The 144,179-nt window shown below is 36.7% G+C and overlaps 2 protein-coding genes across 2 annotated transcripts; one reads left to right on the plus strand and one right to left on the minus strand.

The window, feature by feature from the left end:
* The first annotated feature begins 3,328 nt into the window (after positions 1-3,328).
* On the plus strand, positions 3,329-90,997 carry LOC145984104 (store-operated calcium entry-associated regulatory factor-like). Its single transcript, XM_083117523.1, has 7 exons — positions 3,329-3,893; positions 27,381-27,452; positions 30,844-31,031; positions 46,772-46,882; positions 52,571-52,782; positions 63,391-63,642; positions 89,136-90,997. Exons 2-7 carry the CDS (start codon positions 27,392-27,394, stop codon positions 89,272-89,274), a joined length of 963 nt encoding a protein of 320 aa, XP_082973649.1. The 5' UTR covers positions 3,329-3,893; positions 27,381-27,391; the 3' UTR covers positions 89,275-90,997.
* Positions 90,998-101,308: 10,311 nt separating this feature from the next.
* On the minus strand, positions 101,309-103,201 carry LOC145983240 (glutamate receptor ionotropic, kainate 4-like). Its single transcript, XM_083116420.1, has one exon. It carries the CDS (start codon positions 103,199-103,201, stop codon positions 101,309-101,311), a length of 1,893 nt encoding a protein of 630 aa, XP_082972546.1.
* Between the last annotated feature and the right edge of the window lie 40,978 nt (positions 103,202-144,179).

The following is a 144,179-nucleotide window of genomic DNA, read 5'->3' on the forward strand; positions in this document are numbered from 1 at the left end:
CTATTCACACTCCTCTCCCTTTATATTCCTCCTCACCACCTTTCGCAGAACATCCCTTTATCCACCCTCACTGACCTTCTCGCCTTACTCCCAGGACCCTATCTCATAACCGGTGATTTCAATAGCCATCACCAGCTGTGGGGCAATGTCCTGACCGATAGATTAGGTTACACCATAGAAAATTGGATCCTTGAGAACGACTTCATTATAATGAATGACGGTACCCCCACCCACTATCCACCCAATGGTTCCCGTCCGACTGCTATCGATTTAACATTAGTGTCTCCAAACCTTTTTTCTCATATTAACTGGACCAACGATATTGACTTACGAGGGAGTGATCACACGCCGATATTTATTTGTTTACCCAATAACTTTTCGAAAACAGGCGTGACTGACATTCCTGTCCGTCGATGGACACGTGAGTCTATTAATTGGAAAACCTTTCGCTCTTATTTTCTCAAATTATACTATACGGACGATATACCCTCCCACCGGACAATGACATATACCAAATTCCTCCATATGATTACGTTAGCACTTGACCGGAGCGGTACGCGCCAAAAATTCTTTTCCAACGATCGATTTCCTAAGATTCATTGGTGGAACAATCAGTGTGCCGCCATCAAAAAAAAAAAAAAAAAAAAAAAATAGCACTCACAAAACTCTATGCTAAACACCCCACGCCCGAAACATGGCTGGAGCTCCACAAACTTCAGACGCTCGCAAAAAATACATATACCAAAGCCAAACGACTGGCATGGAAACTTTTCTGTCAGTCCCTTGATGTGACTCTCCCCATAGGAGTCATTTGGCGCAAATTTAACTCTTTACGACACCCCCATGTTCCTCGCCCCCGACCGATTAATAATGCCTGGGAAGCCGAATTTATGGACCTCCTAACACCTCCTACGGTCACCCTACCTCCCCCATCTCTAGCCCAGACAAACATTTCATTCACAGCAGATTTCCCCGCTGTTACAATATCGGAACTTCAACATATCCTAGAGAATACCCCCTCTACCGCCCCAGGATATGATGGCATCACTTACGACACCCTCAAACACCTCCCTGAACAAGAACTTAATATCCTCACGGCAATCTTCAACTCTGTTTATCGTAGGGGTAAAATCCCGCGAGGTTGGACTCAACATGTTGTCATTCCAATATTAAAACCGACTAAACCAGCTACCCATGCCACGTCCTACCGCCCCATTGTTCTTATACCAGTAATGGCTAAATTATTCGAAAAAACTTTACAACACCGAATAACGTGGAATTTAGAGAAACGAAATTTTTTTCCTCCCTCTCAAATGGGATTCCGTACCGGGCTTGGAAGCCAAGACGCTATATGTACCCTCACAGTGGCACTTCAGAATAGCCAACTCTTACGACAATACTGCTTTAGCTTATTCATAGATGTTGCTCACGCCTACGATTCGGTCCAAATTCCCATACTATACCAAATTCTAGCTAATCTTCACATTCATCCGGTGGTAGCTCACTTAATATGGCATTTATATCACGAACGAATATTGGTTTTTTGGTTCCCCCATAACGTTACGGGACCACGACTAATCCGGAGTGGTGTCCCCCAAGGCTCCCCACTCAGCCCAATTCTTTTCAATATATATACACAATACTTGCATCAAACACCAAATTCTACTCATCATATCCTTCAATATGCTGACGATTTTTGTTTTTATAATAGCACATCAGATGCCACTCGCGGCATCTTAGACCTACGCAAATTTATCCTTCAATTACGTGATCAATTAGCGCTCCGCGGCTTATCATTTTCCTCGGAGAAATCTCAGATTATCATTTTCAATCCGTATATGCTCACTCGCTATCCCAATACATTAACTCATTTACATCACATTCCGGTGGTCCAAACGTGTAAATACTTAGGTATTCATTTCGACCGTAAATTAACTTGGCAACCACATCTTCAATATTTGATCACAAGAGGGAAAAAATTGATTAACATTCTGAAAGGGCTTGTCACTACCAAATGGGGGGGCCACCCCTCCATTATGCTATTATTTTATAAGAATTGCTTTCGCTCACTTTTTGACTATTCGGCGCCCGTATTGGGAGGGATGCCTGATCGCTGGCTCCAAAAAATGGATATCTTACAACGTCAGGCACTCCGCCTTTGCCTCGGATTAATGGCATCTAGTCCCAATGTAAGCGTTTATGGAGAGAGTACTGAACCGCCCCTCTCATTCCGATATCAATATTCTACCACGAAATACATCTTGAAAACATGGGAACGACACCCTCATCCCTTCAATACCGAGTTCGCTATTCAACGCCAACTGGAAGCAAATTTAACTCTCGATCGCTCTCGCCCTCGGCTTTTCTTTTTATCTTGTTATAATATTGATCGCGACGCCTACCATCTCAGCTTTACATTTACATCCCCTTTGATATACACTTTACCAATACTCACCGCCCCTCTCCCTAATATTAACTTTACAGATTTCGGTCGCCACGAATATTACAAATAACTCTGGCCCGACCATACTTTTATCTACACAGACGGATCCAAAAATGCCGACCGCGTTGGATGTGCCTTTTATGTCCCTCAATACAATGTTGTACGACAATTTTCCTTATCGCCAGAAGCGTCTATTTACTCGGCAGAGTGCTATGCCATTTACCAGGCCTTGATCCATGCTCGTGAAGCACACTACACGCAAACTTTAATTCTCACAGATGCCCTCAGCGTATTATTCACGATCGCTCGTTGTGGTAAGGATGCTTACCGGTTGCAACTCTTTCCCATTTTAATTTTACAAGAGTACTTTCACCTCCAAAACAAAGCCCAACGCGTACAGTTTACCTATGTCAAAGCACATAGCAATCTTAATCCCCATCAAGACCTTGTGGATCATTATGCCAAAACAGCTGTGGACGTTCCTCTCCCCTCTCCTATCCGACTTGCCTATACGGATCTTTTCCCACGGGTCAAAAAAAAAATTCACTCTCAGTGGGAAAATTGGGTTCATGACGCAGTGGCAAAAACCACTACTTACAAATGGTTCTACGATAAACTCCCTATTCGACCCTGGTTTCATCATTTAAAAATGCCTCGTGAAGTGATCACCTGTATCCTACGCCTTAGAACGGGACACGTGACCACAAACGAGCATCTGGCACGAATTCATCAAACCCCCTCTCCCAATTGCACCTGCGGAGAACATAAACAAACCCCCACCCACTTATTTTTCCAATGCCCGCTATGGAACACACAACGACAGGCACTCCTCCACAGCCTCCTTCGACAAAAGGTTGCTTTCCCCTTCTCCTTGCCCACTCTACTTTCATCTCCTTCCCCCTCTATAATGTGGATTCTCTATGGATTTGCCCGACAGTGCGACCTTCGCTTTTGATTCCCTCCCTCATCATTACTGTAGTATATTGACAGTGAAGTGAAGTGTAAACCAATAGTGTGCTGTTTCTATTAGTGCGCGAAATTATAGCCCTCAATGTTCTCAGACCGTTGCCCAAGACTGCTACCATTCAAGCGGTGAGGGGCATGAAGAAGAAGAAGAAGATTGGCATATATGCAAACAGCCCTGGTCTGGCTCACCGAATTGGGCTCACGTGTAATCTGTGAAATGTAGCATCCAGTTAGAAAACAACACGATATGGCTTGTCTGACGATATGCGAAAAATTATGAGGTGATCTATGCACATGACATTTCAAAGAAAATTGCGTAATAAGCGAAAGTAAGCGCACTCTATAAATCAAGACGATTGGATGAGGAATGGATTGAGAAGTCTCTTGTAGAGTGTTTTTGTTATCTTGCATAATTTGCAATATACAATCGTAATTTCTTTGTGGTACAGTCTACGAGCAGTGTAGTCTGAGAGTCCAAATTGCAGTAAGTTTTACTTTGCATTTATTAGAATTCATAATTCCAAACTTATTGTGACGTAATGCGTTATTTCCATAATACCAAGTACATAGGCATGGAAAACTTCAGTAGTTATACATATACATAAAATAGTTGTGAATAAAATAGTTGTGAATTAAGTTACTAATAGAATGATAACATTCAATCACATTTAATACACCAGAGAAAACATGCATATATTCTCTGTGAATTATATCACATAATAAGATTATAACATTCCAATCGTATAAATATAAAATAACAAAACTATACTAACAGTTCGAGGTACTAGTTTACTATACCTGAGACACCTGTCAATGATTTATTTCACACTTTTTTACATTGCTAACGTACTATTCTGCATTCGGGAACATTTATTTAGGTGAAATAATGAATTTCTAACGAAAATAATGCATATTTCTTACATTTTTGAGTACTTACTGTTCTTCCTTATTTCCACACAATATTGCGATAGCTTACCTGTTTATCGCGCGTTGTGCCAGTGTTTTGTCGATTTGGAGTGTGCATGCAGTGTTGTATCCTTGTTCACCGAAAAATACCTAAATTTAAAAAAAACAAAAAAACACCACGATATTTTTTCTCGAAAAAAGTTCAATTTTCGACATAAAGAGTAATTATTAAACCATTTTCGTTAGCCCCAAAAACCATTGATGTTAGCCCCAAAAACCATTGACGTTAGCCCAAAAATTCACGATAGCCCCACGAACCATCACGGGGACGAGGTATGCCTACTAGGTTAGGTTAGGCCTTTTGGGTTAGGTTCCATTAGCACTCCCTTCATTCAATGTAGCATATACGGACAACGGCACATCATATTATAGTGAAAAGATGGCGTGGGTTGAAACACTGACTACGGTGTTTACGTCATCGGTAACACTTTACTATACCTGAGACAGATTTCTTCAAATTTACAGGAGAAAGTACTTATGCAAATCATTTTCTGTAGCGTTGTTGATGTTCGGGAATGTAGTTTTGATCCATTTTAATGAGTATGCATGTGGTTTTCTACGTAAATCTATTTCCGACGTGCTTTTGCTGCTGCCGCCATTTGCTTTCTGCATGAGAGCACAATGTTCCATGTGTTTGATGACGTGGTACTAATTTACTATTCCATAAACAGATTTCTTCATTTTTACACAAGAAACTACTTACGGTAATAAGTTAATGTAGCATTGTCTAACATCTGGAAGGTGTTTTCTGTCATGTGCGAGTGTATCATAGCAGAAATTCATTATTTTTGTTGAAAATTAATTCTCCGATGCACAATAGCTTTTGGCGCATACACGTCCATAGATTATCGTGCACCGTGCTTGTGTTTTGTCGATTGCAGGGTTCCCAACCACGCCATTGTTTTCAGAAAAGATGATGTGTCGTGGATGCGTGGTGAAATTCATACCGGGTGTGGAAGATCCACTGGATTTTGTAATTGGGTACTTGAAAAATGGGTAGCCCCACAAACCATTCACGCATAGCCCGACGAACCATTTCTGGCAAGGTTAGGTTAGGCAAGCATAGTTAAAATTTTGTTTGTGAAATAATGCGAAGAAGCTTAAAAAAAATTCACTTGAGTATTTTTTGGGTTACGAAGGTTGGCAACTCTGCATCGACAAAACACAAGCATGACGCGCAATGATCTGTGAAGGTGTACGCGCCATACTGTTTCTTATGGAAATATTGACATTACTTTCATAAAAAAAACGTGAATACACCTTCAAGAATGTTCCTTGAAGCAGATAGGTAAGTACGAATGTTAAAAGTGACGAAACTAAGTCACATGTGTTTGTGGAATAGAAAATTTTTACCATATTTCGCATACTCACTAATTGAGGCCTCCTAATCACGAATTTGAAGTTAAAATTTGGTACTCGCGTGTCGAATTTGCAAAAAAAAGGGTGGGGGGTCCGTGATCGCGACCGACAATGCACGATTGCTCATTATTTACCGCAAGATTTTGCGTTTCCAATACTTAAGAAACAAAATATATATTCCTGATATTACTACGACCCCGAATTTTAACTATGTTTGCCTAACCTTACCGTGAATGCCTTGTGGTGCTATGTGTGAATGGTTCGTGGGGCTACCAGTGCATCATTCTAGGGGTTTAAGGCTAATTGCGACCAGGCACCATCAAAAAATGTCAGTTTCGTAGCACTTAACGACTAATTTTAACTACACAATCGTGAGGAAGTGTCCTGAATTATTGAGTATGCAAAATATGAATGAATGCCCCGTATTACTAATATGTACCCAACTGAAAGTGACTAAAAAATAGCTTTTTCCAAAGCAAAACTTATGAAAGAAAGAACTTTTTAGAATCATTCTAGTGTGAATATTCATCTGAAGAAGACCCTGTTAGAGAGTGGAAACATTACCTTTTTAGTGTATATGTTTTTTATACAACAAATTCTGCCTTGGTCAGTATTTTAATGTTTTATTAACATGGAAGCAAGGCTTAACAGTATTAGCCTATTTGATTGTAAAATTTAGTCAAATCTTTACAAATTCACTCCGATACCATTGTGAATGCCTTTCGCATCACTATCATTCTAACAACCAATGTATGCATTTGTTATTATGCTATCATTGTGGAACCATTGCAGCAACAGTGCTACCAACTGTTGAATTTCACACTTTTCGTCCTGCACTTGGGCTATTGTTAGATGTAACTTCAGTTCATATAATAGAGACAAACCAGCAGAGTAAGAGAGACAGTGAGAGCGGGCGAACGTTATACTGAGAAGTCATGTTTTATATGAAGCCTCAAATCTTATCTTTCCCTCTTCACTAAAATTTGGGTGATGTGAACAGAAGTTAGAGGAAATGTTTGTGTGTGCCTCTATGGACACGTTGTTTGTATATTTCTTTTCATTCGATGATTGTATTCATATTACTCTCATATCAATGACCAGCTATAAGCTGATACTTTACGCTAAAAGTTGTTAATGCATTACAAAATATGAGTTTATTTTTGAAAGGTCTTGTGTCCTGACATCAGTCTCCAATATGGCAGTTGCCTTCTCTCTTTTAATAGAACATGAAACCAATCAGTATGGTTATGTAAGTGGCATCTGAATAGATTAAAAAAATCCCAAAATATGAGATCTCTTCTTTTAAAGAATCTGATTTAAAAAAATAAATATTAATATAGCTCCTGTTTAACAGCACTTTTATCAATTTGCAATAATAATTTTGAGTTAAAGTTGTTATTGTCACTAAATTGATTTAATTTTTTGTAATTTTGCATCTCATTTCTTTAACTTTTGGCTAATTGCGACAATGAGGTTGAGTAATATGATGAAATTGATGAATTGACCCTCACAAAGAAAGCCCATGCCAGGCTGGGATTTGAACCTGCGACCGCTGGCATCTTAGAGCACTGTGCTAACCTCTCCATGACAGAGGTAGGCTATTTTCACAGACTGTTGTTGACAGGGTAAAATGCAATGTAAATTTTGGCTTGAGAAATAAGTGAAGTTTTTGCTTGTTATGCTTGTCTTTAGTTACAAGTGGAAATCAGCAAGCACTGAATACAATTATGAGGAACCATTTAAATTGGAACAGTTAACATTATATGTTTCATCAACATAACTAATGTTTTGCACGGTGAACTTTTAATCAAAGTTATTGATATTTTTTCAATAAACGTTATTTGATGAAACATACCTACACCATAAAAATTATATACTGCATAAGTGTACAGATATGTCTTATATGAATATTATTCGTTACTTGTTAGATTGTAATTGTTACTTATCACTTATGGAGCCTTGATTGAAATTATACATACTGTGCTATCGGGAAGCTGATAGCGCAGTGGTAACGTTGCCACCTTGTAATCAAGTGAATTTTCCTGAGTGAAGCTGATAGCGCAGTGGTAACGTTGCCACCTTGTAATCAAGTGAATTTTCCTGAGTTCAATATCCAGTGCAGGCACATAGTGATTTGGATCTCACTTTAACGTTCCCCATTACCCTATCTGTGCATAAAGTAGACTTAAAAGAAACTTCGAGTTCTTAAAATTTTGTGGGTAACTTAGTGTAGCAGTTTTGGACAAACACTTAAATTTTCAGTCAGTTTTTATTTATCACTTTTTCAAAATTTCTTCAACCAACATTTCACATTGTGGTCTTGATGGCCTCTTTTTCTAAATATGGTCTTGTACAAACACAAAAAAAAAACCTTCTATTGTTGTTGGTCTAAAGTACAATCTCTCGTTATGTGCTTCTAACATACACTTGAGTTTTTCCTTTCCTTTCACCAAGAGTGGCACCAGAGATTTTCGAACGGAAGGGCTGAAGCTGTATATTGACAAATTAGGCTGGACAGTACATATTGATTGATTGATTTGCTTTATTTTACCATGTACTATATTTGAAAATCTTCATTGCAAAACTTTAGACTAGCAAATGCTCTAAAGTTACTGATAGTTTCATTTCTTAATCACAATCTCTGAATAGAAGTCTGAGATTTGAAAATATCCGTAAAAGGTGAAAGAATTGTTTTTGTACACCATTTTAGAAGCAGAAATATTTTATATGTTAAATTATGAAAAGTATAGTGCCTACATAATAAAATCTCATTGTCTGCCTTCGTGATTAGCCAAAAATGGCAGAAAAGTGAAGTAAAATAAACTAAATCGCTCATTAAATTATTTCTTTTTAACTTTCATTCATGTAATTCTTCTTTTAGTATGCGACGTTTTTGTTAAAATTATACTATGATTTATAAAATGATGATATCAGAACATGGGCAGTTTTCTTTGCAACACATCGAAGAGAAAATTTCAGAAACATGGGTTTTCTCAATACGATTGCAAATGTACTCCGCCCCCTTTTAAAAGTAGCATGTTTTCAGTTATGTTACTAATCATTAAAGGAATGCCTCAATGCATGTGAAGATTGAGTGCCATGCAGGAATGGAAATTTGCGGTAATTATCGTAAGACTTAAATTTCAGTTTTCATGTATTAGTGCCATTTAATGGAATTAGAAGTAATAAAATAATCCATAATAGAGGCCTCTGGGCTTCCTCTTATATCTTATGAGGCTTTGCCACTGTGGATATTCATATATTCAATAACTATATATTTATTATTTATGTAATATATATACAGCGTGAGGCACCTAAAAGTACCACCTGAAATAGCGAAGAAACCAGAAACAGTAGCGATGTGAGGTTTGCGGGAAACAATAATATCAAATGGGGCTCGTAAATTGGAGGTATGGGGTGGGTCAAAAAATATCGACAAATGGGGCATCTGGAGCAAAGTCATATTTTTTTAAATGGAACGATATACAATAACATGCATAATATAAAAGAGCACATGCAGAGAAACACAACGCCGTTGGTCTCATGCATCTACTGCACATAGGAACGAAGATATGGTCATGTGAAAATATGTAAACAAACTAACAAGTGGCCCACTTGACCGTCAGTACCACGGCATGTACAAGTATGAGATGTCCGAAGCCATTAGACAAGATGAAGACAGAAAGGAAGAAAAAATACAGTAGACATCGTCAGCCCCATGTATTTGACAGTGTTACAGCATATTGAAAATGACCATGAGAGTATGTCGAAGAACCACTGCGTAAGAAGCGAAAACCTGTCAAAGTGTGTGTTCAAAGTGGTGGCCGTCAGCTGTGATACAGGCAACAAGGCGCCCACGCAAACATCGTTGCACAGAATGTAGCATCTCGTAGGGAATGTCCCTACAGGCCACAGTAATGCGCTGTTGCATATCCTCTGGAGTTGTTGGCACATCCCGGTAGACAATGTGATTCAGCTTTCCCCACAGGAAAAAATCTAACGGTGTCAAATCTGGGGAACGAGCCGGCCATTTGACAGGCCCTCCACATCCAATCCAACGATTTGGAAATGTATTTTCCACACATGCTGTAGCACATCTTGCACTGTGAGCTGGGCACCCATCATGTTGGTACCACATTTCCCTCCTTGTCTGAAGTGGTATGTCCTCCAATAGTACAGGCAGTTCATGTTGTAAAAACTGTATGTATCGGTCAGCATTCAGTGTCCCTTGTATAAAAAAAGGGCCAATGAGATGTTCACCCACTATACCACACCACACGTTCACACTCCATGGGCGCTGGCGTTCCACTTGGCGAAGCCAATGTGGATTTGTCACCGACCAATAGTGCATGTTCCTTAGGTTGACATTTCCATGATTGGTAAAAGTTGTCTCGTCAGTGAAGAGGATACGTGACAAATCGGTGTGTCGTGTCGTAACATCCATGTGCAAAACCGATCACGGTCCACAAAATCATTCCCGTGAAGTTCCTGATGGAGGGAGATATGATATGGGTGAAACTTGTGTGTGTGCAGAATGCGCAATACACTTTGCTGACTCATCCCAACATCCCTGGCAATTTCACGGGAGCTAACGTGCGGATTCACAGCAACAGCGGCGAGAACATTTGTTGCACCTGCCTCACCTGTAGTTGGCTTGTTCCGCACACGTGCTTGTGGTGTTACACTTCCGGTGTCTCTTAATTTAATAAATAACTTACCAAACAGACGTCGAGATGGCTGTCGTCTGTCCGGATATCTCTCTGCGTACACACAGTAGGCTTCTGAGGCATTCTTTCGGCATTCCCCATAAATCAGGATCATGTCCGTTTTTTCTATGTTTGTGAACACCATAATCTTCGCTCTTACCACTACGACTGCTTGCTATGAACTAACACGATCTCGTGGACCTGCTATCAAAACTTGCTCTGCGTAAAGGCAGTTCTGTCAGGCACCTGAGAAGTCTTACATGCCGTGGTACTGACGGTCAAGTGGGCCACTTGTTAGTTTGTTTACATATTTTCACATGACCATATCTTCGTTCCTATGTGCAGTAGATGCATGAGACCAACGGCGTTGTGTTTCTCTGTGTGTGCTCTTTTATATTATGCATGTTATTGTATATCATTCCATTTAAAAAAAATATGACTTTGCTCCAGATGCCCCATTTGTCGAAATTTTTCGACCCACCCCATACCTCCGATTTACGAGCCCCATTTGATATTATTGTTTCCCGCAAACCTTTCATCGCTACTGTTTCTGGTTTCTTCGCTATTTCAGGTGGTACTTTTAGGTGCCTCACGCGGTATACTTATACACACACATAGATAGATAGATAGATAGATAAATGCAAGGAGGGCCAAGAGGGCTAAATAAAAATCAAAGAAGGTGAAAGGAAACACTCACTGGACAGTGGAAAAAATCAAAATTTTCGCTAGCTTTGGTTCCGTCTCTTTCGTCTCACACCGATGATGCTACTAAGCTAGCAAAAATTTTGAATTTTTCCACTGCCCGTTGAGTGTTTCCTTTCTCCTTCTTTGATTTATATATATATATATATACACACACATGCACACACACTCAAAATTAATATTGCAAGTTGCTAAACAGGGCAACAGAAAATATAGGCGACGAAGGCGCAACAGAAAACATCAATATTTACAAAAAATACAGAGGTTCATTGGGTAAATACGAGTAGTAACATATTTCTTTACAAACATGAAAATAATTGTGTACATGCTTGATATGTAAGTTTGGTGCTTATAGTTACAATAATATATATATATCGTGCGAATTGGAAATAAAATTAGATTGTTTGCATAATTGAATTCTAATCCTTCCTCAAAAGTAGCACATTTAAAATGGATGTAAATTAGTTCCAATTCTGGCTCAGTCTGCGGCTGCTGGTAAAAAGGAGCTCCGTTAAAATTTGTTATTTTGAATCAGATCTTTTTAAATGAATGAATACCATATTTTGGATTTTTTCTTGTTTTTCACCAATCAGATACTACTTGCATAACCCTACCGATTGGTTTCTTGTTTTCTTAAAAATAAATGGTGGCAGCCATGTTGGAGACTGATGTCGTGAAATACGAAAGACATTTACCGTGAAGTATCACTTTATAGCTGGTGAATGATATAAAGGCAATATGAATACAATCATTGAATAGAAAAGAGACAATAAAACATACAAACATAGTTTCCATTGAGGCACACGCAAGCATTCCTCTAACTTCTGTTACATCACTTAAAGTTTACTGAGGCGAGAAATATAAGATTGGAAGCTTCATGTCAAACAAGATAAGAAATTAAGTTCAAAGAAGTTATAAAATTAACGTTCCCTCCCCCCACTCCCTTTGTCTCTCCTACATCTCTCTCACTGTCCTGCTGGTTTGTCTTCTTTTATGAACTGAAATTACGTCTAACAATAGCAAAAGTGCGGGACGAAGAGTAAGATATTCGACAGTTGATAGCACTGTTGCTGCAATGGTTCCACAATGATAGCATAACAACAAATACAGGGTGGCGACAGACCTGGAAAATCGGGAAAAGTCAGGGAATTTGAGGTGTCAAAAGAATTCAGGGAATTTTGTCTTCATTGACTTTCTTTTTTCTTAAGATATCGTTATGGAACCGTGCACGGGAACAGGAAATCTTGTTGCTAAGTTTCGGCCTCAACTTTTAGGCCCCTTTTATGCACAACACAACCATGGCACCAGAAAGCAGTGATGGCAGGAAGAGAGAGAGAAAGGAAGAAAGAAAAATTTGTGGAGGGGCAGAAAAATATGTTAAGCCTCTAAATATTATGTGGAAAATGCATTGAATTATTATTTATTCTTGTTCGTATTGGGACAGAACTGTCAACAGATGGAGGGGATGGGAGTGGGTGGTGCCATACGATAGTTGTCGGACGTCGTAGTAAGGCATTTTTTTGGACAAACTGAAGGAGCATGGAAACAAATAGGCTCCATTGATACATACAATACTTGTCGAGTATCGCCACCCGATAAAGTATCTCACTACAACATGCGACAGAAATTGCATGCATGGCACTCTTATGGAATTGATTTTTGTTGGATGTCTTCTGACTGCAACATCCAACAAAAATCGCATGCATAAATAAGAACTTTAGACTGCAAATATGCTGATGAAATTTTATTACTCTTCTGGCTCACTTCGCCCTATTTAACACTGTAACAACAGATGGGTCTTTTAGACCCGGTTTCAATTTTTATACCTGTTTAATTTTTTTAATGCTGCAAATGAATGTGTTCTCCTTCCGTGACTTTTCGCCAATTTCAAAAGTATTTGAAATCATTTATTGTAATCTTTGGTTATTTTTTAAGTTTGGTCAGAAAATGTATTACTCGCGTTGCAGACGGACGGGTCCTTTAGGCCCGATTTTAATTTTTAAATATATAGGCCTATTTTTTTCTACTGCAGAAATATCCCTCTTCGCCTCTGTGACTTTTCAAGGATAGTCACAACCTTGAAAAGCGTATTCCTGGACCCCGTGGCTGAGTGGCTAGCACATCGCACTGCGATGTCAATAGGCCTATATATTTAAAAATTAAAATTTCGAAATTGGCGAAAAGTCACGGAAGGAGAACACATTCATTTGCAGCATTAAAAAATTAAACAGGTATAAAAATTGAAACCGGGTCTAAAAGACCCATCTGTTGTTACAGTGTTAAATAGGGCGAAGTGAGCCAGAAGAGTAATAAAATTTCATCAGCATATTTGCAGTCTAAAGTTCTTATTTATGCATGCGATTTTTGTTGGATGTTGCAGTCAGAAGACATCCAACAAAAATCAATTCCATAAGAGTGCCATGCATGCAATTTCAAGATGATCTATTGATAGCATCATATTGCCCCAAGAAGAACAAGGTGGTGATTGTACTTTCTATGTTCCATGAACAGCCAAAAATCGACGCTTCCACAGCACAGCTAATAACACAAAATGGTACGAAACTACAGTGTAAAACGAAAAGCTCGGAGATGGCCATGGTTATATTTCATGACATGACCGACTTCAGTGCACTAAATGCATTTGTTTTGTACCAAACAGTACATCCGTAAGAATTGGGAGCCAAATCGGGTAGACGTAGAAGGTTCTTTCAGTACCTGGGAAAGGAGCTCAGTAGCAAACTAGTAATGGACGAGCAAACCAACGAATGTTCAAATCAAAAGCAAGGTGTACAGAAGCAATCCAGAAGGAGGTGTCATATTTGTCCATCAAAAAATGATCGGAAAACAAGAACAGTGTGCTTGAAATGTATGCAAACGTTTGTACTCAGCATTCACGTGTTCTATGTAACACATGTTAATCGATGTTGTAAGTTATTTTGACAATAGTAAATTCTTACAAATCAGTAATGATAACTGGACGTATGATAAAAATTGATCCAAATGTGAGAAAACAATTATACTCAAAACTCAAAAGTTTATTTATAACATATGTTATTCAATGTTTAAAGTTTTTTTGTAAAACATGTTACATATTAGAAACATGTAAATGGTTAAATGTCATTAATAAATTACCTGAAACATTATTTTCAGTCATTGATATAAATTAGAAAATTTGAACGCCTGAAAAAAAAAGTATAATATTTCCTGGGGTCCAATAGACCCGATCCGACAATAACGTATAGTCATTGTATCCATTGTAATAGTGTTAATGTAGCAGTGCTACGAAGGTTTTCTTTCATCATCTTGACGTATTACTGGTTTCGCACAAGTTAACATACAATTACAATGACATTGCACTATCCTTAGATATCAAGAAGAATCCAAGAAAACGGGATATATATTGAATACTATCAAAATAAAAAAAATGAAACATAAATCTGCATTGGTGATCGTTATAAAAATTTGGCAAGTGGATGCTCCCAAACTCAAATTTACAGCAACACTAGTATTGCAATGAAATTAATGCCACACTCTGTCCTGAGTGAAGTTAACATCCAATATTATGAAATAAAATACTGATAATGAATATGTAAATATTTTAATATCATATGTACTCGAATCATACAATCATAAAAGCATAATCACTTTCTTCAAGAATTGACTTTTCTCTGCCAGCCCTGCTAAATTTTCACTTTTCATCTACTGATTTATACGAGGGGTGCCCAGAAAGTAATTTCCAATTAGTAGGGACCTTGATTCTTCGCAAACGCGAAAACCGTGAAAAATGTTAATTGCTGCAAAGTTGTGTTTATGAATGTGCAGTGATGTCTGGACACATTTTTCGCCCGTTTGAAATATTGAAATAATGCGAATTTGGCATAAAATGCGAATTGATGGCGTTTTTAACTATTTTTTTAAAAAAATGTCCTAGAAGAATGAAAAATTCTGTGAAATCCAACAATCTTGTCTTTTCTAGGCTTAAAGAAACAATATGTGCCATATTTGTGTACATCGAACGTGCAAGTTTTCCAACATGTTTTCAAGAGTAAACTATAATGCTTGTTATACATTGAATAATTCCGACAGCCACATCAAATCATGTATTTCCCACGATTTTTTCAACTTGTATCAAAACAATTTGCATCACAGAGCAAAGTGGCAGGGTTCTAACAGGAGATTGAGTGCATATCTACCGTCACACGAGAGCCGCATCTTCAGTATTTGTTGCGTGATGCGTTTTGAATTACAAAGCTAAGTGCGGACAATTGGCATTTGTTGAGCGAGAAATAATTGAGCTCAGTCGTTGGGGTGTCTGACTACCATACGAGAGACCTGGAGTTGATCCCCTGTGGGAGACAACCAGGATCTTTTCCACTTGTTCAAACTGCTCCGGCACCCTCCCAGCGTCGTATTGAGCGGGTACCTGGTGGATACTTTGGGGGGGGGGGGTTTAAAGGTATCCAGCAGCATGGTGCTCAACACACCACCCACACCTTCGGCCGTGATCAAGAAAGTGTAGGACCCTAACTCCACACCCCTATACACCTTCATGGCAAAGTGCAGGGGAGCACTTTACTTTTACTTCCTCAAAAATCTGTTCCAACATATCAAACTGTCACGAAAATATGTAGACCATGTGACCTACAATTTAAAATAATAGTTTAAAAGCACAATGGAAATATTAAGTTTTGGTATACTTGGCAGAAAAATATTCTAAAACAAAAACGCGAATTTTGGGAATTGTAACACTAACAAGTCAAAAAAAAGATAATGCCAATTTTTGGTTTCCATAACATATCGGTATCCATAACATGAGATTGATTGATTAAAATTTTTGGGTGCCTCGCCACTTATGGTCATTATGCACCCTTCAGTATATAAGAGGAAAATTCCATTATCTAAAACCCTTACCTTAAAATATGGAAAACAACTTCCCAAAATAACTTCCAGGATATCAAACTCTCACGAAGAGCCGTAGGCCATGTGACTTACAATTTGAAACAGTAGTTTAAAAACACGATGAAGGTATAATTTCAGGAATTTGCCAGAAAATGCACTACAATGAAAACTTGAATTTTGGGAAAATTGACACCGAATAGTAAAAAATAAAAAATACACCAATTTGAAAAAGATATAAAAAAATCAATGTCCCTACTGATTAGGCATAAATAAAACAAGAATATCAGTAGTAATTTATTGCATTAGTAACAGTGAGTCCTAACCTAATTTTCTGCATAATAACCACAGTTATACTGGCATTTGTCGTAGCATGGCACTAAATTTTGTATGCCCATCGCATATGTGTCTGACAGCAAAGACTGGAACTATCTCTACTGAAGTGTAGCTGTCAAATCCTTGTCCTGCCAGAAACCTCTTCAGTTGAACAAAGAGATGAAAGTCTGTACATGCAAGGCCATGGCTGTACAGGGAGTGGTCCAAGATCTCCCCTCTGAAGTGATGCAAAGGGCCCATGTGTACTCAGCTGTATGGGGTTGTGCCCATTCAATTCACCTTCTGTGAATTGTCTGTACCGTCGTCTGACCATACTATCACTCACAATGTCCAGTCTGCACACCTCACACGATTGCTGGTGGCTCTGTGCAAAAATCTGATTACTACACGTAGGCTACATCACATTCAGTGGGAGACTGTATGAGAGCTGCAGTCTTTAACCTAGAACAGTCCTAAAACGGCTGCATTGTGACTGTACCAGATTACAGCTACATGCCACTTCTTTGGATCCTTTTTCAGGATGCCCCTCGTATATGAACTTTCAGAAGCTGTTATTAACAGAGTGTTCCTGTTTTAATGTTTGGTTAGCTAAATCAGGTACCTATACAATGCACATAAATTGCTTGCGTTAAATTTCTAATACATACCCTTTTCGTGAGCTATAATGGTATAACTGCATGTTGTCAGTTTCACAGTACTTCACGTGAATATACTGTACTGAAGGAGAAATCCCATTGGTAAAGTATGGAAATATGACACTTTATTTTGTACAATTCAATGGTTTCACTTATGTGCAAGGGTTAAGTTGTTTGCTTTACAGAGGAAAAAGTAGGTTAATGCATCAAAAAATGAGTCCACTCATGGTTCTTGCAAACAGAAGGTTCCAAACCTCAGTGGAAATATCAACATTATACCAAGAATGGCTAAGGAGATTGATAAATTACAAATTTTCATTCTTCATGAATTGCTCTTCACTCGAATCTCATTTAGTCGTAACTTTAAAAATAATCAAGCATTTTATTTTAAACTCACTGCGTATGATAAAATTCCATAATCCTTCCCTAGCTTGTAGGATTGTAATAATTTTCCAAATTCACTATTTTGCAGTTTGAATTCAAATCATAGAAAATAGAGAAATTAAGTCAATTTCATAGAAGATAATATTGGTACTTAACAAATCCATACCTATATCTGTATGAGTTTATTATTTCATTTGCAAAAACATCGATTTAGTTTAGTTTGTAATTGTCACTGAGAAATGTAAATTTTTTCCTGGCAAATCTGGAAAAGTCAGGGAATTTCATTTTTGCTTGTTACACTGAAATATATACATTGGGTGTTAGAATGATAGTGGTGTGAATGGCCTTCACAATGATATCAGAGTGAATTTACTAGAGATTTCTCAAAATTTTACAAATAAAGTTAAACAGGCTTCTCAGTATATGATATGACATATAAATATACACGTTAAGAAAACTAATATATATATGTGGGGGGGGGGGAAGATGTTGTAAAAACGGGTTGATGGATTTGAAAAAAAACACATAGTGCTAATATTCTTTGTAGGCAGTTTTATGTAAAGTTGATTTTTCAGACACTGAGAAGCATTTTTCTTGAAAATCTGTTATCACACCAGTCTTATGGATGCTAATCACTTAAATTAACATTTTCTTTTTAAAAATTATTTTCGAAGGTTTTTTTAATATATTGGGATGGCATCAAAGGCAGACCTTCCACTGTGATTCCCTCCCAATCTCAAGTGATTAGCATCTAGGGCCAATGCAAGAATGAAATTTTCCCAGAAAATTAAAAATTAATAATTTTTAATATTTTTGTGCCACATAAGTATTGAACTACAACACGACTTCTCATGATTGTAGGAACATAACACTGCTACATACGAGATATTTTCATTCACTTTGGTTTATTGTGGTGAACATTGCAGCCTTCGGAATAATTTTCTTTTTCAAATTTTCATTTATTATTATTCTTTTGTCAACTTTCATTATTGGTAGATAAAACAGGGTGTCTACAGTCTACATGTGATATTTCAGTGTTGTATTTTTTCATTAGTATACATATGAAGGTATGATATACTCAAATTACAAATTTCAATCACTTTTACATATAATAATGAGAACAAACGAACACTTTAAAAATGTGCACCAATTAGGGGTTGAGGGGCAGAGCCTCAATTTTCAAAATTTCCTAAAAATTAAAATTCCTGAAAATTTTGCATATTTTTTTTATCAGATTAGTGGACAGGCATTACATATTCTGAAAGAGTGGTCTTTTGTCATCCTTTCCTCCAAATTTGGTTCCATAAGGCAGATGCTAGAAGTGAAGTTCTGAAGTTGTTTCCATAAGCTGGCAACACTGCCACTATTATACACTATTATTTTTCCCTTAAGAACTTATATTCAACAAAACTTTGTATGGTTATAGGAATGTACCACTTCTAGGTACTACATTATTTAAATTCACTTTGGTCTATTGTGGTGGGCAAAGGGCCATTCTGAATACCAATTTTTTTTTTTTATTAAATCAAATTTCTTATTCCTTCATTCACGTTCATTATTGGAAGGTACATTGTATAAATTTCATATCCGCTAAAAGCCCTGCCATTCTGAAACAAAGCAAAACTAATTTCACCTCTCAACGACAATTAGTTCTTGGCCTATGATTTTTATGGTACATAGCAGCAAGTTTGAAAATCATTTTCTTCATAAGTTCCCATCGAAGAGGCATTCCCTAAAGTTTAATGATGAACTATCAAACGATTTTCAACTTAACTTTACACAGTTATAGGTTCAAAGCAGTATTTCATTTTAGTATTTTTCTATTTAATTTTGAAATTTCATTTACTGGCATCCCCCATCAAAATAATAGAAATTTCATATCTCTGAAAAGTAGTTCTCATTCTATATACAGGGTGGCACATATTGCATCTACCAATATCAGTTGGCAACCCTGTCCTAACACAGGTGCACATGCGCAGAAGTCTTCCATGCTTAGGCAGCTGCTAGTCTCACAATCAGTCTGCCATGGAATGTTCACCTGTTCAGACATGAATCATGGCAGTGGATGTGTTCATCCGAATGGGCTCCATTCAGGAGGTGCAGCAGGCTCTGCAATGATGATCCAATGACTTTGGCATCAACTCGTGCTCGAGCGTCACAACATATATGATGGGTCTGACAATAGAAAGCCCATGGTAATGTGCAGAAACAGAAGTCTCCATGTCGGAAGAGGCATATTCTCTGGCATCCTGATGCTTCTCTGTGCAATGCCTGCTGCATCTCGTGAATGGAATCTGTTTGAATGAATGCCTTCATTGCCATAATTTGTGTCTGAACTGGCCAGTGATCCATGGCAGACTGATTGCCAGACTTGCATCTGCCTAATCATGGGAAACTTCTGTGATTGCCAAATGATATTGGCAGATACAATATGTGCCACCCTTATATATATACACCACGTGAGGCACCTAAAAGTACCACCTGAAATAGCGAAGAAATCAGAAACAGTAGCGATGTGAGGTTTGCGGGAAACAATAATATCAAATGGGGCTCGAAAATCGGAGGTATGGGGTGGGTCGAAAAATATCGACAAATGGGGCATCTGGAGCAAAGTCATATTTTTTTAAATGGAACAATATACAATAACATGCATAATATAAAAGAGCACATGCAGAGAAACACAACGCCGTTGGTCTCATGCATCTACTGCACATAGGAACGGAGATATGGCCATGTGAAAATATGTAAACAAACTAACAACTGGCCCACTTGACCGTCAGTACCACGGCATGTAAGACTTCTCAGGTGCCTGACAGAACTGCCTTTATGTCAAGCAAGTTTTGATAGCAGGTCCACGAGATCGTGTTAGTTCATAGCAAGCAGTCGTAGTAGTAAGAGCGAAGATTATGGTGTTCACAAACATAGAAAAAGCGGACATGATCCTGATTTATGGGGAATGATGAAAGAATGCCTCAGAAGCCTACCGTGTGTACGCAGAGAGATATCCGGACAGACGACAGCCATCTCGACGTCTGTTTGGTAAGTTATTTATTAAATTAAGATACACCGGAAGTGTAACACCACGAGCATGTGTGCGGAACAAGCCAACTACAGGTGAGGCAGGTACAACAAATGTTCTCGCTGCTGTTGCTGTGAATCCGCACGTTGGCTCCCGTGAAATTGCCAGGGATGCTGGGATGAGTCAGCAAAGTGTATTGCGCATTCTGCACACACACAAGTTTCACCCATATCATATCTCCCTCTATCAGGAACTTCACGGGAATGATTTTGTGGACCGTGTTTGGTTTTGCACATGGATGTTACGACAGGACACACCCGATTTGTCACGTATCCTCTTCACTGACGAGGCAACTTTTACCAATCATGGAAATGTCAACCTAAGGAACATGCACTATTGGTCGGTGACAAATCCACATTGGCTTCGCCAAGTGGAACGCCAGCGCCCATGGAGTGTGAACGTGTGGTGTGGTATAGTGGGTGAACATCTCATTGGCCCTTTTTTTATACAAGGGACACTGAATGCTGACCGATACATACAGTTTTTACAACATGAACTGCCTGTACTATTGGAGGACATACCACTTCAGACAAGGAGGGAAATGTGGTACCAACATGACGGGTTCCCAGCTCACAGTGCAAGATGCGCTACAGCATGTGTGGAAAATACATTTCCAAATCGTTGGATTGGACGTGGAGGGCCTGTCAAATATCCGGCTCGTTCCCCAGATTTGACACCGTTAGACTTTTTCCTGTGGGGAAAGCTGAAGGACATTGTCTACCGGGATGTGCCAACAACTCCGGAGGATATGCAACACCGTATTACTGCGGCCTGTAGGGACATTCCCTACGAGATGCTACATTCTGTGCAACGATGTTTGCATGGGTGCCTCGTTGCCTGTATCGCAGCTGACGGCCACCACTTTGAACACACACTTTGACAGGTTTTCGCTTCTTACGCAGTGGTTCTTCGACATACTGTCATGGTCATTTTCATTATGCTGTAACACTGTCAAATACATGGTGCTGACGATGTCTACTGTATTTTTTCTTCCTTTAACACGTTCTGTCTTCATCTTGTCCTATGGCTTCCGACATCTCATACTTGTACATGCCGTGGTACTGACGGTCAAGTGGGCCACTTGTTAGTTTGTTTACATATTTTCACATGACCATATCTTCGTTCCTATGTGCAGTAGATGCATGAGACCAACGGCGTTGTGTTTCTCTGCATGTGCTCTTTTATATTATGCATGTTATTGTATATCGTTCATTTTAAAAAAATATGACTTTGCTCCAGATGCCCCATTTGTCGATATTTTTTGACCCACCCCATACCTCCGATTTTCGAGCCCCATTTGATATTATTGTTTCCCGCAAACCTCACATCGCTACTGTTTCTGGTTTCTTCGCTATTTCAGGTGGTACTTTTAGGTGCCTCACGTGGTATATGGTAATTCGACCTATTCCTGGAAAGTGGTAATACTAGAACACATTTGCAACAAATTTCACCCCATGCACCGGGGTCGGAAATCAATGAGTTTCTAGTTATTGCAGTTTGTAGATTTTCTTGACATATTCCGACTTGCGACCAAAAAACTACTAATTGTAAAAAAACTACTACACCTTGGGCACTTAATTGACACGTTGCTAGCAGGTGACAAATGAGTGACTACTGGAAAAAAAATTCATGCCCAAAATTCCCATACCCACAGAAAGAAACAGTCATTGGAGCACACCTCATGAAGAAATTTGGAAATTATCATTTAAATCAAAGAGGATTACTCAAATAAATGGTAACACAGCGTAAAAATTACGGAAAAAATTTGTTTCATAAGCTTTCCAAGAAGATACAAATGTTGTCAATTGGCACATGGGTTGGGGGAAAAATCTGAATAAAAAGCGGAGAAGGCACATTGTAGACCTCTTTGTAAAGTGAAAAGAAGTTATCGGTTTTGAGAAATAAATGAACGAAAATGAGTGAAGTAATAATGTTATTATTATCATTCTCATGATTCGTGGTTGTCAGAATTAACTGTTACAAAAACTACAAATCCTGTTCAAATTGCCTCCCCCGGTTACGTATGCAAGCACGCAGCTTGCGGTGTACTTCAGACACAGACACTCGCATTGACACTCTGTCTCTTTATGTGTCTCTGTCTCCACAAAAAAAAAAAAAAAAAAAAAAAAAAAAAAAAAAAAAAAAAATAACCAGCTGGAAAATTACATAAGAAGTTGTATTTGAAAAATAAAATAAAAAAAAATCAGTATTGTCGTATGTCTACACTCTTCTGGATCCAATTGCAGCACAGCTCTCAGTCGATCGGTTTGTAGATATCTGAAGCTCAGTATACTTTATACCATGCAGGGGTGCCCATCCCCTCAAAGGCCAATGGCGCAATCCCCCAAAATCGTCATGCGTCCCCCCAAAAATCATATCATTCGTGCCCTCAAACCATATCGTAATTCCCACGAAGTATTAAATTACGACATCATGTCTACCAAAAGTAACTTTTTTCTTAGCTTTACTGAACACTATATTTTATCTGCCCTTCCTCCCTAAACAGAAGTGCCCATCACTTAAAACTGGCCCTAAAATCATTCATCATAATCCCCCAAAAATAGTTTGGATGAATAAGTAATAATTGAGGTCTATTTGAATGAAATACCATGTTAAACTGTCCTAACTTTTTAATTGTTCGATTTTCGAAAAATAAAACTTAATGCTTTGATTGGTTAAATATAATAAATTAAATTATGTAAATGTGCATATAAATAGTGTTTGTGGGTGGGTTTATAAAACTCGCAATTTGAGCATTTAACACAAATTTTTACACAACTTAAGATAGAGATAGAAAATTTAACTTTGGCAAACCAAATAACATGCTCCTGCCGAATGACCGATTAAATTATTGTTTCACGGAACATTACAGAACCCTAGCTAGAAATTCTTAAGCTCAGGGCGATTATATAATATGGTTGCTCTTTCAAAGAACTCCCACCCCCCATTTTCTTGGGGTAAATATAATTATTTTATTATCCCATAACAATAATTTCGTGGATTTTACTTTCAGTGCAAATTTAACTTGTTAAAGTAAAATTTTTCTGTGACAAGAAGTTAGAAATGCAGATTCGTTATACTTTTGTTCCAAATGATGCACCTGCTTTAAATTAAGCAGTATACCAACACTAAGCATTATATTTTAAGAAGTGATGTTATTAATTAATATCAAGAATATCGCTTATGTCTTGTAATGCAACTGTAGTATAAAACTTTACATATTACCTACTAAAAAAAAAAAAATCTCAGTCTCCACACCAGAATTTCCGCAACAGCCTAAGACAATAGTAATATACAAGAATTGGATCATCCCCCTCAATTTAATTCTCAATGCTCCTCTAACTAAATTACTCGCCATAATCTAAAACCTAGAGTTGGATACTGTCCACCCCAACGTTTAATTCAGATTCCCCCCTCCCCCCAAGAACCCAAGTGTCAATTAATGCCTAAAATATAATAGTTGGATATTTGCCCCCCCCCACCCCTCGATAATACCCTCTAACACTTTCTTTTCTTCATCTAATGGATTAAATACGGTGCATTTAAGGTGTAAAATTTGCACATATAGTTTGGAGAAATATATAATGTTGAATTTTATATTATTTAAAAGGGAACCCCTCCCCTCCCCCCAAAATCTCGATGTTGCAACCTGTGCCATAATCCCCCTCTGTGGGCACCTCTGATACCATGGATTGATTTGGCTGTGGTGTGGAAATAAGGCACACTTATTCAAACTTGTGAGCATCTGCGAGGGGTATCTGGAATCCTCGCTAGAGAATGAGCTGATACAGTTTGCACGCCTAGTAAGCAGTAGCAATGTCAAATATCAGGAAGACATCCCAATGGAATGGTCTATGTTCCGCAGTACATTTCGCAATGTCGAAATTCTCTTTAGAATGTATTTGGTCTTAATGGTAACAAACTGCAGCGGAGAAGGATCTTTCTCAAAAATGAAATTAGTGAAAAACAGGCTTCGTGCTGCCATGGGACAGGATCGCTTATCCAATCTTTGTTTATTAAGCGTTGAACATGAACTTCTTCGTGATTTGGACTTCGATAATATAGTAGATGAATTTTCGGCGAAAAAGGCAAGAAAAGGGTGTCTTTAAGTGTGAAGCCTTTGGGAATTTTCTTCAAGAAAGTGTAGTTACTACAATTTCCACAATGAAGCTGTTGGTAATTGTCCAGTAGATGGACCGTGCATATGTAGTGACATATTTAATCTTAATTGTAAATAATATAATTTATAATAAATTATGTATGTAAGTACAGTCTACTGCTAACTGCTCTGTTTCCATCTGAACCAAGGACGTATTTAGGGGGGAGGCTCCAGGGGGCCTGGACCCCCCCCCCCCCGAAAGATTTATCAAGTACTCAAATTAAATAATGAAAAATTTATTCATTTAGCCGTTGTTATATAAATTCCTCTGAACTTATTGTAAGACAAGGATTATATTGGGATCTTATGGCTTTGAAGGGCACGAAGGATGTATTTCGGGGGTCTGGATCCCCCCCCTCACCCAATAGACTTATTAAGTACGAAATTGATATTATGAAAATATACTCGTTTAGCATTTGTTGTATAATTTCTTCTGAACTTTTTGGAAGACAAGGATTATTATGGGATCATACGGCTTTGAAGGACAGGAAGGACGTATTTAGGGGGTCCAGGTATCCAGACTCCCCGAAAGACTAACAAAGTACTAAAATTAACTAATGAAAATATTAGCCTTTGTTGCATAATCGATGGTTATTAATTTCCTCTGAACTTTTTAGAATGCAAGGATTATATTGCGATCATACGGCTTTGCATCACATTACAAAGAAGATTTATATACACTACTAATCAAAATTATATGCGTAAAATTTTAATCAGAAACTTACATTTGTCCAAATACATGTAACGGTATTTTTGTTATTCGATAAATATTCAATTATTCATCTATTTGACATTAATTTCATTGCCAGGGCACTTGTTTTTATGTAAGTTATTCTGATCATAACTACAGGTAAGCTCCGTAATGAATATGCACTGTTATATCTCTATTCTTGTACAGCCTTTTTACCTAATCGTGTGATTATATAGTTTTAATTTATGTATTGTAATTAGTATTAATTTGATTTAATATAATTATTTTAATTTAAACATTATTATTTTATTACTGGTATTATTAATTATTATTTTATTATTACTATTTTATTATTTTTATTATTCCTGAGACACTTGGTTCAGACCCTCCCCCGAAATATATTTCTAGATACGTGCCTGGTCTGAACCCCCTTAGTATTTACTATATATTGTAGTTACGGTGTTCACTCTTCATAATATACTGTAGACATTTAGACGCAGAATTTTACTGCTGCTATAGCGCTGTAATTTTCATCCTGTAACATTATTTTACTGCGCTATTCTCCCTGCAAACCTATCTGCGATATGTTCGATTGTGAATGACTACTGATTCTAAAATCAGGTCTACCATTTCAACTGCTGCAAATTGGTGGTTAACTTATTGAGCTAATAAAGCTCCTAGTAAAAAATAATAAAAAATGGGGGCCCCCCCACCAAACATTTTGCCCAGGGGCCTCCACCAACCTTGATACAGTCCTGCTTGGCACTGAAACAGTAATTATTTAACTGCAGTCATATTTGGCATAATACACAAGGTTGTACCTATTCAACTTACACAAGTTTGTGTTTCCACGTGAATTATTTCTATATGGATATGGAAACTTTTTGAACCCCCCTTGTCTGTAGTAGAGACTTCACGTCCTTGATCTTCTCAGTGGTTAATTTTGTACCATTGAGATACATCACACAGCTAGTACTAGACTTCCTAGATTTGTTGGTCATCCTTTCAGTCGCTTATTCAGATTCAAAGACATAAAAGGAAACATGCTGCTATGACTATGAGTGTATCAACACTCCATGACACCGGGAATATCCCTGCTAAATCTCATTGCTTTTATACGAACCCAACCCACCTTCTCCCCAGTGTCAGATGATCTTCATAATAATACAACAACAGTTTTATAGCTTTATTTTGTTTATATATTTGTTATGCTTTCCTAATCTTGTTGTTGTACTATCATCACTATTAATGTTTAATGCCTGACTTTGTTAATAATGTAATATACTTATATGAATTTCTTACAAAACTACTGAAGGAATAATATCATAATCATCATATGCCATAGTGAACTAAGCCCAAATAACATTACTTTTGCTGGCTTTTTGAGCTTGCTGATAATAAAAAGGGAACAACTTCTTCCTTATGGAGTACTTAATATTATGCACCTGGCCACTCTTTTGTACCCATAATACATTAGACACAAAAGAATTCGCAGATACTATTATGGAAATAGTTCACTTTGGCAAACAATCAATCTTTCACTAATGCGTAACATAAACAAAGCACAAAATAAACTATTTTTATGCAATAAAATGTTCCTTCTACCTGTGTCGAACGTTTCCGACAGACCATCAGGCTCGTAAATATCAGATGATCCACTGATAATATCGGAACTGTCACTTTCGGTATAATTCATGCAAATATTTCTGTGACTGCGTTTAAAACCAACTACACAAGATGCCATCTTGCTGCCTCATTTAGTGCACTCTGCCAGAAGGAAGTCAGTTCTACCAGCCACATGCCATAACGATTTTTGTCTGTCATGTTCATTCTTTTCCAGCTAGAAGCTAGTTCATTCTTGCATATGAAACTACTTACCTCTGGAAATCAATTCTACGGTTTAAGTAAAAAATGTGAAAAATGGAGTTAGTTCACTCGGGCATAAGACCATCCATTTGTGTAGTACGATTTACTTAACATTAACTACATGCAGGAGCTTTCATCTTGTTTAAAATGCTAGTATTACATTCTTCCTTTAATGTATATATTATTTTTCAGAGTTTGCAACCATGATACTCAGGATGATACTTCCAGTATTTGTAATGTTTTTGGAAGTTTGCCTTTGTTGGGGTAAGTCAAGAAGACAAAGAAAATTGTTTTCTTTTTGTATTACAAATTAGCATTTCAGTTTATAATGGAGTTCTCTACTAGTTTGATTCTTCTCAAAAGTACTTAAGTTCAAGAGAATACTTTTGTGGCTTTCTTTACTTGATATTATTGAAGAACTTCGTTAGATACCAGAACATGTTATATAAAATAATATGTACCCTAGAAAGTATATGTATTTTTTGTGATTGCAATGTATTTTAGTGATTTGGTTAAAAGACATTTATTAGATATGTAACAAAATTTTACTTTGCTGTACTGTATTTTTACATATCAAACATTCTTACCATGCTCATGCAGGCTGATATAAGAGGTTATAGGAAATTATATGTACCAGAGGAGATATATACAGATTTTCAGATCTGTACGAGAAACATGCTTGCAACTCGGTCATATTGCAATCTAGAACAAGCATGCCCTTCAGCCACACAGGGGGATGGGACTGTGGAGATTGGTTTCATCTTTAAAATTCATAGAATTTCCCATAAAATTTTGAATGCAAAATTAATGGCCTGAAGGGAGTTAAAATGTGGTAAGAAGTTCAGGTTTATTGTTACATAAACAATACAAATGTATTGTATGAAATTCCTGGCTAACTACCCAAGACAAAATTTTATTTGATTGTTTAAAAAAGAAAAATAGAAGAAGCCATGACAACCCATATACCCAGTGGCATTGCAACATATCACGAGGCCCTGGGCGAGATTAGAATGCGATGCCCCCATCTGTTTTTAAATTTGAAATCTCAGTGTGAATCGATTCAAAACCTTCAGGCATACTTCAGCAAATTATCATATTTAAAAAATAATAAATTACTGAAGAAAATGATATTTAATAATTTCACTCGCCCTAAAAATGTATTTCTTTGTTTTCCGAGAGCTGAAATATGAAGCTATAGGAAGGAAGTAAGAACTGCTTATATTATCTATTGACTTATGAGTTGCAAACATCCCAAGCATTTAAATGCCTCGCAATTGCTTCATGGCAGTTTGAGGTGCTTTATTGTCAAATATATTAAAATTGGGAGTGCAAGGTTGAGAGAAAGAAGAAAATACAAGACAAATTTCTTTTTATTCGAGAATGGAATAAATGGGTAAAAATACACACACAAGTTATCGTGAATTTTTGCGTAAATTTTTCACATGAGAAATATGACAATAATTTTTACTTTTTCCAGGCTCCCTTAGACTTAGAGCCTGCCCACCTGTGTGTTACGCCCCTGACTTGACGTATTGTAACATTTAACTAGAATTTAAAACCAGATAAAAACAGAATGTTTTAATTTTGTCTCCTACACAAATTAGCCTTTTCCTTCTTTTACCCCCCCCTCACTTCTATTTAAGACATTTTTGTATCAACCCCATGAGATGCAAGTCCCTGGCTGATGGCCCACTTTGCCCACTCCTTGCTACACCACTGCATATACCTCCTTTACAATTTCCTGGGCACCTCACCTCAAAACAATGAAGAATGACGTTATACTGCTGAGAAACCCTTCGCGTTCACTGTCTGAATTGTGGGCTCAGACAGAGCCACACACAGGAGCCTTTAGGTAATGTCCTATTGCAGAGTGATCAAGGAACTAACTTCCTGTGTGTGAATTCTATCCCAGGCAAAATAGTCTTTTCTGTGTATGATTCCTACTTCCCTTTAATACCTAAACTTACATTTTTGGTCAAATAACATATAAAGTCATATAATAATTTTTTGACAGAAGCCTAATTGGATAAATAAAATCCTTTGTGAATGTGACATTGTGATCAAGTTGGTATGATAACTTCCCAGCATGCCAATGGTCCTGGGTTTGCCTCTCATCAACGGCAGATTTTTTTTTTACAGGGCATGGACAACTAGTGTATACCTAGGATGGAATTAATTACACATACCAGCACGACTGTTATTTTAAATACAAATGTAATGGTTTTGACAGTAACCTTTTTGTGTGATTTCTTAAATAAATGAGTTATTATATAACCCATGGCACGTCAGCTCGCAAGGACCTTGGCCTATCTCCCGACTGCCAGTCTCTCTCCCACAATCCTACCTAGAGGTGTGGAGATCTTCAACCCATAGTGGGGTCAGCACTTCGAACCCCAGCCGTTATAGGAGATATGCGTGACTGGGTTACGCCACTCTCTCATAGCTCCCCAATATCCTCATGATTGAGGGTTGCCACTGGTCCTGTACACAGGCTGAGAACCCAGAGACTGAACCCAGGTGGACTCGAACCCAAGCCATCTCGCAGTCAGAGCACAGAGACCTTAGACCGCACAGCCATGGAGGAGGACATAATTATTATATAATAATAGCAAAAATAATGTTCTGAAGACTACCATTAGTCAATCATTTTTTGGCCAATCAGTATCATCTCGATTTACATTTGTATCCATTTGCTGTGTAAAAGTATAAACTCATCTGCATTGTAGGATTCCAGAAAAAATAGATACAGTACATGTATTTGTAGGTGACAATGCAAATTTGTGTGAACAAACTCTAAATCATCATTAGTTTAAAATATAGATCTATGTAATTTATAGTCACAGTGAAAGTAGGTATGATTTGACAGATCTATGTTTGGTCGTCAAATGTAAAAATAATTTGTTAAGATGGAAAAATCTAAGGTGTTTTTCAAAATTAGCAGGTGAAATCATGGATTAAATATGCATGTGGTATGCACTTCCTGCATCCCATGTATACGAGAATCTGTGGTTACAGATTTAAAAGAAAATCACTGTCTAAATGCGGATTGGAACACACACTACACATGTCAGTGTCACATTGACAACTAAAAAATTCTGTAACCGCGCTTGAACACGCATCCTTGAGAACGTGAACCATAACACTAATCACTCACCTACAGCTTCTATTCACAGGTGTTTATTTAGTTATCATGTAAATTTTTGAATTGTTTCACCACTGGCGACTCGTATTTCTTATCTCTTATATTCTTTCAGTTGTAGTTGTTTTTCCAGACCTCTACATTTTTTACCTTCTGCCACCCATGGAAATCCTTATGGAATACATTATTGGGACGCAATTCCCAGAAAAGAGAATATCTTATTTTCACAAACTTGAAGTGGGAACGGTGTGTTCAGTCACACACTTGACCTTATAATTTTTCATATTTGCATTTTTGCTTGCAACACCACCATCAACCGAGCATTTTATTTCTTGGCATATAGTACGTGGTTACATGATCAATTTCTGCATCAAACGATGCATCTTGGCAAGGGCTATATGAAACTGTACAAGTATTGTTTTCACCAGAAGTGGTCAATAGGGGGTTTCTGAAATAAATGATTCAATTGTGCTTTTGGCAATTTGTGATATTTACCATATTTTGAATTTTCTTTAGGTGGATATGACAAAGTGAAATTAAAAGATGTAGAAGTTCTTACATTATATCATAATAAGATGACAACTGGTCGTCGTTCCAGTCCAGTTCCTCAACTAGTTTGTCTTGGTGGCACAGCTGGTTGTCATGTATTTGTTCCAAAATCAGTTCAATGCACCAATCGAGGATCAGATGGAAATAATGTTCATGTAAGTTAAAAGTTAAATTGATTACTAAATTTGACTATTACTGGTTGTTAGGTTTTCAAATATTTTGTGCTATACTTCACACACACTAATATTTATGCAGGTTATTGGTCAGGAAGGGCATCTTTAACTTGAACAATGTTTTAGTTAGTAATATTAACCTTAACTGGATGGCTGGTAAGACTTGTCTTACCAGCATGTCTAAGCTGCTTTGAACAACTGGTAAGACATCCTTTAACAGCACCTTGTGCCTGTAATTAACATGCCATCTCTACAGAACTACACATGATATTTCAGTTTTGTGTCTTTTGTTCATTTCTACACATATGAAGGTGATATTCTCAAATCTCAAAACAATATATCCAGTGGCAACGAATAGGTTCCAAAACTGGGGGGACAAGGACATTTTACTTTCACTTGGTATATAAGGTTTAGCATAGTGCAGGGGCAAAAGTGGCAAAAAGTCGCCTCCACTGAATATATCCATTGTTACTATTATAAACAATCAGAGTTTGAAAATGCTGATTCTCCCTCCTTCCCCTCCTCAACGTATTATGGGATAGATTTTATAACTAGGCTAATTACTCTTCAACTACCACTTTTTGTTGATATGCTTCACTTTTACATGTAATAAAGAATTGCGGCATTAGCATTACATATTCTCATAGAGTGGTCTTTTGTCGTGCTTCCCTCCAAATTTGGTCCATCCAACGTCCCTAGGGCCTACGCTAGAAGCAAAATTCTGGACATTGTCCCAGAGCTGGCAACACTGCCACTTTATATAATGTTGTTATTTTTCTACTCAAGAAGTATCAGTCTGATTTGCATGTTTGTAGGAATGTACTGCCGCTACATACTACATTTTTTTCATTCACTTTGGTCTATTGAAGGGGGCACAGGGGCATGCCATGTACCAAATTTTTGAAAAAAAATCAATTTTCTTCTTTAACACTAATTATTGGTAGGCACAATGTATAAATTTTACATCTACCAAACGCCCTCTCTTTAAGAAAGAAAACAAAACCAATATCATCTGTCTTTGACAATTAGTTCTCAAGCTACGTTTTTTTGTACTTCGCAGCAAGTTTGAAAAGCTTGAAAAGGCACTGGCTTCAACAGGAATACAGGCACACAAGGCCCCAAATGATCAAGGTTAATAAATGGTTCTACAGTTTTCAAAATTCCATAAATCAGAATTTTTATGTGCGAGGTCACACAACATTAACTTTATGACCAAAATTTCCCCCTAATTTTTAAATTCTTTTCTTGAACAACATATGTAAAAGTAAATAACAAAATATAATATCTATGCATTTCATTACCCACTAACTGAATTGAAGTGTAAATAAAAATAAAAAAAGCTGTTGTACTTCTATGTTCGCTCAACTGGTGAACCAAATAGAATAGCCTCCCTAAGGAAAGATGTAATAATAATAATAGGAATAAAACTGGTTTATTTTTATTTGCTAATAATAGTGATTGTTGTACATTAACAGTCATAACCATTATTATTATTATTTCTACTATCAGATGCCTGACCCACCTCCCCCCGTGTACAAATTCCTAATCAATGGCAATGCACAACATTGTAAGCAAATAACACGGTGTTTGTTTAGTAACTTGTACTTTCACATAGCTTTCACAGACCAAGTTCATAGTTCTTGTAGCTTATCATTCATGTGCCTTGTAGCTTATCATTCATGTGCCCTCATCATACAAATCTCACCCAAGCATGTAGTCTTTTTTCATTCGTGGGCATGTTGAGGAATATCATATTATGGCATCTGATACTCATATTTGTGCATAATGGTAAAATGCACCAATTGTAATTCTTTTTCAAAAACACTGACCAACCAACTACAAAATTCACGCTGTTCTTGCAACTCACGAGATGGAAACATCTTTCGGCACAAGGCAACAGTAAATCTTATTTGTAATGTTAACTCTGCAAAGAGAACTGTAGTAAAGCTCTGATAGAATATTTTCTTATAGGTAACAACCACTTCCTATTCTAGTAATTATGTATCTTTTCCATTTATAAGACAATCTCTTATCTCATAGTAAACACAAACATGTCCTAATACCAAATGCAGCCAGCACAAAATGCAGACAACAGACGAACTGAACCACAATATCACAACATGGCACAGGCATGTTTTGTGTGCAATGCTTGGCTTTAAAATTGGGAAGCCAATTTTTTACCTAAAAATGAACACACAAATGTGGGAAATTACTGTGGTTATTTGTCAATGGTATATGTTTTAAAAATGGTGTTTAAAAAAAAAAAACTGGAAATGTCCATTGTACAAGAGAGGGTTATAGCATTTCTATTTTGAGGTGCTCTAACTTTTCATATTGAGCCTGATTTTTGTTAAGTTTACCATATTGTATTAATCTCAATGACTATTTATATTTGATTTTTGAATATTTAATATTTGGCAGTGGTGTATTCTTCCATGTTACCTGGTTTACTGCTGGTAAACCCACTTCTTACACATATATAGAAATTGTCAGAAAATTTGAAGTTGTCAGACTTCTGTTTTTGTTTTACTTGCATGCCTGCATTGTTGTTTCATTTCTATTATACAAGGCCTGTTCAAATAGAAACCAAACTCTTTTTTTAAAGTTTGTACATACATTCGGCGAAGAAAACTGACAGTGGTGGTGCCTAGCGGTGTCCTTAGTTATTAAGTTGGCTAAGTTTCAAACCTGTTGGTAACTGCAGTAATGCAGTAGATCACATTGAGTGCAGGTGTATTGAGTGCCTGCTGCGATTTTCAGTTATCCTACCATGAAGGAACTGGAAGAGCAGCGAGTTTTTGTGAAATTCTGCGTAAAATTGCAGAAAACATGGCCCATGTGTGTATGGCTACGATGTGGAACATAAGGTCCAATCATCACAGTGGGTCAAAACATCCTCACCGTGGCTCAAAAAAGCACAAATAAGTGGATCCCATGCTAAAGTGATGTTGTTCATGTTATTTGTCCCACAGGGGATCCTCCATTTGGAGTTTGTGCCGCATGGTTCCACAGTGAATGCAACATTCTACGTTAACGTAATTAAACAATGATTACGAGAAAACGTGCAGTGCAATATGCTGGCCACAAATGTGCCAGAACCTGGATGGTTCATCATGATAATTCACATGCTCATTCCTCTCTCATTGTCTTTGAGTTTTTGGCAAAGCGCCAGACACCTGTTGTTGCACAACTTGCCCTCTCTCTTGATTTGGAACCAGCAGACTTCTTCCTCTTCCCCAAGTTGAAATCAACCCTCAAATGTCACACATTCCAGACAATAGAAGAGATGAAGGATATTTCGCTATGGGACCTACAGGCCATTCCACAACTGGAGTTCCAGTAGACATTCCAGGACTGGAAGAAATGCTGGGAGCAGTGTGTGCACAGTAGAGGCAAGCACTTTGAAAGAACAGGTCCAAAAACTGGGGAACATTACAATTTTCCCAATTTTGTAAAAGTTTCTTTTTGAACAGCCCTTGTATACAGTAAACCCCCATTAACACAAACTCGCTTAAGACAAACACTTGGTTAACATGAACAAAATGTTGGTCCCGGCAGGGATGTATCATATCTTATAGAAAGTTTTATCGGTTAACACGAATTTCGGTTACCACAAATTACGAACTGTTTTTTAGTCCGTTGCGTCAATAGATCTCATTTAACACGGACTTTCAAGGTTTTCACAATTTTTTTCTGTTGTTTCTCTGTCATTCCTCTGCTAGGTATGTAAGAAATTGTTCAACAATCTCTATCATCTTGTCAACAATCAACTTATACAGTATTGTAACCAACAGATTCAGATTAACAATGTGTTCATATGTGTTTTTCTATTCTTTAAAACATAGCCAGTATGAGTAATATCAAAATTAAAACTTGGGTGGAATTGCTCGACAATCTCGATCATAGCATCAACAATGAGCTTTTATGTATTTAACCAACAAATTCAGTTGTGTTTTTCTATGATTTAAAACGTAGAAGACGGAAATCCCAAGTTGGAGTGTGCTTGATGCACGCCGCATCCGGGGAATCTGTGTCATCACAACACACACAGAACTGTTTTGCACCAGAAAATGATCTGTGAGTACTTTTTTTAAAAGTTAATTACTGTAGTAGTGTTTTCTATGATGACATACATAATACGTATTGTAGAAAGAACTGTATTGCAACAACCCGGTTAGCACAAATTTTTTTAACACGAACTCTTGATTTTTCGGTCCCTTGGGATTCGTGTTAACGAGGGTTTACTGTATAATAAAATATATACAATAGATAAGAATTGTTGTGGTAAACCAGGTCCAATTTTCAGAATTCACCACTGGTATTTGAAGAGTTGCAAGCTGACAGATTAAAAACAAAATAACACAGGCCTGCGAAATAAAATTTTTGTTTTGTGTCATAAGGGTAAATAGGCATTCTTACCTAATTTTGATGCACTGAATTCAAATCTGCATACAGTTTTCCCATATCACATAAGGATTTTTTACAATGGTGACATGAAATATTTATTGAGTTACTGATTTTTCATTAATACTCAGCATTAACCACACTATCAAATGTGTGAAACACTGGTAAAAAATGACAAAATTTTAATAAAACAAGTATGTAACATGAAAATAAATTGAGTCTTGAAATAATTTGAAGTGTACCTCAGGCAAATTAAGTTATTTTCTCCTTCGCTGTATTGCAAATGTTCACTGTGTTGATTTGCATTTGCAGTCTTGCCAATTCTCCTTATAAAATAAACACCAACAGTAGTCAGCCATCATGTAGACATCTCACTGACCCTGATACTGCACTTCCATCTCCTTAGTGTCCTGATGGAATATCTCTCCCTGCGCTTCACTTAGTGCCCTTAGTTTTTGGGGAGGTAATCAAGGTGTGAGTGAAGAAAATGTAACTTCAAATGCATGTCACAGCTGAGAATCTGCAGCTTTTGAAGCAGGCTTTTTGCAGTCTTTTCATGTCCGCCATATTTGACGTTGCCCCAAAACTTGTTGATTACATTGATAAACGAGTCCTATGACCGACTCTCCAAGTCATTCATGGTATTTGTGAATGCAGAATTTTTAATGAGCTGGCGAATCTGCAGACCATCAAAAATTCCCTGGGACAACAACAGAAATTTTTGAACAAGGTATTGGAAAGAAGGACTATTTATGCCCAAGGCTTTGATGAACTGCTTCATGATCCCTAACTTAAATGTGTAAAAGAGGTAACAAAATATTCTGTTGTTCAATTTAAACAATTCAATTTAACTGCCGCGGTGGCTCAGTCGGTAACACGTCTGACTACCATGCTAAAGGTCCCGGGTTCGATCCCCGGCCTGTTCAAATCCGGGAACTTTTCTAACGTTGGAAGCGGCCCCGGCGCCCACCCAGCGTCGAATAACATGGGTACCTGGGGGAAACCCTGGGGGGTAAAGGCAGTCAGGGGCATGGTGCTGATCACATCAACCCCACTCACGACCGGATCAAGAAAGTGTGGGCGTTACCCCCGCACCCCCTATACGCCTTCATGGCGTGGTGCTAAGCACAGGGGAACACTTTACCTTTTTTTTTATCAATTTAATTGGAACTTGGCTACATTTTTTGTACCTGGCACTAAGTCTTTCCTTTTGGGCCAATTAGAAACTGTCCAGTGTTCGTATTTGGCTCTACTGTCTCATTCGCACAAGAAGCATGAGAATTTAGTTTGCTGTCCCAATAAAATCCCACATATCTTCAGATGACAACACACATACCACTTATGTTCATTGCATTTTTTTTTTCTAAAACGATGGATAGAGTTGCATAGGTTTCTTGAAGTGATGTTGAGTGAGCAATTGGCACTGATGCCAGTTGATGCCATTGCGAAGAAGAACACCTTTTAGGCTTATTTTACTAGTCAATAAATAGACACCAATCTTGATTGATTTGCTTTATTTTACTTCGCTTTTTGTGCCACTTTTGGCTAATTTGCGAAGATGGGGATGAGTGATGATATGATGAAATTGATGAATGGACACTCACAAGCATCCATGCCCAGACCAGGATTCGAACCCGGGACCCCTGGCATCACAGCACAATGCGCTAACCACTCTGCTGGTGGTCACCAGTTTTTTGGTTCACAAACTGTTCCTAGGTAGCCAATCAAGCCAGGGATATCACAACAGTATGTGACACTTGGTTACATTTCACAATTTACCCAGAGTAATTATTGGAGGAAGAAGCGCAAATGGGCAAAACAGATACATTTAGAAACAAATAACTTAATCACAATCTTATGTTATTCTATCGCCTCTCTCTTTGTATGTTGCAAGGTAATTGCTAAACACAAAAAAAAGGAAAAAAAAAAAGGAACGATAGAAGCCCCCCTTTTTTATAGGAGGGTCCAAGAATGGAATGTATTTCTATCCATTGTTATTTCAACAAATCCTCTGGTAAAATTCCAACAATAATACTAGTTCCCTCATTGCATCGGCTGATGATTGCATCAAATTTTTAAACGTTAAGAGGGGATGTTTTTAAGGGGGTGCTTTGTTTATATTATGTTGCTTTAAAGTTGGTTTTACAAAAGGTTAACTTTAAATATATAATGTATCAAAAACAGCAAAAACAAAAGAGAACCACGCTTTACGCGGCCACACGCAGACCCTATTCCACGTGTGGTGTTCCGTATAGTAACAGATATCCCCTGAGATATCTGTTAAGCAACAGACGAACTTTAGCCTAACTTTAATAATCGGTATCTAGGGGAGGGCTTAATAGGCTTATGATTCACTAAAATGATAGAAGGTCAGACACCTCTAAACGACATATTTATTCATTGAAAAGAACACCGCTTGTGGCATAGCTGCCACCAAACATGAGCATTTCACTGTACATGACACAAAAAAGATATACAAAAGATTTTGTACTTACATATCAGCCGTTTTCACACTATATCAATCATACCTGGGGCCGTACACACACACTATTTCACTCTTTATCGCCACATCCCGACACATGGACAAATTTGGGGTACACCACACTAAAAATTTAATATTATGTGCTTCCTTGGTGTGACAAAGGCTTTGGGGGAGTGATAAATGAGTTTTCCTGGCTTTTCTTGGATGGATGGTTAAGAACAACTTGGATATTCTCTGATATCCTATGGATGCTTCTATGGCGTCAGTTCTGCCGACCATGTGGTCTGGATTTCCACATGGGATGAGGGACACAGAACTCGCTATTTTGCTGAATTTTCACTGGGATCCTTAAATGCACTTGTGGACACAATATCCCACTTGGTCACACACACTTAGGCCTGTGTTTACTGTAACAGGACCTTAGATCCCTTTTCCCTTTATGTATCCTTTGTTGCTGGCACAGGTGGCCATTCACACACTGGATTTTACCAGCAACTTCCAGGAGACCTGCTCTCAGGTGGGTCTGTAATACAAGTGAGCTTGAATAGCAAGCTCAGAACACAATAGGCCATCTGAAAGTCTCCTCTGTGACGTCACAGCCTTGACGGCTTCTCATTGGCCAGCTGGAGTCCTTTGAGATCTTTCCTTGTCTTTGGGAGAAGTGCCACTTTCTCCCACCAGATGGCAGAGTTATCAATTGCTTAAAAAGTATAAACAAAAGTGTTTTCTCAGCTTTTCTGGCTTAGTTATGCCAGATAATTGCAAATGAGTTTACTTTTAATAAATTAGGCATTATTTTACCTATGGGTGAGTGTTATCTCTGATTTTCAGTAAAGAATAAAATATTTAGTAAACATGTGATTTGGAGCACATGGTTTTTGTTCTCCAAAATGGCTACTGTAAGCCTAACAATGGTTGGTTCTTTATAAATAAAGCATTTCTACCCCTCCCATGAGTGACAACTGGTTGGTAAACATGAGCCATGATTCTAATTGGGGGTGGGGGGTATAAGTTTCTGGGAAAATAGCTCTCACAAGCTTTCCCTGATGCCAACCTAATGGCCCTTGTACTTAGGTTGGCCTGTGGTTATTTGTGTGTGGGCATGTATGCCCAATGCTGATTGGTCATAACGTGCCTAATTCTACTGTTACCTTAATCTGTGAGACACATGTAACTAATAATTTTACTACCTGCACAGATCGTACACATGGTTAGTTTTCATCTCCAAATTCTAAGTATGCCATTCCAAGGCTAGTACCATTCGTAATCATGCATTCACACTTTAACTTAATCGCGTAACAAGGAATTATTATAATGATTAAAATTCCACTAGTAACAATTAACATGCATTTATTCACCAACAACAATACTCTTCAAATTAATCGTAAAAGCTTCAACAAGGTTAATTAGACTTATGTCTCCATGAATTTACACAACAATCTTCAACATGAATGTAGATCATGCTACATCTAACTCATGATTAAGTAATATACAGTGTGTCCATAAAGTCTCACCCCACCCTGGGTATTGTGAGAAAGGCTGTAAATAGGAAGAAGTGGCGAAACATGTATTCCATGATGTTCATGCCCCCCCCAAGAGGTAGGCTGGGGTCGACTCAATTTTTCAAATAGCAAGGGGAGGGGGGGTTGAAGAATATGTCATTTGAAAGGTCTTATCATAACAACAATAATACAGCAGTGGGAGCTGGAATAAATGTTCCTACACTGTTGTATGATTCGGAGATATCCTAGCAGTGTCTACAAATACCTACACCCCCACCCCCAAGAGATGGCAAAGGTCCGTACACAAAACCGCATATCATCACGCTCCCTGAGATTGCTACCAGGAGGACAAGGACCGACATGCACAATCGCAACTCAAGTCAAATGGTGAAGGAGGCACGTAGTTACATGTACAATGTCAACTGAAGGCAAATGGGGTGGGGGGGGGTGTACAAGATGTTACAACACATACACCACTCAGTCAAATTGAGCTTACCTACTATTTACAGATGATGTTCAAAATAAGCCCCATTCACTTGTTTGAAGGAGAATGCAGATAGAGTATCGAACCAGACCAAGTTATCAGTGTTACTTCTGCGATGAAGATTCAACAGGACCATTCTGCTTGTTAACATACCGGACCACAAAAGTTTGAAGTGGCTTTGAAATACTGGATGTAGAAGAGTTGTAGTGTCGTACACACTGTGTTCTACTAATGTGTTTCCTGTATCTTCCATTACTGTGGTTGTTTGTGTGTGTGTATTGGTGGTTAAAGTGTTTACAATGATGAGAAAAATGAATGGTGCCAGAAGGGTGCATTCTGGTGCAGACAAAGTGGAAATTATCTTTCTTTTCGGTGAATGTGGCAGAAACAACCGTGCCACAGGCAGACGATTTAACGAATTGTATCCCAAACGCCCTAGTATTGACCATAAGTATGTTTCAGACCTTGTGAAAAAGTTCCGTGAAACGCAAAGTGTCAATGACAGACGACGTTCAGGACGACCTCACATCGATGAGGCAACAGTGTTGGAAGTTATAGGATGCGTGACAATAAACCCTGAAACGTCTCTCAGACAAATAGATGAAGCAAGTAACATTCCACAGAGTTCTATCAGTAATGTGTTAAAATTACACAAATATCATCCTTACAAAATGCAGATAAAGCAAGAACTAGGAGATGATGATTTCGATAGACGAATTGAGTTTTGTGAAATTATGTGCGACAGGATTGCTAACAATGAGAATGTCTTACACAACATCTGTTTCAGTGACTAAGGTTCTTTTTTCCTAAATGGCTGTGTTAATAAACACAATGTTTGAGTATGGGCAGATGTTAATCCCCATGTTGTGAGGGAAGGCCATACGCAAAGACCTGAGAAGGTTAATGTGTGGGCAGGTATTTTAGTAAACCACATAATTGGACCCCTATTTCTTAATGGCAATTTAAACGGTAATCTGTACCTGCAAATTCTACGTGACATAGTGGATCCCTTGGTAACGGACCTTGTAGAAAACTCAGTCGATGTCAACGGTGTGCCTGAATTTGATGCGGACAATATCGTTTTTCAGCAAGTTGAACGAACATTATCCCAATTGGTGGATAGGCCATCGTGCTACAATCGAATGGCCTGCGAGATGGCCTGATTTGTATCTGAATGATTTTTTCCTTTGGGGACACACTGACACGACACAACACAACTTTTGAGGGAAGATTATACTGGCGTCAGTCTGCAACGTCAATAGAAAGGGAAAGAGAGTGAAGGCAGGGAAACCGAAAAAAACAACAGACTGTAGCATGTGACTGTCGCGGACCCGTTCACCGGGAAAGACAAGCGCTGATGCTGGCCCGCTTGCCGCTGAGTTTCGTAGTGAATGTCAGGGAATGCTCTGTGTGTGTGTGTGTGTGTATGCACGCACGCGCATACGCATATATATATATATATATATATATATATATATATATATATATATATATATATATATATATATACAGGAATAGGGTTAGAAATGGTGCCAGAAGGGCGGATAAATACAAATAATGAAGGAGACAGTAAACACTTACCACACGAATAGAAATAATTCAATATTTCGCGATCTGAGTCGCATTTTCAAGAAGGTAGATAAAAGATCGACGACACTTTGAGTAGTGTTGCCAGAAACAGTTGAAAGGAAACACGAAATACTTTGGCCAGTGTTTACTGTAAGGTGGGTGGGTAGTTTGGGGGAGGAGAGGAAAGAGTTACTGGTTGGCTAGGTTGAGTCCGGGGGGTATAGTGGCGTGCATGCCTGCTATATAGGCCCTTTCCCATCGCCTGCGGAAAGATGTGTCAGAGCGGGGGGGGGGGGGGGGGGGTAAAAGGTGGATGATGGCAACATGGAAGCAGTTATTGAAGGTGGTGTTATGGCTGTTGGTGTGGATGGCAACTGTGAAATCGGAGTTTTGGGTGGAGGACCGGTGATTATTTATCCTTAGATTCAAGGGGGTGGAGGTTTCGCCTAGGTAGAAGTTGCCGCAGATTTGACAGATGAGAGTGTAAATTAGGTTGGATGAGTGGCAGGTGCCCTTAGGGTGAAGGGTGAACTCACCTGCCGCTGTAGGGATCAGGAGGGTGATGAGTATGGGGCAGGTCTTGCATCTGGGTTTGTTGCACCTGTGGGCTGGGGGAAGGGGTGCGGGTGTTTCAGACCAAGATGTTTTGGAGGTTGGGGGGGGGCGACGGAAGACGACCCTAGGTTTTTCCCGAAAGATGTCTCTGGTCTCGGGATCACTGTGCAGGATGGGGAGGAGGGAGTGGAGGGTATGTCTGATTTTCGTAATGTGAGGGTGGTATTGGGTGATCAGAGTTGGAGGGTTGGTTTTGGGTTGTTTGGTGCGGTTGTGGGAGTTAGCTCTAGTGATTTGTTTGTTGATGAGGGTGGAGGGGTAGCCACGGTTGGTTAGGGCTTGGTGCAGGCGTAGGTTGTAGTTTTGGCGGGATGAGGGGGATGAGTTGAGGCGCTGGCCTCTGAGGGCAAGGGAAAATGGGATGGCTTTTTTGGTGTGGTAGGGGTGTGAGCTGGAGTAGTGGAGATACTGGAGGTGGTTGGTTGGTTTTGATATGTATGGATGTTTCCAAGTGGTCTCCCGCAATGTGGATGTCCACATCGAGGAAGGTCACTTGGTCTTTGGAGTGGAACCAGGTGAATTTGAGGGTGGTGAACTCATGTAGTCGGTTTAGGAATGTTGTGAGGGAGGGTTCGCCATGTGTCCAGAGGAGAAAAATGTCATCAATGAATCTTAGCCAGAGGAGTGGTTTCAGTTGCTGGGAGTCAAGGAATTCCTGTTCCAGCCTGCCCATGAACAGGTTGGCATAAGAGGGGGCCATGCGGGTACCCATAGCTGTGCCACGTATCTGCAGGTAATGTTGGTCACCGAAGCAGAAGTTGTTGCAGGTAAGTACAAGGTTGGCTAGTTGTATCAGGAAGTGAGTGCTGGGATTGTGGGGTTTGGGTCGGCTGTTAAGGAATGATTCCGTGGCACGGAGGCCATGGGCGTGGGGAATATTTGTGTAAAGGGATGTGACATCAACTGTTGTGAGGATGGTGTTGGGTGGTAGGGATGGTAAGTTTTGGATGATGTTGAGGAAGTGGTTGGTGTCACGGAGGTAGGAGGGCAGGGCTTGGACGAGGGGTTGGAGGTGAGAGTCTAGAAAGGCTGAAATGCGTTCAGTGGGTGAATTGTAGCTGGACACAATGGGTCTCCCGGGGTTGTTAGGTTTGTGAATTTTCGGGAGGAGGTAGAAAGTGGGGGTACGGGGGTTGTCAGGTATGAGTGAGGAGATGGTGGAATTGGATAGGCCTTCAGGGGGTCCTCGGGAGAGGACAAAATCCCGAATTTTGTCTAGGTGTGTGGTAGATGAATGGGCTTGTAGGTCGATGAATCAGAGAGTTGACGGGAGGCTTCCGCCACGTAGTCAGAGGAGTTCATGACTACTGTGGTTGACCCTTTATCAGCGGGGAGGATTTTGATGTCTGGGTTGTTGCGGAGGGACCGGAGGGCTTGGTGCTGGGCTGGGGTTAGATTGTGGTGGGAAGAGGGGTTTTGGAGGTATGTACTGTCGGAAACATTGTTGACAACAGAGGTGATGTATCTTTCGAGGGGGTGGTTGTTGGGAAGGGAGGGGGGATCATGGGGGGAAGGGGGGCAGAATTGGAGGAGACTGGGATGTATGTCAGAAGGATTAGCTTTGGAGGGGGGGGATTCTTGGCCCAAAAGTATGTCCACCTAAGTCTGCGGGCGAAAGTTTGTATGTCAAACAATAGCCGGAAATTGTTAGGGGTGGAGGCTGGGGAGAAGGTAAGACCTTTGGAAAGTACGTCAATTTCGGTGGTTGTGAGGTTGTGGTTGGAAAGGTTCAAGATGGAGGTGCAGTCAGTGGGTGGTTGGGGGTGAGGAATGTCAGTATGCTGGGGGGATCTTTTGTCCGAGGACTGGTGCTCTTCTGTGGTGTGGTGGGAGGGAGGGGCAGGGTTAGAGATGGTAGGTTGGGGTGGAGTGGGTAGCGGCAAGGGTGGGTCTGGAAGTAAGGGACATGTGGTTTTGTGTTGGTGTTGTGGTGGGAGGGGGAGGGGGAGGGTGCATCCTGCATTCAGGGCTTGTCTGCAGAGAATGGAAAGTTTTTGCAGGTGTTTTTGGTTCAAGTTGTGGGCAATGGACTGGGAAAGGTTCCAGTGTGTGTTTATTTGGTTGTTGTTGTTACCTGGGGTCAGTAGGAGGATTTTGGTGAGGGACTGGATGGAAATCGAGAGTTCTCGAGTCCGGTGGAGCTGTGATTTGTACATGGTTAGGGTTAGTTCGGCAGCAAAATTTCTCACTAGGGGGCGAATATTGGGTTGAATATCGGGGGGCATAGCTGAGAAAGGGAGTTTGGGTGTCAGGCTTTTGGGAGTAAGGCCTAATAAGAGGCATGAATGTAAGAAACGTGTGTGACAAACAGATTTGGTGAAGGAAATAATGAGTGACCGGAGTCGGGAGAGTTGGCGTGAGTTGTACACAAAAGGGTTCATATCCAAATAGGAAAAAAACACAGGAATAGGGTTAGAAATGGTGCCAGAAGGGCGGATAAATACAAATAATGAAGGAGACAGTAAACACTTACCACACGAATAGAAATAATTCAATATTTCGCGATCTGAGTCGCATTTTCAAGAAGGTAGATAAAAGATCGACGTCACTTTGAGTAGAGGCACAGAATACTGACCGTAGCGTCTCTACGGTCAGTGTTGCCAGAAACAGTTGAAAGGAAACACGAAATACTTTAGCCAGTGTTTACTGTAAGGTGGGTGGGTAGTTTGGGGGAGGAGAGGAAAGAGTTACTGGTTGGCTAGGTTGAGTCCGGGGGGTATAGTGGCGTGCATGCCTGCTATATAGGCCCTTTCCCATCGCCTGCGGAAAGATGTGTCAGAGCGGGGGGGGGGGGGGGGTATATATATACAGATACAGCAATGTACTTATTTGATCACACTAATTGCAGTTACTTTTTAGCACTTTCATTTAGTTCAAAACCGACATTAAATAATTGTAGGTTCACAACAAATTTAAATTTTCAGAATTGCCAAAGTAATTTAATAAATTATAAGTCATCCTGCACTTATGTTGGAGTTAGACTATATTGCGTCAACTAATTCAATACATTTTTGCACAAAAAAGGTTCATTTTCTTGGTATGCAATTCCTTTCAAATTTTATTGATAATTTAGTTATACTGGCGTTCAAATTATTTACACAAATTGCTAGTAGACTATAGTGTTTGCCATTTTTAATAAGATTCACTTTTCTTGCCCAAAATGTCCCAGAACAGATCACTACATACCTGAATGTAGCTTACGAGTCAAATAAACGTAGCAAACATGAAGTGTTTTATAATCCAATCCATAAAGAACAATATAATTTTATACATGCTTCAGTCCAATCTGTCATGGTGGCCTTCATTTAAAAATGGTTAAACATGGATCGTTCCCTTTTTGTAGGTAATCTCAACTGTATGTTGGCAGTAGCTGGTCAAAGGAATACTATGTGTACCCTATGCAATCATGATACGTATTGAGTACATATTTTGGTTGGTGATCCAGCTAACAGATCTATTTCTGTTTGCTCTGCCAGGTGGCAGCAGATGTTTAAGCAATCAGACTGGGCCTGCCATCTGATGGCGAAAATGAGAACTGCTTTGAGTTATGGATGAACGAGAAGGTTCATATAACGACTGTGAATTATAAAAAGATCGCAGACGTTACAAGTACACAAGCTCCTTTTCCTTAACAAAAAAATGGTTCAATTCTTCTTCACAATTTCTGTACTAATAGAAGGTTGTTCCAGCAGCTAAAATATTTTTTTTTCTTCCAGTCTTGACCACATATGTTCACTCTTTTCTTAATTAGGCCTAAGTCGCGTACCAAATCATTCTGACTGAGAGAAATGTTGTGGATTACCATCCTCTGAATCTGGTTAAAAACTTAAATCTTCTTCCTCTTCAGTACTTAAGCGGATGACATTTCACTCTCTGGTAATGTTGTTGGTGGTCTTGGAATTGGAACATGTGGTCCATGTGGGACAGGTTGTATTGTCGTATTTGGTATTCAATGTTTTTCTTGTTTTTCGTATTGAACCCAGATATGTTACACACACAAAAATGGCATGGTCATGGGGCAAACCAAACCTTATTGTAGCAATAACAGAACCATTATTTCGTTCATAATGAAAGCAGAGAAAACTATGCCTAGAGCTCCTTTTTGTCGAGTGGTCTACACACTGGCGTTTAGCATGAAGCTCACCAGTTCGATCCTCGGTAAGAGGCTTCAGGAGCACATATCTCTAATGTTGGTGTCATTTAATCAGTACACAAACAAATACGTACATTACAAGACACTACATTTTGTAATGTTCACATATATGAAATATCATTCTACTAATGTTACAAACAGCGCTTCTTATAATATTACCGCTACATTGTCACTATTAAAATGTGTAATTGTATAAAATCTGTATGTGATATGCCAAAACTAATAACATATCTGACATCAGGGCACTTAATTTGACCTATATCACATTAAATATTTCATGCTACAAAATCTTTGCAAGCCTGTGTTATTAATGAATATTGAAATCTAAATGTGAAATAGTAACATAAGATAGTAATAGAATTTGTCATACATGTGTAAAACATTGGAAATGTTGGTGTATATCTTCCATCCAATTCCTTCCGTGTGATTCTTTTACTTTCTAGACCAGTTCTTGTGTAATGTGTAAATTCAACACAAAGTAATTGGGTAATACTTATTTTGTCTTTGTTACAGTGGGAGTGCAAGACTGATATGGATGTCTCGTATAGATTTGGAGAAATCGCAGTTAATTGTGAAGGATATGATTATCCAGATGACCCATATATTTTGAAAGGATCCTGTGGTGTAAGTAATTACTTGGCTTTTAAACACAACTAATGGTGCTTTTCATTTTAAATTATGTAATACATTAAAGATTGTCGAGTTTTTACAATATGCAAAGTAAGAATACAAGTAATCTGTAATAATGTATGGGTTACATATCTTAAAACAGTTTCTGGTTGGAAATATAAAAATAGTAATAACCTGTGGCACAATAGCCCTTGAGGGCCAGGGCCTACGTACAGATGGTGGCCTCACTCTCACATGCCTCAGCAGAGGTGGGAGATCATCCATTCTGTTGGAAATATGCAATCGAAACTGAAGGAAACTCCTAACATTCAAAAGTGTTTGCAAATGAAGAATGTAGAAGGTGAAGAGAGATGTTTAACAATATGCGGCTTATGCCATTGTTCAAGTTGTAGAGTGAGTGATTTGTGACCTGACAAGAAGGTTAGAAAAGTGTCAGGTAGGATGTATGTGGTAAGATGGTGAGAGTGTTCTGGAGTTTAAATAATAAGTCTGTGTTTATCCTCACATGCATAATTGACATGCACCCATTTCCAGTTCTGCCAGCAGGGTAGTTGCTTGTGTGGTTGTGGGAGCATACTCTTTCAAGGAAATGTAGAAAAAGTTGATTTGTTCTCTTGTTTTTCCCACTTGTTCTTGCCCATGTGTTGTAGAAAAGAAAATAATTTTTTGTAGATATATTTTGAAATTTAAACTGTATTTTCTGTTTCTTTGAAGTTCATGATTGTTGAACAGTATAGAGCATATTTATAAAGTCCCATCAACTTTTTTGGCACATGAAACAGTAGATTGAAAACTTTGCCATCCTGTTGAATATATTCATTACATTGCTTAGTTCATTATAGTGTGTAGTTCACTTCAATGTGACCAGTGTTTCATTGTTGCATGAAACATATTCTACAGAATCGCTGGATTAATTATTCCAACAGCATCCCTAAATGTGATTCTTGGTGTAGTGAATTTTAGTTGCATACAACTTGGATGTACAGTATAAACCCCCAAGAAAAAAATCCAAGAGTGTTAAGCTTGGTGAACATGGTGCCAATAGTTGTTGTAATGCTGTGCCTATCCACCTGTCTGGAAATACTATGTGACATTTTGCTTTCTCGGTGAATAAAATTTGTTCTTCATTGTTGGCAGCCTCCAGCAGATCAAAATGCATTGCCTTATGAAATGCATTTTCTTCATCTTTCAGCTTATGAAGGACTTGCAAATTGTAGGCTTGTTTTTTCAAAGTGAAATTTAAAAATTTCCACAGTGGTATGAGGTAGCCTATGTTCAACTCTGTACTGACACATCAAGTAGTAAGACTACATTATATTGCTTTGTGAATTTGTTGCACACTCCCCCTTGATATGGATGACCTGTCTGTACGTTCTTCATCTTGGACACATCATGTTCACTTAAATTAATCACAAGTAGTTGAATATTTGTCCTACTGGGACCCAGTTTTGAGAATTGATGAGTAAAGTCATCTGTAGCCTGCTTGAAGTCAGACCACATAATCGTGCACTTACAGTGACTACTCTTATCTCTGTGGTGAACATATTGACAATGCCTTACACCTCCTGTATGTAATAAGAGAAAAATGCCTTACATCTCCTATAATAAGATAAAAAATATAAATTGTGTCATACAAATGCATCTGGACTTCAAAAACACTCTGTATAACGAAGGATTGCTAAAGCCAAATGTCTTTGTGGCTGGTTTGTAAAGTGTTCTCATTTTCTCCTTCTTCGATGTATGCTGGTGTGATCACTAGTGCTGTATTAACCAGTAGGCTGAGTAGGATGCAGCTTAGGATACAAGATTTCTGGGAGTGCAAAATCATGCAAGGCATCGGAAAACTTGTCAACAAGCAAAGAAAAATAAATACTTCTTCCTTCACATAGTACTTTTTGTTGTTTCATGCACTTTATCAATCATTTCTGGCTAAACTATAAGAGGTGGTTAGTATAATAACAATTTTCTTTGAACGATTGTCTACAACTTTCTTGCACCTGAAAAGTTCCGACTCAGGAAGAAAATAAATTGTGTTTTCATAATGATTTTTGTGATGTAAACAATTGTGTGTGGAAGTTATTACTGTTACAGTTATTTTGTACAGTTTGTGCAATGAAATACTAGACCTTTCCAGCAAATAGTAATGCAATTTTTGTGTCGTATAAAGAAGAAAAAGCTGCTTGTGGGAAAAGTGACAGCCTGTCACAAACGTCATGATTTCATATTAAGATATGTTATTTTTACCCTCTAAAAATAATTTCTTACCATGATATTGAGTGCAGCTCTTAATTATTAAACCATAGTGAAGTAAAATAATCACTTCAACACAGAGTTGGTGTTTTGCCCATTTTTTTAAAAAAAAAGCCCAACCCATGTGTTTTTTTTCAGGTTGTTTAAAAATATATGTATTTTAATAATGAAATACATTTTTCCAGGTAGAAATATATCAGATCATTCAATTTGTATAGTTTTAGTTGACTAAATCAAAAACTATTTAACTGTTAACATTGTTAATGATTAAAATAAATTAATTAAAACATTCTGTTCTAAAATATTTGACCAACAATTTGATTCTGCTTTTCCTGGATGGTGTAATAGTTAACGCTGTTGCTTTGTGATCACAGGGTTGCATTCCCTGAGGAGAGACATATTTTGGTGTATCCAAATTTAAACTGTATGCCCAGTTCCAATAATCCTCCATGACCACCCACAGGGTGGATTTTATTTTTACAACAGGCAGGGGGAGGATGATAGAATAGCTACTACAATTTGAGTGAGTGAGTGAGCAAGTGTGTGTGTGTGTGTGTGTGTGCATGCATGAGGGAGGGAGGGAGTGAGCGTGCGCTCACTCTCTTTTATTTACTTTCTCTTGTTAAAATAAAATGTAATTAGTTTTATTCTTTACCCCTATTATAAGGTGCCAGTATGGAGTACGGTTGTGTATTGCCAGAAAAAATAGCACTGAAACATTTTGTGGCCCCTCTGTAGTCTGGCTGTTTAGCTTAGGATGAAATGAATGCTAAACTGGGTTCAAATACTGGGTAGATGTATGTGTCCTATCATGTACTTCAGAGATGTAGAAAAAGTGTCATAAATAAGAAAATAACTACAGGTACATAATCTTGGTTTATGGGTTAAAAAATTGTAGCCATTGTATCATCCTCCCTCTGCCTGTAGTAAGAATAAAATACACCCTGTGGTCAGAGAGTATTATTGGAACTGGATATACAGTTTAAATATGGATACACCAAAATTTGTGCCGCCTCAGGGAATGCAACCCTGGAAACTGATCACAAAGCAACAGCATTGACTATTACACCATCCAGGAAAAGCAGAATCAAATTCTTGGTCAAATATTTTAGAACAGAATATTTTAGTGAATTTAGTTTAATTTGGATACACTCCTCATATTTTGACTCATTCTGTTCTTGATTTACCCCGTCAAAATATAGACAACACAAGGCTAGAAAAATTACAGATTGCTCGTCAAATGGCGAAGGAAAAATTAAACATTTTGTGTAAGCCAAACATTATGTCAATAAGGGACACCAACAAATTGACCATCCAGTTGATAGTGAAGTAATGATTTTTTTACCCTGTTGTACAAAAAGGAAACATTAAGGCCTTTTCAAAAACATATTTTGGCCTAGAAGTTGTTCTTGAAAAGCTCCATCCAAACATATACATAATTCAGTGGAAGAATAAGAAAGGAAAAATACATGCAGAAGACACCAGTAGGACCCAGTTGAAGTTGAACTGCCATGACAAGTTCAGCATATATCTTTACTCAAACTTCAGATCCTATATTTGGAAAAAATCAACTTGTGGAAGAAAAAATATACAGCAGGATGCAGACATGTGTGCATCAAATGATCAATTTCCTGAAACTGAAGAACTAGCTGAAGAATTTTGCAGGCATGCAGTTCTCGACATGACAGTGAACTCAAATTTGATGATTTCACTCAACTGGAAGACGTAAAAATTACAGAAGCTTACAATGTGAGGGCAAACTACATTTTTCATCCTTCCAGTCCAGCTGTTGAAGATCCGGAGGTGTTTTGTAAATGCTACAAAAATGTTTAGACCACATGGGGTGTAAGGGGGTGACCTTCTGGTAAGGTACCCAAAAGTCACTTCCATGTAGTACATGCCGGTAACTGCTTCTTGCAGGCCAACGAGTCTCTGGCATCTGGACTTATTGCCAGTAAAATCCTCTGCAGGGCTGTGTGTGTGTGTGTTGTCCTGTGTTTGTCCTTGTATGTGCTGAGTGACCCTTTGCAGCCTCAGCTTTTAACCTAGGTAAGGCTATTTTAGTCCTCACAGACAGTAATGTTTTAGTTCTTGTTTCATAGTGAATGAATGAATGAATTAGTTTCAAAAATTGAGTAAGGAAGTTTTTAACGGACATTTTCTTTTTTTTAGGGACCTGTCCTTAATTTTGTTTTAGTTAAGATATTTAACTCCAAAATAACCTTAATGTGCTAAAGTGCCCTAATATAAAAATCAATCAAGTCTAGACCTCATGCTCACTCTTTGAGAACAAAGCAAAACATTTTCATTCTTAACATCCATCACTTTCAACTCTGATCCCACCAAAGCAGCCCAGATAGCAGTGAACTGCATTTGATCTCGGAGCATGATGATGAAGTGGATCCTATCAAGTTTTACCTTCACAACCAAGAACACTGGGAAACATTAGTAATGATTCTGGAAAACTCACACTTGTGCAAGTAATAGAAAAAGAAGAAGAATAAGAAAGAGAGACAAAAATGAAAATACGTAAATTATATACAGGGTGTGCACAAAAATCTTAGTCTATTGATAACTTATGATAAGTTTGTTTTATATGTTAAAATGACTATTTACATCTTCAAAACGTATTCACATGTATCCATACATCATACATAAAAATGAATATATTTTGTCACAAGGACTCAAACATTTATCATTCGCTACATTTCTCAATAAGAACATGCAATATAGAAACTTCACAAGTGAGAACATGTAATGCAAATAATAACATTGCATCATCATCTCATCATAACAAATAAGTATATAAATAGGTATAGATAATTATTTTGTATCTATGGTATTGCCGACATCTTTAGTTTCAGTGCACAAAACATGCTAAGATCATTCTTTGACACTAACATGTTCAGCACAGCAAAACATTGTTACAATCACTTGATTCTCAGTGAATATTCATGCATAATAAGGAATAATACGAAACATAATTTTCAAGCTTTGTAGAGTTAAAATAGATAAGCTTATTTTGTAATCATGTTGAATGATTTTCAAACAATGAAAATTTTAAATATGTTTGTAGTCTTTTGAGAAAAGAAAAGAAAAGCAGTCATTTAAAAAAAAAAATATGTACATACAAATACAGTTACTATTTTGAACACCTAGGACACTTTATACTTCTGAATTGGTAGAACATATGTTGACAGGCCTTAGTGGGTGTCAAGGCAAGAGAAAACCTTCAGTAACCACCCGTAAAATATGATGAGGAAAATGCATCATTTTAGGTCCCTTCAGCATATGGTCTAACAATGTATTTACCATCGTACAGTAGTATAGTAATTACTGCAGCATTTCTTCATGTAAATGTATGTACGTATCAAATAGTTTCCTTTTTTTCCTATTTTGCTGACATAATCAATATGTATATGCTTTTTTCAGTTGGAGTATACAGTTGATCATGCAAGTGGATACAAATCTCAGCAAAGTGGTAGTAATTATGGGTGGAAAAATGAATACTTGAAGAAAGGCCCTTCATATCAGAATTCTTTCCAGGGCAGTCATCTGTTTGTGTTTCTTGCTGTTTGCATTATTTTGTATGCAGTTTACAAAACATGTCTTGCAAATGTAGTTGATCCCTATTCTCAAGAAAGGTAAGAACAATATCCTAACTTAATCTTTTTGAAATTTCATCTTGTAGTGTGGGAATGTAACCAATTATTCTGATAATTGTGATTATCGGCTGGTGGTATATTAGTTTATCAATACAGTTGACAATAATTTTGCAAATCCAATTTCTTTTTTCAAGTAGCTTCTACAGAAGTTAGGAATTCTATTATTCATTGATGGCACTTGTAATGCAGAAAGGAAACATTTATGTAAAAGTGGCAAAATTATTTTCACACATTTTGTATGTGTAAACTAGGATAATGTATCAATTTTAAAACTAGACAAAGATCGTATATAAAGTTTAAAATGAGTCTCAGATCACCCTTAATTTAGTCCTGAATTCAAGGTTTAATGTTAGCTTGAAACTTTCATGCAATTTTCCCATCCTCACTTCAGGATGGTAAGTCTCATCAGCCGTAATTCAATAGTAATCAAAGTCAGGGAATTTGAGACGTCAAAAAAAGTCAGGGAAATGTCAAGAATTTTGCCTTTATTGATTTTTTTTTTTTTTTGCATTGTTATGTAACTTGTTGCTAAATCTCAGCCTCAACTTTTAGGCCCCTTTTATGCATAACAGAACAGAACAGAAACCAGTCATAAGGGAGGGAGAGAAATTTACGGAGGGGCAGAAAAATTTGATAAGCCTCTAAATATCACGTGCAAAATGCATTGAATTATAATTTTTCTTGTCTGTATGGAAGTAGTAAGGGGACAGAACAATGAACAGATGGAGGGGAAGGGGGAAGGAGCATTACCACTGTGACACTGTCTGATAGTTGTTGGACGTCGTATAGTGGAACCACAAGCGAGAAAGCCTGCGCAGACCCTCGACTCCTGTGCACCACACTCCCACGTGGAGGGGAAAGTGAAGCATGCTTCGTTATGGCCTGAGATGAATGGAAGAAGGGAAAGGCATGCGGAGACTTTTCGCGGGAGGTTCTTTTGTTTGTGGTCGCTCTATTTTGTTGGACATTTTGAAGGAACATGGAAACAAAACAGATGCTATGCAACCTTGTAATTTGTTGAATGTCGTGGTACAACATTTGTCGGAAGAACATTTAGACTCCATTGATTCATACGATTTTTGTCGGATATCGCAGTGAATGTTGAACTTCGTCAAAATGTTCACTACAACATGTGACAAAAATCGTATGCATGGCATTCTTATCGAACTGATTTTTGTTGGATGTCTTCGGACTGCAACATCTGACAAAAATTCCATGCATTAACAGAGCCTTGTACATCCGAGTTTGTCTGATGTGGTACAACATTTCATTGAACAAACTTTTTGGCTCCTTATATGCATGCAATTTTTGTCAAACTTGTCATTCTGCGAAGTCTGACAAAAATCACATGCATTGCGCTCTCATGAATCCGATGTTTCTTGGATGTTCCAGTATGATATTTTTTGTCATTTTTGAAGTTTGCCAGATGCAATATCCAACAAAAATGGAGCCTTAGTCTGCTGCACCACTGCAAATATGCTGCTGTAATTCCATGTCAAGAAGAATCCAACAAATCGGGATATATATGTTAAATAATGTCACGAAAAAGTAAAAAGGAAATCTGCATTGGTAAACGTCATATAAATTTGACAAGTGGATGCTCCAAACCTCAAGTTTTCCAGACCTGCTAAATTTTCACTTTTCATCTATGATTTATACGATGGGCATCCAGAAAGTAAGTTCCAATTAGTAGGGACCTTGATTTTTCACAAACGCGATAATAGTGGAAAATGTCAATTGCTGCAATGTAGTGTTTATGGATGTGCAGTGATGTGTGGACACATTTTTCACCCGCTCGAAATAGCAAAATAATGAGAATTTGGCATAAAATGTGAATTGGCATTATTCACGAATTTAAAAAATGTGCCTAAACAACAAAAAATTCTGTGAAATCCAACATTCTTGTCTTTTTTAGGCTTAAAGAAACAAAATGTGCTAAGTTTTCCAACATTTTATCGAAGAGAAAACTATAATGCATGTTGTATGTGGAATAATTCCGACAGCCACATTCAATCAAATATTTCCCAGGATTTTCTCAACTTCTGTCAGAACAATTTGCACCACAGAGCACAGTGGCGGGCTTCACACAGAAGCCGCATCATCAGTATTTGTCGCGGGAGAAGTGTTTTGAATCACCAAACTAAGTTGTGCGATTTTGGTGGAGGTCGAGTGCTCACCTACCGCCACAGGAAAGTCGTAACATCGGCATTTGTCGAGCGAGAAATAATGGAAAATAACTTCCTCAAATGTTCTGTTCCAACATATCAAACTGTCACGAAAATTCGTACACCATGTGACTTACAATTTAAAACAGTGGTTAAAAAACACTATGAAGGTATAATTTTAGGTATATTTGCCACAAAATGAGCTAAAATGAAAATGTGAATTTTGTGAAAAATAGCACTGAATAGTAAAAGTAAATAAATAAAGAATAACATCAATTTGGAGAAAAATAACAAAAGATCAAGGTCCCTACCGATTTGGCATAAATAAAACAAGAATATCAGTAGTAATTAAAAGCATTAGTTACAGTGACTCCTAATCTAATTTTCTGCTTAATCACCACTGTTGTTCTGGCATTGGTCGTAGCATGACACTAAATTTTGTGTGCCCTTGGGATATGTGTCTGACAGCAAAGACTGGAACTATCTGTACTGCAGTGTAGCTGTGAAAACCTTGTCCTGCCAGAAATCTCTTCAGCTGAACAAATATATGAAAGTGGGTACATGCAAGGCCAGGGCTGTACAGGGAGTGGTCCAAGATATCTCACTTAAAATGATGTTAAAGAGCCTGCATGTACTCGGCTGTATGGGGTCGGTCACATTGGATTGTTCTTCATCGTCTGATCATACTATCGCTCATGATGTCTGTTCCGTACACCGGACATGATTGCTGGTAGCTGTATGCCTGATTCTGAGCATGCAAGAATCTGATTACCACACGCACCTTGCTGGTGGGAGACTGTTTGAGAGCTACCATCTTTAACCTAGAACTGTCCTAAAATGGCTGCATTTTACTGCACCAGATTACAGCCACATGACACTTCTTCCTGCTTGCATATGCATGTTGCACTCTGACCACTAGTGCCGCGTACAGGTGCCATTGGAACTTTTTTCTGGACGCCCCTCGTACATAAACTTTCAGAAGCTGTTATCAACAGCATACTCCTATTTTAATATTTGACTATCTAAATCAGGCACCTTTACAATGCAGTAGATTCCCCTTCCATAAAATGCTTTAATTTTTAATACATATACACCCTTTTCGCCAGTAATAATGCTATAACTGCATGTTGGCAGTTTCACAGTACTTCACTTGGATATACTGTGAATGTTTGTACTGAAGGAGAAGTCTCATTGATAATGTAAGGAAATATGACACTTTGTTTTGTAGGATTCAATTGTTTCACTTGTGTGCAAGGGTTAAGTTGTTTGCTTTTACATAGAAAAGAGAAGTAGGTTTGTGCATTGAACAATGAGTCTGCACTCATGGTTCTTGCAAGCAGAGGGTTCCAAACCTCAGTGGAAATATCAACATATAATATCGAGAAAGGCCAGAGATTGAAAAATTACAAAATTTCTTTTTGCATAAATCCCTTCACTCTAATCTCATTTAGTCGTAACTTTAGAAATAATCAAATATTTTATTGAAAAACTGGCTGCATATGAAATTTTCCCATAATTCCTCCCTTGCTTGTGAATAGTAATAATTTTCCAAATTCACTATTTTGCAGTTTGAATGCATATCATAGAGAAATGAAGTCAATTTCGTAGAAGCTAATATAGGTACTTAATATACCTGGATCTGTATGACATTCTTATTTCCAATTGCAAGAACATGAATTTAGGTTATAATTGTCAGGGAAAAATCTAAATTTTGTCCTGGAAAACCTGGAAATGTCAGGGAATTTCATTTCTGCTTGTCTGTAGCCACTCTGACATACTCCCCTTCTCCAATATACAATGTTCCAGTCCAGATTTGGTACATAACGCTCTAGGTTGCCTTTTGCTCTGTTACAAAAACATGTACTTTTAAGTACTTTACTCTATGAGCACACTATTTAAGACAGTGCCAACTGCTCCCACAGTTTATCATGCAGGAGTCCCTACACAGTTCTCTCTCTCTCATTAAGTTCTGTATGTTTAATTTGAGCTACAAACACACTATCTCCTGCCGTTTATCACAGAGGAGTCACTACACAAGATGATCATTAGTAGAGCCCGGAAGTTCAGGCATTTATTTTCGTTAAAATAGGCAGGCAAAAAGGCATTTATAATGTGGAAAATAGGCACTAAAATGAAAAAAAGGCAAAATAAACCGAAAAAAAGGCACATTTGGAAGTCTCTTACTTTTATCTATAATTTCTGGCAAAATATTAAAATTACATTGGGAAGAGCATTTCAGTTTTCTCCATCTTGATTGCACATGACTACAAGGTGTTTTTTTAAGTTCTCAACATTCATTGATAGTCGTCTGTCAGAGAGAATGTTTTTCATAATAGAAAATGATCTTTCTACTTCGACAGAAGTTATTGGAGCATACATAAAACATGCTAATGTAGCTGGACTCATTTCGGTAACAGCATTTTCACCTTTTACAATATCACAAATTGTTTTCAATTGTTTCAGGTCCTCATTTGCAGTCACTACCTGTTTGCACTTTTTCGCAACAGCTGACCCCTTTTCTCCTGGCACTTCCATCATCTGCTGCATAGATTCCTCGAAGATTTTCATGGATGCTACAAGAGTCTCACCTCTTTTTTCTAGCTTTGTAATTGTCTCTGGCAATGCAGCATAATGTGCAAAAATAAACGACAGTTCAGTTCATTCTTCAGTTTGAATAGCACAGGAGTTTTTTCACTTCACGAATTGAAGCCACTTCATTTTCTGGAAGAGCATCGATCACCTCACTGATTTTTTCAAGGTGGTTAGCTGCTGATATCCAGGTTCCCCATCTCATCAAGACTGGTTGCGGAGGTAAACTTCCTGAAATTTTTGGGTTCGAGAGGGAGATTTCAGAAATATCTTCTTTGTATTCGAAATCAACCTGTCCACTTCTGGGTACAATTCTCTAACTTCTTTGGCAATTCTGTGCATTGAGTGGGCTACACATGTGATATGAAGCATGTTCGGAAAGAGAATTTTGAATGCTATGGCAGCCTTCTTCATATAGGGAGCTGCATCACTGATAAAAAGTAACACTTCATCATGATGTACACTATCTGGCCAGAGCAGAAGTAGGGAATTTGAGAATAACTGAGCTATTGACGAACCATTGGCTCTCTCTAGTTGTTCTGACGTGAGAAGAAATGACGAGGATTCTCCGCATGTTGGTTCCATAGTTCCTATGATTACGTTGGCTATGTAGCATCCCATAGCGTCAGTAGTTTCATCTATTGAAATCCAGATCATCTTTCCACCAACTACAGCACGAATTTTTTGCAGAGCTTCTTCATAGCAGACGCTTAAATATGTTTTCCACAGCGTAGATTCCGACGACACCGTTTCTTTAGTGTATTTCTCCAGGAATTTCCTCGGTGACTTGTTTTCCACTTTTCAGAAAGGTATTCCTGCTTCCATGAAAGCTTTGCACAGTTCAAGAGAAAACTGAGATTGCCTGTTGGATGAAGTGGCCACTGTTGAAATTAGGGATATCTTCTTCTGTCCAATCATTTTAGCAGCTGCAGATTTATGTTTTGCTGTTGACACATGCTGAGATATAAAGTATTTTTTCTCATGGTTGATTGTTTTTTCACATATCTTGCAGAGAAGAATAGTACCGTCTGTCGAAAATGTGCTTTCACCAAATTCACGTGCGTAACCATGTAACTTACCACTTAATGGCACACTAAATTTCGGCATGATGACAACTGCACGATCCTTTTCCTCCAAAGTCAGAACTAAACTAAAGATAGAGAACTTGATTTTGGAATCCATGCAAAGGCCCTTGGACATTAGTGCTGTTTCCTGACACGTACGCTGGACGTGATGATGTAATTGTGCAGGTGTTCTGCAACAGGTTTTCATCAGTCAATCATGCACAAGGAAAAATGTTAACTGAAAGGTAATATCCTAAATCAGCATGAAATACTTTTTTGTCACACTTTTCTCCTTCAGCAATGTTGAAACATACCTGAGTTCAATATTACTTAAATAAGGCGAAAATTATTCACATAATAAACGGAAGATAAATGCCAACAACTTTTTTTGGGAGAAAAATAATTAATATACACATTTTTTTTAAAAAAAAAGTCAAATTTCATTGAAAAAGGCAAAAAAAGGCAATATAATTAAAAATGGGCAAAATGTGCAAACATTCTAAAACATTCGAACAACATAAAAAATGTATATCCGGAATTTTTTTATGAATATATGCAGTAGATAAAAAGAGGCATTTTGCCAAACTTCCGGGCTTTAATCATGAGCAATCTAGAGACTCGGTCCTCTCCAAGAGTAGGCTGCTCTCAACCTCATCTCAAGCTAAAAACAATAATAATAATAATCCTCTGTCTGAGAGTGTGTCCAGAACGAGTTGGAACTGGATATTTATACCTCTAAGAAAACTGGCCTGTGCCCACCCACTAGGGTGAAGATCCTTTTGTTAGTTTTAAACAAGAAAGTTGTTGGGGGAAATGTAACAGTTGATTTCTTAGGCTACCGAGCAAAAAGCAACCTTGGCAAGAGCATTTACAAACATTTCAATTTTATACATAGAGTTTTCCATTTCACTGCTGTGTGGGTTAAAACCCACACAACACTTGGAATCAAGCGGTCCCAGGTTCAATACCTGATGGCGGCTCACATTGCTTCAGATATCACTTTAAGCTCTAGATCCAGTCCTGATTTGCCTTTCTGTGAATAAAGTAGACTTACAAACAAATTCAGCATTACCCTTGTTTACTTGTCATGTGACAATTTGTCAAGAATTGTTGGATGTGTTTAAAATTATAATTTAACTCTTGGGAAGTTTTACATTTATTCTTGGAGTAAGATCACGATCCCTTTTCTTTTCACAAAGTTTGGCAGGCTCTTTAATGGAAGATGATTGGAGTTTGAAATTGCTTCTGTTGTTAAATAATTATCGTATGTATTTATTTTAATTATTTCACCTTATTTTCCATGGTGAATTTAAAGCTGTGGGGGGGCCTTCTCTACCACTTTACAGTTTCATTGAAATAAGTGTATGCACAGAATAAGAACTTAACGAAAAGGGAATTCCACACAAGATAGTACAAAGTAATTTCATAAATGGGAAAATAAAAGTAAACGCAGACTAACAGACCTATCCACCCAAGTTGCTTTAACCTTTTTAAGTCCTGATCAGTCATGTGCTGACTGATGGCATTTTTGGCCACAGTCCCGGTCAGTCATACCTTGACTGATGGAACAGCACCTTTTTTCGTCGCCTTGCAACCCTGTTCATTTTCTATGCTCATGACTCGAAGTACATGGGACTTGAAACCAAGAGTCGATATGCATCGACTGCGACACTGGTGCTCTTCAACTCCCTAATGACGACAACAGCAGCTGCTAAATTTACATCGAATGACAAAGCTAAGAGGTGAGTTGGCGCTGTTGTAAATGCTAGTTTACAATGGTTGTTTACAATCTCATGCCTTGCAGGAAAACGACCTATGAGGAAATCGTTTGTGTATTGTTTTCCTTCTCACATGCAGAATCAGGTCATGGTCGGAGGGGGAGGGACATTGTTGTCAAAAGTGTTTGCGGCAATATCTTTTCAGCGGATGAAATGGACTTTGCACAATACTTGCTTCAGAAGACAACCAACCACTTCTTCTTCTGAAGGAAAATGAAAAGGGGGAGTAAGAGGTAGGATTGAGGCTAAAAATAACTCTTATAACTTTTTATTTTTACTTCCAATTTCATGTATGTATATTTGAAATTTCTGTCTTTTTTTTAAAAAAAAATATTGTGCATGTTGCCAACCCTTGTCGAAAATAACTCGTGCACTTGATTGTGCATGTTGCCAACCCTTGTTGAAAATAACTCATGCACTTCGTTCCTTTTTCATTTTTTTCTTCGGATGGCAAAAGGCAGTAGGAACAAAATAAATATTGAATTATAATGTAGACATGTGGTTGCAAATAGGAAATGGAATTTGTTCCTGTCCCATGTCTCAACAGTAAGGGGGTAGTGGCAAAATTTTGTCTTTTCTCTTTTTCAATTTTCACGTTTGAAGCCACAAATAATAACAAACACATAAAGATAACAACACTTTGTCTTGTCTGTGTCAAAGTACATTTTATTCTTAGTAAAATGTTTCTTGTTTCACTAAATTATCTGCCATAGGAAGAAAGCTATAAAGATTTTTGCTAAACCTTACAAAACTAGTTTAAATGGCTTGGGACAGAGGTAAAATCTGCATAAGCGCCATGGGACTTTAATGGTTAATGTTGATTGATTGATTGATATGCTTTATTTTACTTCACTTTTTGTGCCACTTTTGGCTAATTTGCAAAGATGGGGATGAGTGATAATATGATGAAATTGATGAATGGACACTCACAAACATCCATGCCCAGGTCAGGATTCGAACCCGGGACCCCTGGCATCATAGTGCGATGTGCTAACCACTCTGCCATGGGGGCGGGCTAGTGGTTAAGGTCATTGCTTTATAGAGCACAGCAAGATTGTGTATATTTTGTCAATCAGTCAGTTGAAGTAAGATCAGTTGTTCACTGAAATGGGATAAGTGATGTCTGTATTTCAGCTCAAGTATAAATCAGACAAGCATTTTGAACTTGTTGCAGACAATGAGCTAGATCATCTGATAAGTCAGAGTAGACAGAGTCACAGTAGTCAAGCTGTAGGAAAACAAGTGTTATGTTTGTAAATTCAAAAGACTCTGCTTGTTACATTGTTACTTAGCTGAATTTATTATTGTGGAAGTGGTTTATCACTCTTGATATTCTTGAATGTAGTTTCTATCTCTCTTTTTTTTTTGCCATTTTAGGCAAAATAATTATAATAAACATCTGTTTAGCATGAATTGATTGTAAGATTGATCTTGAATTCAGGACTAATTAAGTGTCATAGAAGAAATTGCAATGCCAGCTTTATTTTGTGGTAAATACATTTACTGTAAATTAAATCCCCTTAGGTCATTTAATAATTTACTTCTAAAGCTGCACATGGCTTCCTGATTATAGTTTTAAAGACAATTATGATAGCTTTGCTGTGAATTTATGACCTTCACTGCTTTGTTACTTGTGCCACATTGAAAAGCTCACACAACATTCTTATAGGTGTTCTGTTCACAATATTCATCTGTTGCTGTGGGAGCAGAAATATAGACTATTTATACATAACAATCATCTTTTTTTGATGCTTCAAGCAATGTACAGGGTGTTGCAAAATACCTGTTACAATGCTTGGGAGGTGATTTGACAAGTAAAAACAAGGAAAAAATGCCATGTGAAAAAATGTAAAAATTGGCACCGTTTTCGAGTTACAGGCATGCGAAAATCACCTCACACAATGTTTAAAGCACAGTAACTCAAGAAGGAAAAAATATATCAATGTCAGATTAAAAGAATACACATGCATTATACATGTGTAAATACAGTACATTCCCACTTTTTCTCAAGTGTCTGTCTGATGTTAAAAATTTGATCTGTAGTTGATCTGTTAAGTTTAAATATACATTCATAATCACCTATAATTTCATTAGCATATGGGGTTAGTCTTGTTTAAAAAAATGTTAGATATTTTATATGATGTTGAGAGGAGAGAAATTCCATGGTAATTATTGCAGTTCGTTACCTAAGAATAAAAAAAAAGTTTCATAACAAACACTTGAATAATACAAAATTAAGAAAAGAGAAATGTAATGCAAAATACAATGAAAAAGCCAGTGTGAGCTATGAAACAGCATAAAATCTATACACATGTGGTACTTGCATTTCACAGCTAAACCACGTTGACAGTTGGAACACAAGTGCTCGTACTATAGGTGTAAAACCTTTCTGTTTTATTCAGTGCTACACTGCAAGATTTCTCTGAATAAGAATTAAAGTTTAGAATATAAACACACATTTTCACTCTTGTCCATAACAAGCATAAGGGCTATTATATACACAAGTATTTGGCAATTTTGAAAAAAAAAAAGAAACTTCTCACAGCAAAATTTTCATGAACTTAATATTTAATTTTTTTTTCAAGCATTTTGCACACTTTTAATCTACTCCTGGCTCCTGCCCAAGCACATAAAAAAATCACATTAGTTCACCATAATGCAGACCAGATACTGCAGCTCAGGGAAACTTCTCTAAACAGGAGTCAAAATCTAAACTCTTCTTCTTCCTGCCATCATCTAAGTTTGTATGCATTTTGTTATCTGCCACTTTGAAGAGTTTAGGGTAAAAGATCAGGGGGGCAAAATGATCAGAGCTAAATTAGGAATTTTGACATATGCGTAACTAAGTGTAAAAATATGAATTGCTGCATGCATGCTAACAAGCTATTCCAATTCTTTTGCTGTCAATTAATTTTGTATTGTTGTTCTGTGAAGAGCATCATTAGTTAATCATCACTCTTAAGTTTCATTACAAAGGTAATTTATTTTCAGCACAACAAACAGCGATTATCCAGATGAGGGTAGACGACCTGATTATGGATGGTTTGGGTCTGGAGGATCAATGCCAGGAGCCCCTCCTAATCCTGGATTCAGGCAGAACTACTATGATGATGCAAGCTGTTCAGGACCAAGATACAGACGTGGTGGTAGTGGTGATGCTCGTGGTGGAGGAGGACTCGGAGGATTTTGGTCTGGAATGGCTACTGGTGGTATGCTGGGATATATGTTTGGCAACAACAGGAAGTGAGTACTGTTGAAAAAATAACTTGTGTAAATTGTAGCTCAACAACTACCATTTTCAGAAAGTTACTTTAAATCCCCTGAGTGCCAGAAGCTATTTCCAGTTAGGGATGTGATGAAGTCAATTACCGATGTATGGATATCAGCAGAAATTGACATATTGACATCGGTATCAGCATCAGTAAAAATCCGATATTTAAATCGGTACCTAAATCAGTAAACTAATAAGTTTTATATTTTAATTTTCTAAGATTTATTGAAAATTAGGTTATGGAACTTCTTCACTGTGGAGTTTTTGTGATAAGATTATTGCAAACTCTCATTCAGAGGATCAACCTACCTCAAAATCACAATTAAAACAGTACATTGCTGAACCGACTATGCCACGTGACCAGGATCTGCTGTTGTATTGGAAATTAAAAAGATGAGTATCAAAACCTGAAGCAAGTGCTGAGAAAATACTTGGGCATACCTCCTGGATCAGTATTCAGTGAACGAGCTTCATCATATCACTTATTTTGAATATTGTTTTTAATTTAGAATACTGTTTCTGTATAAGTAACCATTATTAATATGTGATGTTGTTTGAGATAATGATAATCGTGTGTATTTCTAGATATTTTCACATTGTCTTAACTGTTAACATTCATGTGATCAGATGGCCACAGGTTCGAATCCCAGGGTTTTCTTTGTGAATGTCCCTTCATCAATTGCATCATCCCATCACTCATCCTCATCTTCATGATTAGTGAAAAGTGGCGGAAAGTAAAATAAACCACATCAATCAGTCAAATCATGTGATCAGAAACAATTGTGAAATGTCATAGGTAGGGATCGGAAGTTGAGGAAAAATCCTTTTTTTTTTCCCTAGTGTCCGAAGACAAGGCCCAACATAATATATGTTCATTTTGGGTCATTGTAGACCAGAAATAGGTGGGTTTTATTTGTCCTTTTTTGCCTTTTCGGCATTTTTTGGCTTATTGGTCCTTTTTTAGCCTTTTTTAGGTCTTAATGGCTTTTCTTTGCAACTTCACCTTCTTTTGACTACGTTTTTATGGCCCATTCTCAATTCGAATCATCATCAGTTCATCACCTCTTAAACATCCTTTCTGTAGTAAAGAAATAAATAAAAAATAATTAAATAAATATATTTGAACCATCCCTGAAATGAGAGAAAGACATTTTTGGACTGAAAGAATGTGCATTTCATTCATATAGTTTTTTCGCACTGTCTGTTCCATGGCACCAGAATTTTTTATTTTTTTATTCATTAAATATGTAATTAAAACTGAAGTTATTAATTAATTTGGATCACATTTATATGTCCTTTTTACCTTTTTTAGGTCCTTTTTTTGATAATTTTAGGTCTTTTTATAGGTCTTTTTTTTTTTGGCAATTTATAGGTCTTCAACTTCCGAGCCCTAGTCATAAGAAGATTATAGTTCATGATGGATGCGGTAAACGTGGTTTTAAATTACTTACGTGAAATTCCACAGATGTTGTACCCTTAGTGAATGAGACATTCAAAATTAATAGCATTTAACCATTAAATTGTGCAATGCACAAATATGAAATTTCAAAATTTCACGTAAGTGAGATTATAGTTGATAAAATAATGTAAAAGAAAGTAATGGGGAGACATATAGACAAATAGTTTGCTCTCTTGCATTTGATGCAAGTGGGTCCAAATTTGATTCGTGTAGGGAACCCTCAAAATTGTTGTGTTAACCTCGCATAATGAGGACAATTATTAACCTTTAGCTGCCTGATGGTCGAAATTTCGACTTCGACCGCCATATGTGAACCTCTTAATGCTGGATGTGGCGGCAATTAACATGCAATTTCTCAAAAATTACACCCGACATTTCAGTTCTGTCTTTTTTTATCTTTAGTATACATAACGAAGGTATGACATACTCGAATTTCAAAACAATACATCCATTGTTACTACTATTAACAAGCGAAGTTTGAAAAAGTCCTTTGTTTCCCTTCGTTTCCCTTTGTTACTGCCATATTATTATGGAATAGATTTCTGAAAATGGCTATAACTTGTAAACTACTGAATCTTTTTGAAGCAAGCAAGAATGAGTAAAAACGCAACATTTTAAGCAATGCCCGACAATGAAGGATTCAGGGGGGGGGTGCAGGGCAAAGGCCTGATTGCCGAAATTTTCCCCAACCACTTGTTAGCACACGGCAGCAATTCACGTGTCATTTCTTGAAAACTATACACTGTATTACAGGTCTGTCTTTTTTGTTCATTATTTTATGTATAAAGCGCCGTTTGAAAAAGCCCTTTGGGATAAATTGAAGATAAAAGGCTATAACTGCTGAACTACTGCATCTTTTTGAACAATTTAAATTCTAAATGTAAGAATGAGTAAAATGCATCATTTTAAGTAACATCCGAAAATTAAAGGTTCAGGGGGAAGCAGGGTGCTTCTTGTTGAGCGGGCAGGCACACGAAAGTGAATTTCCTGAAGAAGGCAGTCACTTCTGATGTTGCCATTCACTATTTTGTGTAGAAATATATGGTCAGCCAGTCTATGTCTCTCTTGAGGAGTTTGGATATTTAACATTTGCAGGAGGATGGACTTTTGCAAGTGTTTTGTGGATGGAATTCGGTGTTGAACAATGGCCAGGAAGAAATTTAGGATGGAATTTAGTCTATCTGAATTTGAGGGGCATGCCATAGACCAGATCGGAGAACAGTATTCAATTTTAGATGACACAAAAGATTTGTAAAAGGTGCTGAGGGCAGTCAAGTTGTTTATTTCCGTGAAACGAGAGAGAAGACCCAGCATACGCATTGAACCCCTTGTGACTAGAGATGTGCTCAGAAAAGGAAAGTTTCTCGTCAAATATGATGCCCAGGTCCTTTTGTGCGGCAACTCTTTGAACACAATTATTTTTTATGAAATATTTAGTATTAAATGTGTTTTTCTTCAAGGAGAAGGTCATGATGGTTCATTTTTGAGGGTTGAGTTTTAAGTTCCATAATTCACACCACTTTATTAGAGAATCTAAATTCTTTTGCAGAAGTGTCATGTCACTGAAATTGGAGATTTTACTAAATATTTTGCAATCGTCAGCGAACAAGAGAAGGTTTTTGCATGAATCGGAAATATATTCTGGAAGATCATCAAGGTACAGGATGAAGAGAAGAGGTCCAAGAACACTGCCTTGAGGTACACCAGAAGATACAGCTTGATAAGAAGAAGACATTCTGGAAACAACAACTTTTTGTTGTCTGTTTTGGAGGTAGTGCTTGAGCAGAGAGAGAAAGTTTCCATGAATATTGAAATGGTGGGATAATTTATGAAGCAGAAAATTGTGGTTTATAGAGTTGGAAGCTTTCGAAAAATCCAGATATATTACATCCAGTTGAGAGTTTTCAGATATAGAGTTGATAGCGTCAGATAATAAAATGCTTAAGTTGGTTAAGCAGGAGCTGCCTGGTAAGAAGTCATGCTGTGCTGTATTTATATATGGAGAGGTAAATTTGTAGAGTCGGTCCTTTATTATTTTTTCACAGGCGATAGAAAGTGGTGAAAAAGGGAAATATGCCTATAAGAAGAAACGGCACACTTGTCTCCAGATTTATATAATGGCACCACGTTAGCATTTTTCCATGAATCTGGAAATGTACCTTCATTGAAGCATCTGTTTAATAAAATAGAGAAGGGAATAGCGAGAGATGAAGCAGCATTTTTTAGGAAAATAGAAGGGATTTCATCAGGACCATTGGCGCGATTTTGAGGCATTGAAGATAGGATGTGTTGCACTTCTTCTGGAGACGTGGAGAGAGACGTTAGAGAGTGACAGCAAACTGGACGGAGATTAGGAAGGGATGAAGTCTGTGAATTTGAGGTTGTATTTATGGAGAAAAAAAGAGTTAAAAAGATTAGCTTTGTCAGGGCCCTCTGCGCATACTGAGTCATGTTTTACTTTCAAAGGTATTCGGGAATTTTGCCTCCTTGAGTTGATTAGTGACCAAAAACGTTTGGGATTTGATTTGATATTGTTCGTGATAGCACCGATGTGTTCCCTGTATTTGGTCTTCTGCAATTGTTTAGAGTGACGTCGTAAGTCAGTGAAAGTTTTCCGTGTGTATTCATTAGGAAAATGTTTCCAGAGATCCCAGGCCTTTTTTTGGTTTCCAAGGGCAAGTAAGAGCTCAGAGTCGAACCAGGAAGGGTATTTGCTTGATTTCGTTTTTTTGAGTGGCACATAATCCTTCATCACTGCATGAATCACATCAGTCAGCATGTCACACGCTTTGTTGACACTTCCACTCTCCAGGATTGTCCAGGGAATGGAATCCAGCGCCGAAGGGATGTCACCCCAGGGTGCTTTGCTCCAAACAAGGTATTGGCGTCGAGGGGTGGGAGGTCGTTGACTCTTCAGGTGGTCCGGGAGCCAGAATACAGCGTCCAGCGATTCGTGGTCCGAAGGGATGAGGTTTCTCGAAGGGGTGATGTGCGCTGAAGGGAGTGATGAGAGAATGTAGTCCAGGTTATTGTCTTTTCGTGTATTGAACATATTGTGCTGTTGAAGTCTGAGGCCATGTATGAAATGATCCATGAAGTACGTGTCGTTCTTGTCTTTTGTAAAGCCATGAAATTGATAGATTGAAATCTCCGAAAAGAATTACGTCGGCAAATACACTGGTTATAATCATTACTACAACATCTAGTTTGAAGTAAATATAGAAATAACAAATAAATATAAGTAATTTTAAACAGTCTTTCTTTTATCTACCCAAACAAGCATTTGTACAATTTTGGATTCAGACTTTCCAGTTGGCTTTAACAACTTCTTTTTTTTTTTTTTTTTTTGCTAAAGCAATTCCAGATGTGATGGTTACCACTGATGTTGCTAGTTTTCAGTATTACTATGTATACTTAGTCGCTTTTTCTCAATTTCCAGATATGGTCCTTCATAGACTTCACAGTATTTTTAGTGCAATTCTCTAGGAGATTGCTAAGATAATGGGTTTTTACAAATACCAGATCTTTTATTGGAATCTCAGGTCTGTTTTCTTGTTGCAAGTTGTACGTGTCATTTCTTGTCTTCCTTGCTTGGAAACCCTTTACAGAAACCATGTATAGCTTATCTTTGCACCGAGAAACTTCATTAGGAGGTAAATTAAAATGATTCAAAATATACGAGTTAAGATCTCGATTTAGTTGTAACTCGGAGGAAGTGAATCCTAGCAGGGTGTGTATACTATCATTTAATAAGCTTACAACTACATCAATATACTTCGGCCAATCTTTGTGGTGGTCTTTACAAAACACATGCATGAGCCTGTTGAGTTCAGAATGACTCCTCTCAACTAAATTAGAACTAGGGTGATATATTGGGGGTGTACGCCAATTTGATGCCTAATCTGGTCAAAGTGTCTACATATTTGTTAGAATGAAACACTGTGGTGTTATCACTGACCAACTTGTGTGGAATGTCAAAATGCCTGACATATCCTTCTAGCAAGGTTTTTACAATGCCGTTGGCCTTACTTGACCTGATTGGATAAGCAAACAGATATTTAGTGTTAGCATCTTGCAAAGTTAAAAGAAACCTTTCTCCTTGTGAGCCTTTAATTAATGGTCCTTGTATATCCAAAAACTAAATAGTTTCACCCTTGTTACAATGTTGTTGGAATATGCCTTTGAACGGATGTGTACTCGGCTTCATCCTCATACATAGTTCACAATCTTTGATATAACTCAGAACATCTTTTCTCATACCAGGCCAAAAGTACAGTGTCCTAACCCTGCAGAGTACTTTTCACAACCAAGATGGCCCATGTTGTCATGATAATTCCTCAGTATTATAGAAACTAAAGATTGAGGTATACATATTTTCCAGAGGTTCTCAAAGTGAAAATCTTTTATAATCAAAATTCCATAATCAAAATTCCATTGCAGACCTTATAAAACTTTTTCCAATTTCTACACCTTTGAGGTAAACTTACATTTACACTTTCACAATTGTTCAAATAATCAATACAGTAATAGGTTGAAATAGCTTATCATTGTACTGCTCTTGCACTATCAACTCTACAGGTATATCTAATACTTCATTTTTAAACCTTATTATTGTTTATGTGCACCAATATCCTTTCTGATTCTGAAAATTGTCTGGACAGTAAGTCCGCTAGACCATTGTCGGATCCTTTGCAGTATTCTACAATGAACTGGTATTTTTGAAGCTGAAGGGACCAATGTAATAAGCGAGGGTTCCAGTTCTTCGAATGGTTCAGCCAAGTAAGACACTTATGATCACATACTAAGGTAAATTCTTTACCCAAAAGATATTGACTACATTTCTCAATACAAAATAGAAGACTTAAACACTCAAGTTCAGTTATGGTGTATTGTTTCTCATAACCTTTCAGTGTACGACTCATATAACTTACTATTCTTTTCTCGCCATCAATTATTTGATACAAGTATCCTCCAATGCCATTCACCCTAAATTAAGACTAAGCATTAACATTTTCTATTTCTTCCATAGTACTAAATCTAGGCTCACTTCTTTGAGGATTGCTTTGAACCTCATCGTGTGGAACAGTGTTTGTACTAGTATTTCTATCCCTACTATCTGTGACAAAAATATTGAGCCCTCGGTTTACGCACTTGTAAAATTGCACTCAGTGCTTCAAGTATCTACTTTTTAATAAGCATTATCTGAAAATTAATGTCAACTTTGTTTTCTTACTATAATGAAAAATTCACTGAAAAGTGTTTTTCTTACAATTTTCATGAACGGGGAACTTAACACCATACAGTTCATAATCGACTGTACATATAATCTTGAGATTTTGTATACTTGAAGTTTGATTATTTTTCATCTCTTGTAGAAAAAATCAAATGCATTTTTTTACTAGATACTTCAAAAATTGACATTTTAGGGAAATGTGCAAACTTGAAATGCATAATTACAAATTCAATGAAATTGCAAAAAAACTGTTGATATAACGCATTTGATCAAATTCCCTCAAATATGGTTCCAGATATTAATTATTCTTTCACCCTCCTAATATGGTAAACGGGTGCATGATGTATGGCGGGGTGCGGCCAATCTCAGACTCCGTGGGCTGCAGGCGACTTTTACAGCATTGCCACATCGCTGCACTTTGCTGCGAGAATCGCGCAAGTGCGTTACGTCGAGCCGATCCAAAATATTGTGGCAGCATAAAATTATGAATTAAATATTTCTCATATTGCAAATGGAGTACTGCTGTACTGCAGGGTTTTTTTTTTTCATTTTTTCTAGCTTTTATCTACATATGAACGTCGTCTCCTTCAATACCCGGTGAAGGTACATAGTGGTTCGGATCCCACTTTAAACTGTAAATAGAGTCTCGATTAGCCTACCTGTACATAAAGTGGACTTAAAGAGAGGAAAAACTCAACTTGGCTTTATATGAACATAATTTTCCCAGTATTATTTTATGTTGCACAATTAAACAGATATATTGAGTGCAACGATGTTCAATGAGGACGATTTGAATGAAGTCGATGAGAGATCCAGTCTTCTCTGTATACAATGTATACAATAATAATGCAGCTGCTGTGTACAGCGATTTCATAAGCAAGGGAAACAGAGTGAGGTTAGTACTAGCAATAGCAACGCATAAAAATTATATTTAAAAAATTGCACATGTGAAGCCTTCACGCCAACTAACATTTTAAAATATATTTCTAGCAACGATGCATGTAAATTGTGTTTATCTCGCAAGATTCACTTAATCATCGTGTCCGAGTAGTGGTGGTGGTTTCAGCATTTAACGTGTTGCTTGCTATACATTCCACCTGAAATATTGCTTCTATATTTTGGTCTGTTTCACAGCTGCAACTCTTGTAATAAACAAGTAGTTGTGGGTTCATTGAGAGACAGAAGGACTAAACACATTAATAAATTTTCAATGAATATAATGAGTGAAAGGTAAAAGTATAAAATACTGTTCATAATGGATTCTGTTGAACTGGATAATTATAATAAAAGTCGTGTATCTTTCTTCTCACCACACCTTGCAAAAACTCGCTCAATAGAATATTGGGTCGATGCAAATTTTTGTTGTTCCCTTTTTCTTTACATACCTTTTCACTGTGCTGACGTAACCCCCAAACACTCCGCTGTGCTCTTGACACCTTGGTTTACGTCGTGAGATGTGCCCATTCGTTTCTCCTGGTCGAAATATCTCTTGGCACTGACTATAATTTTGTTTGCAATACTATGATATTACTGTCTAGTCATTTTCATGCTACAAAAAAATCACTCCACATAACCGCCATTACTCAATACTGTGCGTACAAACAAACTCTCGAACTTGTGAGAGACCGACTGCCTTGATAGAATGCACATAAGAATTATTATGGCTATGTGGGAGTTCAGGCAATATTTCATGGCAGGAACATAAACACAGAAGTGACAAGAAAATTTTGGCATCTCTACAATGCTTTCCTTTGCACAACACATTGTTTCTGCTCATTTGCCATGACAGAGCTGCTTGGATGCTGAGTTTAAAGAGCAAGCAGCAACGCTTGGCAACAAAGCTCACTTGATCTACGTGCGTTCTTAGCAACGATGTGAATTGCACGGGAACCGGTTGCCAAGAAAAACAATTCTCTCTGTTGTTTTCAATTCGTGCAGTGTGCAAGAATGAGATATGGAAATTTGATTTTTATTCCACGGCCATCATTTTGATATGCATTTAATGACCATTGGGCTGACCATTACCGAGATTGCAACATCATAATTAATCATTAATTGTGGCTGTTCCACAGATGATAGTACCATTATATTTGGCTGAGATATTTCCACATAAACAATCTTCAATCACAAAAAAAAACATATTTTGACGACAGTTTTACACGAAGCTACACACAATTGAATTCTACTTTTATAAAAAAAAAACCTCGAAAAAACTACACTTTTATGAACATTTTTGTCTGAATAGAAAACAGACAAAGTTAAAATCACTTTGTCTTGATTTTGCCTAAAAGCGGACACTTGTAGCTTTCCAATGAGCTATATTTGACTTTTTTCCTCCCACCGAGTACAATTTTACAAGCATGCAAACCGAGGGCTCAATATTTTTGTCACAGATAGTAGGCCTACCATTATGTGCATTTATACGGTTATGGTTATTATAATTGTATCTACCTCTAAAGTTACTATTCCTATAGTTATTACCAGAATATGGAAAATGGTTTACTCGCCAAGACCTTTGGCCAGATCTACTGTCATTACTACTATTATTATCAGTGCCATATCTCCTGGAATTACCAGAATTCTTTACATTAGTCTTATGGCTTATATTATTAGGATTTTAGACATTGCTTAATCTAGATTGATTATTTTTTTTTAGTTTCATTAACAATTTGTACTTGATTAATGCCAACCCATACTTTGTACTTGATTAATGCCAACCCATACACCACACATATATTCAGGAGACTTCTAATGGATGTCTTCTGGATATTTGTGCCAGAATTCTGGACATCCATAGGATATCCAGGAATGTCCAGTAGACATCCATGGGACATCCCCTGGATATCTGTATATCCATCCAGGGGACATCCATAGGATATCCAGGAAGGATGTGTTTTGGACATTCTGTGGATTTGTTTTGTATATTCTGGATATGCATTGGGCATTCTGTGGATCATTTTTGGACATGGGTTCACGTGATCGGGACAGTATCTGGATGTTTTTATTTTATTCTGAATAAGAATGTATTCTGGACTAAAATTTACCTAATCTGGACATCATTCTGATACTTTTTGCACATACTTTGGATACGAAAAGAACATTCCTAGACTAGATTTACACATATCGAAAACCTCGGATGCACATATGCTTATAACAAATACTCCACTCTCTCCACCTCTCACTCTCACCCATTCACTCACTCTCACACACACACATGCACTGACGCACACACATTCACACACACATATTTACACATCCGAAAAATGCTTTGTATTCACATGTATATCAGTGATAAGCAGAGCTCATTCTTCACTACCACGGCTAAGCAAGTTAACTTCCTCAATGCAAACTGGTGTCTGGCGTTGTTTTTGAGGCACAAAGAATGCCTCGTGGCAAAGAAAGTTCACCTGGCCTGGCGGGCATGTGTGACTCGCTGAAAAGACAATAGGCCTATGGACGATGCAATTCCTTTGGGAGATATTTTTAAGTTATGATTTAGTACTGCACCACAGAATTTGAGTCCTGACATAATGATATTGAGATGAGATACTGTGAATGACTATTTACATGAATATCAAAACATTTATGTCAAATTTTTAATAACACGTGGACTTAATACCACATATCCCATAAATATCCAAGACAGGAGATCCCCTGGACATCCAAAATGGGAGATTCTCTGGATATCCAGGATGGGATATCTGGATGTCCAGAGCTGGATATCCGTGGGACATCCACAATATCTGATCTGGACATCGTGGATATCCTATGGACGTCCCTTGGAGATTTGTGCTGTGTGGGAACTGGCCTACCATCTGTCCTACTTTCACCTTCAACACTTACATACAAAGCTTCATGGTGAGCAACCAATTCCACAGCAGTACCATGACTAATATTAGGTTGATTTAAGATTGCTTCTCTAACACTATTTTGTAACTGTTGGGCTACTAAATTAGTTTCTGCTGTTCTGGCATGTCTGGCTGAATGGAATTTAGTAAATTAATCTGTGACCAGAAATAATTTAACAGAGTTTGTCTACTTTCTTTGCTGTATCTCTTGCACAAAACATTTGCAAGACATGTTGACTTCCACGATGCAACTTTCAAAGGCATTAAGAAAAAGAACCTTAAAAGAACTATAATCTACAATATGTAGTTCTCGTGAGAGAACCAATTTTTAGCAACACCTTTCAAAAGCATTGCTACATACTTCATGTAATTTTTTCTGGGAACATTTAACGTATCCAAGCGATCCTCAACCTCTTGAAGAAATTGTGACGCCAAATACCATCCTAGTTACAGTAAATTTAGGTAACCTATCTAGATCAGAGTATTTAAGTGTACTAGGTACAAACCTGCTTCTGTAACTACTACTTTTGTGATCAGTTCCACTTTCTGAACTACTATCATGAAATTTATCTCTTGACATACTTTTTGCAACTCTATCTCTCTTATAGCTACTTACAGACTTACATCTTTTAAGCCCCTTTGACTGAACTTTAACTCCAGAGCTAGAAGATTTTACATCTGAATCAGATTCTCCTTTATATAGTGGTCTTTGCTTTTTAAACGTAATATATTAATTTTTTTCAATGGGTAAAGAAGCTTTCTTTCCTTCCCTTTGCAGTTCAAAGAATTTAGAAATATTAGGACTAACTAAGCCTTGTACTCTAGTTTCTAATCCTAAGGACTATTGTACTGGTTCAGCACTTATTCTTAACATGGAGAAATCATTTGCTAAATCTCTTACTTGATACCTAATATTCTCTAACTTATTATATAGAAGAACCTCATATTTGTTAGTAATCTCTGTAAGTTGTTGTAAGCAACCTTTAACAGTAATGTCATTACTAGAGGCATGCATATTTTGTTTTGATGAAAACACGAAATGTGAAATAACACATTGTAATGTTAATTTTTCATGTTTCTGAAAGGTGTGAGGTTCATTTTTCTACCATGTCTTGTCATGAAATGTTGCAAAATAGACTCTTAAACATGAAAATTGCCATTTATATGCAGACACGACACTTTCTGGTCTAAAGTATCTTGTGAGTTAGGCAATTCACGGAAAATTGATTAATTCTGCTGCAAACATTTGAGAAGCAAAAATGTACCCCCTTATACGGGAATAAACTTAATATTCTGGTACTGATTTAATGTGCTATTAGAAGGGATATGTTTATTTTGTGTAATAGTGCAGTTTTTCAATCAAATTTTGGATTATATTCACATTTTTAAAACCAAAATGTCATTTTATATGCTGCTTTTCCACCGCTATAACAGCAAAATTTCATTTTATATGCTGCTTTTTCACTGCTATAACAGCAAAATTTCATTTTATTTATCGCTTTTGAACCCGAAATTGACTCTGTTCTTGTCCCGAAATTTTGCTTTTTTATTTACCAAAAATATGTGCCTCTAGTCATTACTATATATTTTCTGTTGAACAGTTTGGATGCTGAAGTTTTGATCGTGAATAGTTTGACCAGACTTAACAATCATTTTGTTAAATTTACTATTCAGCTCATCAATAGCAACTTCCACTAATGTTATTAGACAACTTCTTCATACTACTTTCATTTCCATGTTCAAGGTTGACTAAACTTTCAAACTTTTTTTGATTGATTTGGAGTGTTTTCTTAATTTCTACACATTCATTTTCTACCTGTTTTACATAAGAATCAAGAACCTCTCTTAATTTTTTATGTTGATTTACAGAAAACTCGTTTATCTTCTCTTCTAATTTCATGCTCAAGTTGACCACTTGTTCCTTCAGTTCATTGGTGTATTCCTTCGTTTCACCCAAATTATCAGACACTTTCTTTTGACTTGTGCTTCCAATAATTCGAAGTCTTGCCTTAACAGACCTATACTGCTGCCTACATTACTTACACTGGCTTCAACACTATTAATATCGACTTTGACATTATTTTCAACACTCTTAATATCAGCCTTGACATTAGCTTCAACACTACTGACTTGCTCTACCAGTCAAGCTTCAAATTGTTTAAAGAGAAACTCCAATTCCTTCTTTGTAGCCATTTTCAACTTCTGTTACTGCTAGTTACGAATTTTAGTCACCGGGTTCAGTACAACTATTTTATAATTTTGTCGCTACAGTCACAGCATGATAAAGTTACTCGTCACTCTTCATTTTCCACTTCGAACGTAAGTACTAAACTTTTTCTAACATCACAGTTGAAAAGGTTGAAGTTCTCCATCTAACAGCTACTACCGGCTTCTGACGTAGACGTTCGAGTCCTCCTGTTCGTGCACCATTCTTATGACGACGGGAAGTAATAAGATTCAGTTTTCTTGACATACTATTTATTAAGCGCAAATAAATAATTGTGAGTATTATAAAGCTTCCACTCATACATACTTCCGTACTCGAAAAAAACCTCGAGCCACTGCCACAGTCTGGCATGTACCGATCAGCTGTTCCAACTGCCAGCACTTCCTTTTTCTTATCTCGCTCGGGCCACAGAGCGTTGAGGAGCTCTGAAGTCAGTCACCTGTCTGCTACATCACAGGGACGCTCCTATCTCAAGGCTTTTTTATTTGTGCACATCTCAGTACACTTGATTACAAAAATATTCCAATGATACAACTGTCATAACTTTTTGATTATTACTATTTGTATTTATTACATCTGTTCAAGATTTTTAACCTTTAGCAGACCATCTCGTAGGTAGATGAAGTCGGTTATGTTTATTTTCAGAATGACAGAGCTTTGAGCAGAGGTTAAATTTATACATTGTACCTCCGAATAATGAAAGTCAAAGGAAGAAGAAGAAAGTTGAATTTTAAAAATATGGTATTCAGCACGCCCCTGTGTCCACAATAGACCAAAGTGTAAAGGAAAAAGAATGTTGTGTGTAGAAATGACACAATCCTACAAACATGAAAAGTTCCGTTGAAAACAGGCTGGTACATATTCAATGTGGCTATTCACCGGGAATTCCTTGAATTTTGGGATTTCTTCGTAAATTATTGGCTCTGGGAATTATACATGAATTCTGCATGAAATTTTCTCCGTAGATGTGAAAAATTGCAACTTTTATTAATCAAAATCCCATTAAATGTATATATATATTTATAAATACCCTGAGGCAAGTTTTTCACATTTTTATGGCGGAAAGAAAAGAACTCTGTTTGGAAAATAAACCTGAATTATCACAATCCATTTACTTTGTTAGTGTCCTATGCAGAACAATCTATCTGACAGACAGAAAATCATTGCAAGATCATGAAGTTGATTAGTTAAATTTGAGTTTGAAATTCTTATACAATTATAATTTTTTTGTAGATTAGAATATCCCATATCATTTGTGACTTGTGTTTTTAGATATACTGCATTTCATATCTGAGAATGTGAAGTGGCAAACATAAACTCCGCACTTTGAATTAAACATTTTAAATATATATATACCATTTTATTGAATTGAATTAGAATTTTTGAATACCGGGTGGCCAGAATTAAAGTTACCCAACTCAGAGCCCTGTGTAGCCTGGTTGAAGAATCGTAGAACTCTGAAATTTGGTGAATCCACTATGCAGACCATGGGGAAGAGGATGGCGATAAAAAAAAGTTCAATTTTCTGCCACCAGGTTGAAATGTGGCACCGTACTTCCATGATGAGTTGTACAAATAATCACGTTAAGTGATTTAGCTGAGTTATTAGAGAGATATTTGTTAATGGCTGGAAGTTGCGAGAAAATAATCTCTCGTTTATTGCAAGATTGCAAGGTAAAGGCAAATCCACAACCAATTGGAGCAGTTTACGTCATTATTACAACCCATCATGGAAGTACAGTGCCACATTTCAACCTGGTGGCAGAAAATTGAACTATTTTTTTTAAAAAAATTTTATCGCCATCCTCTTTTTCATGGTCTGCATAGTGGATTCACCAAATTTCAGAGTTCTACGATGCCTCAAACAGGCTACAGAGAGCTCAGAGTTGGTAACTTTAATTCTGGCCACCTGGTACATTAGAATCACACAGATCCTTTATATTGTTAATATATTTGTGCATGTTTGGGTGTGTGTGGTGAGAGGCAGTAATACATAAGGTTGGAATAGAGAAAACATCAGCTTGTATGTACCCTTGAATTTTTGGAAAGTTCTCCTTGAAACCAGGAATTATACTTGAATTTTATCATGGTCCTAGAGTAGCATACTGATATTGATGAAAAAAGTAATAACAATATCCAAAAGTGTGTGACACGATATTTTATAGCATGTAGCTGGGCCCATAAACTAACGACGACCAAACTGGAATACGCCGTGAGACAAAATTATGCTTGCAACATGGGTTGTTTAAGTTTTCCCGAACACATGGAAAAATCCCACAAGGCAACATCATTTAAACCATACCACAGTTCCCCAATAATGTAAACTAGGTTTCCAAAACGTAAGTTACATGTGATACTTAAATACTTATGCATTTGCTTGTAAATCATAAAAAATTGTTGTTGATCCACATAATTTATTTTTGTATCTTGAATCACAGCATAACATTTATGCATAAGGAAAAGGTAATACAACGATAGACCTAATATGGTTGGACCTTTAAAAATACAATACATTCGTGTTCAGGGTTTTGCGTGACATGCAACAATTAATATAGTTATTTTGAGGTTATAATTCATACTCTTGTTTCTTACTCATTATGCTTACACGATATATCAAGTTATTCACGTCATTTTTTAAATAATGAACATAAATGTTAAAAATGAGACGTGGACAGCTAAAATTACTCTTAACGGTTCTGCCAAGTAATATTGTATTGCATCATAAAACTTTTAGATGCTCGTTCGTGAAATTGTTAAGAATGCAATGAAGGTTATTAAAAGGGACATGGGAGGAATATCAGTCGGCTTCTTTATCTTTTGTATTCTGATTGGCCAAGTTCACTGGCACGAAAATACATACCGCTATGCAAAAATGATCACTGTGACTTTTTCTTCATCGATTTGCAATTACGCAAATGTTTGGGAGTGTACGTAATTTCTAGATAAGTTCACAATGATATTAAAAGGGGATTTAGCATACACGTGTCACCACATAAGTTCATTATTTATACATTTATTATATTAATTTAATAATGCAAACATTTCGTGAACTATGTTAATTCACACAATTAGGTGATTTTCACTTCAAAGTACCTTACTTCGATTTTAAGTCCTCACGGCTATGCTTCTCTTTTCTGCATGTTACACATCATGAAAATTGGGTACATATCATCAAAATTGGGCTGGTCAAATCACGATGTTACTTCTTTCTGGCAACTGCACATGCAGCCTTCAGCGACTGGTCAACCATTCAGGAACTGATTACCAAATCAGCTGCATGCACGTCACCTAGATAAACTGGTTCCAAGGCCAAGCTTCCACTTCACAAATTCTATCACCGTATGATGGTAGAAAAATCACTTGCCTATTTCCGATGTACTGTTATTGCCAACTTAGCACTTAACACTGTAGTAAACCCAACATGTTTACCTTCGCGAAGAAATACCAAGTTACTTGTCAAGAAGGTTGTAAAAAAAAAAACAGATGTTTGCTGGTCGACGAATAGAGTCATGAGGGGAAATGGGAGTTTACCATAAATGTGTGGAGAGCGATAAGGCTGACATCTAGCAGTAGAACTATAAAATAAGTCAGTGTTTCTTACGATGGAAAATTTATGCGTTGGGGGAAATTCCGAAAGGGAATTTAACTCAGTGTAACGTTGATGGTAATTTATTAAGAGAAAAGTATTTGCTTTATCGTCAACTTTGCAAGTGGCAGTGTTGCCAGCTTATGAAAAAATTCTGGGAAGTCGCTTCTAGTGTCAGCCCTATGGATGCTGGATGTACCAAACTTGCAGGGATGCATGGTAAAAGACCACTCTGTGAGGTCATGTAATGCCCATCCTTCACTTGGGAGAAGAATGGCAATTATACAACATTTTCAAAATTCATAATTTTTAGAAAACTTTGAAAATTGTGCATTTCCCCCTGGACCCTTAATTGTTGCAGGTTGTTAAAGTGTTATGTTCTCATTATTATATGTAAAAGTGAAATATATGAGCAAAGAGTTATAACCCATTTTATATGATGATGTATCGGAAAATACTCAGAGGGAAAACAAAGACATTTTCAATTTGTTTGTTAATAATAGTAACAATGTATAATATATATTGTTTTGTAATTCAGGTATGTCAAACTCTCATATAAATGAACGAAAAGACAGAACTGAATTATCATCTGTAGTTTTCAAGATATGACGTGTTAATTGCTGCCACATGGAGGTAGTTTCAATCGAAACCAACCATCCGTAATGCCATCATTTTGGTGGTTTTGTTCAAAACCAGCCATACATTAAAGGTTAAATTCTGAAATGATCTACATAACTTTGCAGGCATACATCCCTCTTTTAGTTAGCTTGTTACAACTTTTGCCATCATGTATTTGTATTTGTGAGAGATGACACATATTTTTCTATGAACTTGAATTAGAAACTTACAAATAATGATGATGATGAGAAATCCGTATACTGGCCAATACTCTTCCAGAGGATGGGCATCTCGTGTAAAATTCTGTGCAACACTTTCACAGTCTATATGTTGAAAATTTGGAAAGTGCATACTTTTCATTAATTTTGCACCACTATTATGTACAAAAATGATTTTGGGATTGTATTATATATATATATATATATATATATATATATATATATATATATATATATATTATTTTAATGTGAATATGGATGCATTATGGAAAATGGATTTTGGGATCAAATGACATCTATTTTAATTCTGATACATAAATAATAAATGAGAAGGAAAAAGGAAACTCTCACCTGATACAGGAAACATTTGCATTTTTTGCAGCCTCGAGCTGCATTAACAGTTGTAGAGAAAATAAATGATGAACAAAACAGAAGTGCGAGTTAGGGTGGCTACTTGCCTGAAATGCTGCTTGAATTATTGGCTCAGGGAATTCTGCATGCATTTTTATCCGTAGACGTGAAATATTGCAGATTTTATGAATCCAAATTCAATTTTAATTTATAATATTTATAAATGCCCTGAAGCAAGTTTTCCACAGTTTAGCTTTTATTTTTATTGAGGAAGGAGAAGAAAGCTGCATGGAAAACAAAACAGAATTCTCCCAATCTGTTTTTTACTTTGTTAGAGTCCTTTGCAGAACAATCTATCTGACAGACTGAAGATTATTGCCAGATAAGATGTCTTGAAGGTAAATTTGATTGAGTAAATTTGAGTTTGAAATTCTTATACAATTAACAATCTTTTGTAGATTATATTTCCCATGTTATTTGTGACTTGTATTTGTAGATGTATTTCGACTCTATGTGAAATAGCAAATGTAAACTGCACACCTTTAATTGGATTGAATTAGAATTTTTGGATACATTGGAACCACACAGACCCTTTTATACTATTAATATATTTGTGTGTGTTTGTGGGTGGTGAGAGGTGGTAATATGTGAGGTTAAAATAGAGAAAACATTTCTTGTACTCTTGAATTTTTGGAAAGTTTGCCTTAAAAACTGGGAATTATGCTTTAATTTTATCATGGTCCTAGAGTGACCACCCTGCAATACCACCTCCACCTGAACAATCCCTGATACACCCTACATTCCCTCCTCTACATTCTCAACAGTGATCCTGACACTGGAAACATCTTTCCAGACAAGCCCAGATTTATTTTGAAGTGTGGCTTCCTCCCAAGTTCAACAGTATATTGGTCCACAATACCTTTCTCCCCACAAATGAACAGTGAAATGTGCAAAACCTTTTTAATTTTCATCAGCTCTCCTACTTTCCACATTTCCACTGCCACAGGCTCAAAAGGAACTGGCCACACTTCAAACCTCATCTATATCCTCGCATGCAACAACTGATATCTTTTACCTGGGGAAAACATCCACAGCCCTCAACCTCAGGATCAACAACCACCACTCCTCCACCCAAAGCCTGGACTTCACTGTCACCATTCATAGAAACAGTCGCAATACCCCTTTCAATGACTGCTTCCAGGTAAAGATCATCCTCCCTTTATCCCAGTCCACCAACACCTCCATATGAAAATGATGTGAGAGGGCCTACATATCAGTAATGAATGCAACCTCACCCCCTGGCCTGAATAAGGGCACACAGTAACTTTCCAAATCCCATCCCATCTCCACCCTTGCCTTCCTCTCACATTGCCCCCCTCCCCCACCACCCTACTACTCACACATTTCAGCAAGCCTGATTAAAAAACCAAGTTTTTCTGTACTAACTTCATCTTTGTTGTGTACCTGGCAATTTATTGTATATAATTTATATGTGTATTATAGAGGGTGTCATTTTAATAACACCCACGGACCACACAAACCTAGAGAGAAAAAAGAAACAACTTTCCTCTAAAATTTTTCTCGTTGGTGTGTTGTTTCGGCACTATAGTCGATCAGAAAACCCCGTTTTGCTGCCTGAATTCTGGCAACCCAACAACACAACATTTGATTGCATGTGAGATGTCATGAAGCGATGCTTACCAGGGTCGCCAGAACACAAATATTATGTAAAAATGACATAGCTACAACCAGCCACATTATGTACCGTAAAAAAAAGCAAGAAAATGCATTCTGTAACCCAGCAGAAAGTGAACTATATGAAAAATGGTAGAAAAACAGCTTATTCAAAAGGAAGTGGTAATGTCGAATTTTGTCTCAGCCTGCATGTCAAATGTTTGCAAATCTCATTGCCAAGTTAGCATCTACAGTTTAGTCTTAATTACAGTTTAGTTTAGTTTACTAAACAGTTTAGTTTAGTCTACACTTCGTCCTGATACTGTTTGTCTGAGACACACTGAGCAGTTGACAAAATAGAAATTAAAGAACTCAAATTTCCAAAGGTAAGTAACACACAGCATTATGTGGCAAGGGACAAAAATGGTTGAACATAAAGGGATATAAATAGTAGTAAAACAAGCTCTTCGACGAATGTGTTTATTTATGCTCTGGATACACATGTAATAGTTTACAACTGTGAATATGACAGTATATTCGCTGCTGATTCATGATTAGGTGTTACTGTGGTTGTACGTGTTTTAGCCATAATGTAACAATGTGAACCTCGGATACTTCCATTATCAGCACCACAATACCACAACGCATATATCAGGATAAATCAATATGCAAACCTGTAGATATCAACCTTGCAACAAGATTTGCAAATATTTGACATGTAGCGGGGTGAAAGCAGCCAGATGGAAATTGTAAGTCCAATAAAATTTCTTGTTGATGATGATGATTATATTTGACATGTTGGCTAAGGGACAAAATCCAATATTACCAGTTTATGTTGAATATGTTGTTTTTCTACCATTTTTTTGTATCGTTGATTCACTTCCCTGTTCCCTGTGATGACTGCTGGTCTTCTGGCTGGTAGGCCATGTTACGCTAGATGTTCGGTATACTGGACGCATTCCTATCTTCGATTTACTGCTCATAATGTGGTTGGTAGTCTGTAATTTTTTACAAAATTTGTGTGTTCCTTGCAACACTGCCGTGAACTGTTTCGCCACAGGAAATGATGTCACAGATGCAGTCAAATGTTGTGTTGCCAGCATTCAGGTGGCAAAATGAGCTTTTTTGAACTACTGTGGTACCGAAACAAAGCACCAACGAGAAAAATGTTACTGAGAAAATTGGTTTATTTTGATGTCCCCTATAGGTTTCTGTGTTCCGTGGACACCATTAAAATGACACCCTGTATATTACATTATTACTATATTTTATAATTCTTTTTCAAACATCTTTTACTTATACAAGGCTTCATAAGTCATGACAACTATTTTTTTCATGAGAATGCAGGACCTACACAAAAATTTGAAATATAGAAATGGAAGAGGCTGTGTATGGAACTAAACAATGTATGAACAATGCAGGTCATGCGTACCAGTGGTTGGTAGGGAAGTGCCAAAAAAGAATCATTAAGGAAAGTATTGTTTTCCGTGCAAGCATTAGTCACAAGGCTACATGGGCAGTATAAGAACAAAAAGAGGCACACACAAAATGCCCTATGAACCCTTAAAGTAGTCCTTCAGAGCTTCCACAACACTCTGTCAATGAAATCACAGGCGTCAAATATCATCCGCCTCATCACTTGTGGTGAGTTGAGACGACTCACGTTTCATGACGATGGCAATGTCCTCTCAAGCCTGAAACTGTCTCCCATGCAGTTGCTACTTTACTTTGGGTGTGAGGTCAAGATCACACAGAAAGACATCTGGTGAGAAGGGTGAGTGCCCTAGTACCTCCCACCCCCATCCATCACATAGCTCCCACATACTCGTGAGGAATGATGGCATATTCCAGAAGATCAGAATGTTTGTCCCTAATGGCTTCCACCAACTCCCTGTGGCATTCTCTGGCAGTTTGCCCATGGAGAATGACTATTTTCATATAAGAATGCTGTTCATGCCAAGTAACTTCCATCGTGCACAAAGGTTGACTCACCACTGATGTTCATGCGCCCTCCGTGTGATAACTGTACGTTCCACTGCCATCTAGTGACAAAATGTACTACTACAGGTGGCTTGCTCTTCGGGGTGCAAGTGCAAGATCACACTCACATTGTAGTTGCTATGAGTTTCTTTTGTTCTTGTTTTTGTACTGTCAATGTGGCCTTGTGACTAATAGGTCATTCGAGGTGAGTTGCCACACCTAAGAAACATTTGGCTGAAAAACCTACATATTTTAGTCTCTGGTGTGGTTATATTTTGAACCAACCTTAATTTAGTCTTGTTTCCATGGATCATGTTTCAATTTCTGTAAATGGAATGCAACCTGAAATTTGAGCCATTTCTTAACACAATGCATTTGATCATCTCTCGTGATAATTAAAGGTGAGAGGGCCTCTCGATGGCACAGTGGTAGCGTCGTCGCCTTGTAATCAAGGGGTCCCAGGTTCGATACCCAGTGGAAGCACATAGTGGTTCGGATTCCACTTTAAACTGTAGGTCCAGTCCCGATTAGCCTTACTATGCACAAAGGGGACTTAAAACACCAACTCAAACCAATTACAGGTGAGATGCCCCACACGATAAACTGAAAAAGTTTAATATAGAGTTTCATTGTGAGAAACAAGCATGTTATATTTTGTTGAATGAAAAGCAAAATATTTCAAAATCATTACATGACATGTAAAGAAGAGGGGAAAATGAAAGTTTGTCAACAAATTAGATTTTGAAAATAGAAAATGTTGCCTAAGTAGAATTATTCATATTCCACCCAGGTTTATTCATAGTTCTTTATTTTTTTCTTCTCTTTCTCTCACAAACATTACACCTATCACCATCTCTATCGTGCATGGACTTCTAACAGTCTATTTTTGGATGTTGCCATTTCCCAGTCTTCTAAACATCCTAAACACTTTAATTCCTTTCCTAATTGTGAGTCCATGTTTTCTTCATCAGATTAGGATTCCAGAGCATGGGTTCCAAGGTTATCATCATCATTTATTGGCTCAATTTGAATTCTTCATTGGGCACTTTTTCCCTTAATCTGGTGATTTCTCACTCTTCATGTGTAATTTATTAGATTTTAATCTAGGGCAATTCTCTGAAGAGTGAAACCAGGATATCAAATTATTAAGTTGCAAAATTATTTTTCATTCACGGTATTTAGGTAGTGTATAATCTAATCTAAACTATCACAGGAAACATAAAACTGATAAATATTTAGAAAATATTTTAAAAAAAAACTAAAGTTGAATGTCATTTTACAAGTGAAAAACTGAAATTTTACCTCAGGTACAGACACATTTTTATAGATATACAAGATGTACAACTTTGCTTCCACCGTTTTTCCCCAAAAATATGACGCTGGAATGATAAACATTGCTTACCCAGGCATTATTCAAAGTATTGTCCATCGCTGGCCACTACTTTCTCCCATCTTTCGGGCAGCGTACGAATGCCGCGTCTAAAAAATTGTTCATCTTTGGAGGCGATCCATGAATCGATCCACTTTTTGACTTCTTCATAAGATCGGAAGTGTTGGTCAGCCAGTTCATGAGCCATTGATCTAAACAGGTGATAATCAGAGGGAGCGATGTCTGGAGAATAAGGCGGGTGGGGTAGGACGTCCCATCTTAATGTTTCCAAGTACGTTTTCACCACTTTGGCAACGTGGGGTCGTGCGTTGTCATGCTGAATCATACCCATGGCTTTCAGACGTTTTGAAATGGCTTGCTGTGTCACTCCCAATGATCGTGCCAATTCTTCTTGAGTTTGACGCAAGTCTTCACTCAGCAATGTCTCCAATTCTGCATCTTCGAAAACTTTCTGTCTTCCACCACTATGCCGGTCTTTGACGTTAAAGTCACCGTTCTTGAAGCGTTGAAACCACTCACGACAGGTTCTCTCACTTATAGCGTCCTCACCATACGTAGTGGAGAGCATTCGATGAGCCTCAGCCACAGTTTTCTTCATATTGAAACAAAAAAGTAGAACCTCTCGCAAATGGCAAGAATTTGGCTCGTACACTGACATTTTCAATCGTGAACAACTTCACGATGCACACACCGCTCGACTAATGTTTGAATTGGGTTATCTTGACAGAGGTCCAAGCTAACTGCGTGACGTCTGCGATCTGCTTCTTTCGACCGCTACTTCCTGTTGTTGCCACCTGTCGGAAAACGGCGGAAGCAAAGTTGTACACCTTGTATGTAATTAGCATATTTGAATTATTTTTATTCATCAAATATAGGGTTACTTAGCTGCATATTGAATATGGAAATAAAGGAATTAGTGCTTTTATAAACTGCAAAACTGGCATTTTGAAAGTACCCTGCGCATTATGCCAAATATTAACATTTTCTTGTGGAGCAAGATTTTTTTTACAGAAAAACATTTCCAAACTAAAATATACTTTCAATAAACAGCATAAAGAACTGGAGATGTAATTATTACAACTTCATTCATGCCACTAAAACACCAGTGCAAATAGTTTACATGTCCTGTGCATCACACTTCAAAATGTAACATCTTGAAACTTAAACTTTTCCCTAGAATTAACTGGGAGAGGAGGCCTATTTTTTTTTACAATTTGCTTGGTTGCGTGCAATAATTTATCAGTCTTCAGAGGCAAGTTTCAGTGGTTGGCATCACCAGCCTTCACCATTATGGATATCTCATATTCATCACCAACCTTTTTCGTAACTTCTCCGGGATAGTGTTTGTCGCCATATCTTACTACGACCCAGTCACCCATGCTATAGCTTGCACTCGCATTAACATGAATTTCTAATTCAGGAGTTACAGCATTCTCAAGGGTATATAAACCTCTACCTATAATAGCTTTTATGGTGTGTACCAATTTGATGTCTGCAAATTGTAGTGCAAAGTCTACACCAAACTGTGTGTAAATATGGTACCCTGGAACTTCTTCATATCACAGAAATAATCAATTAAAAAGATCTATGTGCTTCTCACATGTATTTCTGAACCCCTGCATCTCACAGGTTTTTTTATTAAATTTGATAATTTATTTCCTGGTATGTGATAAGCAACCACCAAGTATTAAAACGCTGAATATGATAGATCAGTGCAATATCAATTAACCAACACACCAGACTCACTTAACCATATATGAATATTCCATGCATCATGCAAAGAATTACCCTCAAAATTTTATGAAATACTATGGGACGTGTTCAGGTTCGAGTCTCCTAGGGGAAAGTGTAACAAGTTTTCTCCTGAGATTTCAGCCAGTGTATGGGACTGGTGACCACCCATCATCATGAGGAAATTGAGAGCTACAAATGAGTGGGAGTGAGGTGGTCAGTCGATAGGTAGGCCCTGACCCCGACGAGCTGTTGCACTATGGGTTATTTTTATGTTTATTTTACAAAATATCTTCATTTATTCATTTTTAAAAAATATTCCAATTATTATTTTAAAGTAAAATAAGATTAAAAGAAGGTGGGACATCTCTTCTCCCATGAAATTAATGGAGCATCTCTCCTTTCTCTAAGATAGGGCATTTGTCCTTTTGTGTAAGGAGAAATTCCCCCTCTATCATGCTCATTGAAAAGAGTACGTGAAATCTTTGTACATTTCTTGCATGATTTAGCTCAAACAGGACCAAATTAATGATTATTGTAGAAGTTCAACAGTAGTTTTAAAGTTGATATTTTACTCTTGAGGTAGAAAAGTGGTGGAATTTACCCTTTGCCTCAATTATTTTAAAAAATAAAAGACCCATCAACTCAGATTTCATGCATGATAACATTCAGGCTGCACCTGAGAACAAAAATAATAACTAGTGCATTCATACAGAATCTCTCTGAATTATTTATAGCACATGGGCTTCTCTCCTTGTAGGGTATCTCACCTGAAATTACTCTACATGCATGTAGAATAACACTTTTTTTAAATGAATTTTTTCGAACTTCCCTATCATCCTGCATTCTCACAAAAAAAATAGTTGCCATGAATGACTTATGCCCTCATATATCCCTGCATACAGGTTTGACATAATTCTTGTTGGAATGTTAATGAATAGACACACTGTATGTTTGATTTTCAAGGTGTGTTTTACTTTAATGTAACATGTGTTGAAATTCATGAATTCACATATTTTTATCATATTCACATAATTTCAAGAAAACTAATGTAATAAATATGTTTCTTGGCGTTATTGTGTCTGTGAAAATCAAGTCTAGTTATTAGTTGCAAGTGAGAATTAAAGGACTTATTCTTGAATCCTTCCAGCACTGGTCATCAGTATGGAACACCAACTTACGGTTCGTCTGGTTTCACCAATCCATATCCAGAACCAAGCTCATCCTTTGGTGGATCATCATCAGGTACTAGGACTACTTCAGCATTTGGGGAAACACGTAGGAGGTAGATGTTTGCTGTAATTTTTTCATAGAGGGAATGTTTCATTTATAACTTTAATTAGAATTTATTGTTACCATTTCAATAGTGTGTGCAATTTTTCCTTATATCTACATGTAATTTATATTTAAGAGCTAGATAATAACACATAATTTCTACAAGGTTTCAGAATATAATCTAAGTCCATGGAAAATTTCATTCAGATGGGATAATTGTTGACATGGTTGGTAAAGGGGAAAAAATCATTAAAACCAAAGATAGCATGTGATCTCAGTATTTAATTTGTCAACATTTACAAAAGCAAATTTTAATGCTATTTATTAATTTTTAATAGTTTCTGATCTTATTTACTTTGATCTTCATTACATTCTTCAAATTTATTTGTGGTTTACAATGTGATCGTATATGCATATATAACAAATAGGAAACACTCAACAGACACTGTAAAAAATTAGTTTCACAGCCACAGGCTGCATCTTCAGTCATAGGATAAAGAAAGATGGGTGGAAGCAGAAGTGTGAGTTTAACCTGCAAAGTTGCCAGGTCCAGATTGAAGATGTAGTCGATACAGGAAAATGTGGTTCTCTCGCAAGACTTGCAGAAAACTGTGAGTGGTAGGGTGTGTTGGAGGAGGGAAAAGGCACTGTGAGGAGAAGGGAGGGTTGGAAATGGGGATGAGTGGATAAAGATGGGGTTGGTTTGGCTGATATGTAAGTCCTCTCTCATCTATTCCATACTGAAGTGTTGGTGAATTGGGGTAAGGGGTGGATTATCACTACCTCAAAGTAGTTATTGAAAGGGGATATTGTGATTGTTGGTATCGATGGCAACACCCTTACCCAGGTGTTGAAAACTGCTTGTTGTAGTAGTTTGTCAGCAAGAAAGTGTGTGTGTGTGTGTATCCTTACATGCAACATCTGTAGTAGCTTTTACCTGTGGGAAACATCCACAGCCCTCAACCTGGCATAAATTTAAATTTCCCAGTCGGGTGAGTGTTTCCCATTTCCTTCTTATTTGTTACTTAGTACTTGGACCGCCTTCCTTTCATCTAACCTCTGTCCTCTGATAGAAGTTACAAAGGAAGATTTTGTTATATTCACAAATTTTTTAAATGTTTAATTGCTGCTAGCTATTCCTTTAAATTTTCGTGTGGTTATTTCTCAAACAATAGACATACCATAAACTTAATTTGATACATTTCATACTTTTTATACTTTCAGTTACTATCAATTTAATCTCATAAATGTAATGTCTGTGGTTTCTACAAATCATCTGTTCATCAAATGTTGAAAGAATGTTATTGCAAACTAGATGTGTGATGTTTATCATATATTCACAGAGCAGTTTGAAAACTGCTTGTTATAGTAGTTTGTCAGCAAGAAAGTTGTCAGCGATTAAAGTTCACAGCAAATTTATGCTCTGTTTTCTTTTCTTGTATAAAAATGTACAGAAAAATTCATGTTATTTTTACTCTGACATACATGAAAGTGAATTTATTTTTGTAATCTGTATAGGCAATATATATGTAAAAATATAATAATACAAATTGTGTACCATCTGTGCAGTAATGGTGTTTTTCACAAATTTTGTTAGTTTCCATGTTGTTGTCATCACTTTTATGATGAATATTAAATAGAAGCCTAATGATATTTTTAGTATTTACAAAAACTTTAATGTGACTGTCAAGCTAAATGTGTGTAGTGGCAGAGTTCTTAAATATAACCATTTCTTCACTTCCTGTTTTATTCAAATGATGTTTACTACTTCCCCTGAGATTTTTTATGCTGCATACATTTTTGTCACATGGGGAGATTTCTTGCAATATTACATTGAATATTGCTGTCAGCCATCACGTGAATGGTTTTGAAGAAAAGCAGTGATCGCAATTGTGTTGACATTGTATTCATTTTCTTCCTGCACTGCTCGGAGTATTCAAGATGTTTATTCTTGTGTTAGTCGCAAGATAAAGTTACAGTTTTGTTCATCAGAAGGCAGCACAAGGGAAGTAATTAGCTTGTCTCTTAACTCCTTGCTTGGTGCTTGTATTTTGAAATCATCAAAGCAAAACGGCCCTCTAAGGCTGCAGATTCCAAACAATGGATGGCACCAGCTGGGGAAAGGGGGAGTTTGAAGAACAAGTGGTGGAGCAGAATGCAGTCCTTGAACAAGTATTATCAGAAGTGTGCTACTCCCTGGTCCAAGTTGCAGGAAAGAAGAATTACTGCTTTACGCTTTTGCATGCTGTCAATGCTACATACGAACAAGATTCCCAATGCAGATACGAGCATTATAAAAAAACTGAAAAAAAAACCAGAGGTTTAATCTAGCAATTATTGATGCACACACCAGTGCCGGATTAACCCTTAGATGCCAAGACCCTCATGCAGGCTACACCAGGACATGAATCTCCAAAAGGTACCCACATAATGCCTGGTATGTTTGCCATTGATGTAAAAAAAAATACGCACTTATTGCTAATACTTTTGGAAAAAACAATTTTTCAATGCACTAAACAGCGAACGTGTTTTCAGTGGGAAATTTGAAATTCTGCATGCTTCTAAATGAAATATTATATATTTCTGGAACTAAGAATGTTAGAGGTACAAATGATACCTCGTTTTGTTCAGTATACTTTGGGCTATAATCCTGATGAAAAAAAATAATAATAATCCGTAATCAGTTAGTAGAAGGAGGAAAGGGAAAGTAACTATTTTCTTACACGAAATTTGAAATTCATTGGACCCCCACGCAGGCAGGCTATGCCAGGATGTGAATCTCCAAAACGTACTATATGTCAAGAAAGAAAGTGCTCGGTTGATGGTAGCGTTGCATGCAAAACTGCAAATATGAAAGATTTTAAGGTCAAATCTGTGACTGAACACACCAGTCCCACTTGAAGTTTTTTGAAACTAATATATTCTTTTTTCTGGGAGTTGCGTCCCAATACTGTATTCCATAAGGATCTTCATGGGTGGCAGAAGGTAAAAAAATGTAGGGGTCTGGAAAAAAAAAAACTACATCTGAAAGAAAATAAGCAAGAAGTAAAAGTGGTAAAACAATTCAAAGCTTACATGATAAGTAAATAAATACCTACTATTACAAGCTGTAGGTGAGTGGTTAATGTTCTGGCTTCATGTTCTAAAGGATGCATGTGGAGCGCTGTCACAGTTTTTTTTAATTTCTTTTTTTTTTAGTTGCCAATGAGGCACCAACACGTGTGTGATCAAATCCACATTTAGACAGTGATTTTTTAAATAATCTGTAACCACAGATTCTCGAATACATGGGATGCAGGAAGTGCATACCACATGCATTTTTAATCCATGATTTCACCTGCTGATTTCGAAAAGCATCTTAGATTTTTCCTTCTTGACAAAGACTTTCTACACTTGGAGACCAAACATAGAACTGTCAGATCATACCTACTTTCACTGATTATAAATTAATAATAATCCATGGCTCGACAGCCCTGGAAGGGCTTTGGCCTATCTCCCGACTGCCAGTCTCCCTCCCATAAAACTACCTAGAGGTCTGGAGTTCTTCAACCGGTAATGGGGTGACATGAGGTCAGCACGTCGATCCCTCAGCCGTTATAGGAGATATCAGAGAGACTACTCACTCGTAGCTCCCCAATTTCCTCATGATGGTGGATTGCCACTGGTCCTATACACATGCTGAGAACACAGGCAGACTCGAAACCATGCCATCCCGCAGTTCGATTCTTATATATAGCTACAGATTTTACAACAAAATTATAATCTTAAAATCTGGACTAATTCGGTCGACACATGTAACCTAATTTGTTCTTAAGTACTATATTTTTTGTTTTAAAAATTGAAATCTATACACTGTTAATTCTATTCATAACTCAACCAATATTTTTTTCAATAACAGCTCGAATTTTTGACAAATTTGCTAAGAATTTCCACATTAACGTTCCACTATTTCTTGATCTTGCGTGATACGCAAAGCAAGATCTGTATGTCTCGTTCACATGCCTTTCCACATTTTGTAAGAAGTTTCATATCAAGTAGTTACTCTTAAAAACATTACATTTTTATTAAAGTAACAGTTGTGCTGATATGTGTAATTGATTCCATCCTAGGTATACACTAGTTGGCACTGCATTGTAAAAAAAAAAAATCTGTTATCATACCAACTTGACCACAATGTCACATTCACAAAGGATTTTATTTGCCCACTTAGGCTTCTGTCAAAAAAAAAATATATATATATACGACTTTATATGTTATTTGACAATAAATGTAAGTTTAGGTATTCAAAGGAAGTGCAGGGAAGTAGGGATAATGCATAGAAAAGCCTGTTTTGCCCAGGATGCAATTCACACACAGGAAGTTAGTTCCTTGATCGCTCTGCAATAGGACATTACCCAAAGGCTCCTGGAAGTGTGGTCTCTGCCTCAACATGTAGCCTCCGCGATATGACGTCACACCTTGGTTCAATTACTTGGATCCACAAATTAAACCTCCATGCAGTGGAGAGACGAGTAATTTGGTAAGCAAGGGATGTGGTCAAGGGGAAAGGGGGGGTTAAACATTTGTATGTCGATAGGGAATGATGAGTGCAGTGATACAAAGTCTCTCACTGCATGTTATTTTACCTCCAAATTCACATTAACGCCTTGTACTAATGTATAACTTTTAAGATTTAGTTGCATGTTGTCACATGTGTACCATATTAATCATGTATTTTTTTGTAATTATTGAACTTATTGAAATTTGTAATTTGAACATCCATTTGAATCACTATACTCATAGACTACAATATAGTTAATTTTTTTTACAAATAATGAATGTTCATAGCATAGAATATAGCACCATATGTAACTTATATTTAATATTTGAAAATAGTGTATGGAAGGACAGCATATTATGATAACATATACATAAAGACAACCACCCATGAAAATATAACATAGGATTGTTGAAAACCAAAAATAAACTGCCAATATTTGGATATATTAAAACTAGAATAAAATTTTAATGCATGTTCATAGTAAAGATTGACATATAACATGAAGGTTTTAAATCTAGTAAGGTACAGAATTTCTTGTTCTACAACCCTACTTTCCATAATGGGGTAACATGTCTATATCATTGAGAAATCAGTATATTGTTACAACAATTTACAATGAAGCAGTATAATTTCCATTTCAGAGCTAATAGCGATGTATTATTTGAGGAACTGTAGATAATTGTACCCTTAAATCATAATGAAGCAATACTTTATACAGAAAAAAACAAAATATTTTCGGTACAATATTATTTCTGTTGGAAATACTGCTTTGAAGTGTGAGAATCGGACAAAATATATGGGTTCTACTAAGATTGCAGTCTTTGCCATGTATTTACTTGTCAAAATATGTTGTTTTAATTACAGTTAAGCAACAATAAAATTATTTTATGGTCAGAAAAATGAAATTCTCTGCTGAATGAAAAAAACTATTTTAAATAACGATTGCTCAAGAATTCAACTGAAGGGATTAAATATATTTTGTGCAATGTCATAAATCAGAAATTCCTAACCATCGTTACTTGCAACCTCTCAGTTCCAATATAATGTTCAAGAGGTTCACTTCCAGCCAAATGTTTATTATGAAATGCCTTGCCTTAACATTATATCTTAACTTTAGCATCGTACACCCAGTGATTATGCCTACCATAGATGAACTGAATATACTAGAAATTGTACATAGGTAAAAAAAATTTGCAAGTATAAGACATACGTGGTCATATTTTTATTTTCGTATTATAAAATTTCATTACTAAAGCAATTTCTGTAAGTTAGAAACAGAAAAATGGCCACAATGCCACATACATACACAACCTACATTTGTTATTCATCCTCATGCAGCTACATATTAATTCTTCAAATAAAAATATATTTACAAAATTACAAGAATGTAAGTTTATAATAAGCTAATAATATTAATAATACAGACTTAATCTTCACACAAAAATTTATCCTACCTATTTTATGCTTCTACATAGTACACTTCGCAACATCTTATTTGACCGCCCCGAAAGAATTCTAAGTCCCGAAATCGTAAACTTAGCAACATTGCACTTCGGCTCCAGGTGAGAGTAGCCAACTTTGAGTAGGTCCTTCCACTAGACAAAAAACGCTGTGGTGAGAGGTTTTCAATTTAACACTTTCCATGTACTTAGAAACTACAAACTGCTATTATAATACACAATCAAACAGAAATAATAAATTGGAAAAAGAACCTTGAAGGATATTTACGATTCTGCTTGCTCGACTTGAAATTTTGGGGGTTTGAAACACTGAATAGAGTATTTCTCCACCTGGAGGAAATTGCCATCAAGTTTGTGCAGAAGGAAGCAAATTTGTGAGGATTTTATGCGACATTTTATTTACAATACCTTGCACAATATCGAACAGTTCTCAAAAACATATATTTTACACGACTTGTCGAGAAAATGTCCTTGAAACACAGGAAGTTGGGAGTCTTCATAAACGTCAACATGTTTTTAAGGTTATAACGTCATTAAGTTAACGTAGAGCAGTTGGTTAGGCGCTGCTATCCTTATTTTTCGTCAAGTGTGAAAGGTCGCTGGTTCAAATCCCACCATCTCCTCTTTCTTTTTTTTCTTTTTTTTTTTGTTTGCTGAACAGATAGCGTTGATATTAGAATATTTAAAAAATGAATCCGATGCACATTTGAGGCATATGCATATTTCCCCTTAGAAGTTGGAGATTTCCAGGATTTAAAGTTAAAACTTTTCTTTTTAGTTATTGTTCATATGTTGTGTTAACACACACATCATGATTAATTCACAAATCACATATATGTATTCAGGATGCAAAATGTAATGTTATTTACGTTATGTATTTTTGTTCTTCACTGACACCTAAAATATTGTTTATTTGATTTCGATATACTAAAAAAAGATATACAGTTATGTTAAGTAGTGATGTAGTGCAGTACTGTAACGAAGGAGAGCGTTTAATGAGTTCAAATTGCTAAGATTGGTAATTTTATGTCTGTTCCTTAGTAATGACTGTTGTCAATCCCCTCACCACCATCTTACCATGCATCTAAAACTAATAGTAAATCGCTAATTAACATAAGTAAATTGTTATTGCGACGGAGGCCGATTCGATAAGAAACTACTAATAAGTATTTATATATAATAATAATAATCCTTTGCGCAACAGCCCTGAAAGGCCTTGGCTTACCTACCGACTGCCGGTCTCCCTCCCACGCTTTACTTCGTCACCTCTAAGCGTGGAGATCTTCAACCAGTATTGGAATAGTCGGGGGTCAGCCAGACCTATCCCCAGCCGTTATAGTAGGTTTCCGGGACCGGATTACGCTTACTCATTCGAAGCTCCCCAATTTCCTCACGATGGTGGGTTGCCACCCGCCCTATACGTAGGCCGAATAAATTGCGACCAGAGCCGGATTCGAACCTACGCCGTCCAGCAGCGAATGATCTCAAGACGAGTGAATGCAATAAGTATTTATATAGTGAGTGACAAACAAAAAATTCAAAACCTCATAATGATCGTTAATTCCTCACTGCTTTGTATCTAAAATGTTTGTCGTCTTTGAACAGAAAGTACGAGTATCAGATATAACAAACTTTCCGCACTAACTTTGTAATATTCGAAACCACTATCACAGACTTAGCTCTACGTAACTGGAATCTGCGCATTCCACGTGGCACGTGACTTCCTCCTATCATCGAAATAACTTCCTCTTACTATTTCCTTTCACCTCGTGAAATACAGAAGCGACCAATGTTAACTTCTTAGCACGGTGGATAAACTTTACATCCAACGATAATCTCCTGAAAAAATCCTGCCTAGGTGGAGAAACGAACCTACGACCTCCCTCGTGAATATCAAGCACACTACCGCTTCTCCAGATAGCTCATATTAAAATTTGCTACCAGTTTGAAGAAACCAATTCACACATAATGTCATCTATAATTTCCTCATGGCAATTTTCATGAGGAAACAAATTCAGATAAAATCGAGAATCGCTGAAAGGGAAAAATGATGAACATGTCTATTGGCGTTTTGTCATATTTTGTAAATTGTGTAAAAATTCCCGTGTTTTGAACAAGCAATCGTTTAGTTACGAAGTATGTTGTTGTTTGTTTAAAGTAGGAACAGGAGAGCAAAAAGAAGTCATTTGAACCTGACCCCGTTTGACAAGAAACTTTAGCATTTTTCCAAAGACTGAATGAAAAGAGAGAGGAAATGGATATTCAACGTATGAAATATAAAATATGTGTGAAATTAAAACAATGGAAACCTTGAAAGATAATACTAACGAACTTCAAACTATGAAAAACATATTTTCGTGGTGGAAAACTCAACTTGATGTTTTTTTCTTTATTATGAAGTGGAGATATGGGACGATACGATCCCTCAGAAAGAGAATTTTAAGTAAGCTACCTCCAACTTTTTCAATGGTCATAATTACTAATTAGGGTCCGGAAGTTGATGAAAAATCAACTTTTTTTCTGACCCTTAAAAACAATGCTAAACCTGATATCATGTCAGTTTCCCTTCAGTTAGAGCCAGAAAACACTTTCTATTTTACATTTTGCTTTTGCATTTTTTGGCCTTTTTTGGATTTTAGTTTATTTGTCAGTATTTTTAACAGTTTTTGTTGCATTTTTACTTATTTTTGAGGTTTATTTTTCTCCTCCCCTGTTGTTTCGTGCATTTTAAATTAGCAAATTCACCATGAATCGAAAATACGGTCAATTGAAAAGCATAATATTATTCTTAACTGAAATGTTTGGCAATGGATTAAAATACTTTGTGTGAAGATCTACTTTGAGGTTCTTTTTCTGGACACTATTATCGCTTTAATCTGTAGTTTTAAAGTAAAATTAGTCACAATATTAAATGCAATTACACTCTGGTATACGCGAAGCAGAACTGTATTTTCGGATGCTGGCCGACTACAGTATCATAGAAGGCCCACTCTGAAAGGAGATGAATTGGTTGATTTGGTGTTTTAAGTCAACTTTATGCATAGTAAGGCTAATCGGGACTGGACCTACAATTTAAAGTGGGATCCGAACCGAGTGCATAAAATAACGCGAACCGTGTGGTGTAGGGAGATCGTTTGCTTATCTTCTTTGGAAAATATTTTTCGGGAAGTAAACGGATTTGGACGAGAATGCTTATCTACGTTTTTTGGATATTTCCGTTGATATTTATGCGATTTATGTCCAGCATTTCCGGATGCAGAAAGTTGACATGTAAGTTCTTAATATGTGTTAACTTATAACAGCTGAATGAAAGGAAAAGTATTTCCTAAAATCCTGCCAATCACTGAAAGATTAAAAACATTAGTAGAAGCATTACTTGCGGCATGCACAGTGGCGACGATTATGGAGTGTGGAGGGGCAGATGACCCAGCACTATGCTTAACATTATCTACCAAGGGAAAGGAACTGTCCTTGCCCCCCCTCCCCCACCTTGCCCCATCAGTTTTGAAACCCAATCGCCGCCACTGAGCATTCATGGCATAAATATTTACAGTAATATCATATAATATTATATTATGTTATTAGAACACTTCGTACTCGGTAAATAAAAAGGAAAAAATAATAAGGAAAGGGTGGGATTTGAACCTACGATGTATCGATCTTGACGAAAACAGTAAAAAACGAAAGTGCTGTCATCTAACCAACTACTCCAGGAGATTGATAACAGAAAGCTCAGTAAAGCACGTTAATCTCAGTTGAAGCAACAATGTGCCGGAGTTTCGAACCATTTTTCGCCAAGAACCAAGGAAAAAGACACACTTTGCAGAATCGTTTGGTGTTGTGCAAGGTATCTTTACTAAACATTTCGCATAAAATCATCATAAATTTGCCTTCTTGCATTCAAATGTGACCGCAATTCTTTCCAGGTGGATGAGAACCTGTTCAGTGTTTCACAATGCACATAAATTTCCCTATTTTCAAATTCAGAACGAAGAATCTTGAAATATTTTCAACATTCGTATTTCCACTTAACAATTTTTGTCTACTCATATATTTTATTACTGCTTTAGGGTATCTTTACTTTATGGAATGTGAACGAATGAAAAAAATCACAAGAGTGTTTTCATTTAGGATGAAGAAATGTTGCAAAGTTGGCTACTCTTAGTTGGCTCTGAAGCGCTATGCTGCCAAATTTACGAATTCCGGACTTAGAAATTTTTCAGGGCAGTCAAATAAGATGTTGCGAAGTGTACAATGTCGAAATTATTTTTTTGCATGTGTGTTTTGACCAGTGACTTGCAGTGGCTTTAAATATCTCGTCTGATAAGACTAACAGAACGAGGGAGGGAGAGAAATTCCTGTTTTCTATTTACATATTATACCTTCTGTACTTGGAATAATGAAGTAAAGAAAAAAAAACATGCATTGCCAAGGATATTATCTAAACACACAATTATTTCCAATTCCATAGATGATAACTTCAACCCACTTGACTGTATAGTTTTATTATGCATAATTGTGTGAAATTTGGAGTGTAAGTGCTTTACTTACTGCAGAAATCTCCCCCTCAGATTTCTCCTACTAAATGAAGATGCATTGTGGGTTACACTGGATTACCTGAAACCCTGGTCAGCAGGTTGGAGGTGAGGAAGAAGGGGAGTACAAAGGAAATGTGCTTCCCTTTTGGTATAGGTTTCTACATACCCAAACCAGTCGAGAATTGAGAAGTTTCTTCCAGAATGCTTGGTCAGACTGAGGAATGTGAAACGAGAGGGGTAAGACTATTGCATATAAACTGCAACTTTGACAAGACATTAACGAGACTCGTTACTCCTCAGTGCATGTCACTGGTTACAACCATAGCTAAACTGAAAAAAAAAACAATATATATACTGCATATTACTTACATATAGTGTAGTACAGTACCTGACTACAGTAACTGACATTTACATTTTTCACATGCATATCTTTATCTGGAAATCCACATAGTACTTACTGATTATTATATTTTTTTACTATATTTCTTAGATTTCCTAGAGTGTGTGTTGCTTTCTTCTCTGCTATGCTATATAAGCATTCCTAGACTTCTAAACTTAATTTGGAAGTAAATAGGAAAACTGGTTCTGTTCTCAATATTATGTCACTTTTTAAAATCACCTTTGTAAGGTTACTCTCAAATGGTCCACATCAAATCTGTTGTACACATGAAAAACACTATACTTAATACATTTCTGCATTTCATCTCATTACTTAAATAAAACATTAGATATAGAAATCATGTTACAATTTACATTGAGTGCACCATTATGGCTGTTTAATATGATTAAATTACAGTAGAGCATCGATTATCCGAAGTAATTGGGGGACATGGGTGTTCGGAAAACTGGTTTGTTCGGATAATCGAACTGTACATGTTTATTTGCCAAAAAGAAGTACTGTACAGTAAATTTATTCATAAAAACAGGCATCTCTTTAAGTATGTATTACAAAGTAATGTACAAAGGCAACTTTAGTAGGAATATATAGTATGTGGTACAGTTTATTAAACAAAAATATGTACATATTACATACGCATTTTGCATGAACAATACACACAGTACACAAAATTAACGTTTAAAAAAATCCTTTATTTTGGTCTGTCTAAGCAAGCCTACACGCTTACGAGCAGCTAAGTCACGTACTTTTTTTATTACAGATATCTGAAAGTGAGCGAGTACACAGTTCGGTTAAGCGGTCGTTCGGTTGACCGACGTTCGGATAATCGACGCTCTACTGTACTTGTATTCTTTCTCAAACTAGATTGAGAAATTCAGTACAAACTAATATATGTACAAGTAGGTTAATGGAGTTGCCAATTTAGTCAATTTAGTTTTTGTGTGAATTACCTGTTTAATTACTATGTTGATAAATAAATAGAGCGCACCTTACTTTGGATGTTAACTATTCACTCAAAACCAGTATTAAACAAATGGAAATGGGATAGATGATTCCATTTTCCTTAATCTGTAAATAATGAACAATAATAATAACTTCTTTTCTGATGCACTGCTATTGATGATGCTGTTGTCGAATGTAGAAAACGATAGGTTCAAGTGCACACTCTCCCAAAAACAAGAAGAAAGCAACAGTTGTTCCGAGAGTGAGCAAAGTAAGTGGACCTTGAAGATCTTTGAATGCAATTGCCCTTATTTGTTCATCTTCTTCTACTGGCTTGTAGTGCAGTGGTAATGTAACTAGGCTCATATTAAGTTTCAACATCATACTCTTTTCCCAATAGATGACAATTCCTGATTCAACTAATCTCCTAATAATTACATTGAAACTTTCACGATATGGGAAACCAACTTGATAAAATAATGGAATATGACTTGTAAACAAATTTTCTTCCATCATGTACAACAGTCTAAGGCTTTCCTTATCTAAGAAATCAACCCCGGTGTAAAAGCCAGTATGAATCCGTTCTGCAGCAACACCGAGGTTGCGTTTCTGTATCCTAATTTTATATACACTTTCATTTACAATGACGCGAAATTTCACATAAAGTCCACTTACCACCGGATCAATCGAATCTTGCACGGGTGAACCAAATGTCAAGTCGACATTTGCCCATTCTAATCCACTTTCAGAAAATTCCTTTACGGTCTGTATTGGCTTGTTGTATTTTGGATGTGTGATATGTGAAACAAGTGTACTGCAATAACCTGTCATGATAACTAAGTAAGATATTGTTGTAGCATTGATAAGGAAACTTAATGATGTATTAAACGGAAATGGAACAGCAGTCAGAACTAAAAATCTTACACTATTTAAAATACAGAATCCAAAACTTTTGTAATTAGAAAGAAATGGTGAATTTAAATGGCATACCTGCATTCTTGCTACAATACAAATCACTATTTGTATAGCTACTGTTGCAACTAAAATTGCTATCCACATAATTATGCTATAGGGACTAATTATAGATATCCATCGTGGTAAAGGAAGAGGTTTAGGTGCTAGAATTGTAACACCTGAACGAAGGTAAGTAGTGGAATATTCAACATATGGGTAATCCTTGAACAGAATGTAGCAAGCCCCCAATCCAAAATCAGACACTCCTTTAGCAAGTGAGCCAACAATTCCATTTCCGGAACCATTAGGGTAAGCATTACCCCAGTACCATTCCTCCTCATTAACAGTCCATGTGAAATTATATGATTTTCCTAACTCACTCAATAAAAATATCTCAGTTCCATCATATGTTGTTCCAAATTTGTTTCTTTGTATGTTCACATAGGGATAATAATGGAATGTGCTAATCCTCAATGTTTTCTGGTGTAAGTTCTTTAATTTATGTGGAAATAACTCTGAGTTAAGGAGAAATTTTTCTCCATCCCAGAAATCAATTACTCTAAATCCATTAGACACAATATTATTTGTTAATAATTCATAATTATTTTCAGAACTGTAGTAGTTAGATTTTATTTCTCTGGCTAGCAATATGTCAGGTACCGATTTCATATATGGATCAGAAAATATTCTAGTCATATCGTTTTCACAACCTTCAATAAAAAAATAATGTCTCCTCTTTCGTTGAATTGTCTTCCTTGAAGATTTGTGAAATATTTTAGTTATGTTTCTGTATTGAGTTGTAAATACTACGTAAAATGCACAACCAGCTTCCATTGATGCCACCAATGCTTCCTCAAATGATACATCTTGTACTATCGGAAAGTGAATAATAATTATTGGCTTAACAGTTGCATCTAGGAATTCACCAAAATCTGTTGATGTAATAACAGTAACACATGTTGTATCGCGAAAGAGATTTGATATTACTGAAGTTACCATTTTGTTCACGCTAAGATTTGTTCTTCTCAAGTCCGTTGATAGCTGGATGGAAAACACAGAAGACAAAGCCAATGTGATGTAACACATTACTTTCAATATAGATGAATCCATACCTACAAAGAAAAATGTGTAAAAATGCTTCTCAATATGGTTAAATATTATGCTATGATTTTGCAAAGAGCGTACAATATCATTAAATGTTTAACATATATATAAAGAAAAGAAGACAAGAATATCAGGAATTTGAGTTTACAGGAACAGAACTTCTCCTCCGTTGGCATTCAGATGTACAATTCCAGTATATGCCAATTCATATCCTGAACCCTGCAGATTGGCCAATTTCTCCTACCTATACCTGCCTGGTTTAATCACCGAGCCAAGGTTCCCCCCTTTTCTTGCCCAGCAAGTTTTCGGGTAAGAGTCGTGGGCGTGGACTTTGACTCTCCAAGCCTAAAAAAAAACCACTGCTATAAGCAGGACTTGAAAACTTTCCAAGACCTTAATATGCGTAGACTCTAATGCCACGATTCAGGCTGGTTCTAAATGCACACATTGCTCGAAGAAACCTATGCATCAAGAAATCATATCTTATTCTTAAGAAATGTTCACATTTAATCATTTATTTGAACAACTTTTTCATTACTGATACCAAACTTCGTCAACAGGTCATGGGTTGGATCCTCAATGGAGACACATTGCAAGTGCTATGTATCGCACTTTAAACTGTAGGTCTAGTCAGTGGTGTAGTCTCAAAATTTACAGAGGGTATACGTTAAGTTTCATGAAACGTTAAGGTGAGACCATGTTTCCTGTTACTTTGGATTATGTTTTCATTAAATATAGATAAAATCATTTAACTCTAATGTTTCCATTAAATATAGATGAAATCATTTAAGTTCTGCAAAGAGAGTCGCTGGTGATGGAAAACTGATGTTGATTGCCATAATTGTCATAAATAAGGCATATTACACTAGAGAAGACATTTGATAAAATGAAACTCACATTTTAATTATTCCATTTGAATGTAACGAATAAGTACAATTTGTCATAGTATTTGGTCTAGGAATTAATTCGTGCACCTGGACAAGAGATGGCATAACGAGCGTATCGTCCCACAGTTCCGTGTATCCACACATGCATTGAAAACTCCTGTCAGCGCGCATCGTTCGTAGTATAGGGCAGTTGATTGACGCGTCAACAACAGCATTTTGTAGTCAACTGAACATGGTGCAGTTCGTGCCAGATAAAGTGTTTTTGCGGGGTGTTCTGCTTCATTACTTTAACATGCAGAAAAGTGCTACCGAAAGTCATCGTATTTTGGTGGAAGTGTATGGTGACCATGCGCTAGCTGAGCGAACGTGTCAGAAGTGGTTTGCACGGTTGAGAAGTGGTGATTTCGGCCTGGAAGACCAAGAGCGACCTGGACAGCCAAAAAAATTTGAAGACGAAGAATTGAGAGCATTGCTCGATCAGGATTCGTGTCAAACGCAGGAAGAACTTGCAGAAACATTAGGCGTTGATCAAACAACATTTTCCAAATGCCTCAAAGCCATGGAATGATTCAAAAGATGTCACATTGGGTTCCACATGAATTCAAAGACAGAGACGTTGAAAGACGAAAAACCATTTGCGAATTGCTGCTTCAAAGACAGAAAAGAAAGGGGTTTTTGCATCGCATTGTTACTGGCGATGAGAAGTGGATCCATTACGAGAACCCGAAATGAAAAAAGGCCTGGGAGAAGCCAGGTGAACCAGGTCCATCACAACTGAAACGATATTCACTGTGCAAAGGTTATGCTGTGCATATGGTGGGATATGAAAGGTGTGGTGTACTATGAGCTGCTGCAACGGGGTGAAACTATTAATGGAGAACGTTATCAACGACAATTAATGCGTTTGAAGCAAGCTCTGGCCAGGAAACGACCAGAATGGGAGAACAGACATGATAAACTTATTTTTCAACATGATAACGCTTGCCCACATGTTGCAAAACCGGTCAAAACCTATTTAGAAAAAGATATCGAAAAATGGGTCTCTGACTGGATCGCTTCAAAGGATGAGGACTTCTTTCGCCACGAAATCCGTAACTAGCCTGACAGATGGGCGAAAGTGGTGGCTCGCGATGGACAATATTTTTCTTAACGTATTTATGTATTTTGTGTTTGAACTACAGCTTCAATGTGTGCGTAACAACCGCACGAATTAATTCCTAGACCAAAATATATTATTCTCTTGTTGATATTACTTCAGTGAATTATCAGTTTGCATACTGCTAATAACTTTAATAATGCTGCTAATTACACCAAAAAATGAAAAACTTGTTAAAGACTTACGTTAAGCAACAAAGTCTTCTTCTGGAGCTGTTTCTACTTTCAGAGTGCCTCTTTTGATACGGCACCACACTTGTCACAAAGAAGTTTTGCACAAACTCTAGAATAAGTGTAATTCGCAACATGCTGTTATTTTCATATAACCCTATTTCTGAGACTGAAACTAATCAACTGATGGTCATTCGGGACATTATGTTCCCGATCAAGTGAAACCAGAAGTACTTGACTAATAACCTGTCAAATTACATAAATAAACATGTTATGTATTTATATTACATATAAATTATGTAAATAAATATAATTGAAACAAAAGTAGAAGGTATACGCATTGTAGCAGAAGGCAGTGGCGGCTGGTGGTCTGGCACTATGGATGTGCACTTCAGCCTTGTGTCCAGAAGAAGTGTTATAAGAAGTCACCTCTCTCAAATACTCGCACCCGTTTTGCGTATATAATGATGCTAAATGTATTGGTAACCCAAGTTATGAGCAAACCGGGGCATCCTCCTTGATTAGAACTAAATCCAAAGTGTGGCTATTTATTTGTTTGAGGCACGATTCTGTTGTTGTGGGATCAATTTCCATGATTCTTTCCGAACGCCTGATTTTCCGAACCCTACCGGCGAGAATTGCTTAAACTTTCAATGATCATAACTTCTGTACTGTGTACGATGAAAATCTGGGATTGTTATTATTCTTAAATACTAGATACTGTGATTATGATTACTCCTTGACTAAAAAAAAATATTAAAAAATGTTGCTTTGACTTTGATCTCTCATAAGTAGGGACGTGAAGTTTTCGTTTTATTGTTCCCTAAATTTCAGGGTTATTTTTTACTGCAATTTGGTATTATTTTTCTCGATTTAAAGCAAAATTCAGTGTTATTAATTGAAAATCGGGTTTACTTTTACATGCGACTTTACAGTTTCTTCTATGCATAAGATTTTTCACATTGCTTTAGTTATGGAAAATTAAGACAAATTTGAGTTTTAATGACAAAAATACATAAATCGAAGCCTTACATTGTGAGAAATGGCAAAATTTCTTGCATTTGGAAAACTATTTCATCTCATCGGTCACTAAATATGAAATGTTTATTAAAGGATATCACCCAAATCTTTGAGCACAATCATATTTCAAACTCTTCACTCTCACAGAATAAAATTTTCAAAAATTGTTTTCTTAAATTCACTTTTCAGTTTACATTAACATTGATGATTTTCCACGCACGCACAGATGGTGCGTAGTAAATGTTCACAGTATTCACTCACCACAGAGGTGGTCATTTTCGTTCAACCTCCCTCCCCCTCACGGTTCGGCTTCGCCCTCACCCTCACGACTCGCCAGTAGCCCTCACCCTCACGGATTGACTTCCCCCTCAACCGCACGACTCGCCTTTCGCCCTCACCCTCACGACTATCATTCCACCCTGACTCTCACACGCCCTCACCCTCACCCTCACAAGTCTTCGGAGGGTGAGGGTGAGGTCTGCCCTCCGGAGGGTGACCACCTCTGCTCACCACACTCCCTATAAAAAGCACTTCTAAATAGAAAGATAGCATTTTTTCCCATTCACTCCAATGGAATGATTGTTCAACAAAGGCTTCCACAGTTCGAAGTGTGATGTACACCTTGTCTTATTTCCTTCTTTTAAGCTTCTCGAAGCCTTTGACGACAGAAAGTCGCCGGTTTGTTTCACTCGCTTTACTTTTCTTCTCGGGCCTACCCGACGGCGTAGTGGTATGTAGGCGCCTTGTAATCAAGCGGTCCCGGGATGGATACCCGCTGGAGGCACCACAGTGGCTCGGATTCAACAAACTGTAGGTCCAGTCCCGATTAGCCTTTATGTGCATAAAGTGGTCGTGAAACAGCCTCTCACTTGCATTGCGCTTAATCAAGAAATCCTTCCGCTTCCATGTAAATTTGCAATTCAGTGATTACAAAAAAATGTAGTTCTATCTGAAGCAAAAAGTCTTTCAGGAGCTAACTAATGCATTCTCTGCTGGCTTTGGGATGCTGCGGAGAACACCACAGAAGGAAAAGGAAATGAAAGACACTGCACAAATCGTGCAGCTTCAGTGATTCTGACTGACTTGAATTTTTCTATCAATGCCAAAAAATCCCCCTCAGACCTCAAAATATCGTTTGGTGTACAAACATGCACCCACACCCTTATGCTCCTCACCACACAACAGAGGTTTCTCCCAGAAAATTTTCCCATTGCTACGAAACTTTCCTTCTGAGAAGTTCCTCGCAACGAATTCTATTTCAGGACGAGGTCAAAGCATTGTCAGTCATTTCTGCGCCAAACTCAAATACATGAAGCATGAAAAACTCTTTTCAGTCGAACATTCAATAGCTAGACTATAAATGGACAAATCTCATAGCGCTTCTGGTAGTTAGTTCTTTTTGAACAGAAGAAGTGTTATGCCCAGTTTATAGTGTATATTTCGCGGCGTTTTTCGCGTTAAACTGCAAATTCGGTGTTATTCTGAAAAATGGCGTAAATCGCGTTATTTCGCGATTCCGAAACACCAAAAGCTTGCCTCCTTAACATACCCAAAAACATTTTAAACACTTTATTTTGTGATCCTCAACTTTTCGGTGTTATCGTTACAACGAAAACTTCACGTCCCTACTCATAAGCTCTAAATTCCTCGTAGCACAATCCTAGGATTTTCGCTTTTGTTAAATACTCCCTCTGTCCCATAATTACTGTCCGGTATGCCAAAATGGTAACTTTTTATTTAGGTTCTTTTGGATACTTGATCGGCCAATTTCTACTGATCCTTGAGTGATAACGTTGTATGACACATTCCCGTGTTTCATTTACTTGTTCTGTATACACCAATGTCACAGTTTGAATATCGTACAATTATTATGGGACAACAAACAAAAGTGTACCGGACAATAATTATGGGACAGAGGGAGTACTATTATTGAGAGCCACGTCGGTTCATCAAGTCTGTTGTCGACCTCCATGGCGGAATGGTTAGCTACAATGTCAGATGTACCGGGTTCGAATCCCGATTCGGACATGGATGTTTATGTTTGTCCCAATGCAAATAATGCAGAGAATATAGAGAAAATTGATATATGTGAATATTGAAAAAAAGTGAAGAACGTGGGATACTTCCCGTAGGGGTATTCCTTTTAATATTAAAAAATGTCGGTAGGCCGTCTGACTGCCAAGCGGGAGACCCAGGTTTGATTCCCGGGGTGGGTGATCTAAGGTAAAAAAAATTCCGGTCCTGTCTGTGCATAAAAAAGCGGCTCTGGGGCTCACCCAGCCTTAAATCAATGTGTACCTGGGGGCAACTCGGGGGGGATAAAGGCGGCCGGAGCGCGGTGCTGATCACATCACCTCTATCGAGAATGTGTGGGGGCCCTACCCCCACACCCTCTAAATGTGCCTTCGTGGCAAGGTGCTAAATGAACGGGGAACTTTAACTTTACCTTTTTATCTAGATATACCGATTAATTCTAGATTTAAAAAAAATCTAAAATATTTTTCTCCTAAGCTGGAAGAAATATCGTCAAAAAAATAACATTTATGAACGCTTCGCCTTCCTCCTTAATTTATGCACCCCCTTCAACACCATTCATCGCTTACGTGGGGGTACGTATCCCCTCACAATCTTATTTCACAATCCCGGGATTATGGATTGATTGATAAACTCCCATGGCTGCACCCTCGATGCATCTGAGACTAACGCTCCGTTTGTTGGAAGGGTGAAAAGGAACGCGGTCACATTATCGACCGGCGTCGTTCCATCCGAGGAATCAGCACCGAAGCGATGCTTGTGCAAGAGCATGCGCGTGCAGGGCGGGCCGGCTGATTTTGGAACGAGCTGCCACCTGGTGGGGAAACGATAATCGGAAGATGCTTGGGATATGTGTGGCGATCGGGTAATTTTTTTTTATTTATTACCCTTCTCACGCACAGAACATACATACTTTGTGCGTGCGTGGAGTTTTCGTTACCAGTCGCAAACTTGCTCGACTTAATGAAGGATCGCCACAGGCATGTCAGCCCTCGATCGACAGCTTTCAGAATTACGCAGGCTACGAGCATTCTCGTCCCGACAACCCAGTTAACAGTATATTGTCGTTTGCAGCAACAGACGCTTTCTTTCGTGGAGTTTACCCCCCTTTTTCCGACGACCTTGGTAACACAAAGGCTCCCTATGCACGGGCAGCCCTTGACTTTGTTGTGTACTATCTTCCGAGTCCGATACCAGCAAGGATGGTAACTTGTCATTTCGGAGACTTCATATGGGACAGCCAAATTCATTTCCTTTACTAAAGTCTTCTATGTATACTATAGGCTACTGCTCACATTTCCAGCTGGCGGCTGGGAAACAACGAATCAGCGATCAGTTAATTCTCTTCGACTGACATCGGGCAGTTTCGTGTCACAAGGCACCGAAAGTTACTAGCGGGACGAAACAAACGAGCGTCAGACACAGCACGTTGCCAAACGTACTGTAAAACGAAGGGGAGGGGGAGTTCATCAGCGCCTTTACTGGATAAAAGTTGTGCAATAGTACACAAAGCACGGAAAATTAGTACACAAAACACCCAAGCACTGTACAGCGTCTCTGAAAAGTCTTAGGACAGCGACATTTTATACTAGGCAACACAGCTTGCACATGTTGTTGTTCAGGGTTGCCACATGCACGATAGATATTCATGAAATACGCGAAAGCAATAAAACCAAGTATTGTGTGCATAAAAATATTAAAAATGTCAGTATTATATCGTAAATGACTAAATAGTTTCTGAAAGAAAGAAAACCGATTTTCTAATATTTCATCGCTGTTGAGCCTACATAAAGGAAAAGAAGAGGAGAGAGGAAGAGAAGGAGGAGAAAGGAGAGGAGAACAGAGGAAGCAAAATGAGAAGAGGAAAAGTAGATGAGGGAAGAGAAGAGAGGAGAGAAGAGGAGAGGAGAAGTAGTGAGAAAACAGGAGAAAGGTGCTAGGAGAGATGAGGAAAATGGAGGGAAGGAAAACGAGATCAAATGAGAGGAGAAGAAGAGATTGGAGAGGAGAGGAGGAGACGAGAAAAAGGGAGTGCAGAGTATAGTAAAAGAGAGTAAAAGAGAAGAACGAGGAGGAGAGGAGAAGAGTGCAGTGGAGTCGGAAATCGAAGACAGGAGAGGAGGTAAGAGGAGTGGAGAAGAGTGGGATGGAGACAACAGACGAGAACAGGCGGCGATATGAGATAGAGGCAGAGGAGAGGGGGGAGATGAATGAGAAGGAGAGGAGAAGAGAAGAGAGTGAAAACAAGATGAGAGATGAGTTAGTTGCAGGAAATCTCGTCTCAGCGTCAAGAATCGATGCATTGATTAAATTAACAACATGAATCATTCAATGACATTTTAAAATTCCGATCTAATACATTTCATCCCAGAAGCGAAAGCTTGTAGGGTAGTCGTTACCGTTAAGAATTGTCAACCTGATGGTCGTAGGTTCAAACCCCTTTGGTGGCAGAAAATTTTCATAATATTAGACATATCCCAGTAGTTGATATCTACGCCAAGGCCTGCCCTCGGGCGATTAATATTCGCAATTTAATTTGCACGTACTTATAACTAATTTGCACGGGTTTTAATTAATTTGCGCGTACTTAGAATTCATTTGCATGTACTTAGAATACTTTACATTTATGTATTTGCATGTTTATAACTTACTTTTTATGAATATATAATTATTTATTTTATGAAAAATATGTATATAGCAGGTAATTAGAGGTACTAAACGCTATGCATATGGTTTTATATTCATTACTGCAAAGTATGTAATGTATAAATCGATAATAATTAATGTTTATAGTATTGAAAATAAGTTTTCTATGGTTTATGATCCGCTATGAACGGTGGTAATGGTACGAAAGAAGACGGTCCCGGTACTCGAACCCGCGATATGTAATATTATTAATTAGTACTATGTAATAATGTATGTTATTATGGTATGAAACACGGTGGTTTCACACGCTAGACAGAATACGGTCTCCGAATCTCGACTCGGCGGTGAAGGTAGACAGAGAGAATGAATTAATATTCCGCGCAGGTAGAGGAGAAAGGAATTTGGGGGAGTGTGCGTTCAAGGTCAAATGACGTCAGAACAAAGAAGGAACCTGATTCACCAATCAGAGAACGCGTCGGTAGATTTTCAGAACCGGTTTTTCCAAGGTTAACCAGTACGCAAGAACAGGGGAAAGCTATGCAATACTGTAGGGCAGGGGAGGGATTCAACCAGACAACAAAGGATGTCTGGAATGCGCAGCAAGGGTCAAATCTCTGAAGCTATGCGTCGCTTGTAGAACTGGTTTCCGCCGCCAATTAATATTCCGCTCAGGGTTGCCCCAAGGCACAGGACGCTTTAGCGCAGGTTTTTTTTATCTGTACTATGAAGAAGGGAGAGCTATCAGGGACTGGGCCTACAGTTTTCACTATTTGCTTTTATCACGGGGTATCGAACCTAGGACCCTTTGATTATTGATTTACGTAGTAAATGTATGTTACTGTGTGCTATTTAACTTAATTTTGAGTTTATTTTTTTACCAAACTTTGACTTTATGTCAAACATTTTCACAGCTTATCCTTATTTTCACAAAAATAACACTATTTGTACTATTCAGGCAACATTTTTTATTAAATTTTGGACTCGCAAAGACATTTTTTCAACTTTTAATTAATTATTTTACAATTTTATGTTAATTTTTTACCAAAATAACACTATTTATACTATTCAGGCAACATTTTTTATTAAATTTTCGACTCACAAAGATATTTTTACAACTTTTTCACTTATTATTTTACAATTTTATACCTATTTTTAACCTAAATGACACTATTTGTACTATTCAGGCAACATTTTTTATTAAATTTTGGACTCACAAAGACATTTTTTCAACTTTTAACTTATTATTTTACAACTTGATATTAATTTTTTACAAAAATAACACTATTTGTACTATTCAGGAAAGACTTTTAGTTACATTTTCGACACACTAAGTGTGTGTTCTCAACTTCTATCTGTTTATTAGGCTTATTATTACTCAAATAACACAATTTCAGCTGTTCAGGCAACATTTTTTATTAAATTTTGGACTCACAAAAAGACATTTTCTAAACTTTTAACTTATTATTTTACAACTTTATGTTAATTTTTTACCAAAATAACACTATTTATACTATTCAGGCAACATTTTTTATTAAATTTTGGACTCACAAAGATATTTTTACAACTTTTTAACTTATTATTTTACAATTTTATACCTATTTTTAACCTAAATAACACTATTTATACTATTCAGGAAAGATTTTTAGTTATATTTTCGACACACAAAGTGTGTGTTCTCAACTTTTATCTGTTTATTTCACAAGTTTATTCTAATATTTACTCAAATAATACGATTTGAACGTGTTTTTTATTACATTTTGGACACACACACACACACACACTTACATACACACACACACTTACACAGACACACACACGCACACTTACACAGACACACACACACACACACACACACACACACATACACAGAGAGAGAGAGAGAGAGAGAGAGAGAGATTTTTTTCCAAGTTTACAGGATTATTCTCCACGTTTACTCAAATAACACAATTCAAATGTGTTTTGAATTAAATTTTGTACACACGAAGTGTGTTTCGTCAAGTTTTACCCTTTATTTTTCAATTTTATGCTTATTTTACCAAAGTAAGACCTCTTAGTCTATTCAAGAAAGAGTTTTCAATTATATTTTGGATGCAAAAGTATGTTTTGGCAAGTTCTACCCTTTTATTTTACAAGTTTAGACTTATTATTACTCAAATAACAACGAAAGTTTGTTTGTTTTGGAGTTTGCTGAGTATTTTGTTACTTTTATACTAGGTAAAAGTTTTCTAAATATATCAGATAGGGCTCTGTATATTTTTGTTTTTGCTATTTTGAAGATGATGTGATCAGCACCACTCTCCATCTGCTTTTTATTTTATGTAACCAATATTATTTTGAGGCTTAGTGAATTCTAGAGCCTATTTATGCAGGAGAGAGGGCTTGAAAATTTTGATCTCAGATAACCCACAACTATTTGTCAGAGTATTTTAAAGGATATTTTATACTTATTATGTGCCACTAGAATATCTAAGCTTGCTTAATTTTAATGCCTGTAACGCTGTTATTGTATTTCTAGCTAAGGCTTACTGGATAAAGTACACGAAATGTTTAACATTTCGACTATTTGCCAAATTTTTAGTGTAACGAAAATTATTGTGTGTCTATAAAGACTGAAATCCCTTTACCGATGGGTCCATAACTGGACGTTTACCAACATTGTTCCTTTTTTTTTTTTAAAAAAATATAACCATTTATCAATATATTGACAATTCACAGGACATGACGAAGTTCACAGACGACTGACTATATGAACCATAGGTCCATTTGCTAAACTTTTTTTCTATGCTAGAAGAATAATTTAGCCTTATAACCTTTTTCAAGGTATTTTTGAAGTATTACTGGTTTTTTGGGTGCATCAACACTTGGGTTATTTCCATTTGGTTTATTATACGAGGCTACAATCACTATCTGAACACTGAAATTCTCTGATTGAAACTAAAACCTTAGGCTGTAACTAGGGACTTAGTATGTATATCGACAATTTATAGGACAACACGAATCTTACAAAGATTTGTAGGTGATGTAGGCCCACACGCCAGAGCTTTGTTAATCTGCAAGAAGCATTTACAGCTAATATTACGAGGAAATGAGGTTGATTTTTTACTGTTTCACAAGAATGCTATGTTTTATACACCAAATATTTGCTTTTTTCAAGTAACTACATGTACCAGAAGCACTTACAGGCCAACTCTAACTAGACTTCGACTTATTCTATATCAGGTGCTAAATTTATAAAGAACTATGATTGTGTATATTTCTGAGGAAGTACGCAAAAGCAGATTACCCGATTAAAGTATCTGAAAAACAGATTTTTCTATGTAAGTATATTTTTATTGACTGGATTATTTAACAGATCAAACAGGAAGACTGCAAAATTCATTAAATGTAGTTCTATAGTATAGGTGGTTTCAGAGATATAAAAAGAACAAATATAAGATTTCGCTTTTTTTTTGCTTCTGAGGCTAATCGCGACGCTAAGGGTAAATGGCCAGGAAATGTAACGGAGGAGAAACAATCCCAAAAGTTATGGGCTGCATGTAAGTTAATACCACAGAGATATTACAGTAGGTGTAGGTTCTACCACCAGAACATTTCTATCATAATAATACTGGGTATGCTGTACTGTTAGCTAAAGATGCTGATATTTGAGAAATTTAAAAGCTTATTTGCAAAATTTTAAGATAAATAATAATCTCTTAGACTGTAAACATATTTTATATCCATTCTGCACAAGATCCGATGACAAAATTTAAAAATTGTAATCGCCCAGACAGGGACTCGAACCCTGGACAGATAGGTTAAAAGCCTAACGCTATACCAACTAAGCTATCTGGGCACAAGGTATTCTTTTCTTGAAAAGTTTGTTATGTTAAGAAATATATTGAAACAATTGAGAACACTTTTGATCTGGTTCGACAGAGAAGGAGACAACATTTCCAATTTTTTTTACAGACTGGGTGTATTTTCCACTATATGTAATTCGAAACGCTAAATTTCAGCTAGCTTCCAAAATTGAGGTAAAGATTGTGTTTGGCGAGATTAACAAGTTACAATTATATCCAGTTACGGACAAATAAAGCTAAAACTCTCAGATTTACTGTAGTAGCCAAGCTTTAGTAACATTTTCTTCACTTTAGTAGCCCTATACTTTATAATTTGACAAAATGTACTAGTATTTAATTCACAAAGTTAGGTAAAAAACAGTATTTTTTAAAAATATTGTTACTGCCTTCAAATTTTATGTTATTTAGCCACTAACAACTGGTTTACACTGTTTGGCATCCTTTAAATAGGAAAAGAAGGAATTATTTGTTTAGTATTTTTACTACTTTCTATTTATTTAAGGAAACAATTCTACAGTTTAACTTAATTTTTAACAAATTGTTACTAATTTATATATCAAAGTTATGTTATTTAGAGTGTATGAAGGCGTATAAAGTTAATATTTGTACTTATCAGTGCAACTAACAATTATATTCTACACACAAAAGATGATGTTTACAGTTAAATTACTTGAATCGGAGAATAATATTTTACAGTAATTGATTCATTCAGCACTAGTCAGTACTTTTATGCATCAGAAAGTTTTCTTAATTATCTGTTACGCATGCTATTTTGGGCTATTCTTAAAATGTATTTCTAGGGCAAACTGGTTTAATTTTCTGCTTATAATGCAAAGTTGACAGTTTTCGCACAATGCATTGTACATTTTTTATATTCTCTACTTACAATGCAAATATTATGCTTATTTAATGTATAACTAACTAACTTTCTAGCCTTCTTAAACCCGAAGGTTATGGCTGCAGCAACACATGCCTTTTATCTGTCCCTGTCCTGAGCAAGATCTATATACTCCTTTTCTTCCCTACCAATTTCCTTTAGGTCCATCTCTACATTATTCCTCCATCTTTGTTTTGGTCTTCCTATTGGTCTTTTACCGTCAGGTTTCCCAACAAGAATCCTGTATACTCTGCTTTCCTCTCCCATTCGTACCACATGATCTACACACCTAAGTCTTCTTGATTTAATCATTCTAATAATATCTGGACATGAATACAAATTATGTACTTATAAATTATGTACCCTTCTCCACTCATCTGCCTTGTCATCTGTTTTAGGCCCAAACATTTTCCTAAGGATCTTAATTTCAAATACTCTCAATTTATGTTTCTAGCTTATACTGTAGTTATTATATCTTTTTCTATCAGCTTGCTTTTTTTTATCAATTTAACTAAGAGTACATGCAGACAAACACATGTGTACACACTTTTATGTAAATAGATATGCCTTTTTTCAATATTTTAGTATGAAGATTGCACTTTAGCTATTCAAGCAAGGGTAGGAAATGTAGGATTTCTGATAATTTGTTGCAGGATTTTGTTGTCCAAGTATAGATGAGAACGGAGCTGGGAGACTGCTTTGAACCTTTTCATGAGAGTTTGCATGTGAACTGTATGCAAATTGAGCACTATTGACTGTGCATGCTTCTAAGTTTTGCTGTTATTTTACATCAAGTCTGTGAGACTGTAGACAGTTTTCCCAGTAGTTTTTATTGATTGTATTTGTATATGTTTTGGGGAGTTAGCAGTTTTATGTTATGAGGCAGTTTATTGTAGAATATTTTTACCGGATTGTTTTGAGATATTGAGTGTCTGCTGTTTTACTTGTAATTATTTTCCTTCTTGTGTTGTGTATTTGACTATATTTTGTCCAAGTTCGTAGTATTTAGAATAATTGTTATTGACTTGTAGATGTAGGGAGTAATAAACCTTTGCAAGATGCCCTATACTTTAGTCTGAACATTATTCTTAGTGTTCACTTTTGAAGCTTTAGTATTCTGGTAGTATTATTAATGTAGAGGTAAATTAGGCTGAAATGTAGGCATTTTTCTGATAAATTATACTCACTTAGTTGTTTCAGCAGGTAGAAGTTGCATGATGGTTTACTGCTGATGATGTTAATTTGCTCTTCTAATGTACTACGTATCATGTAGCTTACTTGAGTAATTGGAATTTTCTACTGAAAAAAGGATTGCTTGTCTATTTTATTCCTATGTTGTTGAGTTTGTCCATAAGAGTAGTGTAATTGGATCGTTTCTAAGTCATACTTGGTACGAGCCCTTTTTTTTATGGATTTAACCTCAGTGGTAGCATATTTTGACGATTTTTTTGTTCATTTTATAGCGTTTGACGACTTTTCACTTTTCACTGAAAACAACGTTGAAACGTTTCGGTAAACGTTCTTATACGTTCTTAAACGTTTCAACGTTTATATAAGAACGATAAAACGTACTGTGATACTCATCTTCACGATTAGTCAAACGTATCATTTGTTCGCTGTTCATATTTTCCATCCTTAAATTCTAATAATTATGTATTTTATCTAACAACAGATTAAATTAAATACCAAACATTATCGAGAAGCAATTCCCAAAACATTATACTAAAATATTAACATTATAATAAGTGTCCTTGCATAGCCATTTCAGTCTTCAAACTGCTTCCAATAGCTTCCATACGTTGATTCGCAATTAGTCAAACATGTCAAATGTAACTGCTATTAGTAAACGTACGAGGAAAAATAAGTTTTGTAGAAATTCTCTTCTCAATAAGAATACTATATTACTACCTTTATTACATTAAATATTAATTAATTAATTAATTAATTCTCTAGCACTCTTGATTCTGAAAATTCGTGGTTACAGTTCAATTTGTACTTATACTGAGCAAAATTTATATATATTCTATTACAATCTTTACAGATTTCTTTTAGATTCATCTCCATCTTCGTTTTGGTCCTTTACCATCAGGTTTCCCAACAAGATTCCTGTAAAATCTCCTTTCTCATTCGTGCCCACCTAAGTATTTGTGATTTAATCATCAATCTAATAATACTTGGAAACTAACATAAATTATATACTTCTAAATTATGTAACCTTCACCATTCACTTGTTTCTTCATCCCCTTTTAAAATATTTTCCTAAGAATCTTATTTTCAAATACTCTCAATGTCAATGCAAGGGATCAAGTTTTCGCATCCACTGGCACATTTACTGTTATTGGATATTTTAACATTTAGTATCTTAGATATTAAACAAGAAGACAAAAGTTTATGAAGAAAAAATAACATGCATTTCCTGAATTAAGCCTACTTAAGACACCTGTAGGAAGACCAAGACGAAGATGGAGGGACAACGTTGAGATGGACCTAAAGAAAATCGGTAGGGATGGAAAGGAGTATATAGAACTTGCTCAAGATAGGGACAAATAGAAGGCCTGTGTTGCTGAACCTTCGGGTTTAAGAAAGCTAGGGAGTTAGTTAGTTAGTTAGTGTGTCTCACTGCTACACGGAAAATCCTGCAGGAGTTTTTTTTTTTTTTTTTTTGGAAGCTTCTAACATTTTAAGATATATCCTACCATATTCTACATATTCAACGAATTCATTTGATTACAATGCAAAAACGTTTTATTATTACATCATATGTTTCAATATTTTCATAGTCATCCAAACATTTGACAAAACATTTTTTTTAGTTACGAAGATAGGAAGAGAAAAAAGTAGTTGAATAATTTCGAGAAGTATTTCTTAATAGGGGACAGTGTTTTATTTTTTTTCTTTCTTTCTTTCGTGTAACCACTATGTTATCGATAGGAACAAGGCAAGACCAACATTACCACTATGCTATTATATTGAAGGGGATTTTCCATTATCAATTGTGTTCACACACAAAACTTAGTACCTGTCTGCATCCATACCTAGATCAAAAGATTCGAACTTATTTAATTATTTACGCTTGTGCTTGTATTTTGCTCTCTTCGGGTTTAAAAAGCCTAGAGAGTTAGTTAGTTGATTGTTTCCCACTGCACTATTTCAATTTTTGAATAATCACATTTTAGTTATGAATGCATCGTTGACATCCTGTCTGATCATATATGTGTTTGGGTTGAGGCTCCGTATCTACCTGCAACATTTCTTTTCTTCTTTTTTCTTGTTATCTGCTTTCTATATTGAACATTAGAAACAACACATTCCCATTAACAATATTTCATGTTATGCAAAACATTTAAGTCTATACGCCATCAGGGTGTGGGATTGCAACAACGTTACCACTACGTCATCCGACAAAAAGCCAGAATCGGTATTGTTATATTTTATTGCTCAGGTCATTTCATTTTTTAGTATGTATAGCTATAGTGAACATACTAACTTAAGCCCTCAGACTCGTAAACCAACAAAAATACACCTCTGTTAACTGCCTTGTATTTGGGGAGGGGGTAGCTGTTGGTGCAATACACTTTGAAGTTTTTGTTTTTTCTAAGTGCCACACATCAATTTCATCATAATTATCATTATTCATCCTCATCGTTGCCATTAGCTAAAATTGCCTCTTCTTTTTTACAAATTTTCGTACTGATATCGCCTTAGCAGATTAACAGAAATCGTCTAAAATTTGAACTCGTGACACCTCCCAATACCGTTGCAAGCTTATTTTTGTGATTGTTCCCCTCAATTATTTAAAGTACCTCACTTTCATATTCAAATACACACAAGTAAAAAAAAAAAGGGTCATATCACATTAGTGATTTTAAATTGTATTCTTGGGGGACCACTTTCTAACATTGTTGCCTGATATTAAAATAAGCGAAAACACACTGCTATGCTTAACAAAAAAAAAAAAAAATGCAAAATACCCCGACAACGTTTCAGCTACTAGGACCTCATTACCATGAGCCTAATCCTAGTAAGCCACATACACACCTGTTCTTCGTATCGCATATGCTAGTAAGTCAGATGACATACTGGGAGAATCACATTTCCCCCAATGATCCCACCACAACAAACGTCGCACATGCTAGAAGAAACAGGATCAGGATATTTTATGCTAAATTTACGGCTGCCTGTATGCAGTTATAGGCAAATCATTAAAAGAGCGCTCTAATATACAATGATTTCTCCTACCATGTACCCTAACATACAATTTAACATAACAAGTAAAATTTCGATTCGTCTATATATACCCAACAAAACTCAGAACTGTCATACGCGAGAGCTAATATTTTGCAACAACTATAATTACCCAACACTAGCAACAAGAACAAAAAAATTATATCAATTACTTGTATAATATTAATTAGTAACTTTAGATAATATTAATTATTAGTTTTCAGTTGTAATTAATTTTAAAAAACAATTAATAACATGTTAGGTGATGATAACCAAGTGCAAAAAGCATTGTACACACAAACAAAGCACCACTTAGTTCATCGAGTCTCGGTGTCCTCTCTCCTCCCATACCAGGTCGTCATGGAACCAATTTTTTTTTTTCATCAATCGAAAATTTTCTAAGTCCACAGCGTTAAAAAAATCTTAAATTGCAAATATCTCGAAAATGGTAAGAGTTATCGAAAAAATATATCGAAAAACACCCCCATCCCGGTAGCGAAGCTACCCCCCTGTCGATTTTGGAGGTGGAGAATACGTGTACCAAGTTTTGGTGGTCCTGGGGCCAAGGGGTAAGAAGTTAGCCCACCCGCCAAAACTTTGATCACTCGTAACTTCCGAACAAATAGTCGTGGAGAGGTCGGGTTTAGTGCGTTGGTCGAGTCTCGGTGTCCTCTGTCCACCCATACCAAAATGAACATAGGTCGTCATGGAACCAAATTTGACCCCCATCTGTCGAAAATTGTCCAAGTCCAGCGTTAAATTGCAAAATGTCTCGAAAACAGTAAGAGATAGCGCGAATATCCTTCCCGTTGACGCTCTTGTCGAGTTTGATGATGCAGAGTACGTGTACCAAGTTTTCGGAGGTTCTTGGAGGTCAAGGGTGGGCCAATTGCCAAAAATGTTTTTGATCACTCGTAACTTTCGAAAAAAATGATCATAGAGAGCTGGGATTTCTTGCGTTAGCATCGTCTCGGTGTCCTCTGTCCTCTCATAACAAAATTGGCGTAGGTTGTCATGGAACCAATTTTTTCATCAATCGAAAATTTTCCAAGTCCTGTGTTAAAAAATCTTAAATTTGCAAATATCTCGAAAATGGTAAGAGTTATCGAAAAAATATATCGAAAAACACCCCCATCCCGGTAGCGAAGCTACCCCCCCTGTCGATTTTGGAGGTGTAGAATACGTGTACCAAGTTTTGGTGGTCCTGGGGTCAAGAGGTAAGAAGTTAGCCCACCACCTCCCAAAAACTTTGATCACTCGTAACTTTTGAACGAATAGTCGTAGAGAGGTCGGGTTTAGTGCGTTGGTCGAGTCTCGGTGTCCTCTGTCCACCCATACCAAAATAAACATAGGTCGTCATGGAACCAATTTTTTTCATCAATCGAAAATTTTCTAAGTCCAGCGTTAAATTGCAAATATCTCGAATTTTTGACAAACAGGGTCATAGAACCCTCCAATTCATGACTTGGGAAAAATATGTTTGCTGATTCATCATGTATACGTGAGAAAAAGTATGAATAGAATCTATGTTCGGAAATCCAAAATGGCGACCGGAAGTGGGGTTATCTTGAAAACGGTAAGACTTAGCAAAAATCTGTTTGCGGATTCATCATGTACGCCTATATGTGAGTAAAATATAAATAGAACCTATGTTCGGAAATCCAAAATGGCGACCGGAAGTGGGATTATCTTGGAAACGGTAAGACTTAGGAAAAATCTGTTTGGTGATTCATCATGTACACCTATATGTGAGAAAAAGTATGAATAGAACCTATGCTCGGAAATCCAAAATGGCGACCGGAAGTGGGGTTATCTTGGAAACGGTAAGACTTAGCAAAAATCTGTTTGCGGATTCAGCACGTACGCCTATACGTGAGTAAAATATGAATAGAACTTATGTTCGGAAATCCAAAATGGCGACCGGAAGTGGGGTTATCTTGGAAACGGTAAGACTTAGGAAAAATCTGTTTGCGGATTCATCATGTACGCCTATATGTGAGTAAAATTTGAATAAAACCTATGTTCGGAAATCCAAAATGGCGACCGGAAGTGGGGTTATCTTGGAAACTGTAAGACTTAGGAGAAATCTGTTTGCGGATTCATAATGTACACCTATACGTAAGAAAAAGTATGAATAGTACCTATGCTCAGAAATCGAAAATGGCGACCGGAAGTGGGGTTATCTTGGAAACTGTAAGACTTAGGAAAAATCTTTTTGCGGATTCATCACGTACGCCGCGCGAGAATTACAACCTCGACATGACCAAAGACGATTACCTCAAACTTTACGAAGCTTACACGGCTTACAAGCGCGTGACCGAGGGAAGCGTGGACATGTACTACACGCCCAGCGAATTCAAAGCACGGAGACCCATGACCGTCATCAACACGACGAAGCGGAAGCAGGTGGTGGTCAACGATCGCACCAACATCAAGGTCGTCTGCGAGTTCCACGACGCGCTGCCTGCCGATACTCTGTGCAGCGTCATCCTGATAGCAGAGAAGTCCTTTGCGTACGACGTGAAGAACGAGAGGGTCACGGAGCAGTTTTAAAAAATATTCCTAAAAAAAATTGCCACATACTAAAAAAAAATCAACAAAGTTATATAAAATATAATGTATGTTAGTTCGGTGTGCAAATAAAAAAAAATAATAGGTTAAGTTATATCACTGAAGATCGTAAAAAAAATCGTAAGATAGGTTAAGTTATATCACGTAAAACCATTAAGGCGAGCCTCACCGAGCCCCACTCCGAGCCTCATTTTCGTGCGCAGAACTCTCTATTTGGGTCTACTCTAAAGTAGGTCAAAGCACGTAGAGGCTCTCGTGTAGTTTAGCACGAAAAAAAATGAATAGGTTAAGTTATATCACGTAAGATAGTGGCATTCGTACCAAGTATGAGTGGGAAAAAAATTAGATGCGGTGAAAATTGCACTGAAAAGTCGTCAAACGCTATAAAATCAACAAAAAAATCGTCAAAATATGCTACCACTGAGGTTAAATCCATAAAAGAAAGGGCTCGCACCAAGTATGACTTAGAAACGCTCCAATTACACTACTCATAAGCAAGCCATGTTTTTACTCTATCCTATGCCTTGGAAGAATCTAGATATATTGTCTTAGCAGTTTTATGTTTCTCTAAGGTTTCAGCTATGTAGTTTTTTAAACTGTGCTATGGGTGTGACTATTGATTTCTCTTTCTGTATCCCATGTTGGTTTCTGTGTATTCCTCTTGCTGCTTGAATTTGACTTAGGTTGGTTGCTTTTCTTCTTAGATCTTTATTTGTTTAATTGTTCAGTATTTTTTTATTTTTTAATATTATTTTACATAAAAAATTCAAAGTACATCGTTAAAGTCAAAGTGTGTTAAAATTCAGTTTTTCAAAGTTAAAGTTTTAAAAATACAATTTTCTAAAATTAAAAGTTATAATAGTATATTTTGTTAGTAGAAGTTTTTATACTAGGGCAAATTATTTTGTTGTTCATGTAAAATTTGTTAGTTAATGTAAAATTAAAGTAATTAAAAATCAATTTTTCAAAGTTAAAGTTTTAAAAATACAATTTTCTAAAATTTAAAGTTATGATAGTACATTTCTGTTAGTAGAAGTTTTTATACTAGAGTAAATTCTTTTGTTGTTAAAGAAAAATGTGTTAGTTAATGTAAAATTAATGTAATTAAAATTCAAAAAAATAAAAAATCTAAGAAGAAAAGCAACCAACCTAAGTCAAATTCAAGCAGCAAGAGGAATACACAGAAACCAACATGGGATACAGAAAGAGAAATCAATAGTCACACCCATAGCACAGTTTAAAAAACTACATAGCTGAAACCTTAGAGAAACATAAAACTGCAAACACAATATATCTAGATTCTTCCAAGGCATAGGATAGAGTAAAAACATGGCTTGCTTATGGACAAACTCAACAACATAGGAATAAAATAGACAAGCAATCCTTTTTTCAGTAGAAAATTCCAATTACTCAAGTAAGCTACATGATACGTAGTACATAAGAAGAGCAAATTAACATCATCAGCAGTAAACCATCATGCAACTTCTACCTGCTGAAACAACTAAGTGAGTATAATTTATCAGAAAAATGCCTACATTTCAGCCTAATTTACCTCTACATTAATAATACTACCAGAATACTAAAGCTTCAAAAGTGAACACTAAGAATAATGTTCAGACTAAAGTATAGGGCATCTTGCAAAGGTTTATTACTCCCTACATCTACAAGTCAATAACAATTATTCTAAATACTACGAACTTGGACAAAATATAGTCAAATACACAACACAAGAAGGAAAATAATTACAAGTAAAACAGCAGACACTCAATATCTCAAAACAATCCGGTAAAAATATTCTACAATAAACTGCCTCATAACATAAAACTGCTAACTCCCCAAAACATATACAAATACAATCAATAAAAACTACTGGGAAAACTGTCTACAGTCTCACAGACTTGATGTAAAATAACAGCAAACTTAGAGTCGTTTTCACGTTCAGAAGACACAACGGCGCTTATGGAGAAACCGCACAGTGTTGCCAATACAGCGCTAGCTCATGTCGCCGGGAAATGATGACCTTCCTTCACAATGAAGGTGTTACATATTTTGTATATATAATGATAATTATATGTAATTATTAATATTAATATTATACTGTGAACGTTACCGTTACCCTTTTTACTATGATCCATTGCGTTCACTACACACGCGAGTGTAATGCACGAATATGACACTTCAGAAATCACTTAAAAAAGTAAAAATCGCTGAGAGCTCACACAACTGAAAACACTTTTTCGGGAGAGGGAAAAAGTCTAAACAGACCAAAGTAGATCTCTCACTCAAGTAAGGGGAACCTGGCACATGGGTTAAATTCAAGTTGCAACCCAAACAAGCAAATGAGTTATGGCCCACGTGAACTGATAAGACGTGAATGACTCAAGCAAGGCATGTCATATTTCTACCTTGAAGCCCCATATTTTGTCACGTGTTGGAAAGCCTTTCAAAGGTTAACATGGTGTCTATGAATTTATGTGTACGTTGGAAACTGAAAGGTGATCTTCATTTCAGTATTAATGTCGACAGTAATGTAAACGAAAACAACGTGTATTTGCGACAGCACTAATGTTGCTAACAACAGCAGCATTGGAAATAATTGTCAATTATTAAATTTAAGTAATTTCAATTCTATTATAACAAACTGCATGAAGTTAATATTTTTACTGAATGGAAATAAAATTACAACTCAAAAACTTGGTGGTGATAGCCGGAATGCTGCGGTGAGTCGGCTCAAGATGGCCAGACAACGTCTCCTTACTTCGCGCGCGGTTCGGGTTAAAAAGAAACTCCAAATGCATGGAAGTAATATTTCTGGGAACCTTTGAGTGGTTATAAAAAATAATTTCATTATTTTCTCCACAACTTTGTCGCTGGAAGTTTTTACTTGGAATTACAGAACAAAAAATGGCCAGCGACGACATTTTCTACTGCACGAATATAAAAAATCTCCACATACTTTATTTGAATATTTTTTAATGCGAATATGCTTTAAAGTATTGATAAATTCTGAGCACCACAATCACCTATGACAATTAGAAAACCGTGTCAATTTTTTTCATAAGGAAAGCTTCAATTTTACGGCATGTTTCAACGTTAGGAATGAAAACAATGTAAAAATTGTGTTTTCACAGAAAATTTGCGTTTTTAATTTATCTAAAATTATGTAAGCAAGTTACCAGTTTTTTGTGTTCACTATCGTATTCTCTACAAAATTTCCTGCAAAACTGCAGGTACCGATTTTACTTAAGCTAAATTTGTAAATCCAGAAATTTGACAACAGCGCGCTCGTATTTCCCATAAGAAAAGCATTGCCCATAAGAGCCCATTGTGTCTTCTGAACGTGAAAACGACTCTAGAAGCATGCACAGTCAATAGTGCTCAATTTGCATACAGTTCACATGCAAACTCTCATGAAAAGGTTCAAAGCAGTCTCCCAGCTCCGTTCTCATCTATACTTGGACAACAAAATCCTGCAACAAATTATCAGAAATCCTACATTTCCTACCCTTGCTTGAATAGCTAAAGTGCAATCTTCATACTAAAATATTGAAAAAAGGCATATCTATTTACATAAAAGTGTGTACACATGTGTTTGTCTGCATGTACTCTTAGTTAAATTGATAAAAAAAAGCAAGCTGATAGAAAAAGATATAATAACTACAGTATAAGCTAGAAACATAAATTGAGAGTATTTGAAATTAAGATCCTTAGGAAAATGTTTGGGCCTAAAACAGATGACAAGGCAGATGAGTGGAGAAGGGTACATAATTTATAAGTACATAATTTGTATTCATGTCCAGATATTATTAGAATGATTAAATCAAGAAGACTTAGGTGTGTAGATCATGTGGTACGAATGGGAGAGGAAAGCAGAGTATACAGGATTCTTGTTGGGAAACCTGACGGTAAAAGACCAATAGGAAGACCAAAACAAAGATGGAGGAATAATGTAGAGATGGACCTAAAGGAAATTGGTAGGGAAGAAAAGGAGTATATAGATCTTGCTCAGGACAGGGACAGATAAAAGGCATGTGTTGCTGCAGCCATAACCTTCGGGTTTAAGAAGGCTAGAAAGTTAGTTAGTTATACATTAAATAAGCATAATATTTGCATTGTAAGTAGAGAATATAAAAAATGTACAATGCATTGTGCGAAAACTGTCAACTTTGCATTATAAGCAGAAAATTAAACCAGTTTGCCCTAGAAATACATTTTAAGAATAGCCCAAAATAGCATGCGTAACAGATAATTAAGAAAACTTTCTGATGCATAAAAGTACTGACTAGTGCTGAATGAATCAATTACTGTAAAATATTATTCTCCGATTCAAGTAATTTAACTGTAAACATCATCTTTTGTGTGTAGAATATAATTGTTAGTTGCACTGATAAGTACAAATATTAACTTTATACGCCTTCATACACTCTAAATAACATAACTTTGATATATAAATTAGTAACAATTTGTTAAAAATTAAGTTAAACTGTAGAATTGTTTCCTTAAATAAATAGAAAGTAGTAAAAATACTAAACAAATAATTCCTTCTTTTCCTATTTAAAGGATGCCAAACAGTGTAAACCAGTTGTTAGTGGCTAAATAACATAAAATTTGAAGGCAGTAACAATATTTTTAAAAAATACTGTTTTTTACCTAACTTTGTGAATTAAATACTAGTACATTTTGTCAAATTATAAAGTATAGGGCTACTAAAGTGAAGAAAATGTTACTAAAGCTTGGCTACTACAGTAAATCTGAGAGTTTTAGCTTTATTTGTCCGTAACTGGATATAATTGTAACTTGTTAATCTCGCCAAACACAATCTTTACCTCAATTTTGGAAGCTAGCTGAAATTTAGCGTTTCGAATTACATATAGTGGAAAATACACCCAGTCTGTAAAAAAAATTGGAAATGTTGTCTCCTTCTCTGTCGAACCAGATCAAAAGTGTTCTCAATTGTTTCAATATATTTCTTAACATAACAAACTTTTCAAGAAAAGAATACCTTGTGCCCAGATAGCTTAGTTGGTATAGCGTTAGGCTTTTAACCTATCTGTCCAGGGTTCGAGTCCCTGTCTGGGCGATTACAATTTTTAAATTTTGTCATCGGATCTTGTGCAGAATGGATATAAAATATGTTTACAGTCTAAGAGATTATTATTTATCTTAAAATTTTGCAAATAAGCTTTTAAATTTCTCAAATATCAGCATCTTTAGCTAACAGTACAGCATACCCAGTATTATTATGATAGAAATGTTCTGGTGGTAGAACCTACACCTACTGTAATATCTCTGTGGTATTAACTTACATGCAGCCCATAACTTTTGGGATTGTTTCTCCTCCGTTACATTTCCTGGCCATTTACCCTTAGCGTCGCGATTAGCCTCAGAAGCAAAAAAAAAGCGAAATCTTATATTTGTTCTTTTTATATCTCTGAAACCACCTATACTATAGAACTACATTTAATGAATTTTGCAGTCTTCCTGTTTGATCTGTTAAATAATCCAGTCAATAAAAATATACTTACATAGAAAAATCTGTTTTTCAGATACTTTAATCGGGTAATCTGCTTTTGCGTACTTCCTCAGAAATATACACAATCATAGTTCTTTATAAATTTAGCACCTGATATAGAATAAGTCGAAGTCTAGTTAGAGTTGGCCTGTAAGTGCTTCTGGTACATGTAGTTACTTGAAAAAAGCAAATATTTGGTGTATAAAACATAGCATTCTTGTGAAACAGTAAAAAATCAACCTCATTTCCTCGTAATATTAGCTGTAAATGCTTCTTGCAGATTAACAAAGCTCTGGCGTGTGGGCCTACATCACCTACAAATCTTTGTAAGATTCGTGTTGTCCTATAAATTGTCGATATACATACTAAGTCCCTAGTTACAGCCTAAGGTTTTAGTTTCAATCAGAGAATTTCAGTGTTCAGATAGTGATTGTAGCCTCGTATAATAAACCAAATGGAAATAACCCAAGTGTTGATGCACCCAAAAAACCAGTAATACTTCAAAAATACCTTGAAAAAGGTTATAAGGCTAAATTATTCTTCTAGCATAGAAAAAAAGTTTAGCAAATGGACCTATGGTTCATATAGTCAGTCGTCTGTGAACTTCGTCATGTCCTGTGAATTGTCAATATATTGATAAATGGTTATATTTTTTTTTAAAAAAAAAAGGAACAATGTTGGTAAACGTCCAGTTATGGACCCATCGGTAAAGGGATTTCAGTCTTTATAGACACACAATAATTTTCGTTACACTAAAAATTTGGCAAATAGTCGAAATGTTAAACATTTCGTGTACTTTATCCAGTAAGCCTTAGCTAGAAATACAATAACAGCGTTACAGGCATTAAAATTAAGCAAGCTTAGATATTCTAGTGGCACATAATAAGTATAAAATATCCTTTAAAATACTCTGACAAATAGTTGTGGGTTATCTGAGATCAAAATTTTCAAGCCCTCTCTCCTGCATAAATAGGCTCTAGAATTCACTAAGCCTCAAAATAATATTGGTTACATAAAATAAAAAGCAGATGGAGAGTGGTGCTGATCACATCATCTTCAAAATAGCAAAAACAAAAATATACAGAGCCCTATCTGATATATTTAGAAAACTTTTACCTAGTATAAAAGTAACAAAATACTCAGCAAACTCCAAAACAAACAAACTTTCGTTGTTATTTGAGTAATAATAAGTCTAAACTTGTAAAATAAAAGGGTAGAACTTGCCAAAACATACTTTTGCATCCAAAATATAATTGAAAACTCTTTCTTGAATAGACTAAGAGGTCTTACTTTGGTAAAATAAGCATAAAATTGAAAAATAAAGGGTAAAACTTGACGAAACACACTTCGTGTGTACAAAATTTAATTCAAAACACATTTGAATTGTGTTATTTGAGTAAACGTGGAGAATAATCCTGTAAACTTGGAAAAAAATCTCTCTCTCTCTCTCTCTCTCTCTCTCTCTGTGTATGTGTGTGTGTGTGTGTGTGTGTGTGTGTCTGTGTAAGTGTGCGTGTGTGTGTGTGTGTATGTGTGTGTGTGTGTCTGTGTAAGTGTGTGTGTGTATGTAAGTGTGTGTGTGTGTGTGTGTCCAAAATGTAATAAAAAACACGTTCAAATCGTATTATTTGAGTAAATATTAGAATAAACTTGTGAAATAAACAGATAAAAGTTGAGAACACACACTTTGTGTGTCGAAAATATAACTAAAAATCTTTCCTGAATAGTATAAATAGTGTTATTTAGGTTAAAAATAGGTATAAAATTGTAAAATAATAAGTTAAAAAGTTGTAAAAATATCTTTGTGAGTCCAAAATTTAATAAAAAATGTTGCCTGAATAGTATAAATAGTGTTATTTTGGTAAAAAATTAACATAAAGTTGTAAAATAATAAGTTAAAAGTTTAGAAAATGTCTTTTTGTGAGTCCAAAATTTAATAAAAAATGTTGCCTGAACAGCTGAAATTGTGTTATTTGAGTAATAATAAGCCTAATAAACAGATAGAAGTTGAGAACACACACTTAGTGTGTCGAAAATGTAACTAAAAGTCTTTCCTGAATAGTACAAATAGTGTTATTTTTGTAAAAAATTAATATCAAGTTGTAAAATAATAAGTTAAAAGTTGAAAAAATGTCTTTGTGAGTCCAAAATTTAATAAAAAATGTTGCCTGAATAGTACAAATAGTGTCATTTAGGTTAAAAATAGGTATAAAATTGTAAAATAATAAGTGAAAAAGTTGTAAAAATATCTTTGTGAGTCGAAAATTTAATAAAAAATGTTGCCTGAATAGTATAAATAGTGTTATTTTGGTAAAAAATTAACATAAAATTGTAAAATAATTAATTAAAAGTTGAAAAAATGTCTTTGCGAGTCCAAAATTTAATAAAAAATGTTGCCTGAATAGTACAAATAGTGTTATTTTTGTAAAAATAAGGATAAGCTGTGAAAATGTTTGACATAAAGTCAAAGTTTGGTAAAAAATAAACTCAAAATTAAGTTAAATAGCACACAGTAACATACATTTACTACGTAAATCAATAATCAAAGGGTCCTAGGTTCGATACCCCGTGATAAAAGCAAATAGTGAAAACTGTAGGCCCAGTCCCTGATAGCTCTCCCTTCTTCATAGTACAGATAAAAAAACCCTGCGCTAAAGCGTCCTGTGCCTTGGGGCAACCCTGAGCGGAATATTAATTGGCGGCGGAAACCAGTTCTACAAGCGACGCATAGCTTCAGAGATTTGACCCTTGCTGCGCATTCCAGACATCCTTTGTTGTCTGGTTGAATCCCTCCCCTGCCCTACAGTATTGCATAGCTTTCCCCTGTTCTTGCGTACTGGTTAACCTTGGAAAAACCGGTTCTGAAAATCTACCGACGCGTTCTCTGATTGGTGAATCAGGTTCCTTCTTTGTTCTGACGTCATTTGACCTTGAACGCACACTCCCCCAAATTCCTTTCTCCTCTACCTGCGCGGAATATTAATTCATTCTCTCTGTCTACCTTCACCGCCGAGTCGAGATTCGGAGACCGTATTCTGTCTAGCGTGTGAAACCACCGTGTTTCATACCATAATAACATACATTATTACATAGTACTAATTAATAATATTACATATCGCGGGTTCGAGTACCGGGACCGTCTTCTTTCGTACCATTACCACCGTTCATAGCGGATCATAAACCATAGAAAACTTATTTTCAATACTATAAACATTAATTATTATCGATTTATACATTACATACTTTGCAGTAATGAATATAAAACCATATGCATAGCGTTTAGTACCTCTAATTACCTGCTATATACATATTTTTCATAAAATAAATAATTATATATTCATAAAAAGTAAGTTATAAACATGCAAATACATAAATGTAAAGTATTCTAAGTACATGCAAATGAATTCTAAGTACGCGCAAATTAATTAAAACCCGTGCAAATTAGTTATAAGTACGTGCAAATTAAATTGCGAATATTAATCGCCCGAGGGCAGGCCTTGGCGTAGATATCAACTACTTATCCCATTGTTTTCGTCGTCCACGCCGTGTGAAATGGAATGATTCTGTTTGCCATTAACGATGACATATTAAGGAATAAAATCTCGATTTCAACGAACTGAAAAGTGGAGAAAAATTTGACAAATCTTATAAATATGACAACTGAATTCATGTATTTGGTGGTGTAACCGCAGGTAAAATCGAAAATCTCACGCGAAATATTTTATCTTGCTCTGAACTCAGCCAAAATACATTTCGCCCCGAGAATGTATTAGATCGGAATTTTAAAATGTTATTGAATGTTTCATGCTGTTATTTTAATTGCTGCAGCCATAAACCTTCGGGCTTAAGAAGGCTAGAGAGTTACTTGTTAGTGCCGTCTTGTTAGAGGTATTCAAGTTGACTATGTTCAAGTTCCATTCTGAAAATATGAAGTTTAGGTATGGTGACCGAGTTCAATTTACGTACCTGGACATAGAGACTTTTGTATAACTGATACAGGCAGAAAACATACATAAGGATTTGAAAGAGATGCAAGATCACTTCGGTGCCGGGTTCGAATCCTGGACTAGGCATGGGTGTTGTTTATGAGTGTTCCGTCATCAATTTCATCAGAATATCACTCATCCTCATCGTCGTGTTTCGCCAAAGGTGGCAGAAAAGAGGCGCTAAATAACAAAAATAAAAAATCAGCAAGATCACTTAGATTTCAGCAATTATCCTCAGCAGCATGAGTTACCAGACACGACTAAGAAGATGTTGGGGAAAATGAAGGACGAGGCTGCAGGGCGTATCATTACAGGATTGGGGTGGGGGCTTCGTGCCAAAATGTATTGTAATAAAAAACAAAATCAAAAGGGATTGACCGCGGTTGCACGAGAAGACTTACCATGGAGTATATTAAAGCTTTCTTTTTCAAAAAGACCACCAATACATATGAACATCGCATCGCACGTAAGCTGCATGACGTTCATATTGTGCGTGTAAACATATTTTTCCTTTCGGGATACATACCTTAGAGTTGGGGCACCAGAAACTATCCTCTACAAATCAGTGTAATATCCGTATACAAGGGAATTCCGATAGAGAGATGGGCTGAAAAATTAGTAGTGTAAGTTTATCGTTTCAACCCCAGAAAAAGGATGAGCCCTTTTTTTTACGATTTAACCTCAGTTATAGCCTTTCATGACGATTTTTTCGTGGATTTTATAGCGTTCAACGACATTTTAGTGCAATTTTCATGACAACTAAATTTTCACAAAAGGATGAGCCCTTTGTGCCCTTTTTTATTTTTTACGATTTAGCCTCGTAGCCTTTCATGACGATTTTTTTTGTGCAACTAAATTTTCGTACCTCACGATCCTACGTGATATAACTTAACCTATTCACTGATTACTTTTTTTTCTCGGTCTAAATTAACCTAAGTGTTACCGGGTCATATGGTGCAAAAGAGAGGTACTCCCCAAACCTTTTTTTTTCTTCTTTTGGCCCACCACCTGTTGACAGAGCGCCAGGACTTGGAAAATTTTCGATTGATGAAAATTTGGTTCTATGATGACCTATACTAATTTTTGGTATGGGAGGACAGAGGACATCGAGACTCGACCAACACACTAAACCCGACCTCTCTACGACTACATGTTCGGAAGTTACGAGTGATCAAAGTTTTGGGGGTTGTGCAAACACCCCTTACCCTTGAACTCAGGACCACCAAACCTTGGCATACATACTCTACATCCCCAAAATCGACAAGTGGTTGTGTTTGGGGAGATTTTTCGATTTATTTTTTCTCTATCTCTCACCGTTTTCGAGATATTTCCAATTTTTAACGCTGGACTTGGAAAATTTCCAACAGAGGGGTCAACCATGATAACCTATGTTTATTTTGTTAGGAGATCAAAAAGAACACCGAGCCGATGCTAACGCAAAAAACCTCATGTCTCTACGAAGATCCTATCGAAAGTTACGAGCGTTAAAAAAAAAAAAAAAAAAAAAATCGGCAATTGGCCCACCCTGGACCATCAAACTTGGTACACGTACTCTACATTACCAAAATCGACAAGGGGTGGTGTTTGGGGAGATTTCTCGATTTATTTTTGCGCTATCTCTCACAGTTTTTGAGATATTCGCAATTTTAGCTCTGGACTTGGAAAATTTTCAGAGCCTACGTTATTTATTTTTTTTAATTTCCAGTCAGGGAGGACACGAACATGTCAATGCAACCTTCGAAGTTACGAACGTTCGGCAATTGGCCCACCCTTGAACTTTTAGGACCACCAAACTTGGCATTCATACTCTACATCCCCAAAATCGACAAAGTGGTCAACGGGGGAGATTTTTCGATTTATTTTCGCGCTATCTCTCACCGTTTTCGAGATATTCGCAATTTTTAACGCTGGACTTGGAAAATTTTCGACAGAGGGGTCAACGATGATAACCTATGTTCATTTTGTTAGGAGCGGATGCTCTACGATGATCCTATCGGGAAAAAAAAATCGGCACCCTTGAACTCGAACGATCGGCAATTGGCCCACCCTTGGACCTCCAAAATTTCGTACCCATCACCAAAATCGACAAGCGGGTCGACCGGGGGAGGGGGGGGATTTTTCGATTTATTTTTGCTCTATCTCTCATCGTTTTCGAGATATTCGCATTTGATGCGTTAGAACTGTTCCGTCACCCTTTCGTTCTTCACATCTTGGACGAAGGACTTCTCGGCGACCAGGATGACGCTGCACACGGTGTCGTCGGGCAGTGCATTGTGAAATTCACACACGATCTTGATGTTGGTGCGCACCACCTGTTTCCTCTTCGCTGGACGTGTATGGGAAAAAATAGAACCTATCGAAAAACAGCATATTCTTGGTTAATTAACATGGATGAATGGAATGTGTGATAACTAAAGTTTTTTCTAGTCTGATAGGAGGGGAAAAAAGGTTGATTTCGGCATCTGAAAAAAGAAAAAAGAAAATTAGTGCGATCGCTCAACAACATTGGAATTGACCATCATTATTTATCCTTGTCGTTGCGATGTAAAGAGGAGAAGATTTTTCCATGTGAGTTTTCGTTATATTATTACTTGGTTATATTATTGTCTCGTCCCTTAGATCTGTTAGGAGACACAAACGTCTAACTTCTTAGGATTTTATGTATTTATAATATAAGAATTTTAGTTTCTGCGATATTATACATATATTCTCTTATTAATTCTTCCCTTTTACATTAACTATCTCTCTCTCATCTAGTTTCATATTCTTATTAACAATTCTACAAGTAACAACGTTGTTCTTATATATATTTTTTTGTTCAATGCAACATGATTTTATTTTTTAAGCACACTTAATGTATGTACCTCTTTCAATGAAAGGAACGAAGTTTTTTTGCATCCACGGACAAAATTATTACTTTGCATATATTTTAACTTTCAGAAGATAGATAAAAGTAACACACACATTTTCCGAATTAATATCATTTTTCATTTGTTAGTACTTGAATTTGGAAACTCACACACACACTAGCATTTTACGATTGGTTTTTGTGAGTATGTTGTTGATTTAGTTTATTTTACTTCGCGTTTTGTGCCTCTTTCTAATTTGCGAAGATGGGGATGAGTGATGAAATGATGAAATTGATGAATGGACATCGACCGGGATTCGAACCCGGGACCCTTGGCGTCGCAGCGCGATGTGCTAACCACTTTTTTTTCTTTTTATTTCCTTTATTTCCTTTTTACATTTTCAGAATACAAACACAGACTTTTTAGGTTTTATTTACATAGTATGCATAACAGTTAAAAAATTTGCATACGTAGTATTCATAGCATATGAAGAAATATGCTGATATTCTTGATGCATATATATTTCAAATTTCTCACGAAAATCCTGTTTCTTATAGGTAGTAATAAACCAAGCATAATTCCCTAATATCCATTGCACACTATTTAACTTTGTTTTCGGGTAATATGTAAAACTTGGACACAAAAGGTGATCAATCGTAATTTGCCTCTGGCTTGTTCTGCATATTATACTAATCATTTTCGTGATATATTCCCACGTTGATTTTCTAATTTTGCACTCACTGATTAAGTGTTCTATACTTTCATCTACATTACACCATTTACACTGCGGATTCTCGCTAATCGGAATCGATGAAGTAGCGTTCCAGTTATCAAGATTTGGTGAACAATACAATACCATGCAGACCGTATCTTTGTTGATAAATGTGTTGCATGTACATTTATCCAAACTCTGTTCCAAAGAACACGAGGGTTCTTCAACATTATTTTACATTTATGGTGCATAGTCTTACGTTTAATTTTGTATATGTTTTTTACAGTGGGTATTTGAAAGTTGTCCGATAATAACAAAGTATAGCATATTTCTACAATAGAATCTACCAAGTATTGATACTGTTTGGGAATAGTGCTTACATCAATTGGATATTCTAACACAATAGTGTTCAAACATTGCTTTAGAATCGTACCTGTCAGACCATCAGCGTGATTTACCATTGCTGCAATGTTAGCCTGAATCATCAGTACTTGACTTTTAGTTGCCACATGAACCAACTTTAATCCGCCACATTGTTTCATGACTAACCCGAAGGATATGTCCAGACCACATAAACCAATTCACAGCACTCTTCAGTTTCGCAAGGTCTAGTTTTCTTGGTGGAAGAACCTTCGCCAGAAACCAGACCTTGGAGAGCGCGAACATATTTACAAAAGCTGCACGTGATATTAAGCTTAAATTCCTAAGTTTATGTTTACATAAAACAGCTTTAATAGCTCCTATTACCAGATTATAATTTAATTCCTGCATCTGTCTAATTGACCTAGTAAATATTATTCCCAGTATTTTAAGTTTTGGAACCACTTGAAAATTTTCTTGAGATCTGTTTTGATTTGTAGAATTTAAATACATCATACGAGTTTTTTCATAATTTATCGTTAAACCTGAAATCAGTTTGTATTTCTCCATTTGTTGATATATAATTTTTTTGTCAGTCTGAGACTGAACTAAAATAGTGACATCATCAGCATATGACAATACTTTAATATTTTGATTGCTAATTGTAATACCAGATATTTCCTTTTCTAAAGATATTAACAGAGGCATGAGCGAGACAAAAAATCAACATAGAGAGAGGATCTCCCTGTCGAGCCCCTGCACACACTGGGAAGGGATTCGTTAAGAATCCATTGATTTGAATTTTGGATTCGGCGTGTTTGTACAAACCTTGTAAGGCATTTAGAAAATTACCTCCTAGGCCAAGTTTACCAAAAACATTGAACATATGTTCATGATTAACAGAGTCGAAAGCATGTTGGAAATCTACAACTAAAATTGCGTGATTGACATTAGCAGAGTTGGAGTTTGAACTCGCAATTACTTCACGGAGTGTTTGCAACACACCATATATATTTTTGTGTTCACCGTAACAATATTGCATCTTGCCAACTAATTGTTCAGCATAAGGAGTCAGCCGTTGCATCATACACCGAGAAAATATTTTGTAATCTGCGCACAGTAGAGTTATGGGACGATAATGAGACACTTTCTTTGGTTGCGCTATTTTAGGCACTAATACAATAACACCAGTATTTGATGTTTTACCAGTGATGTGATTCCTAAAAACTGCATTTACCCATTTTGTTATTGTTTTCCCCATCAAATTCCAAAAAGTTTGAAAGAGAGCAGTGGGAAGTCCATCAATTCCAGGGGAGGAGAAAGGTTTCCCCCCCATTACTGCTTTATGTACTTCTTCCATAGTGAAGATATTGTCTAAAACATCTCTATCAGTATCATGAAACACTGTTGGAATATTTCCAAAAAATTCGTCAGCATTTGCATTACCATAAGTTCTTTTGTTCGAATAGAGATTACTATAATGGTCATAAATTACTTTCTTAATGTCTGAAAGTTTTGTATACTCACGTCCATCGTCCATTTGAACTGTACCAATTTGTTGTCTCTTCGCGTTTTTTCTCTCTTGTATAACATGAGCGAGAGATACGGTTTCATGGCGATCTAAATGGGGGAGTCTGCTCCTAACTTTGACACCATTACGTTTCTGAGAATGCATACGTAATAGTGTGGCTTGGATTTGCTTTATCTCTGTTTGCACTGGTTTACCATTCGTTGCGTCTTTAGTAAGCTCCCGCAACACACTGTAATAGAAGTTATATTTGAGATTCCAATCTTTGGATCGTTCTTGGCAAAATTGAATACAAAATTTTTTAATGCCAGGTTTTAAAACTTTTTCCCACCAACCTATAATATCTGTCTTTTTCTCTAGATCAATTTCCCATTTTTTCCACTGTTCATGAAACGCATTTTTAAAATTTGGCTCTAGGAGAATAGAAGTATTCAATTTCCAATATCCGTACCCTTTCGGAACCTGAGGGATATCCAAATTTATCCCCATAATTAAAGCTAAATGGTCGGAAAAACACGTGGGAGTGAGTTGTATTGATGTCACATTTTGACTTAATTGGGGAGTGACATAGAAACGATCTAAACGTGATGCACAGTTGTCTCGGAAATATGTATACCCTAATTTTCGATTATGCTTAGCAATCCAAACATCCACAAAATTAAAACCGTGAACTATTTTTTGTAAAGTATTAGACGTGGAGAAACCAGGCCGTTGATCCTGTGGATATAAAACACAATTAAAGTCACCTGCACATATTATATGCTCTTTTCCCCCCTTGCAATTCTGCTGCTACATCAGTACCAAAAAACTCATTTCTCAATTGACGATTTGTATTTCCAGACGGAACATATATGTTGAATAACCAAATGTTTGCTAATTTTGTACCTATAATACGGCCAGATGGATGCTGAATAACGTGTGAAATCGGCAAGCCTTGTTTGACTACTAAAGCCGTTCCTTGTGATTGACACGTGGGGTTTAGATATGACATATACTGGGCTGGTAATTCAAGCTGAGTCACACACACTTCCTGCAGAAGAGCAACATCCACTGAGGATTGTACTAGAAAATCCCCTAAAGCGCGTTGTTTCGTCGTGGAACTTAACTTATTTATGTTCACAGTCGCTACTCTAACAGTTGTATTCATAACTATGTTTATCATGAGGGGGAAAAACAGATAGACTACTCTCGTTAACATGTTGTATGTTCACACTGAAAATCGTTTCATATTCCACACTTTTCCACTTGCTACCCTAGGGGAGAACATCACTTTCTCAGTCACGAGATGGGTCGGGGGTCACCTCCATGTCACTTTGTTCTTCCATTACTGCCCCTAATATTGCTGGGTTTTGGGCATCTAAGTCAGAGGTAGGAGTATTTCCAATATTATTGGCACTTGAGGAATCATTGCTTACAACTGTTGATCTACTTACCATTTCACCCTTTTTCTTCTTTTTTGGCCTCAGTGTCATATGGTCGGATGGGGGGTTGCCTCCTCTCGTTGTTGATCTGGACCGGGATCGTCGTGTATTGACTGATGGAAATTCACTCTCAGCGAACATTTTGCCTGTCAAATTGGGGGAAACCTCCAAAGGTTGTTCAATAGGGGTTGGGGATGTGGATGGCGCATCTTCATTTTCTATTCCTTCCTTTGTCCCTGTAGAACACTGCATACCTGGTTGCACAAGGTCATCTTTTTCATTTGACTCATTGGCAGTCTGGAGAGACTTTGTCGGGGGGGTTTCGTTGGTGTCGCTATTCTCGGCACTGGGGAGTAAGAGGACAGAGGGTTGATACTTCGGTCCTCGGTCACTAACTGGTACTTGGCTGACGGTAGTCCTAACCAGATTCGTCCTTTGGGCTGTCGCGAAACTGGATACCGTCGCGGTTGCTCTGGTGTCCCTAGGGCGACGCTCGTTACAGCTATTGGCGTAGTGTGATGGGGAATCGAAAATGGCGCACGTTTTTTCCTGTCCATTATAGGTAACCCAATAGCGTGATCCACTTATCGTAATGTATGACGGGATGGCCTTTGTCAAGGTCATCTTCGCAATTTTTCTACCTGTCCGGACTTGATATATATGCTGATCGGAATACTTCTCGTCTACCAGTGGTGAGATTATCGTCCCGAATTGTGCTAACACTGTTCGTATTTGGTCGTCACTTAATTCGATTGGCACAACATGTATTCTCACCGTCACATAATCGCGATCTGCCCAAGTCACTTCTATTTCGTAATCACCGTCCACATCAGAATATTTGTAGATACCACCAGACTTGAATAACAATTGCTCACACAGTACTTTCGATAACAGTTTTAAATATACACACTTATGATACATGTCGATTTCAATACTTAGTACCTGCTCTGGAGTAACTTTTAAGGTCTCGCTGATCCATCGGTGAAGATCCAATGTAGTGGGTTTCCGTGTTACTGTTTGAAAGTTCAATTTCAACGTATTTACGCGTTTCAGAACCATTTTACTCACTGAATTTTCACCAAGACGAACGCTAATCGCGTAAGGAAGCTGACTCACGGAACTCGCAGCGGGAGTAGTCACGCACACGTCTGCTCGCTACCGCGTCCCGAACGAGACTACTACTCGGCCACAGGGTCGGGCTTTTTTTTTTTTGTGAGTATGTGTTAAATCCCCACGCCCTTCCTTGAGCAATATTATTCCCTTGCTGCGACGAACAACAGTCAACTGCCTTTGTTGTACATTTAAAAAAGGTAGAGAACATGTTTCTAAGAGGTAGGGAGATAATTGATCAAGATAGATATCGGAGAAAAGAGAAAATTTGTAAGCGGAGGATAATGAAAATTTTACATTTTGAGTTCCCTATCGTGATAAACGGATCAACTTTTGCAACATTTTATTCTTTGCTATCATGTCACCCATTTGCATTATCATCGGTTGGATTACAAATAATGTCGAGTTCAAAAATGAGAAAGGGCATCCAGTTTTGTATCGAATAACACACTTATAACCCAAAACAAAAAATACATTAGAATCTTCGATACCAGGTGCACGTCACTATAAAAACTGCATTGTTCCGAATAAATCTATCAATTCATCAAGTTCAAAGTTCAAGGATGCAAAACTTTAAGTTTTCACTCTCAGTCTCCTTTTTTTCAGCCCTCCACGCTAACAATCAACTTCCGTGCCACATCACGCCAAGAGTATAATTCGATAGCACACACTTTCGCTAACTCTAAGAAAAAATCACTGGAAACTACGGGGTGTGAAAATATATTTCTCCCATAAAACTACAACATACCATCATCGGAAAAATAATAATACTACAGCATTAAATGCCATGCATTCCTTCTTCGTTCGTAATGAAATCAACAAGTTATTCGAATTACGGATCTTGTCATTTGACCTCCTTAGCGAAGCATGTTCTAAAAAAATAAAATCATCGGAAGTTTCAGGTTAGATATTTCATTTCGCAAGCCACGATGAACTTAGGAGGCACACGCTTGTATACATTCCATCTTTCGTCTGGAGGGACAACGTAACCAACCATTCAATGATGATAATGTTTATGAATTTGTTCGGATTGAGAAAGTAAAAATTATCATGGAAGAGCCACCTTCTTTTGAATATCCTCTTTCCTCTGTTCATATTTTCCGTCCTTGATTTCTATTATGTTTCCCGCTCGTCAGAGTCAAGTGTTTTTTTGTTGTTTTTTTTAGCACAGCTCTTCGTTTCCATTTTTCTTTCAACGTACAAATTCATGTTATCCCGTCATGGAAATTCTTCTCCTTTTTGCATTGCATAATTGAAGATTTGAAATAACACAGGATGAAAATGCTATTGGCAAACTTACGAGAAGAATGAATTTGTAAGAATTCCCTTGTCAATATGAATACCATATTACTAACTTTGTTTTTGTTTAATACGTGAAACCATATTACATTGAATATTAACTAATTAAATTAATTTTCTACCCTTCTTGAACCCGAAAGTTCATGCTTGCAGTTCGATTTGTCCTTATCCTGAACAAGATCTATCTATATATATATATATTTTTAATTTTTTAGTTCCTTAGCAATGAAACGAGGAGGCAAAAGTTTATGAAGAGAAAAGTAACATGAATTAAGCCTTCTTTTCATTTCCTCTTTAATATCTTTTTCATTTGTTAGTATTACTCCTAAGTATTTGGATTTGGAAAACTGGTTCAAACAAGTTGTTATCACTTGGTTTCGGCCTGTAAGCACATATCTTTAGATTTCTCATTGCTAACTTCTAAACCTATCTCTTTAGCTGCTTTGAAAAATATTTTAGCATTATTCTTAATTGTATTTACATCTTTCCCCAGTAAGTCTACATCATCTGCATATCCTAACAGTACTTCGTTAGTTTCTTTTACCTTCCTAAAAGCATATTCTAGGGCAAAATTAAAAGAGCAATGGAGATAATGCATCTTCTTTTTTCTTTTTTTTTAATCCATCATGAATTGTACATTTGTCAGACATATTAACAAGTTTCTTATTTATTCCAAACTCGACTAATTTATCTCTTTGGCATCTTTAACTTCAATCAAGTTAGGTCCTGGAACTATTTAATGTGCCTACTTAATTTATTTCTGATTTATCTCCTACACGAACATTTAAAACGTCATTAAAGTAGTTCTTCCATCTATTTAAAATAGTCAGCAATTTTTTTATCAAGTTTACTTTAGGTTGCCACCCCTTTCTCAATTCATTTGCACCTCTGATACTTTTATTTCAATTTCGTTAATTTTACTTTTCAAGTAATCTTCTAAACATGCTGTTCTTTAACCACCTAAGTCTATTTTCTATTAGGTTATGCGAACCATGGCTTACTTCTTCTTGATATATACTTTATTTAACTGCTGATTCTATTGCATTACGTACGTGCTCCCAATTCTTATTTACGTCTGTTTCATTTAAATCCTGCAAAATATCGAATCTATTTAATTCATATTTTTGGAGGTACGCAAAATGAAAAAAAAATGTACAATTGTATAGGTTGAGGTTCGTTATGTGGAAATAAGTTTCATTAATTTTCTTTAAAGTACATTTTATGCAAGGAATTGTATTTTTTTATAGTTTGTATAGTGGCATGTGCTTTCATTAGGGTTTTTTAATTAAACGAAATAGGTTTGTTAAAAAAAATAATCGTTGGTTTATATGATAATATTTCTTGTGAAGCATGTTTGTTGTCCGTGTTGAAGTTTTTTTTTGTTTTAACAGGATTCTTTCGATGATGGTATGTTGTAGTTTTATGGGAGAAATATATTTTCACACCCCGTAGTTTCCAGTGATTTTTTCTTAGAGTTAGCGAAAGTGTGTGCTATCGAATTATACTCTTGGCGTGATGTGGCACGGAAGTTGATTGTTAGCGTGGAGGGCTGAAAAAAAGGAGACTGAGAGTGAAAACTTAAGTTTTGCATCCTTGAACTTGATGAATTGATAGATTTATTCGGAACATGCAGTTTTTATAGTGACGTGCACCTGGTATCGAAGATTCTAATGTATTTTTTGTTTTGGGTTATAAGTGTGTTATTCGATACAAAACTGGATGCCCTTTCTCATTTTTGAACTCGACATTATTTGTAATCCAACCGATGATAATGCAAATGGGTGACATGGTAGCTAAGAATAAAATGTTGCAAAAGTTGATCCGTTTATCACGATAGGGAACTCAAAATGTAAAATTTTCATTATCCTCCGCTTACAAATTTTCTCTTTTCTCCGATATCTATCTTGATCAATTATCTCCCTTCCTCTTAGAAACATGTTCTCTACCTTTTTTAAATGTACAACAAAGGCAGTTGACTGTTGTCCGTCGCAGCAACGGAATAATATTGCTCAAGGAAGGGCGTGGTGATTTAACACATACTCACAAAAAACAATCGTAAAAAATGCTAGTGTGTGTGTCAGTTTCCAAATTCAAGTACTAACAAATGAAAAATGATATTAATTCGGAAAATGTGTGTGTTACTTTTCTCTCTCTTCTGAAAGTTAAAATATATACAAAGTAATAATTTTGTCCGTGGATGCAAAAAAACTTCGTTCCTTTCATTGAAAGAGGTACATACATTAAGTGTGCTTAAAAAATAAAATCATGTTGCATTGAACAAAAAAAATATATAACAACAACGTCGTTGCTTGGAGAATTGTTAATAAGAATATGAAACTAGATGAGAGAGAGATAGTTAATGTAAAAGGGAAGAATGAATAAGAGAATATATGTATAATATCGCAGAAACTAAAATTCTTATATTATAAATACATAAAATCCTAAGAAGTTGGAAGTTTGTGTCTCCTAACAGATCTAAAGGACGAGACAATAATATAACCAACTAATAATATAACGAAAACTCACATGGAAAAATCTTCTCCTCTTTACATCGCAACGACAAGGATAAATAATGATGGTCAATTCCAATGTTGTTGAGCGATCGCACTAATTTCTTTTTCTTTTTTCAGATGCCGAAATCGATTTTTTTCCCCTCCTATCAGACTAGAAAAAACTTTAGGTATCACACATTTCATTCATCCATGTTAATTAACCAAGAATATGCTGTTTTTCGATAGGTTCTATTTTTTCCCATACACGTCCAGCGAAGAGGAAACAGG

Source organism: Lepisma saccharinum, chromosome 2 (assembly GCF_977018435.1).
Source record: "Lepisma saccharinum chromosome 2, izLepSacc3.1, whole genome shotgun sequence".
Lineage (NCBI taxonomy): Eukaryota > Metazoa > Arthropoda > Insecta > Zygentoma > Lepismatidae > Lepisma > Lepisma saccharinum.

Bases quoted from the DNA above. Each gene is read 5' to 3' on its own strand.
- LOC145984104 (XM_083117523.1), top strand. From the start codon at position 27,392: ATGATACTCAGGATGATACTTCCAGTATTTGTAATGTTTTTGGAAGTT. The intron at 31,032-46,771 runs GTAAGTTAAAAG...TCTTTGTTACAG, and splicing joins CAGATGGAAATAATGTTCAT to TGGGAGTGCAAGACTGATAT. The intron at 52,783-63,390 runs GTAAGAACAATA...ATTTATTTTCAG, and splicing joins GATCCCTATTCTCAAGAAAG to CACAACAAACAGCGATTATC.
- LOC145983240 (XM_083116420.1), bottom strand. From the start codon at position 103,201: ATGGATTCATCTATATTGAAAGTAATGTGTTACATCACATTGGCTTTG.